General features: G+C 42.1%; 3 protein-coding genes across 9 annotated transcripts in view; 2 read left to right on the top strand and 1 right to left on the bottom strand.

Annotated features, from left to right (window-relative positions):
- The window catches only part of LOC133111874 (secreted frizzled-related protein 5-like), a 17,884-nt gene extending 4,852 nt beyond the window's left edge, over positions 1–13,032 (top strand). The window contains exons 2-3 of the mRNA XM_061222508.1: positions 5,266–5,343; positions 11,545–13,032. Of these exons, the coding sequence (XP_061078492.1) occupies positions 5,266–5,343; positions 11,545–11,873 (407 nt within the window). The 3' untranslated portion in view covers positions 11,874–13,032. The remainder of the gene's footprint in view (positions 1–5,265; positions 5,344–11,544) is intronic.
- A 7,637-nt stretch (positions 13,033–20,669) lies between these two features.
- On the bottom strand, positions 20,670–49,083 carry zfyve27 (zinc finger, FYVE domain containing 27). Of its 6 annotated transcripts, XM_061230965.1 has the most exons (15): positions 48,925–49,083; positions 48,053–48,284; positions 47,840–47,910; positions 47,002–47,188; positions 43,697–43,792; positions 41,140–41,252; positions 37,762–37,886; positions 33,826–33,897; positions 33,095–33,115; positions 32,271–32,291; positions 31,689–31,760; positions 31,058–31,199; positions 25,964–26,010; positions 24,213–24,294; positions 20,670–23,814 (listed from the first exon to the last, which is right to left on the bottom strand). In XM_061230965.1, exons 2-15 carry the CDS (start codon positions 48,277–48,279, stop codon positions 23,750–23,752), a joined length of 1,341 nt encoding a protein of 446 aa, XP_061086949.1. In that variant the 5' UTR covers positions 48,280–48,284; positions 48,925–49,083; the 3' UTR covers positions 20,670–23,749. The 6 variants fall into 6 exon arrangements, with proteins under 6 accessions (XP_061086949.1, XP_061086950.1, XP_061086952.1 ...); XM_061230966.1 differs by lacking the exons at positions 31,689–31,760; positions 32,271–32,291 and adding an exon at positions 32,859–32,940 and having other exon boundaries at positions 31,058–31,201; XM_061230968.1 differs by lacking the exon at positions 31,689–31,760.
- Positions 49,084–56,294: 7,211 nt separating this feature from the next.
- On the top strand, positions 56,295–130,345 carry LOC133122047 (zinc finger matrin-type protein 4-like). 2 transcript variants are annotated; one of them, XM_061231716.1, is made up of 7 exons: positions 56,295–56,668; positions 71,045–71,149; positions 77,012–77,104; positions 83,903–84,062; positions 94,584–94,814; positions 105,304–105,400; positions 126,686–130,345. In XM_061231716.1, exons 2-7 carry the CDS (start codon positions 71,045–71,047, stop codon positions 126,705–126,707), a joined length of 708 nt encoding a protein of 235 aa, XP_061087700.1. In that variant the 5' UTR covers positions 56,295–56,668; the 3' UTR covers positions 126,708–130,345. The 2 variants fall into 2 exon arrangements, with proteins under 2 accessions (XP_061087700.1, XP_061087701.1); XM_061231717.1 differs by lacking the exons at positions 105,304–105,400; positions 126,686–130,345 and adding an exon at positions 96,239–96,302.
- The last annotated feature ends 13,834 nt before the right edge of the window (positions 130,346–144,179 follow it).

The raw sequence follows: 144,179 nt of genomic DNA, 5'->3' as shown, positions 1-144,179 counted from the left end.
GTAGGAGTACTCCAACTAAGTCTTTCAATTTTGTTTAATACATCTGGTTTATATCAGTCACCATTTATCACAAAAATTTAAAATTAAAAGCATGGAAAAAGCTAGAAATCAAAATAGCCCAGACTTTTGCAGAGTTGTCTCACGCTGGGTTTGCATGCGGGCTAATTGACTAAAAGACAATACAAGTTCCTTTGATTAATGGGATCTCAGCTACAAGTCTAAGAAGTATGCTATTTTTAAGGACCCTGGAGGGAGGTTTTGACGAGATATTTTAAACCTGACTGTGTACACTATCCGTTTAAACAGATGTAGGATTTTTAAACATAAATCACACAGATTTTATCAGGCTGCCGTAATGTTTTATGTCTTAAGTTTTAACACTCGCAACTTAGCAGCTCAAATAAATCATAAAACTATGACCTGTATGTGTTAATAAATGGATCACTTTCCGCTTGCAAGTAACACCGATCTCTGGAACATTCCAAAAATATCTGCTTACAAGTGAAAGGGGAGGGAATTGAAAATTGGGGAATTGAAAATCTGGATTTCAAAGGTGTGTGCAACACCAGACAGATCAACCCCTGACTAAGCAACACACACACGTGCACAACTGCATGCACACTCGCACACACACCAACACACACACACTCCTATTCAAGGTGCAGTACAGTGGGGGAAGGTTTCTGGCTCTGTTAGAATAGTAGTCGTTTACTCTATCTTTGAAAAGATAAACTTCTTTCCTCATGTCCTGATAGCCAACCTCCCAAGACTGCATACACAGCCACCAACAGCTTAAATAAAAACCAGACATGCTTTCCAATGGGAAATACGTACATTACGAGCATTAGTGTTCATTGGAAGACATGGAAAAGCTGCAGTGAAATCTGGTAGGTACAACAAAACATGTAGTAGCCAGGATGAATCTGAATGTCATTTGTACTAGTAGGAGGTAACAGGGTCGTAATTGATAATGAACTGAACCTGCCACTTGTCTCCTATGCATGCTTAGCTAGCTTGCTGGTGTGTTTGAGCAAGGTGTTTAACCGAAACTGCATCATTGAATTGCCTAACTTAATGAATAGATCATATGTGCACAAAAACAACAGCAACAGATCTGCAATGCATAAACAAACAAACAAACATGAAATACAGTCTCTGCTCTTCATTTTGAATGGTGACATTGGCAAACTAACACATTCCCACGTACAGTATTTGGTAAACAACAAAAAAACATGCGTGGAGAATATAGAGTACAAAGGAAAGAATGAGAATAAAAAGCTAATTTGTCACATGTTGAAGCGAACAGTCTCACTTACTGCACCGAATATTCACGCACTTTATTAGGTATTTATTAGACTCATTCTTCTGCTGCTGTAGCCTATTCACTTTGAGGTTTGATGAATTATGTATTCAGAGATGCTTTTGGAGAACTGTTGCGCACTAGATGTTTTTTGTTTTTCGCACTATTCTCAGTAAACTCTAGAGACTGTTCTGCATGAGATCAGCAGTTTCTAAGAAATTAAATCCGCCCTGTCTGACACCAACAATCATTCCACGGTCAAAGTGACTTAGATCACACTTCTTCCCCATTCTGACATTTGGACTGAAAAACAGAAGAACCCCTTGACCACGTCTGCATGCTTTTATGCATTTACTTGCTGCCACATTATTGGCTGATCTACAAGCTGGTGTAGACGTCTACCTAATAAAGTGCTCACTTTAGGATATAGACCATACAGATCAGTAAGGAGCATTTGAGCCTCCAGCTCATTTCACGTTTATGGAGTGAAGTTAACGTTGTTTGAAGAGTTATTGTTGTTGATTAAATCTCGAGACACACTGTTTACAGTCTCTTCAACAACAAATATTTTTGGCCTCAACATCAAATCTTAGATCTGAAAAGATTTTAGAAAAAGATAAAATGGCACACAGGGAAACTGTAGCTCATAACACTGAAAGAATGCACTCTCCTTGCGCCTGCTTTGGCACAGTTACAAAATGGGGCTCCTGCCAAAATATTACTCTCGTGGATTTGAATAAACTGCTTTAAAGTCCAAATAAGACGTTACAGCTCCAAATGAATCTGGGTTCAGTGGAGCCAAGGCTACAATGTAGATGTGAGTTTGGCAGGCAAGACATTCGGTGCCCCAGTCTTTGAATGCCACCACAGGACAATTAAATTTTCGTCTGCTGCTCAGTCACGATCTGCCCGAAATGCATGGGAATCCTGGTGGGGGCTGACAGGCCCCTGCACCCTGGAAGGCTGCACTCGGCCTGCTCTGGCAGGAGAGGTCATAACCCCAAGACCCAGGCATTGGGGTGGTGATGAACTTTGACCTCTCATTATCTTCCTGTTGCTTGGTTGGTTTTTTTTAATGCAAGGGGGACCTATGCCCCAAACATAGCTGTTTGGCATTGCAGGGAAATACGCCACTGGATCAAGTCAGCAGTTGGGATTAGATGCCTGTTTCATGCTGGATAAGCAGAGAGTATTTTGTAATCGCATGAAGTCACTTGCTCATTTTTGTATTGATACCGCTGCAATAGGACACCCCAATCTGTTTGACCAAAACAGCTCTGTACTGAATACGTTCCAAGGGACAATAAAATCATATTTTTCAGTAAATCTTGGATGTATGCTTACAAATGCCACTTTATGTAAAGCCTGATGAAAATATCTTAAGGTAAATGCCCTATGGAATGTTGTTTCCCCCTCTAATGAGCATTTTATTTGCGCAGTGAGTCCAACGCACTTAAAATACTCCAAAACTCTATTTGCTGGATCAGTAAACTTCACCCAAGAATAGAAACTCGCAACAGCCATGAAAACTTGCGATTTGTGGGGAGTTTTTAAGGTGGCCAGGACATAAATTTGGAGAGTGTTTAAACAACTAGCCTGAAGTCACTAGTTAAGTATTCGGGAGCAGAATGTTCTAGGACTTCCTCTCCCAATAGATATCGGTGGATAGAGTAAACGCATCGTGGACAGGTGGCCGTCCAGGAAGGTCTTTGACATTTTGCTGAAAGGAAAGGAGGAATGTGGTTCAGTCAATATTATCATTTAGCTTTTTTTTCAGAAACATCATTCATTATAGATGGCTAATTCCTGTTTACACCCTAGAGGACAGCTTTACGATGTGGCTAGAGGGAACCTGGGATTTTAACTAATATATCATGAGTACAACATACAGTACACAGTATACTGTACAGCATAGTTTATTTTACATTTAACATTTAACCTAAATATCTCATCGGAATTTGAAACTTCTGGATAAAGTCAATAAGTGTTTGAAATCGTACCCCAGGGAAAGCATTTCATTGGACAAAGCAAGCACACACCAAGTCAATGACCCCTATGACCCACAGTGTGAGCACAGTCTATATACTGTATGCATGTCTACACTTCAGGAAGAGCTGTACCAGCTGAAAATGTTGACAGTGAACATTTCTAAAATCACGTCAGCAAAACCTTTCATTTCAATACACAGTGCAGCATTGTGTTCGTGTATAGATTCATTAATCAAAAGGTTTTAAATGAGACATTAATTCAGTGAAGTGGTTTTCTCTTCTTTTGGCGTATATTGTATCTAACCTGCTGCGCTCATAATTATGAGACATCCCTTGATATTAGAAAATTGGACTGTATTCTGCAGATTATATAACATTTGATAAGAACAAGGATGTAAAAAATGAATTGCCACAAAAACTGGCATTATGATGTCTTCCAGTATAAAAATTGGCAGGAAAAGAAGGTTGATTGCTTGGATGGACAAATTCTTTCCTCACTTTGGCGAAGGGCTCAGAAAATGTCACTGTTTATCAAGCTAGTCAGTTCATGAATGCTGCTTTATGGTGCTGTATATCAAAGCTGATACAGCACTAGCATTGTTGAGTGCGCATTTCAAAAGGGTGTGATTAATCGCAGAATTTATCGCATTGCAATCCTCTGGCACTGTATAAGTGCAGGCCACAACTCCTGGGGAACAACGGGAGAAAGCAGTCCCATTTCAAAACACGATTAATGTCCGTCTCCTTTTAAACAAAAAAATAAGCACTTCGGAGCTCTTTTCCTTTTTCCCCACTGCAGATCTGTGTTCAACTGGCTTTTCCCATGGCTGTCTGACACTAAGGGTGGAACCCGGTCCTGGCCTAAAAGAAAAAAACGCATGAAAGAATTTCTCCTTGTCCTCCCCAGTTTGCTTTCAAAAAAGTTTTCTCATTAAATGTAATGTGAAAATTCATTAAGATGATTATTTTTGATGCTAGCATCTATTTTGGGGGAAAATAAGCTGCAAGGTCTCATTCTGCAAAGTTTGTTTATGTTTATTGCAGAGAGCGGAGTATTAGAGAATGTGGCTTCATAACTGACAATAATTGCTTTGCATGCCCCTCGCTATTCTTGGCCCATTTCGAATGCATTTTATGTAAATAACAAAGAAGCCAAGCAAACAAAACAATTCTGGAAATGTCCGCATTTAAAGCCAAACCACTAAGTTTCACCCTCAACAAAGAGTCAGTCTTCTGACAATGGAGGTGGTGTTTCAGCAATGCTGGAGTGGGTAGAGGGGTCCCAGCTAACCCTGTCCACCCCAATCCCCTTTGCACTCTGCACAGGGACAACCCCTCCTGCTAACCAGCGACATTAAGATGCTTTCCCAGGGAGAGATTGTCAGGGTGTGCTCGTAGCCACAGCAGGTCAGAGTTCAATGCAAGGACTGTGGCAGCCAGCTCCCTATTCACAAATCACTGATAATGTCCCCAGCCAGCCCCCAACACACACACATGCCCCACCCCCTTCCCTCCCCCATCGGTAAGGTCTCCACTCAAAACCATCTTTGTTGCTGTGACAGGTGGATTTGATAAGCACGTTCATCCAGTCGTTAAGGTTGTGACTGAGCATGCACAGGTAGCCACGGTACAGGTGTAGGGTACATCACAATACTGAATGCATCCTCCTTTCCTCCACATGTCCGAATATGTGGAGAAGACAAGTGAAGGAAAGTAGGGTCCATTTTTCCAGTATTGGGATGCACCCATAATCTATTCACCTTGAAGAGTTTGACCTGCATCTACAGCTGCATCTGTTAATTAGTGAATTATACCATGCTAAAGAAACAGCTCTGACTACCAGCCCAGACAAGCTACCAGCACTAGCTGGTTAACCAGCTCATACCCAGCTAGACCAGCTTGAGCAGCTCAGTTGGCATAGCTGGATTTTACAGCATGGTATCCAGGTTGTAATGCTGTTCCTTCTTCTGTTTTTAGCTTCCAAAGCCTGCCCACCTTGTGACAATGAGCTGAAGGCTGATGCTATAATGGAACATTTCTGCGCCAGTGATTTTGGTAAGTACCTTCTACCATGAGAGGCACTGAAACATGGCAATAGCTTCTGAGCAAAACTCACAATAACCTATATACCACTGTATACCAGTGGTCCTCAGTCCTGGTCTTGGAGAGCTGCAGGACCTGCCTGTTTTCATTGTTACTGAATACTTGAGTAACACAGCAATTGATCTTTTAAAGCAGTTAATTACACCTTCAACTCAGGTAACCTAGTTTTGAGGGTCTGAATTGGTTGCTGAGTTCAAGGAAAAAACAAAAACCAGCAGACTCTGCAATTCTACTGGTGTATACACTGGTGTATACAGAATGTTTTTTGCCCTCTTCATTCAACCTGCAATCATGGTTAAATGATTGTTTGCTTGTGGGACTGAATGATTCACTTGTACATTGGCTGATTGATACTGTATTACGTTTCATAATATAATATCTCCAGTTTAAAATTCCACTTAAAACAAAGAAGTCAGTGGTATATTTGTATATTGTGATTATATCACAGTGTTGTGCAGCTAATTTATTAACCAATCAGAGATTGTGAGATTTGCCCTACACACAAATTATTTGCATTCTGGAAACTAAAAACCGCTGAGCTGCGTACTCACTCACTTCAGAAAAACACAACACGATTCTCCATCCCACAGATGCATACACGGGAAAGCACCTCATACCTCATATCTACTGTTGAAAGAGGTGGGTTTTGGAGATGTTTTGCAGCCAGTGCGGTCCAAGACTTGGTCACAGATAGATTGTCCAGTAGGACGGTGACTCCAAGCATACACCAAAATCCATGCAGAAATGGTTGAGTGAAAACAACATTCATGTTCGGCAATGGCCATCTCAGTCTTCACACTTAAGTCCCATCAAAAACCTGAACAGAAGAAGAGGTCTATAAACCCAAGGATATTCATGATTCTGAAAGCTTCTGCATGGAGGAATGGTCAAAAATCCCTCCAAATGTGTTCTTTCACATGATCACAAATGTTAGGAAAAGACCCATGACTGTCACCTTTGCCAGGGATGTTTACATAAAGTATTAAACAAGGGGGTACCAATAATTGTGGAACTGTTTTTTGTGCATATTTATCAAGGATGCCAATAATTATGGAGCCCACTGTCAAGCTCAGGATGTTTCATTGGTTAGTATTTAGTGAATAATGATTTATTTTTATTAATCTATTTAAGCTGACATTAGTTTTTGTGCTTTTGCTTCAGTGATGTGCCTTATGACACAAAATGAAATATTGACCTTTTCAGTTGACAGGTTATGACAAATTGCTATTAGCTAAGTCGAATTAGGAACTAGGAAAGTGCTCACCTCACCACCTCACCAATATCACCTTCTTCATCATCACTGATATGTCAAACATAAAGTAATTATCTAACGCCAACCCAGGACTTATGGGAAATTAACCTAAATCCCAACAGTTGTAGCCACCAATTTGTTTGTCCCAGGATGGCACTGGAGCAAATGAAGGATCCAGATAGACACATATACCTCTGTGACGAGCGTTGTACCTCTCATAGTGCCATGAACATTGTCCCCAATGAGTAGCTTTCTTTAGTCAAAATCACACAAAGTAACAGACCTCAGTGGTGGCGTCCGCCCCATAAAGTGTTGTGTGTCAAATTTGGCAGCCAAAAAAGATGGCAGCAATTAGTAATTCTGGGTAAAAAATATTACCTCCTATATCCCTAGGCCACCATCTATCATTTTAATGCAGTGTCATGCTCACATTCGGAGGCTGGGGGTTCTGAACTCAGTGGTATTTCACTGCATTTATTCATTTTTTCCATAAAACTGTGTAATCACTCACATCACCAAGTGGGGGGTTTTATGGGCTTCTGTCATGGGCTTGCATCTGATAATGCTCTGGTGGAGATCTTAGAACAAGACTCTTTTTTAAAGTCCCACACTGGCTTCATGCTAGTAGTGCAATGCTATTAACTGCTTTTCTGAGGATGAAATACAGTGTATCCAAAGAGAACTGAGATATTCACCTCAATTACTGTAACTGTTTTGCTAAGGATGCAAAAACAGTGCCCAAAGCAGAACAACTTTTTGGGTGAACAACAGAGCCATCATGTGTGGAATAAAGGGTAGGAGCCAGATATTCATCTCAGTGAACGATTTTTATAGGGATACAAATGCTGTCGATGGGCTGCGACAACATTCAAGATGGTGCTTAGTTTCCAGTTTAGCAAAATAACCTTTTTCAGTTATGAGGAAGATCAGATGGCTGTTGTCTATGAAGGGAGAAACAGATTTTGACATGCTGCTTTTTTGATGAGTGTGGTCTTTGAGAAGACTGAGTGCTTTAACTGAGTGCTTTGCTCCCAGTAATCCCAGAAATAATTCCATGGTTCTCAGGTATACTCTCCTGGCAGTGTTTGCTTGGTTGTGAACCTTAATGTGCATTTATAAAAAAGCTTTTGTTTATGCCTTGCATGGTGATTTTGCACTTTTTAATTAATAATTATTTTTGTACATGTTTTGTATGAGATAATTCATTTCCTTAGTGGAGTGTGTTGAGAGGCCAACCGTGTTCTGCCCATTTTTGGAACAGGGCTGAAATAATGCCAACATTAGGGAACTGTAGGCACTGTTAATGAAATCTGCTGAATAGTGTGCTCTTGTATGATGTTTCAGCCACCATGTACAAAGTTTTGGGGGAAGAATCAATAAGTGACCTGATTTGATTGGATGTTGTAATTAGTGATGTACACTCAGTGAACACTTTATTAGGTATTTATTAGACTTATTCTACAGAGTCATTGGTCTTCTGCTGCTGTAGCCTATCCGCTGAGAGGTTTGACGCGTTGTGTGTTCAGAGAATCTCTTCTGCATACCACTGTTGTAATGTGTGGTTATATGCATTACTGTCAGCTTAGACCAGTCTGGCCCTTCTCCTCTGACTTCTCTCATTAACAACGCATTTTTTCCCACAGAACTGCTGCTCACTGCATGTTTTTTTTGTTTTTTGCACCATTCTCTGCAAACTCTGGAGACTGTTGTTGTGTGAAAACCCCAGGACATCAGCAGTTTCTGAGATACTCAAACCACCCTGTCTGGCACCAACAATCATGTTCAATCATGGACTTAGATCACATTTCTTCCCCATTCTGACATTTGGTCTGAAAAACAGCTGAACCTCTTGACTATGTCTGCATGCTTTCATGCATTTAGTTGCTGCCACATGATTGGCTGATTGAATATTTGCATTAACAATAGGTACAGGCCTACCTAATAAAGTGGTCTCTGAGTATATATGAGATGCAGAACTGAAGCCTGCACAAGGCATTACGTTCTCAGATTATAGTGAATTTAGTGTGGCTTGTTTACATGGATCTTTCAATGGTTATTTTTGCAACCCAACAGTCTATGTAGACAGCTGTGATGTTAACTTTCTCTCCACCTCTTGAATTTCTGCATGACATTTAAGTTACCATCTCTTTTCATGACAGCTGAAAAACACTGCATTTGTGGATTGAGATGATCATATGAGTTGTGAGTGTGTTGTTCTTGGATGCACTACTGCATATTCAGTTAGCAGATCATTTAGATTTGGGGTGTCAATCTCCAGTCTTGGAGGACCCCAGTGACTCCAGATATTTGTGGTTTCCTTTCAATCAGCAGCCAATTAAGGACTTGAGAACAAGGTGCATGGTCTCACCACTTGATGACTTTAATGAATCACTTGTGAAATACACAAAAAAGCAGCAGACACTGCAGCTCTCCAGTACTGGAATTTGACACCCATGATTAGATACTACGGTTTTTTATTCACAATATTACACCTGACTACTATTGCCGTGTTTCTTCACCGTCGATCTGTTGTAATTGAACTCAACCTCAAGATCAGCCCACAGTACTGAGCATTCATTACATGGGGGATTCATAACATCTTTAAACAGATTTGACACAAAAACTAGAAATTTTTTTTGGAAACCAAGTTGTTTTAACAACTGTAGCTTTGCCGAGGCCTCATTCCATAACAAAGAGATGGTTCAGTGCACTTCCCCACAAAATAAAAAAGTTTCATTCAGAAAACCGAAGACAAAACTCATTCTCTGGAAGAAGTACAAGCAACACACTAACTCAAAATACCGACTTGCACGGACTGGCATGATACTTTATAACATTTTGTTTCATGATCGTTATAAATCATGCTTATGTTTAGGAACAGTTTGAGGTTGATCAGACATTATGTACTGATCTGTGTTTCAGTCTCTAATGCATACTACATAAAAGGAACCCGCATTTCATATTTTACCCTATTTCAAAAGTTCAGTCTTCTGAAGCCGATCTTTGCTAAAAAATTGCTGAACACAAATGAGTATATACTGTAGGTAACATGATTGCACCTGAATAAATTTTTTCAGTTTTTTTCCCATATTTCTTGATCCTAATGGTTGTGTTTCTAAACTCTATGAGCTGAGAGAGACCCAGGAGGTATTCACAGAGTGCATCACACCACTTAGGAAATACAAATATGATTCATGGCACTATCAAACACAAAATACAAATATGACAAACATGACATGGTTATGGGCTGCTTGGGTGGGCCTGGAAATATTAAATATTAATACAAACATTCAAAGGAATTTTTGACGTTTACTGTGGGGATTATTGCATTTCTTAAAGGATTTGGGAGATAATGTAAGGTGTGCTATTTGCCTTTCAGTATTTGTTTTCAGCATTGGTCACTGGTGGAAAAGACACTGCCAATAAATGTGCAATGCAGCTTAATCTCAGCAAAGCCTGTTCTTCCATGTTATACTGTAGCTGTTGGGAATAGGGCTCTGCTCAGACTGCTAAAATAGGCCCAGTTCCACATGGAGCCGCTTCAGGTCTGATTTTTAGCCCATGTGTACATGAGAAAAAATCACACGCGTAGCCATCTGGTGTGGACCCTCAAATTGTTCAGTCAACGTATGTGTTTAGCATACTGGTGTACACCAGCTAGAGGGGTATGCCTTCAATCAAAGACGTGATTGGTACAGACGGGCATTCCCAGCGCAACTACAGGCACAAAGTAAAAGGGATTTTTATATTACTCTCCAAGCGACATGTTAATGTCATCATAATTCTGCATTGGCAACGCTGTTAGGTTCCCCTCAAAATCAGTATGAGCGGTCCGTCTGGAAAAACGTGGATCTCAGCAACAAATCAGGACCAAGCATTAAACCTGCAGGCTGAACACAGTTTAAGTGAATTATGAAGTGCAGCTCGTTGATAAGTGTGTTCCTCCGTGCCATAGCTCAACAGAGGCAGAGCCAGAAGTCTCCCCTCGGCATAAGGGAGTTTCTGTTAGCGCAGCCCCGTTCAGCTCCCACCAGTGATAAGAATTAGTGCCGTCCGGGGTGATTGATGCCACTCTTGGGCGATGTAAAGCACTAGATCGTTTGGACAGGACGGCGAGAGGCTACCTCTTCTTCCTGTGCTCTCGCTGTAGGACGGCGCCTAGTTCAAAAGACCTCGAGCGAATGAGAGAAACAGATGATGACAGAACACAAGAAGGATTTGTAATATATTTATGTGGAAAGGACACTTGTCAGAAGAAGCACTACAATGTGGGGGATTGTCTTTGAAGCTGTAAAGGTGCTAGACCTTTTCAGGTTTTACTCTTAAGTTTTACTATATTTAGTCTTGACTTAAGTTTCTAAGTTTTTTGTGAAAGTCTTGCTGACAGATGTGGAATTAAGAGGCATTAATATATAATATCATAGGCATTTATGCTGTTCATGCTACTACACAGCAATAATAATAAGAATTTCATGTCATATACAGTGCAGTCCATATATATTTGGACAGTTGGTACAATTTCTGTTCTTTTGGCTCTGTAGTCCAGCACATTGGATTTTAAATTAAACAATAAACATGAGGTTAATGTGCAGACTAACCACTTTGACAGAGTCCAAAAGTAATTGGACTGTTGGTTTCTCAGCTGCTTCTGAATAGTCAGGAGTATTCAATCGCCTTAGTGCAGGTATATACAAGCTTTATGTATCGTCTTGTTTCTAAGTTTTTGATTGTCTTTTGAGTCTGTTATTGGCATTTGTTGACATGAGGCCCAGAGTTGTGCCAATGACAGGCAAGGAAACCATTATGAGGCTGATATACATATACACAAAGAATAGGGAGGAGGGGGATGTTTGCTGTGCAGAAGTCAATAAACACTCATTTTGGTCTGCTCTCCCCCCCAGCACTGAAGATGAAGATAAAAGAGGTGAAGAAGGAGAACGGTGACCGTAAGCTGGTGGCAGCGCAGAAAAAGAAGAAGGTGCTGAAGATGGGCACTCTGAGAAAGAAGGACCTGAAGAAGCTGGTGCTGTACATCAAGAACGGCGCAGAGTGCCCCTGCGCACAGCTGGACAGCCTGGGCAGCAGCTTCCTCATCATGGGCCGCAAGGTGGACCAGCAGCTGCTGCTCACCTCCATCCACAAGTGGGAGAAGAAGAGCAAGGAGCTCAAGTTCGCCGTCAAGTATATGAAGTCGCAACAGTGCCCCACTTTCCACACGGTTTTCCAGTGACCTCCCCCTTCCCCAGCGTCCAGCACCGAACCACCCCCCAACCCCCCTCGCCCCCGACTCCTCCACCCCACCCCGAAGGGACAACCCCTCCACACCTCCTTCTCCTCCTACCCCCCTTCACCCAACAATCTCATTATTTCATGTATTTTTTTCCAGTATTTTACTCAGTTTATTTCTTTTCATCAAAAATGGGAAGACCCAAGGCTCTAGTTGAAATGTTGATGAGGTGCAGTGTCTCGGAACAAGGCCGGCCGTGTGGTCCCACAGGGAACGGTCGCTCTCTCTTGCGCAAGGCTAGGATGGAAAACAAATTTCATTTACACTCATAAAGAGGTTGCCTTTATCCCCGTTATAATGACAGAGAAAGAAGCAGAATTCAAATGTCGTGGGCCAAGTTGCTGTGTGGGAGTTATTTGATTTTTCTTTCGATCGCTCAAGTTTGTTTTTAATTGTAATGAAGACCACATGTGGAGAAGTGAGACAGCACAGGAATGGAAGGTATCGAAAAAACAAGACAAACTGGTCATGGTGGAACAGGGGGAGGAGGAGGGGTGGGTTAAAAATAGCCAAAAGGAGAATGAAGAGAGGCAAAATGTAGCTACCTCTCTATTTAACAGAAAATGCCCTTGAGATGTTCACTGTAGGGGATGGTCCACTGTGTGGAAAAAAAGACTATGCTAATGCAGAAAACACCACCGCCCCACCTGGAATTGATACAAGAAGACCAATTTCATTTTTGTGCTAATATGGGGAAATATGAATATATATATCCAGCAAAAAGTAGATTACCATTCGGAAAAAGAAGTGAGATTGGAAGCAAGGGAACCCTCTTTGCCACTGAAGCTGCCAGCCAGTGTTCTACAGCATAGCGGCCACTGCTGGCCAGCGGCGAGACTGCAAGCAGCACTAGGGCCTCTCCTGCTCTCAAAGAGGAGGTAATTTGGCCCTGGGCCTCTGGCCTGGAACACGAGAGATTCTGGATTGAACCTGTTCATTGGTTTGTGAGATCACTCTGGTCATTTTTCACTCCTGTAAATGAGTATAATTTTCATTTATTTTTTCTGGTTTTATTCTTAATTTGCTTCAGATACCATCAACAGAATCCATTAAATTACCACCTACATTCACTGTTCGCTGTAATAAATTAGAAAACTTTTAACATCTGTGACTGTTGTTTTTTTATCAAATGAGAATTTTTATGAAGCTACCGTATGTTACTAGAAAATGTTATCCCTTAAAGCATTTTGTAAAGAAATGTGGAGTTGTTCCCTCAAACAAATGTTGGCCTGGGGCCAAAAAGTGAAAGTTACCACCCCCTACCAGCCCAAATCTCCCAAACAGTGGTGAACTGCAGACCTTCACAGAAGAAAATGGTGTTGCAAATGCCTGTGGCAGGAAATGGCTCAAAAACATTTGCCTCTTTGAAGAAACCCAAGAGGGGGGAAAACCAAAGCAGAAGAACAAGAAAAAAAAAAAACAGAAACAAAAAAAATGTTATTCCCAGGAGACGCAGCATCTGTCAGGCTTGTATCTGTAAATATTCTTTAACTGTTAGCATCTGACCCTAGGGCCCTGTTGAGCATTAGCACTAATACCATAAGCCCACGTCTGCGAGTTGCCCTTGTGACAGCAACAGTAGTCCGAGAAATCCCCTGGAGAATATACTGTATCAGCTGGCAGTCTGGATGGCTCGGCATGGCGGAGAAGAACATTTCTACCAAGAGCAGGGGCTCCCTTCAACACAGCGGCCACAGACTGCCAGCCAGACGTCAGCACCTGTTTATAGGTCACTTATTACAACTAATAAAAGGCTGGTGATGGCTTTAAAAGGCGAACAGAGGGCCCTTTGTGGCAGACGATTGTGAGAAGAACAGGCAGGGACACTATTACAGGCTCATTTATAGCCCTATCGGTCTCTGCTGCTCTAATCTCCCTGGTTGTTAGCAGCACAAGGCTGGCAGCCAGGACCAGGCCAAGGCTTATATTTGCTTTCTCATCATCGCTGTAATCATCACCTCATCATCTCTATCTCCAGTGCTTGCTATGGCACTTTGTGTGTGTGTTTTTTTTAAACTTAGTCGGTGTATCGAGCTAAAGGGCTCAGAGGGGAATGCGATGAGAGATACCGTTATAGCAGCACCGCCATATCCAATAGTACGACGCAAAGGTGCGATACAATTCAATATGGTACAACGATATGACAGCAGACAAAATCAATACGGAAAAGTGTCCCAGTGTGGTCCTTTTTACGAAGCTAAGCCTCAAACCTTTAGACTTTAGACTATCTATATCATGTGCTAATGGGGAAGTGTTGCGTGAACCCTGTCAAAGCATTAAACTCTACAGTACTAAGGTGAGCCATCATGACAGCTACATAAAATGCCCAAGGTGAGTCAGCACATAGCAGCATAATGACGATAAATAAACCTGGGAAATCGTATTTCTAAAAGGATAAAGTTAGGAAGAAGCCCATTCCTCATCATCAAAGTCCATGCAGTAAGCTAGCCTGAGCAGCCTGAGCCTTTCTTTAAAGTGAAATGGCACAACCTGCCAACAAAGGTTGCTTTTAAGAGAGATCTCTCTGATCTTACATACTTTAAAAATTAAAGCTATATGGTCCAAATAATAGTCAGCACATCATTGTCTTGTTCAACATTATATTTTAATTGACTGTGTACCACTTACTAGAATGCCAAGGGCTCTTTATATAACAGAAGTATTCTGTTAATGTCCTCTCCGAGAGTTTGTTTACGTCTCTCATTACTTCCCATCTCCTTTTTAATTAGGTTTTTATTAGCCTCATGGACCGATACTGACCTTATAAGAAATTCCACCATGCAAGCAGCACATGAATACCCATTTGTAAATAAGCCTCAACTTCAAAAAGAAGTTGTGAGGTCATCTGGGTGAGCAATGAGCGTACAAGCAGCAGCATATTAATTTAGCAACAAAAGAGCTGAGATCACAAAAATGTAAATTTACCCCCAAAATATCCTTTCAGGGGATCAGGCAATCTCACCCCATGATCGGTCTAGCTGTATACATAATTTAGTGATATAATCTGGATGGAAAATTCTTCTGGTTTTTGAAAAAATAATATACAATTAAAAAAGAAAGTTAAAGTGCATTAGTTAATGCCAAGGCCAGTACATGGTTTATGATCTGGATCAAAACACAAGTCTTTGCATGTCTTCATGAGAGAATAGAACATTGATCTTCTTCTGTGTGGTTACCCATATAATGAGTATAATACCAATTCTGATTTCTTCAAGGAAAACATTCAGTGACCACTTTATTAGGTAGACTTGTATACCAGCTTGATAGTGCAAATATCGAATTAGCCAATCATGGGGCAGCAAATCAATCCATAGAAGCACGCAGACATGGTCAAGATGTTCAATGGTTGTTCAGACCAAACATCAGACATGGGATGAAATGTCAGTGACTTTGCCCATGGAATGATTGTTGATGCCAGAGGTGAAATCTTTCGATTTTCACACACAACAGTTTCTAGAGTATACAGGGAATGGTGCGAAAAACAATACCTAATCACGTGGCCACTGAGTGATTCAAACATGACTATTGCCCACATTTTCTGACGGATAAATGCAAAAGCAGTTATTGTTGTGTTATCAACCACTCATTAGATATGATGAATTAAACTATTTTTTCACAATTGTTTTTTCAGAAAAACTGGCGAGCTTAGGTACAGTAGTCTATGAAGACACACCCTCATGCAAACAAAGGGTGCCTGTAGACATCCCCTCCGCCTGTAGACACCCTGGGGTAAAACACTTTGGGATTTATTCCTAATGGCACTGGGATTAAGCCTGGGGATTAATCATTCCTAAAGGGAGCTGGGATAACAACAATAATAACAACAACCGCAAGATGGTGAGGAAGACAAAGAAGCCAGAGAAATGTGGGAAAAGCAAGTTTAAAGCCTGCTTGAGCATTCGGAAAAGAGGAAGCCCCATCTGCTTGGCTAATGCGGAATCACCCAAACGCACACACAACAAACATGGACACACACACACACACACACACAAGCGTGCACGCTCACACACAGTGCTGAAGCGGAGAAGTGCTGCCTCGTATTGAGAAAGCAGTTCCCTTTACCCTGTCTGCACACAGTATTGAGGTACTAATGAGTCCCTGAAGGAGCCCCCAGTTAGTGATGAAGAGGGCTTGGTTTGAGACAGCTGGGGGGCAGGGAGGGAGGTGCAGGGGCGATTGAAGGGTAGCACCATAGAGATGAACACAGGCCTCGCAAGACACAAAACTGATACTGCAGTTTGCTGAAAGCATAAAATTGACTTAATAGCATTAATTTGGAAGACTGCTTTACTTTTATTTTTCAGCTCCAGTAAAACATTCGAATGCACATTTGTGAAGCCACTCCAAAAATACATACTACCACCTACCACCCCTAGTTTGACATCATATCTATTATGAACCACTTTTAGGTGGGATGAACAGATAAATTGATAGACTGGTAGACATATACAGACTGTCGATACTGTAAAGGAATGAGGATACAAAAATAAACAGGACAGGAATGTCATTTGAAGGTTTGGACCAGGTTCTTGAATGTAGTGTCAATTGGGAATCAATAGGCGTGTCAATTGGGAATCAATAGGCATTCGATGACAGCACTGAAGATCCCACCAAAATCCCGACCCAAATGCTGAAATTAACCAATGGCGAGGCATGGATTTGGTCTCTTTCAGAAAATATACACTGTGGGCCTGATTAACTGAGACCTTTAGCAAGTCCACACAGAACCAAAGACATGACTAATGATTGGTCATGGAATGTTCTTGGTTTTGCACATGCTACTGTAAAGGTCTTAGTAAATCAGGGCCAGTATGTGCAGAACAGAAGTGTTTTCTAGTGCAAGAACAGACCAGGCCAGAAAGACATTTCAGGGGATGGAAAGCTTCCCAGAAGTCTGTTGGCTTGTCCAGCAGCTCAGTCCTCCTCCGCTGCCCGTCAGTGTTGACACGGCCTAGCGTCGCCCCCCACCAGTCGTCAGGGCCGCCAGACAAAGCTACGAGGACTGGCCTTGTCAGTTAAAGCCCTCCCGCCTCAGCTGCGAGGTCGCTGTCCCCTGACCCCCGACCTCCCACCGCCGTGACGAGCGGGCAGGAGTCTGAGGGAGGCGCCAGCCCCCACGGCTCACCGTGAGACCACTAATTGACGGTGACCTTTATACTCCCATCTCCGAAACGAGCCACCCACCCGCTCCCAAACTCCCCCCTGCCCCCCACCCTCCACCCCCTCTTCAGTCGAGCGGTCAGGTTAATCAATGGGCCGACCAGACCTATTGAGGCTCTCTAAAGCGCTTCATTCACTGCCAAAGGAAGTCTTGACAAATAAAGGCGTTGTGGGTCATTGTTTGGGTGGGAACTGCAGGCTAGCCCTGGCCCTCTCCTTCCCTTTCTCAGACTGCATTCCCACATGGGGAGCGGAGCGCAGCACAATGCCACCTTGGGGGAGAATTCGGGGGCCTATCGGCCGCTAGGAATCGGGGTCATTAGGGCTCGGGGCTCCACCCTCTGTCTCCAACCTTTCCTTCCTCCTCCCTGTTCTCTTTTTCTCTCCAATAAGTCGATGGCTATTGAAAGCACCCTGTCCCCCTCACCTTCTTCTTCCACCAATCCACAGAATAGGTGTGCGCATGTACAGGACGCATGAAGCAAGCCCCTTACGAAAGCAATTAAGATGTAAGGACTGTTCGATGCCAGCCGGGTGGGCGTGATAGAATGCGACTGTTTGTAGCTGCCCACTGTAGATGTACTGTCACAAACATTGGGCAATACTGTATGTATAAAAACGTATCATTACATTACAAAATAATAAAACAATGTTCTTAAAACACTCATCTGCATTCATGAGGGAATATGAAATATGAATATGAGGTAAATAATTACTTGTTCTATGTGACATTTATTGGGTGGTTAAAAAGCCAGTGATACACGTAACACTATAAATCTACATTCATGCAATGCTGGTCATGAAAGCAATACTATAAAGAAATGCTCACTTAATATTTGGGCAGCTATGATTGGCTATTATTCAGTCTATAGCCGAAACGCAGGTGCTTAATTGATTATTAGACAGCATTTTTCACTGGAATACCTCATTTAGAGATGGGTAAATTCATAAAACCAAGTTGCCATTTCTCCTCAAACCCAAAAAAGCACTGGCTCTAACTTTACGAAAGTTACCCATATATTAAACTGCTGCCTTTCATTTACTTTTTAAGTGTTTACATTTTTACAGTTTTTAATGATCCAAACTGTAGAACAGCAGCAGATGTTTGGCAGGGGAATAGAAGGGTATTTGGAAAAATAGAACATTTCAAAATAGAGCAAAGAGAGATTTCAGTTGAAGAAACCAAGAGAAACTAATAAAGTCTGCACAGGCCGCGTAGACCAAAGGGTCTGCACAGAAGGGGGCCAGGCTAGGGATTGGGGAGGGGGGGCGGGTGGTGTTTGGGCTTGGGCTCTGACATTTGGCCTGGCTGTATGTCCACGAATAACGTTCTGCGCTCTATACAGAGGGCCAGGCCAACACACTGTCAGTACAGCACTGCTAGCCCTACAGTAGATGGGAAATTGAAACGAGCAGTGCACTCAATTTAAGACCCAAGGCTCTCTCTAGGTGGAGAGCTGGCTACACGTGAACGGTGCTCGATTTCCTAATCGTCTGCCCTGCGGTGTGCACATGATATGCTGCCCGGAGTCACTGGCTGAGCAAAACAAACAAGCAATATGGCGTACACAAACAAGGCCTGCCAAGCCTCCTTTTGCTCCTGGGAGGAGCAGGAGAATGTGCGCTCCTCCCTGCGGTCGCGTCCACTGATTTCCGGACTCGTTCTGCCTGCCCGTGCCAGCATTGGGACTGGGCTGGCAGAGTAAGCAGGACTTGGGTTTACATTTTTAATGGAGATCGAAGCAGGGATATAGGCAGACAATACAACCCAGTGCACTCTTCGTTGGACAGATTAAACAGGGTATGCATATGAGTTTTGGTGCCATCAAGCACTTGACTGAACAAAAGCCATTCCACCTCACCTGGTTTATTGGGGTCTGAATCAACAGCCAATTTTGAGGTGAAAACATGACCAGCAGTCCCTCTCCTTTTACCTTTACCGCTAATTCTCCCACACCTGAATATCTATCTCTCCACCATCCCACCCAAAGACCTCATATCCATTCCCATTACATTATCCAGACCAACATACATTCTTCACATACAAGTACCTAGCTCAAGGGTACACTGAAGGTGGAGGTACAATGGGATGTGAACCGATAACCTTGGTTACAAGCCCAGTTTCCTATTATCACACTAAACCTCCACATTCAAAACAAAAGAGAAACACTGATTTTTTTATGTGTCTTTGTCAGTGAAACCTACAGCCAAAAAGGCTGAATCAATCCTGCTTTTCTGCAATGTTGTACTGCTGGACTTCTAGTGCACACAGTTCTGTTCTACAGAAAGAGAAATTAACATACAGGTAAAATTGGGTTTAATCACTTAACAATCACTGAAATATTCAATTTCATGGTGAAACATTCTCATGAAATTACTTGGACAACCAATGCACTTTTAGAGCCATACAATTCAGCAGCCACATAGGATTTAAGCTTTTTTTATTGATGGTCAATTCCAGCAGACTTCAAGCAGATCCTGCACTCCATTCAGGGGAACTACAGCGAAAAAAAATATTTCACATGAATCAAATCAAGTCAACCATACACTTAGAGACTTGAGATCCGTGGTTCTTGCTTCTGCAACTTGGCACAATCATCGATAACAACATGAAGGTCTTATCCGTGACGAGACTGTAATGGGATGTGTTGGTAGTGGGAGATGGCTAGGCCTCCATTCCAAGAATCACAAGCCCAGTATTTACAGAAACACACACACACACACGCACATATGTGCATGGACACACACACACACACACACACACACACACACACACACACACACACACACACAACTGCCCATCACAGTCTAGCAAAACCCGGCAGGAAATCATGACACCCGATTTTTCAGTTTGCCGTCATGTCCCACCGCAAAAAATATTTTCACATTCAAGATATTGGAAACTAAGGCTGAGTTTCTTGTCGATGTTTACTGCGCTCAGGTGAGGGCACAGGTTATTCCTAAGTGGTGCACACCATGAAGACCAAGGTGACCAGGAAGCACTAACCCTCACCCTCTACTGATGGCCCTGGGGAGCATATATGGCTACACCAACTTACCATCACGTGTGGGAACAAATTGGAATGATTTAATGGTATAATCTGTGGCTGAGCCAATTAAAAAATCCCGAATAGTGGTTTGTAGGCAACACAAATCACAAATCTGGCTCTCTGGCGCCCCCACTTTCAAACCAGGACATTTTTGTAGATGCTCATATCTGAAGCGACTTTTAATGTAGAACAAATATACTGTAAGTGTATTCACCTGAATACTACAGGATACTTGGCTAACAATCCGACACCAGCAGGTACCTATGCAATATCACAAAATCATGAGTGCAGCTCCACAAAAGAACATAACCAAAAACCATAAAAATGCCATAACTAAAGGTTTGGAGTGCTAAGGGTGAGGTTGAAGGGGGAACCAAGAGAAAGTCTGAAGGGGATGGGTCTAAGGTCTGTATCAGAAAATAGCCAATGATAATGCTGCCCTCACCACCACTAAATTAATTATTTGCCGTCCCAAGAATAAGAGACATAAAATTACATATAATCTGTATAAACAACCACAATTCAAATATTTAAATATCCATCATACTGCTGTAAGCATTTATTTGCAGTACATGAAACGGATGATCTTCCATGTCAAAATATACATAAATAATCAAATATACAGGTGTAGATTAAAGAAACAAAATACAATAACTTCAGTAAAAGAAAGTCCAATATGCTGCTTTGACTTATTTCTTTTTATAAATAATTTAAAAGAAAACACACTGTATTGTTTGAAAACACTTATACAGTAAGGATGCCGTATGCTACTCAGTCTGTTGCTGCTTCATAGAATGACTGACATGATTTAGACGGAAATACAGTGAGGGTAACCCAGAGAATACTGTTTTTTTCCTTAGGCAAAATCCCATCATGATACACAAGTCAATAATCCTGTCCTTCAGGGCTTGACCAATTCAAGACGAAATAAAGCGACTTTAAAAGAAAATAAAAAATCTATATTTATTTAATTTATATGTAAGAGGCATGTTCTCAGCCATGATCAATCTCAATTGCTGGAAACGACACCATGCTGCATTTTGATTAGTGAACTACAACAGGAATTTACATCAAAGTCAAGACTAGTCTTTGTTATGTGAGGACCGTTGAGCAACTCTACGTCCTTTTTGCACGATGAGATCTTTTGTTTTGGACGTGTGCCTGGGGGATCTCAGTGAAGTGTGTGTGTGTGTGTGTGTGTGTGTGTTTGTGTGTGTGTGTGTGGGGGGGGGGGGCTGCAGGAATATCAATATAGTTGCCAAACAGAAACACAGTCCTCTGCTCGGAGCTGTGCCACCTGGTGACTCACTTCTCCTCCACACAGAATTCTCACCAGGCACTGACTTGGGATCAGTTTCAGGAATGTTTCAGGTTAATGGCTGAAACTGCATGTACAGTTTGGGGAGCTGATCCTGCAGCAGTTCTTTGGGTAGAATACAATCAGACAGGCCACATGAACCAGCAGCGCTTCATGAACTGCATGGAGTATGTTGTGTAGGTAAGAGAAGAAATCTTATTATTTATATAATATTTATATAATAAAAGCCTGTAGCCTAGAGGCTAAGGTACATGACTGGGACCCGGAAGGTTGGTGGGTCAAGGCCTGGTGTAGCCACGATAAGATCTGCACAGCTGCTGGGCCCTTGAGTGAGGCCCTTAACCCTGCATTGCGCCAGGGGGGATTGTCCCCCGCTTAGTCTAACGAACTGTTAGTCCCTTTGCATAAAAGCCTCAGCTAAATAACAAATTATTAATATAAATTTAATATATTATATGTATTTTTGACCCAGCACCCAAAGGACATGGAAACCTGGGCTGAACTCCAGCACCATTCAGCAACACTGGACATGATCAAACCAGTGATCAAAAGGTGCCAAACCAAACAACCAGGAAAGATTTGTCTGACCCAGCAGTTCAGTGACCAAAGGGACAGGACTTTGAGAAGAAGGGAAGAATGAACAAACAGCTGCGGACAGCCATTTCATTGCTCTAGGGCCTCTCCTCTGAATGCAACCCAACCGTGAGGCAAAGAGAGCGCGGTTCCTTAAGAGCAGAACAAATGTGCGCCGTGCGAAATGTGACTCACCGTGCCTGCACTGACCTGAGGTCAGCCAGCCACAGACCTCCCGTGACACGTACACTCGAACGCCATTAGACTCAAACTGACCCGAGGTCAGCCAGCCACAGATCTCCCATGACATGTACACTCAAACCCCATTAGACTCAAACTGACCTGAGGTCAGCCAGCCGGAGGTCTTATGTATCCTGTACATTCAAAACCTGTCTGATCCAGAGCCCTGGCAAGAGCTTGCTGCCTCAGCCTGTGAGAGCGGAGAGGTTACATTTACAGTGTTTGGGCTTCGAATGCGAGTCCTTGATGAGTACTGGTTGGCTGGCGGGCGATGCGGTGGATTGAGTAATTTTCCATTTTTTGATGGTCTGACATGATTGCCGCATCGCGCCAAATATCTTATTTACATTCCACATTCCGCAGCCGTGGCCGCGGAACCACAATTTCTCGTGCCCGGCTCGTACAAAGGATGCTGGGATTTCTTTGAGAGCCACACATGAATGACAACATTAAGATAAATTCTGGTTATAAAGTAATGATATGAAGCATTGTTTCAAAATGGTACAAAACTGTGAATACAAGGATATCACTGATATTACGGTCATGTCCCTTCATTGAATCCCATTGACCACAGAATACATTATTCTAATCCCCAATTCCCCACAAAAGACTTTTCATAAGAATTCCCCTCATTTTGGCTTCCTGCCATTAAACAAGTAGAACAATTTGAGCTTGTGTTGCACATTTTCTTGAAAGCCTGATAACTGCCAGAGAGCTGGCCAATGGGGCTTTCTGCCTCCCAGAACCGGCCAATGGGGCTTCACGTCACTGTGTAAGAGGTCGGACAGCGGTCATCTGAATCCGGTCAGTGGCTGCAGCCACCTGGGAGAAGAATGGTCAAGTTCTTCCTCAAGTCTGAGACATGGGGATGATGAAGCAGAGCGCGAGAGAGAGTGCAATATAGTGAGAGAGAGTGAGACCAAGAGTGAGTGAGTGAGAGAGCAAGAGAGAGTGAGAGCAAGAGTGAGTGAGAGCAAGAGAGAGAGAAAGACCAAGAGAGAGTGAGCGAGTGCAAGAGAGAGAGTGAGAGAGACCAAGTGAGAATGAGAGAGACCAAGAGAGAGTGAGCGAGTGCAAGAGAGAGTGAGCGAGTGCAAGAGAGAGAGTGAGAGACCAAGAGAGAGTGAGCGAGTGCAAGAGAGCGAGTGAGAGAGACCAAGAGAGAGTGAGTGAGTGCAAGAGAGAGTGAGAGAAAGACCAAGAGAGAGTGAGCGAGTGCGAGAGAGCGAGAGCAAAAGAGAGAGAGAGTGAGCGAGAGGGAGAGAGCTCTCAATCCTCCTTGCTTTGGGAATTATGTACAGTGACGGAGAAGGGCAGATGTGGTACTTCGGAAAAACAAAACAAAACAAAAAAAGTCCACGTAGAAGCCTTCCTCCTGAGGCACAGGGTGCACAGTACAGAGGGGGAGAGATGAGGGGGGGTCGAGGGTTGGTGGAGATTTCGGAATGAGGGGAAAGACAAAGCTTCCTCCTTAAATCCTACTTGCAGAGGGACAGGTTGCACGCACCGCAGACAAATACGGTCTCTCTCTGGGCCTCAGGAGCTGTGGACACATGTCGGGAAAAAAAAGAAAAAGGAAATGGAAACTGGATTATTGCCGAGCATATACATTCATGCTGGGTGCAACTCCCTCCAGCAGTAATTAAACATATAATATAAACATTAGGGTTTAATCACTGAAACTAAAATGAAAACCAGCTTTCTACAACTTTTTGCACCGTTTGTTTGTGTTTCACATTTCACAAAGCCTTGACATTTGGCTGTTTACTACTGCATCAGGTATAATTAAAGAAAATAAATAAATACCCCATGATGGTCATTCGTATTACGCTTACATTTTTCTACATGATTAAGCTGGGTTTTATACACTTTCCAATAATTCCCTATTAGATATGGACAGGTAGAGGGTCTGTCAGTTTGGAGTTAAGAAGGAGAGCTCACCTGTGGCTCCCATACAGGACTTGAGCACTTTGTAAGAGCAGCAGCGTGAACAGAAGCTATTGCCACAGTTACTGCAGTTTCTCTGTAACAGAAAGGAAAACAAGCATTGTGACCACGCCCAGTGGAAGCTTAAGACTGAGTTTTTCTTTTCCTTGCAAGCTTTCCATAATCTCCAATTCCAATACACCAGTGCTCTCTTTCGTCTCACTGATATTCCAAACAATTTATTTTGGTAAGCCTATTGTTTGGCGCATGTCTCTGAATGTTAGTTTTCTACCTCACAATGGCTTTCTTGACAGTCATTGGCACAACTTTGGCCCTCCTGTTGACAAATGCCAAAGGCAATCAATAGCCAAGAATAGATCCTGAAAGCTTTCTTATACATGCTCTATGGAAGAGACTGAATACACCAGACTAATCAGAAACAGCTGACAAGCCAACTGTCAAACTACTTTTAGTCCCCTAAACTGGAGGGGCTATGTATAAAAAGGGATGTAATTCCTACACTGATCACCCAAATAAGGCTGTACATGTTGATGTTCCAAACAATTTATTTTGGTAAGCATATTGTTTGGCGCATGTTTCTGACTATTTTTCTTTTTTTCAGCCTCATAACAGCTTCCTTTCCTGTCATTGGTACAACATTGGCCCTCATGTTGACAAAGGCGAATAACAGACACCAAAGGCAATCAAAAGCCTAGAATCAAGACTAGATATTGAAAACTTTTACACCCTACTAATCAGAAACAGCCGAGAAGCCACCTGTCCAATTACTTTTGGTCCCCTAAAATGGAGGGACTACATATAAAGGGATGTAATTTGTACATGGATAAACCAATATGGCTGTAAACACGATTAAATTAAAGGGGACAGTCAGCACATTAACCTCATATCCCTTTTTCAATGTGCTGGAGCACAGAGCCAAAAGAACAGAAATTGTACCACTGCCCAAATACGTACAGGCAGCATTGTATGCTGTAATATCCCGCTATGTGCATGGATATTATGAAAAATGCGAAAAAGCTGTGTAAGGTGATCTGGATAACAGCATATAAATGCCCGCAACGTAATGAAAGGTAATGTAACATGGCACTTGTTTTGAATGCGCAGTCCACCAGCTGCAGAGATATGAAACAGGCTATGGCAGAAGAATAAAGACAATAATGTACCAGTAAAGAAGCCCTCACCCAGAGCTAGCACTGCCATGGTCTTTATTCCACACTCTAGGCCACGGATCATCAAATCACGGCCCTCGAGGGCTGATAACTGCAGGTTTTCCACCCTCCCTACACCTGAGTCACTTGTGAAGAACTTGGTGTCTAGCCAGCCAGTAGCACTAATTATTCAGTTAATTCCCTGGGAGAAAAGAAAACCAGGGCCGGATTTGGATTAGAAAGCCAGATTTGATGATCCCTGCTCTAGGCTGTGGCGTGAACAAAATGTTCATTCACAGTTTGAGGAATCAAATTAATGGGCTATCCCATTCACCATAGAACGCCATTAACCTCTCCTTTCTCACATTAAGTAAATTAAAATGGTAAAATTCACAAAACAGAAACAACACACATGATGCATGCAATTTACACGGAAACATGTTCAAATTACAATAGTTTACTTGTTTCCCAAGACATTTTACCAATACATTGCACTTAACCTGGATTTTTCATTAAAGTCAGGATTTACCACCAACCAGGATTATTCAGCTATAATAGAGAGTAATGGCAGGATTGTAAAAAGGTTTCTCTGCTCACCCTCTTCTTCAGCACAGAGAAAACAGCATTGCAGTTGGAGCAGTTACCTAAAAACAACAGAAGCAGAAAGCCAGAGTGTGTTTGGATTTAAAAACATCAGCAGTCATTCACCTAAAAGCTTTCAGCAAACACAACAGCAAAACGGTTGCATGTCCATCACCAAACATTTATCAAGTAGCCACATAAAAGTAATTCAATTTGTTAGCTTAATTATGCAAACCCAAAACAATTTCCAATAGTGTAGCCCCGCCAAACCCCGCAATCCTTAGAACAAACAAAGGCTTTCAAAAAACCGACTACACAAATTAGCAGTAAAACAACAGTTTGGCAAATCAGTGTCAACTCCAAAAAATGTGTTTGGAATCACGTCCCCTCAACGGAATATGTGTTTGAAACGCCTGTTGAATTTGTGAACCGGTTCAAGTCTTTTGGAATTACTCACAACATCCTGCAGTAAAAACCGTAGGGGTGTGTCGGATTACTGCAAACACTGCCTGGGAGAGAGGACCGTGACCCTTTGGTTGTGGTTGTGCAACGGTCTGGGGAGGTGTGGAGCGGGGGGGGGAGGGGGGGCGGTAGTTCAGGGGGTGTTCAGCGGTCAGAAAGTGACCATCAGGAAGTGTTAGGTGAAGCGAGGAGGCGGGGGAAGGAGTTCCTGGAACGATCCTGACTGCCACGACCATGTGATCATGAGGAACAAACAGCGTTCAAGCTTCCAGGGCTTTGGGATTATTCGGTGATTCAGAGCTCAGGGTGTGACATCATCGTCACCCTGTCAAATGTCAGAGCCAGAGATTAGCGGACTGGTCCACTCCTCCTGCTTCCAAGGAACCTGACCAATGAGGCGCCAAAAAACATGTTTTATCTGCTCATTCCTCCATGTTAATCATCTGCTATAGGTGTCTCCCACTGAGCTGTGTGTTTATGTGACTATGCAGGGTGTCTCTGTATACGTTACTTATAATATATCAGCCCTTGTCTGGAAGCACCTGTAAATAAACTATACACCAGGAAGTAGGTATACACACTCAGGGAGCACTTTATTAGCTATCTATTAGACTTGAATTAAATGTATTCTTCTGTTGTAGCCTATCCACTTATAGGTTTGATGTGTTGTGTTCTCTTCTGTTATTCGCATGGCTGTCACCTTCCTGTCAGCTTCGACCAGTCTGGCCCTTCTCTCAATGACAATGCGTTTCTGCCCGCAGAACTGCTGCTCACTGGATGTTTTTTTTTTTGCACCATTCGCTGAAAACTCTCAGGAGATCTGAGATACTCAATCCACCCTGTCTGGCACCAACATTCATTCCATGGTTAAAGTCACTTAGTTCAGGACTGAAATATGCAGGGTCCCAAGCTCTCCTCCCAGATACCTTTTGGCTGTTTTGGGGGAGAAGGACAGGAAGCAGCCTTGTAGCCGGCACTATGACAGGCAGGAGAAAGAGATGCATCACGCAGAGCAATAACTGTGTTACTCATCCCGCCTGTTCCAGACACAGCTCCACAGCCCAGCGAGCACAGCGAGTACTCACACCGGGAGCCTGGTTAAACTGTACCTCAGTGTGATTGAGCCCAGCAACTGCGCATGCAAAAACATTTTCATTCCATTTTTGGAATTCCAACAGGGGTATCTAAGTCGTAACAAAGGAGAGAGATGAAGAGAAGAACAAACAGAAAGGCAGGAAAGAGAAGAAAGATAGTGCAGTAGTAAAGAAAGAAGGCAGGAAGAAAGGAAAGTACAAAAAGTGGGAACAGGAAGAAATAAAGTACAGAAATAAGGTAAAAAACTAAAAAGAAAGAAAAGAGAAGAGGCTGCTAGCTGAGCCGTGAGTGCGTTAGACGTTTTTGAAACGAGGTAAATCTGTCTGTTGGGCCGTTGCAGCACAGCGCATCCATAAACCCATAGCACACCGTGATTTAATGCTCTGTGTTCGGCAGCAGATTTACTCCACCTGAGTGAAATGGATCGTGGCTTAGTACAGCGCCGGCTTTGTGGGGTCGCGACGGGCCTGGGGTCCCCCTCTCTGCAACGCCATCACGCGCCATTTCCACTCCGCGTTCCCAGGCCGTAAAAAATGGCCACGGCTCAGCCGGACTGACCACTCTCCGAAAGGTCAACGAGGAGCTGCGCACTCAGCCTCTCAGCTTTCTGGAACTTTCCCAAGAGTGCCATCTGTGCGATTACCCCAGGCCTCGCTCTCTCTCCTGGAGTGTTTGGACACGTTACGTGACATTGCTCGCAACGCTTACTTGAAGTGCAATGGTCCTCCACGCGGGTCCTGGAGAGTCACAGGGTCTGCTGGTTTCTGTTTTCACCTTAAAATCAGCAACTCAGACCAGAGAAACGAAGCGAGTTAACTGCCTAACCGCCTGCTTAATTTTAAGTACGCAGCAAAACAACAAAGAAAAATGTGTATCTTACCAGGTCCGGGTTGAGCATACTGCTTGGACAAGTATGCTAAAAGGGACAATTAATGTACCCTAATCAAGCAGCTTGCCATGTGGAGATCCTGATGATTTACTTATCTAAGTTAAGAGTGTGGCCTAGTTCACTCTGGAAAATGATTCTCACCCATGGCCAAGCATGAGGCTGAGGTTTCATATGCTCATATTAAAAGAGCCCACATTGCTTCTCACTTCTCATAAACACAAAGCTGAGCAACAGGGGCCACAACTGAACTGAAGAGGCAGTTTCATACACATGACTGGGTCAAAATGTGTAATTTGCTTGCCCTCTGCTCACAGGTAGCATTTTATCTTTGGTGCAAATGTTTTCCAGTTCACATCTCGTGAGGCCAGTTCACATCTTGTGTTTAGTGACGGGTTTATCGGAAGAGGCAAGCAAGCGTTCACTGTCAAATCAATCTCAGATATTGGCGGTGGAGTCAACAGAGACCTCTAGAAGCCAACTGGAAGTTCGCTTCAAGCCTGGACCTCAGACTAGGAGAAATACGACGTGAATCACTTTTTTCGTCCACCGTGTACAGGCCTCCCACCAACTTCCCAGCATCTCAGCAGACCTCAGCCAAAACTGTCTCAAAATGGGATCTGGAGCATTCAGTGGCTATGTGATACACACTTTGGATATGGTTCAGTATCTTCACAGTGAGATCAGAACAGCAGGTATGGGCAGAGCAACATTGTTCTCAGGACTCTTTGTCCATAATCAGTACTGTACCTCACTGTACAACACTGACCTCTGCTGGCCACTGCCCTTCAGTGCAATTCCTAATGGCAGCTTAAATATTTTCTCCATCTTGACTCCTTCTCTTGCCATTCAACTCTGTGTGACAGTGCTCCTAACAAAGATATTCTCTGTCTGAAGTAGAGATGCCAGGATTCAAACCACCTGGTGGCTTGCTCTTCTACTGACCACTGCTGCCACAAAGCAAGGAATAACCACAGAGTTCACAGCATTGCGCTGAAATTAAACTTCACGCTCGTCTGTTTTTCTCCTAAGGCGTCTCTTCATTGGCCACGTTATCAGTGGACAACGTAAACGGTTCCGCAAGGGGACCGGGGTTGAAGGACGTCACAGTTTTGGGACTCAAGACACCGGCTCTTTGTCACGGTACATTCGGGTCCTTCCACACACGTCATTCCTGACGCGCTGTCAACCGGGTCGCTCAGATCTCATGTCCCGGCGGACCCACCGCCGTCCGACCGTGAAAGGAATGCGGTCGACTGTCCAGTCAACCTTGACCCGGTTCAGCGGGATGAAAGGGGCGCTGAAATTTAATGTCTTGAGGGAGAATAAATCTGCTCTACCCTCCTAGAACTGTCTCTATTTCAGCAGGGTAACCACCCACCCTCCGGTTCTGGACCAGCACAAGGAGGAAGAGGCGAAACGATCGGACTTCCAAAAAAAAAAAAAAACTCCTGGGGTGTCTGGCCGCGGTCCAGGAGCGGTGTGAGAGAGTAATGGGAACAGACAGCCAGCGAAAAGAAAAGAGAAGAGAGAAAGAAGGAAATCTATTTTTTTGGTTTGATTCAGTCGTTCATGGTTGGGAATATTAGATTAGGCTTGTTGAAGCCGTTCCATGTGGTTTTCCACAGATCGGCATCCGTTCGGTAACACTAGAATGGAACTATGTGAATCCCGGTGGAATTCCCCGGCCGAACGCTCACACACATCCCCCGCCCCAACCTTAGCTGCATCTTTACAAAGGCAAAGGCAAGACAGGGGAACCAAAGAACCAGTAAAGCCCTCTGGCCTGATAGCTACAGTCCACGGGTGTTGAGAGAAAGAGGCTGAGGGGGTGCAGGAAGCCACTTCCCAATAATTACAGCTTGTTTCCAAGAAAGCCCAGTTTGATAATTATATAAAGTCAGAGCTGAAGGCCTGTGAGGTTTGGAGAAGGCACATCTATGAGCCTTCTCATAGAGAAGGCCCTGGTTTTCAGATTCAGATTCAGAAAACTTTATACATACCATGACAGAAAATGATCTTGGACATGGCTAAATATACAGTACATGTGACTTGTGACAGAATAATTGACTTATTTCCAAGGTAATTAACTTAACAATTAGCGCTACTGATCGGCCAGACGGACTTCACACTCCCAGGTGAAGGGAAGGTGGAAAACCAGTACAAATTGGCACAAATGACTAAAGACTTCCTGAGATGGCTGGAAGACTGATTATCCCCTTGTGTTTCCAGGCCGAGCCAATTGGAGGCCAATTTCTCTGTTCAACTGCCACACTACTCCTCAATTTGCAACACAAAGAGACTACGGTTTTGTGTGCATTCGGAGGCAGTAGATGGGATTCCAAATATTTTGAGATGAAATATTTGTGTGGTTTTGCCCTCATTACTTCAATAGTAAATCTCAGTAGCAAAAGCAGTAAATTGTGTGCACACTTTGTCCATGGAAAAGAAACTTCACATTCTGTGAAAAGCGAAACCAATAAATCAGTGTAGAGACACTGACCCACTACCTGCCCCCATTGTTATTGAGAAAGAGTTACATTTTTTTCTGTCTTCTAGAAGACTTTCAGGTGATATTAATGCTCAGAGAAGGCCCAAAGCTAAGGAGAGAATGGAGAGTTTGGCATGTACTGTAGTGTTGGTGCAGCTCAGCTCAGCGAGCGTACCGGTGTTGTTGGTGGGGTAGCGCTTGCGGAGTTTCTCCGTCAGTTTGGACACCTTGCTGCGGATGGGCTCGTTGCGGCTCAGGAGGCCGTTGTCGGAGAGCGTGTCGAACTCGGGTGCCCCCGTGGGCACGTCCTCGTCCTCCTGCCGGGGGAAAGAGGGGAAGCACGTCACGTGCGGTGCAGTGGGGCTACAAAAAAGCGCTCCGTTACCCAGGCCTGCTGATCCCCAGGAAGGTGAAGACGTGGGGGAGAGGGAGGGGGGGGGGGGGGGAAGAGACCACAGGAAAAATCCAGACCGACGGTGTACCGATTTATCACCAACTTTGAGAAAGCGGAGGTAGATTCAAAGCACTTTCTCAAAGGGCGTCACACCTATCACAGCAAGTGAGACAAAGTGAGGTGAAAAGTATGACAATAATGGCCCGCTCAACAGTGCCTTCAGGACATACCCCCACCGCAAGTGTCTTGAAGTGCACAACGTATTATAGGTACCAATTCACCTTTGTGGTCTGCAAAGGAGCGACAATAACAAACGCCGGTGTGCCCCTACCAATGGGAGAAGGGGGTGGGACGAAGGCAGGAAGTAAGAAACGTGCACTAAGGCTGACGCTATGGAGTGCGGACAAGGCACCTTGGTCTCCACGTTTGGAGGCGGGGCTACGTGTCTCCAGGGCAGATCTGGCAGCCAGTCAGCAGGTCTCACCTGCGTAAATAAGCCGGCCGATAACTCACCGCGGCCACCCCTCGCTTAGCGGCAGGGTCTCCCGCGCCCCAGAGGAGTCTGGGAAAGCCATTACCGGACCCTATCACCTTCTGCGGTCATAAATAATCCGCTGGAAGCCCCCGGTGAAAGGCCGTACAGGGGCAGGAGCGTTGGACTGCCATGTGCGCGGCAAATTCCGTGCCATTTCTGAGACTTCAGGGACGTGTCATGCACGGCAACCCAGCTCCACCCCTAGATACGGCCGCACCCTCTACCTCGTCTATATGTGGAACCAGTGAGTGCGTGGAACTAGAAGATCACTATTGCTTCAGAGCAAATCCACTGCTTAGTTACTTAACCTCCGCAGTTCTCAGAAGCCTCACAACGTGCTACAAACATTCCAAGTGTCAAATAAGTGTTCAGGTATGAACTTAAACTGCACCAACAAAAGGCATAACAGCCTTTGTGAACCCTCTTCCCACCACACCCTTTAACCCTACAGAGACTTACCACTAAAGCCAGTGGGGCATCCTTGGAAAGCAGGGTAAAATAAAATAAGCAGTTTCATAAATACATACGGCACAGTTCAAGAATTTTACACACTTTTTTTTGCACGCATAGTTTTCTGTCAATTCAAGACACTGATAAATAGGTTACGTTGAAAGGTTATGTTGAAATATTTACACCCAAGCAAAGGGGGGGGGGAAAAGTGTTATTACTGCTATTTAGTAAATGCAGTAGCAGACCTGGGTTGAAATAATTTTGTTTAGGATTCCAATATGGTTCTGCATTCGACCAAGCTTGCCTGGTGTATTGGAACACACAAAATTATTCCAAAACCGTAAGCTCCATCCATCTGCTCCTCCTTGCAGGCTGAAATGCACCAGGCAAGATCAACAGAGCACAGAAAAGTATTTGAACCAAAAAAACAAATACTAATTGAACCCAGGTCTGTGTAGTAGTGATGAACAGAATTCGGCATTAAATCTCCAGTATGTTAGAAAGGAGTGCGCTTTTCATTCAACGCAGAGGAGGCAAAGGCAAGTAAGTTTCAGTGAGCCCAGGACTGAGAGACTCTGCTTTGAAAGTGCCTTTCCTCTTCCTGTCTCTTCTTTCTCCATCTCTCCATCAATCCATCAATCCATCCAGAAAAAAACTTGTCGATCTCATTACTTCGCTCCTTTGACACAACCATGTGCAGAGATGGGAACATAATTATTGTGTATTCAGAGGTGCTGCTCATGTCAACTGCAATCTTGGGAAAGAACAGTCAAAGTTTATTTCCTTAACTGTACTTTACCCATCTTTCTGGGAGGGGGAAGTACAGTACTTACCACCAGGACAAGGGGGGGTTCCTTGGAGGGCAAGAAGGTAAGAGAAACAAAGACGTTAAATCAGACATCAGCTTATGCAATTGTACGCGTGTGTTTCTGAGCATGTCTGAGCCTGCTGACTGCTGGAAAAGAGGCAGAATTTATCTCCGCCACATAAAACTATGTGTGTGTTCATGCATGTGTGTGGTGTATGTATGTGTATGTATGTGTGTGTGCATGTATGCCTGCATGTGTGTGTGTGTGAAGAATTCAGTCTGTTATGTGTATGAACTGCCAGCAGGAGTGTTTGTAAGCATGTGAATGAGCACTAAGGGAATATCTCAGACAGCTGGCAGGACACAAGGTTCTACAGCTGTACAAGAAATACACACGTGTGCATGTGTCTGTCTGAGAGCAAGTATGTGCCTGTGTGTGTGTGTGTGTGTGTGTGTCCACGTGTCAGCACATTCGTTCCTTTTTATCTGTGTGAGTGACTTACCATATGTGTGCTCCTGTACATATGTGTGTGTGTGCCTGTATGTATGTGTGTGCATGAGTCTCTGAGTGAGGGCAGGATATGTGCATTTATCTGTGATAAAGGCTGTGCGAAACCTTGAGAAATTTCAGGTTACACAAGTGTTCACGTGTGCTACCTTGATTTTAAACTGACAGGCCAATATATGGTGCTGCAGCGGAGTGGGAGAAGAGGTTCGGAGGGGGCAGTCAGTCTGCTTCTGTATCTACACTCTCACCTCGATGGCATCCTTAAACTCCTCATCAGGTTCTGCCTCCTCTGCCTCCTCAATGCTGCCCGGTGAGAGGTCCTGTGTACAGACGGACAGACAGACAGACAGACGGACAGACAAACGGACAGACGGACAGACGGACAGACGGACAGACAGACAGACAGACAGACAGACAGATGCCAGCACAGGTCATTGCATTGCAGTGCCCTTCATATATCGACCAGTCATCATACCCTTGGAGTAACCACACGACAGTTACACTACATGACCACTTACCACTTCACTGATCCGATGTAGAAAGCACAATGAAGTGTATTAAATCCTCAGGACAACGTCACATCATATGACAGACACACCCTTCTCTGATTGGACAGTGTTTGATTGACATTCTACAGCATGCATGTGCAACCAGAGAGCGATAAGCAGAGACGAACAGGCCTGGTCTCATTTAAGTCCCATAAAATAAACCCTTTTATAAAAACATCCAAAGACAAATCTTTCATTCAGCGAACTTGGAACTATAAATCACAAAGCTAATTGGGCCAACTTAAACTTGAATAACTCAAACGGAACGCACTGCCAGATATTATGCAGACATGCAATGCTTGGAAAAAGATGAGTTATCTAAAGCTATTAAAAACAATACAGGCCAAAGAACAATGTGGCCGATCAACAAGGCCTTGTGTGGTTTAGACCAAACGACAACTAAGCTGTCTTTGCTCTTCTCATCACTTCCCTCAGTGTCTAATTGGGGCCATAAAAATGTGTCAGATCACGTGACCCTGGCTAATTCAGTTCAGATTGAGAACTGGGCGAGGACAGCGTAACTTATACTGACGAAGGCCAGCGCTTTTGCTCAGCTGGCTAACGGCCACAGCTCTGCGGCAAGGCGGAATACCCATGTGGCTCTGGGGTTGGAGAGGGTAAAGGCATAGATCTGTGCATGTGCATGATAATAATAATAATGTAGATGATAATAGTTATTTTATTTACAGAGCAATCATCTAACATGCCAATCAAAGCCCTTTGTGAAATAAAACTAAGAAGAAAACAAGAAAGAGAATGAACTAGAAAGAATGCACTCAGTAGAGTGCAGTCCTCTGCCAAGGCACAACAATCTCCCCTGACATGAATGTGCACAGCAAATGTCTTGGCAATCCAGAGATTATTTTTTGAGATATGTTTGGCCTGATGATGGCACTAGAGGAAAAGTCATGGGGTCACCAAAATCAATAGGTTATTTCCCTTGGTAACATGAACATGCACAGCAAATTTCACGGTACTCCGGCTGAGATATGTCAATCACAAACAGAGATTCTGGCCTATTGGTGGCGCTAGAGGAAAGGTCATGGGGTCACCAAATTCAATAGGTTTCTTCCTTTTGTGAACATAAATGTCCACAGCAAATTTCATGGCAAACAAACAGATAGACGGACAGACGTCATTACATTCAGTGTACAAACAGTACAGCACATTAATTCAACATAATCTATCAAAACACAGTACACCTGGAGGAAGCCGGTTTTCACTTTCCAGAGGCTATAAAGATTATATAAAACTATCTTCATATCACATAAATAATATATACATAATAATATATAAATAATGATAACATCAACTACAATACATTTTGCTCTCCAGCAGAGGGGACTCTGTTGGTCCTGTGTGTCACTATTGCAGTCTCTCACAATGAGAAAACGTAGATTAGGCTGCACAGATCCGGCTGGCTGTAGGGGGGTTTTAGCATTGGTTTGGACTTCACTGCAGAATGCACTGGTTCTCAGTCATGGACAGGCTTGTCCGATGGAGATACGGGCACGGGTCAGTGGGGTTGACGCCCACACACTATACGGTATAATTTCCATTTCTTACGCAGCATCAGAATATAACTTACAGGTTATGAGATATCAGGAACTAGGAAGCAGTCTCCTAAATGCTCCTCACTGGCAACTAACTTAATGTGCGAACATATATATTTTTTTGCAACCAAATTCTTAAAATGAAGCTTTACACATATGCATATGAAATCACTATTTTGAAATAATGGCAATCACACGTTGAAATATAACGGCAATGTGTGTAACCAATGCGGCGCTTAATTTAATGGGTGCGAATGTCCGTGGAATGTGAATTTACACAGTACCTTTTTCCCCACACGTCCCCACCTTTCCACACCCTTTCTCCTGACCCACAGTTTTGCAGCTTGTAGGGCTTCCATTTTATGAGCATGTGCTCCTGGAAATTGATGTGTACTACCTGGAAAAATAATTTAGGAGTACATCCTACCAATTGGGATGCATTAATGTGCTCCTAATTTTTTTCTTAGGAGCACATGTGCTCCTTGGAAAAACTGTTAGCATAAAGCCCTGGAGACCATTCCACAAGTCTACATTCACCATCATTCCACTTACAGCCACACCCCAAGTTTTGCCAGGAACCACTGGGCTGGCCTTCGTCAGTTGAATGGATTAAAATGGATTAATACTTTTTTTGTCAGCAGTGACTATGTGATACCAACCAATAGCATAGTTCTGTTGGGGAGAGCTTTCGATTGGTCGAGAAAATTCATCTATTACCGAATCCATCACATTACATGAATTTATCCAGAGCACCCCAAATACAACCTGCATTCAGCAGAGAAACTGCTGGAGGAAACTACTGAGGAAAATGGCTGGGGTCAGGAAAGTCTAGATGCAGGCTAAAGAGGTAGGTCTTCAGTTTGCTTTGGAAGATGGCCACTGACTCTGCTGTCTTGCCTGCCATGGGAAGCTCATTCCACCAATGTGCCACCGGCAGGAAACACGGCCAGCACCAACTCTGGGGACGGGTGGCCAGAAGGCCTAGGTTGCAGAACGGTGTGTATGGAACATGGAGATTCACTCCCTCATCAGTGCAATCTGTTTTTTCTCTCTGTCTCCTCAGAGAACCATGAGGGGTTACCACAGTGTAAGAGGGCCCACACAACGGCAATTGCATGTTGCCTTTGAGGACACCAGGAAAGAGCAGCTCTTTGCTGCTGAACACAAATCATAACTCACCTCATTCAAACCGAAATACACTCGGTCCACCCTGTCCCTAGCCTCTGATGACTTTCGCAGGCCGCTAAAGCGAGTTGGATGGTGGCCCTGGTGCTCCCGCAAGAACCATAGCTGTTTCAGCTGCTCCCCGCCCCGCAACCAACGCGCACCGCGACTGTCCTCGCGGTTAAAGCAGCGGCGAATGCGGTAATAATGAGTCTGCTGGTCGAGGGAAGGGAGTAAGAGCACTTTGGAGCTTTTCAAAGGCACCAGAAAACGTGGAGAAACAGGGAAGTGCTTTTGAGCCAGCCCAGTGACAGCTGTGCTTGAGTTCAAAAGGAGCAGAGCCCAAGTGAACAGAACATACATTTGCAGGATTGCTATCTAGTGGCCACAGGCCAATCAGAAGCCAGGGAGTTAGTGTACAATGAGAGAGGAGAACTATGGGACCTGGGCTGACAGCGAGCTGAATCTTTGGCTCAATTAATCTTTTCCAAGGAAGCCATTTCCGACAGTGCTCACTTAATGAAGGGGAAGACAAAATGTAGCAGTGTCACTGTTTGCTGGAACTTCTTACACCTCTGCCAGAATCATTTGAGTTGATGGATTCGTATGTACAGCAATTGTGAACAATGCAAGCTTTCAAAAAATAAACTGCTGCGGTAAGCGATATATATCATGGTAAACGAAGACGCGGAACTGGGCCAAGCTGGCAGAAAAACCATTTCCATTTTGGACAAATTATAACAATGCTTGACATTTCCATTTATTGTACATTTACATTTCCTAAATGAGTTAGAGAGCCACAGGAAAGCCCCTGTTTTTCCATTTTATATTTTGGGAGAGGTCCCACTTTACCCTGGGACTTTCACTAACACCTCGAGCACTAGGGCAGCCCTGAGGTCAGCACGGGGTACAAACTTACATCCATGCTGGTGGGAGTGGGGGTCTGATCCACGAAGCTGGTCGGTTCGGGCTCCGGGTTCTCCGGCTCTCCCTCGGCAGGAATAGCATGGCCCTGGCGGAACATCTCTCTGAGCTCCAGGAGAACTGGGGACCAGCAGAGAGAAGGAGGACAGTTAAAACTACAGAGAACTACAGATATGGCGGGATTCAGAACTACAGAGAGGCAGAGTGAGGGAGGAGTCAGAACAACAGAGAGGCACAGTGAGGGATGATTAAGAACTAGAGAGAGGTATGGATAGGCAGGATTCAAAACTAAAGAAAGGCACGGATAGGGGGGATTCAGAAGTACAGAGAGACACAGAGAGAGGATTCAGAACTACAGAGAGAGAGAAAGAGAGAGAGGGGATTCAGAACTACAGATAGGCATGGATAGGTGGGATTCAGAACTATACAGAGGCACGGATAGGGGGCATTCAGAACTATAGAGAGACACAGAGAGAGGATTCAGAACTATAGAGAGGCACGGATAGGGGGGATTCAGAAGTACAGAGAGACACAGGGTGAGAGGGAACTATACAGAGGCACAGATAGGGGGCATTCAGAACTATAGAGAGACAGAGAGAGGAAAAAGTCAGAACTATAGAGGCACAATGAGGAAGGAGTCAGAGGCACAGAGAGGCAGGAGACAAATCTGCAGAACATAAAGAGTACAGAGATAGAGGAGAGATGCCACATCACACACAATCCTGCTGGTTAAAAAACAAAATTTGGAGCACCATACTGGAGCTTCACAAATCTAGACAGTTATTAATAACGTGATCTCTCCAAGTGCCAGAGAGAGAGAGAGAGAGAGAGAGAGAGAGAGAGAGAGAATTTAATTGAAAGAGATTTTCTTCTTTTTCTTATTTCAGCCAACAGCAAGTAGGGTAAAATTATGAGGCGATTTAGCCAAGCTGCAGGATCCAGTTCTTCTCATCAGTATTTGGAAAGAGCAGACAAAAGCTCTCCTTATCTGGAGGCTTAGTCTAGCTCCAGCTGGACTTCATAACGCAGACGCAGCAGGCTCAACACCTAAGCACACTATAGTCACATAAGTCCACAGCGGTGGGTCACAATGCTGCTATACTGTATGTCAGCTTTGTTACAGTCGATTCCTTGCATTGTCATTGGAGGACGAATTGGTTACCGCATTGACGTTTTGGTCCAACTACACGGCCCAAGATTTCACAAAACTTGTTTTGCGTCTCAACTCGTTTTGTCTTTCACTCTCCAAAATAGCAAACGCTTACCCATTGTTTAAAAAAAAATGAATAACACACCATACTTTCCAGTGAAATCAGTTTGCTAATGGTGTTTATATAGTTAAGAACACTGGCAAAGTGATTGACAGGTGAGAAGAGCAGTTGCCTAGCGACCGCAGAAAAGAGGCGAGTAGGCTTCACAAATCTTAGAAGTAGTGCTCCTCGCGTTTTCAAGCCGTTAAAGTGCCATTTGCTCTGATCGGCCTCTAATAATACACCACCACAACATGAGGGACACTCACAAGCTACCACTGCTGAGAGGTGGGCCACTCCAGCAAATGACACCGTGTCTCCAGCAGTGCTTGAGCAACATTACTCCTTGTGCGGGCACAAGTATCATAAAGCTAATATTACATTCCTAAATCAAATGACAAATTACTCAAAGTAACAAACGCATCCAAACATGTTACATTGAAGGCATGAAAATGGATTTTGCGTGGAATCTAACGTGAGGTCAGGGGTCAGAATTCAACTGTCAAAGTCGTCCACTGAATGCAGCCTGAACCCCTGTTGAGGGGGGAAGTACAGGCTAAGCAGGTAAGCTCTTGATGGCTTTACCAACATGCAATCAGGACCAGGCCCTCCTGCTGAAGCATTCAGGGCTTTCCAGCTCCCCCCTACATCAGTCCCAGTGGGTCTCCCCAAACCGCTAATGTGGTTATCCCAAGGATAAAAGGTTAAAGGAGGTGTCGGGACAAGATCCAGGTTCTAGCCCAATGTGTACGGCGAATATACAGCCAGGAATGCGTCCCACTACAAAATTTCCATAAAATCACTCCTCGCTGTTCCAACCGCTGAATTTATGTTGTAAAATGAGTCTTACTCCTCAAAAATGCTCTTACATCCCCATAATCTAAAAGAATTTCCGTCATGTTTATACTGCTGGATGCCACTTTAGTAAATAACCTTTTTATGCCAGGCTAGCAGGGGGAGAGACCACTGCAGAACACTAGATGGCAAGGGCTCAGTGTGTGTCAGAGAGGAGGCCAATCAGAGCAGAGCAGGAAAAAGGTCACAGCAGGGTCAAAGGTTGAATTAGAGCCTCTGGCCAAGTTAGCGATTACTCTGACCCCCCACTCCGACTTGTGTCCTTATTGGAGGATCACACTACCCAGAAGGCCTGTGAAAATCTAGGCCAGCTTCCTCTCTGCCAAAGCCCCTTCCAACAGGTAGGGTGGTTCTCAAGTCCAGCTTTGTGACATGTCTAGTTTGAAAATCTTGAGAGGGGAAAAAGAAAGAAAGGGGGGGAAATAAAAAAACAGAAACCAGAAGAGTAGGGCTTCCAGGTCACTCATCAAACATGACATTTACTGGTTACTCAACGTTAGCATTCTAACCATGTGTGCCTAAAATACACAAAGGCATTTCATGCAAGGGACCTGGTCGAAAGAAATTATATACCTGAGAGGTTTTTTTTGGACAGATAAATTATACGCTGTGCCTCAAACCTGGAAAGCAGATGCTGCTTAAGATTTATAAACTGCTCCTGGCACATGACCACATTTTCAGGGTTGAAGGACCACCCTGGGCATTAGCAATTGGGCGGATATACGCCAGCGAGAATGAAATCAGATTAAATCAGATTTTATTTGTAAAACGTAATACAATTCTCACTTGCCATTCATGAAATAACGCCCCCGAACTGAAATTAAACGAGACACGTAAAAATTTGGTAAATTTCTCTCTTTTTTTTTTAAGGAACCGTACCGTAATCTTTTAAAAGCATTTACTAAAGTACAGTGTGTGCTTACTGCTGAAGACATGTGCAGCCAGTAATGAAGTTGTAATCAATTTAAAAACGAGCTGAAACGGTTAGAGCAGCACAAGTTTTGAAGGGTGGGTAGTCGATTTGAGTGATGACAAATGAGGAAGGGGGATGTTCATTTGGGATGTGCGCTCTATGCATTAGAGATTAACGTTCTTGGAACGTCAGAATTTTTAAAACCACCATCTGAAAGATAGTCTGTCAAATTCCAGTCATGGAGAACGGAACCTTCCCTTCTCAGTACGGAAAGGCACGCGAAACGTCCGTGGCTAGAACATCGCACTTCATCTCCTGTCCCTGCCGTTCCACAAGGGCTTCAGAGCATGCTCACCTCGGCAGAAGTCTCTGTTCCACAGGAAGAGGGCGCTGTTGAACATGGCCAGGGCCCAGCCCACAGGGGCAAAGTACAGGAAGCCGAGCATTACCAGGAGACTCCCGTAAAACCTGCAGAGAGAAAAGCCTGTGAGACACACAGAAAGGCAAGGGCCATGGGCGGCAGCCTAAACCTAGAGCCTAGCGGCTAAGGTGCTTGCCTGGGACCCAAAAGGTTGGTGGATCAAGCACCAGTGTAGCCACAACTGTAGGGGCCTTGAGCGCAGAACGGGGGATTGGCCCCTGCTAAAAGCGTCAGCTAAATAACTGTAATGTAATGTCAGGGCCAAACATAAAGGAAGAGCTAAGAAACAACTTCAAATGACCCTGGTGTATTCCACCAGATTCCCTCCCATTCTGCACTACGGTTTGATGCAAGTTAAACACCTTCCTCAATGATCAGCAATGGGATACCTTTTGGTAATAATATAATACATTAAGAAATAATTTGTAAGTTAGCAGACACTTTTAGCTGCGATTTGCAGTTGATTAAACTAAGCAGGGGACAATCCCCCCTGGAGCAATCTGGGGCTAAAGGTTGTGGGCCCAACAGCTGTGCGGATCTTATTGCGGCTACATTGGGGCCTGAACCACCAACCCTCTGGGACCCCCTCACTTACCAACTCACTACCTGCAAGTCTAGCTCATCCAGAACGCTGCAGCCCAATTCGTCTTCAACCTTCCTAAATGTTCACACGTCACATCCCTGCTACAGTCACTCCACTGCCTACCAGTTGCTATTAGGATCAGATTCAAAGTTCTGACAAGATGGCCCCTCCCTACCTACAGGACATCATTCAGTCCTATGCACCAGCTCCACCACCCCGCTCCACTGCCACTGGCCGGCTTGCTCATCCAGCCAGCCGTGTGAATGGCTCTCACTTGTCTCGACTGCGGAGCTTCTCCACCCTAGCTCCCCAGTGGTGGAACGACCTCCCCATCCCCATAAGAACTGCTCACTCACTGCCCATTTTTCACAGCAGTCTGAAGACTCATCTCTTCACACTGTACCTTAACTCCTCTGCAGGAGTCCCTTAACCTATTGTCACTTGTTTTTCACCTGCCTATCTTTCTATTTTATACCTTAATCTAGGATTTTTGACTTTGTACAGTAGTTCCTCAAGTTGTAGTTGTCTTAGTATGGTAGTTTGACTTGGCCTATCCTACCGTGTGTACTGGACATATGTACATCCCCTTATAACCAATCCTATATGAATTGTACCTCATCTGGCGTTAAACATTTGGTTTGTTATATGACCTTGATATGCACTGTTTTGTACAGTGCTTTGGATAAAAGAGTTGGCAAAATACAATGTAATGCAATGTAATGTTACCACAATACTTGACAGCTACAAGCAGTTGCCCTAACAAGGCAAGGACAATTCCAAATGATACTTAACAGTGCCAAAGTCATTCTCTCATGCATAGAGGGGCGCATTTCTAAGATATTACTGACACTCAAGATGGCCAAGCACAAGCAGTAGCTCAGTAGTTTGAGAAGCAAGGCGCTGACAATATCCATATGCCATGGGTTTCTCAGACATCAGATTATAACACAATCAAGCATTTAGGGGATATTCTGGGAAATGCCTGAGACCGAATTTTCCACATCCATCAACTAAGCATGAGCTGACTGACTCATGGAAGAGTGGCATCTTATTCCTACTGCAGAATTCCAGATGCTAGCAGACCAGTACATTTTGGTTCTAAAGTAATGTAACATAGTGCAATGCAATGTAATGCACAGTAATGCTATTAAATTACACAACAATACAGTACATCACAATCATTTTACAGACACTCTTATCCAGAGCAATAATATAGGATAAACATAAGTGTATTTATCTGATTATGAGCAATAGTGGCAGACCGGGAAACAAAGATGCAACATGACAGGAGACTACTGCAATTTACTATGCTAACTTAACAATGCCAAGGAACAGATTATAAATGCCAACTAACCACATAAATAACAAGCCAAAAACATAAAAAGAAAAAGACCAAAAATTAGCACAACCTGAACGAGTAAAAAAAAAAAGGGAGTGTTATAAAGTGTGGATAGGTGGGGAACCATGATGCAGTCTAAAAAGGATTTTTTCCAGTCTGCGTCGGCAGACAGCCAGCGATTTTGCCATCCTGAATGATTTTGGGAAGTTTGTTTCAGCACTGAGGGACAAGTACACCCAGGCATCGTGACTGGAGAAAGCAACCGCGCAGGGAGGGGGGAGCCAGGAGCCTGGAGGATGTGGAAAGGAGAGACCCAGCCAGGGTGTATTATATGGAGATTGATGAGGTAGCGGAGCTGGTCCATTCACCGCCCTGTAGGCTAGCACCAAGGTCTTAAACCTGACGAAAGCTGTAACAGGTACGCCAAGTATACGACTTCCTCTTTCCGCTAGAAGAACAGGCGCCTCGCATTCCTCCAAAAAAGGTCAGTACCAGTTTACGAACTGGGTGAAAAACGAGGTAGGGAAGGCACCTAGGTGGTTCTCGGTTTCGAGCTTATCGCTACTCACAAAGTGGAGGCCGTGTGGTTCTCCCAGTATAGCACGCTGTAGACGGACTCTGCTGAAACACACGCTTGAGACAGGATGTCATCCAGCTGCTTCAGCCTGCAGAAAAAAACAAAAAACAGCCACATAAACAGCAGTTACATCCCTGCTTTAAAAATGTTAAGAATAAGAAACATAAGAACGTTTGATAAAGACAAGAGGCCATTCAGCCCATCTAGAGTCATCATCTTGCCTAATTTCCGGTGTTGGAGTAGGCCAAATATGGCCCTGGAGAGGGATGCAATCGTCTGGTTTTTGTTTTAACTCAGGACTTAATTCATCATAAAAAGCAGTTGATTATACAGCGAGCTCGCCTCATGTTTTGTTTCTTGTGTCCGACTTGGTTGCCCGTTTTAAGGTAAAACGAAAACCAGCAAACCCTGCGGCTCTCCAGGACCAGCGTTGGCCATTCCTACAGAGCATATCAAGCGTGGTTTTTGGAAAAACAGGGATTTAGGAAGAGTAATGATTCAGTTATTGTTGATTGTACATCATTTTGAAAGCGCTTAAGCCCTCACACGAACCCCACCGTCAGGCGACATGTCTCCAGTGAGGGTGAAGGTTAAATAACTTTTGCTTAACAACTTCCAAAAAAAACAGCAGAGGCTGCTTTTAATTCTCAACCCTTCTTCTGTAATCCAAGTTCCAACAGAAACTTGGTAACAAGATGTGACAATTTATCTTGAGTCATTTACGAAAGGAAAGATTTTTTTCTCCCCACCCAGGCACAGAGGACAGTGGAAAATGCAAAACCCTAAAAGGTTTTTTTTTTCTTTTTTTTTTTTCTTCATTTTATTTCAAACTGAACAGAAGTGATGGGAAAGAGAGGCTCAGAAACGGGTGGAGTCCTGTCCAATCAATCACTGCCTTGTACATGTCAATCAGATGACTTTGCTATTAACAGAAAAACGCAGTGATTCCTGCAGATTTAATAGCTTATAACACATAATAGCACCACCCAATTTAGGGTGTGTGAAGCCTCTGTTCCCCCAGCCGGCGCTAAGCACAGGGCTACACCGCAAACGTCACACTGTGCTGGCAGCAGATGAGGTCCTCTCTACACCATGCGGAGAATGCGGAGCAGACTGAATATGTTTACGTTTGACCTTTCCAGCTTGCTGCACGTCATAATGCTTTTGCTCTAAAATGCTTGCTATATGACCTTATATAATATAATTACATTTATTACACAAGATGTGCGTGCGTCCTTACTTCCCTCTTGCACTATTTAAATGAAGAACCGCAGATATTTTAAGAACCTGCTAAAAATTCCAAAGGGTAAGCCTTTCCATCATTGTATTGTCCTGGCAGAAAATGAAGGCAGGCCTAAACACAAGATAATCTGCACAGAATTAAGAGATTATGACCAATTTCCTTAAGTGTTTTTATTTCAAAGCGTATAATATTGATGGAGTGATTTATCCCTTCATGATTTATCCCAAATCTGTATGATCATTATAAATATTGGATGTGAATAAAGAGAATGCAAGGGAATTTCGAATGGATGTGATTATTCAGAAATAATAATAATATTAAAATAACAAGTCACTGAGTGAAACTGAGTGGCACTATGGGAGACCAGTGTCAATTGCTCTGGATCCAGACCTTGTTCACCTTCATTACAATGGGGCATTAAAATGTTACGTTCATTAGTCATGAATAATGTATTTATAATGAATAATGTGATGTGCTTAAAGGCATCAACCTGCTAGTTGATCAAAGATGATGATGACTGTTGTGGGTGCCAAATTTAAGAAAAAGAAAAATGTAAAAGAATCACCTTTGCTGAGGGTAGGATAAATAACTCACAAAGAATATTAGAGAAGTCTGTCTTTGGGAAAAAAACAAAAACTTTAAATAACCATGTTGGAGAATTGACCATGAGAAGAATAGGTTTATGGTAAAGAAATCCATAGAAAGACAAATTTCTAATTGTAATTTAATCAAGGAGCCAGATGACCATAATAAAGGCCTGCTTTAGAAGTACTTAATATATACAGACCTCTAATAAAAAGATGAAGTCAAACAGTGCAATATAAAACAATAAATTGCAGCCTTAGCATGGAATAAGTTTGTACTCTTAGTGTGGGTACTTTCGTACAGGATAAAAGAATCCCTGATTTTTCACACATTTACTGTGAAATAATAGATAAATAAAAAATAAAATAAATAAAGAGACAGATAATAATTAGAGAATAAATATTGACATTAGCCTCATACATTCTGATGAGAACAATCTTGGTAGTCTACAGTTTAGACAATAGGTTTATAACAAGAAATGACTGTACCCATTCGAAGTTATCCATTATGAATATTATTCATATATTATCATATAGATAGCAGAGATGTGGTTCTTCTAGCTATCTTAGAAATTCCTGATTATTGGACACTGCAATCCCATACATCTCTAATGGGAGATTATTGCGCAGCCTTTAGAAAGCACTTTTACCAAATGCAGCTACAAATGCTATCCCCTAATCTCTTGTATTTGTGAGATTTTCCTATTCTGAGAGCTTTGTTGTTTTTTTCTCGTGTAACTCCATGTTAGGGTGGTTGAGTGAATAAAAATAAAATAAAATAAATAAAAACATCTCTCAGGCAGTCTCCACAACAGACTTGCGTGTTCCAGGCTAGGAGATATTAGCACCACAATTCAAATTGCATTTACCCGATGCGAACAGGGATTAAGATATTTAAAAAAATAAAAATCAGATAATCAAATAGGCACTGGTCCTCATCTTTGTTGTACAGGTAGTAAATTGTACTTTCAGTGCACTTATCCCTGTTATGGGTATGCACTTTGCACTTTGCACTGTTGTACATCGCTCTGGATAAGAGCGTCTGCCAAATGCCATTAATGTAATGTAAAATTAATGTGAGAAAATGATTTGGTAACACTTAATAAGGTTCCATGAATTGGTATGAACCAACTACTACTGAGAAGTCAATGCTCACAGCTCTGTCAATGTATCTGTACATCAAAGTACATTAATTATTGCCAATTCATATTGGAATGAAAAGGTTAGTTAATGTATTTGTTAATGGTTAACTAATTATAAGTTCATCCTATAGTTTGCTACTGTATAAATGTAATGTGACAAATATGTTCTTTAGTTGTTTCAGTAACGAATGAAAAGTTAATTTCATGTATTTGTCCATCATTAATTCATGTTAACAACAACTACATAATTAATGCCAATTCATGAACCTTGTAAAGTGTGACCAATTATTGTCTTATTGTCAATTATTGTTTTATTGGTGTGACTCACAGGCCCTTGACCTCCAGCATGGCCTCCTGTCTGGTCAGGTGCACTGTCTGTAGGTCCCTCCTCTGCACAGCGTGGTGCCTCTTCCTCTGCAGGGCCGCCTCGGTGGCCTGGCTCTGGCAGCGGTCCTGGAGGTAGCCCAGAGCAGCTGGAGTGGAGATCCCCAGCAGGAGCACGGAGAACCAGGCCACTACCGCAAAGAGAGGATGATAATAATAATAAATAATAATAATAATAATAATAACATATTGAAAAGCATTGTTAATGAGAGAGGTCAGAGGAGAAGGTCTGGTCGAAGCTGACAGGAAGGAGACGGTAAAACAAATAACCACGCATTAAAACGGGGGTATGCAGAAGAGCATCTCTGAACACACAATGCATCAAACCTCCAGCAGCAGAAGACCAATAAGTCAAAAATAGGCCTAATAAATACCTAGAAAAGCTCTCACTGAGTGTATTTGTATGGCACATTTCAAATAAGATTCACTCAGTGGAAATTAAATTAAGATATATATTGCATGAAGGTAAAAATAACATTAATTAAACAGTAATAATAATTGAATACTACAACAATAATACTAATACTTATAATAACAACAGAAGAAATAATTCCACCATTTTATTTTACACATTTAATAAGACAGTTCTTATTCTGGACTACCAGGGGTTTCTCAGGATACTTGCCAAATTCCTGGCTAATATGTGAAATAACCAAATATGGCGTGCACCTGAACACTAAAGATTAACTGGGTGAAGTTAAAATCCTTTTTTAACCTATTTTTCAAGTTTAACCCTTCCCTGTCTTCTAGGAGGAAAAAGGTTTTAAGCACCGTTTTCTCACCTTCGGTCAGAGTTAGGAAGAGGACATTCAGAAGGATGCAGAACAGCAGGGAGAAAACCGGCATCTTCCATCTGACAGCAAGGAGAAACATTATGTGAGGTCTCAAGTCATCGCAAGCAATATTGGACACCAAGGTTTTGTACAAAGACGCTTGTTGGTATGGTGAAACTAAATTACATTTGAGAGACATTATAGAAATGCAGGTGCACTCACCCCAGCAAGTACCGGCCCAGCTCGACTGCATCATTGACAGGTTCTAGAAAGATCACCATGCGCTTGAAGGAGATGACCATGTTCATGAGGTCAAAGGTCAGAGCTCTAGGACTGCTGAGGTCAGACAGTTCACATCCTCCTATGTCCTTGGGTGGAAGCTGGGTAAGCTCTCCACGATTTTCCCCAACCTGTGGGCCTTCCGGAGATACCCCAGCACCTGGCTGCATTCTGCCTGAGCCGTGGACAAGGTTGTCAAGTTATGTCAGATGGAACAAATAACAGAAATGTCACTGGCACTCCAGGATCAGGGTTGCCAATCTCAGGTCTATAATGTCACGCCCAGATAATGTCATTCCATTATAGATCGGTTCCTCATTTGCGTTCTGCGCTTGTGTCTCCAGCCCTTAGATACTCGGCATTCACACCAATACTGCAGCGATTATGTATTATGAATGTTAAATCACAAATAAAACAACTTTTACAAAATAAACTGGGATCTCGCTACTTGAGAAGAAAGAAGCATGTTGGATCCATACAATACAGGCTGGTTGAATAATCTGGATAAATACACTGACATCATATTTTACAAAGGAATGTTTTGGGAAGTCTGGCATGTGAGGTTAGCTAGCTAGTAGTTGTAGTAGTAGGCTAGCCTATCTGTGGTCAACAAACGAGCACAATCGCTATTTTGTTTACGCTATAATTTAACGATATTTCTATAATTTATAAATATTTCTTGTTTTTTCCATTATACATGAATTAACCAATACAGTCGGCAGTGACACAGTCTGTCTGCTAGGCTAGATGAGGAGATGGAACAGACATTTCACAATAAAACCAATTGAAAGTGACATTAGCTAAGTAACAGTTACCTGCAGTTTTTACGCTGCGCACTCCTCTTGTTGAACAGTCATTTAACTTCCTAAAGTTTGGAGAGTGATTCTGCTTTATATATTTATTATGGATATTGAACACGTTTGGCTAGATGTATTATCCTTCCCAGCTAGCTCGCAACTTATTTATTGAAGTAGCTTCCGGGAAGAATCCAATGGAACTGTAGATGACAGAAAACAACGATTGGCATAATAGGAAATCAAGCAGATGGTAGAACGCATCGATTTGACAGCATGAGCAAAGAACGTCGATTTCACGTTGGAACTTAAATGCTACATAAAGGTGGAAGTATCATCCCTAGACGACACAAATAATCGAAGTAAATGTTTATTTTATACGAAAAACACAGTGCTGTTGAAGATATTCCATTTTAGGCATAATGAGTGATTTAGTACATATTTGGTTCTGGGCAACAGTCATGTCTAAAGCCAGTAGATGTCCCTAGTGCACAGTTTTTGCCAGCAAGCCCTTAGCCTACCTTTCGTTGAATTTGCTTTCAATTAAATTACATATTCCTCACAGATTAGTGGGAAATGAGACAAGTGGTAGTCATGATAGGCATGTAGTCTTGTTTAAATATATCTGGCATATTAAACTTAATACATTTAGAATGTATTTGTTTTAATAATTGTAATTCATTGCCTTGGGATCAAGAGCAAAACATAACGTTTGACATGGTGTTTAATCTCTGGGGCCAGAGAACAATATCTTGTGTCACATATTACAAATTAATGTGTGTTCATTGTGACTGAAGTATAAAGAGATAATTAGATGTTGGAAAACTGCATGGTACACTGTGACAGCTCCATTAAGCAGCAGAAGAATTTGCCCTGAATTGGTTCGGTAAATACTTGACTCCATAAAGGAGTAATGCACACTGTAGAAGACACAGGTAAAGCTGCAACAATTCATGCCACAATCAAGTTTCAGAAGTGCAGTTCTCAGCCACAGCAGGGCAATGAGAAAAAGGGGCACTAACATACACATGGGTTTGGGGGGAAGCAGGGAGACATGTCACAATTGATTCATATGAAAACATTGGGTGTGACAATGCTGAATTTAGACACTGGGTGCTTAGAAGTACAAAGGTTTCATCCAAAACAAGATAATTTTACAATACCAACTCAGGAGCTCTCAAAATGGGAAAGTCTAAAAATTCAGTGACAAAACAGCACACTGTGATATTTATCAGAGCTGTAATTACAGGAGCAGGTGAAAACCGATGATTCAATTGTATGTCAATTGCTATCTCCCCCTCAGGGATAATATGCACAATTTTAGCCACTCTGATGAAGGACACCTGCTAAGCAAATACAATAAATAAATGTGTATAATTATACAGTACTGTATTGCTAAGAGGCAAAGGAAATGCTGGTTACTTTCTGACTGAAGTGTTGATATGTCATGGTGTGATGTCCCCACACCTCCCTTTCCCTCTTCTTCTTCTTCTTCTTCTTCTTCTCCTCAATATTATTATTACATTATGGAATTGTGCATATCTTACAATTGTATAATCCTTGTGTTTATTGCAATTAGCTATGTCCGAATATGTGGATTTATTTTTTCTGCTACTGTATTGTAAGTGTTGTCCATTCTGTATGTAAAGTACATTTCTGGGTTATTTTATTTATTTCTGGCTTATTCAGCCAGGCCAGAGAATGATTTTAGCCTCATTTTTGCCTTCCTTTTGTATTCACAATTGAACATAACGAAACATGCCATTCAGCCCAGCTCACCTTTTCCTACCACTAAAGTGTACCTAGTCTGCTTAGTTTGCCTAAAACCTAAATAGTATGTTACACCTGTGCTTTGCCTGGTCTTGAGAAGTACCTCCACTACATGTCCTGGCAAGCTATTCCACACAGTGACTACTCTGTGTAAAAAAATACTTCCCAATGTCCATGAAAGCAAATACATCACTACTTCCTGACTGCGTAGCGCCAGAGCCGTCATTACAATACCTCTAAGTAAGCACTGCTATTTGCGAAGAGAGGAAAACCTGTACTTATATGGCTTACAGTACGCTTTCCTCTGGAGAAGAGTGATTGCTGTTTCTACGGATTTCAGGGTTGCATTCATCATGGAGACATTGGCTCAGGGGGTAAGAGCAGTCGGCTGGCAGGGATACAGGTTCGATCCCACCCTGGGTGTGTCGAAGGGTCACATAACCCCCAAACGCTCCCGATCAGCTGGTTGGTGGCTTGCATGGCGGCAAATCGCTGTGAGTGCATGTATGAATGGGTGAATGAGAAGCATCAATTGTTCAGCGCTTTGGATAAAGGCGCTATATGAATGCCAACCATTTGCCATGTCTTTTAGTGGCCACCAAACATATTAGATCTATAGGGCTATGGTCAGGGCTTATATTTTAAGTCATCTATTAAGTCATCCCTTTTATTTTTGTACTGCGATGTAATTTTCTTAAACCCCTGCCAATGCAGCACCACCTTTATTTTCAACTTTGTGTTCATGACATATGCGTACAGGCACAAGGTTGAGTATGCATACAGTATGTCATGTGTCCAGTTGTAATAGTCCTAATTAGATCTTATTCAAAGCTGCCTGTTGATACTTTCTTGCTTGTTTTTTTTGAGAGTGTGTTATTATTTTAAATCTTATTTAAAGGTACAATAGGTAATGTTGGACTGTTAATGGTCAAGATAGGAATTGCAGCAACAGACACCCTCAAACCACAACACTGTTTATCCCTCCCCCTTCTCTGTGAATGCCCCCCCCCCCCCCCCCCACACACACACACACACACACACACACAATTGGCTGTGGCTATTATAACCAATTTTCAACCAATGAGCTTGAATTATTGTGCAGCTATACAATGTTTTGTGTCCTTCCGTCAACTGTATATTTTGAAACCAGAATTTAAGGACTATAAACACAGACAGAGGGAAAGTCAACATGTCAGTGAGCCTTTTTCAATGATAGGAAGGGATTGACAATGGTCTTGTAACAATGTTTTAACACAAAAATCTTACCTATCGTACCTTTAAGATGCTTATTTATATCAAGCATTGCATTATGTGTTGGAGTTTATTTAATGTTTTCAATTAATGCATTCAAAATTGAGAACACTTCACAATTATATTGATCTGTTAATTCAGCAACCCCCAAGTCCATTTTGTTATTCTAATTCATATTCCTTTCATTACATTGAATATAAATATATCATGTATTAATTTATTTGTAAGGTACATTCGTCTTTATGAAGAATATGAACAGCTATGCTGACTCAGTCAATAAAGTTCTGGCTGCATGAATGCTTTCACAAATATCATAATTGCCTCTGTTATAGTTTATTAAATAATGCATGCATTTGGAAGGAAATGCTAATGATTTCATTTTGAATTAGTGCTAATGGACTGCAGGGGCACAGCACTGCTAATCCACATGGCTTGCACTCAAGAAATGATTTACATGTATTTAGCATTTTTTTGTTTTTCGTGTGACAAGTGCAGCTATGCCCTGAAAAATCAATGATCAGAATTAGAGAAACCGAGAGTAGTTCTGGAGCACAGTAATTTAGCTAGATAAGCACCAGCTGCACTCGATAAGACTGTGAAAGTATGCCCCGGGGCTGAATTACCGGACAGGAGGCCGCAATCTGCCTCTCTCTGTCCTCTTGACAGAAGAAAAAGAAATAAATGAATAAGTAATCAAATAAATAAATAAATAGCCTTTTGGAACGATTGGGCTGAGCATAGTTACTTGCAACAATCTACAGTATGTCTGCCAGAGGTGATGAAAAAGAGAGGGAGGCAATGAAGGAAAGCATGTAGCCTAGTGGCTAAGGTGCATGATAGGAGGGTTGGTGGTTCAAGCCCCGGTGTAGCCATGATTAGATCCACACAGCTGTTGGCCCATGAGCGAGGCCCTTAACCCCACATTGCTCCAGGGGGATTGTTTAACATGTAATATAACTTGCAGTCACCATCGTTGAAAATACAATGACATCCAACCATTCAACTCTACAGAAAGTGACTGAACAATTCAAACTTGGGTTTACTTTAGTTACTTTATTCAGCGAAGAAGAGCAAAGTCAAACTTGTTCGAATACTTTTATCCGAAGTTTCCAGTCAGTTGCAAGACATACAACATAAACTCAGTGATCACTTTATTAGGTAGACCTGTACACTAGCTTGTTAATGCAAATATTTAATCAACCAATCATGTGGCAGCAACTAAATGCATAAAGGAATGCAGAGATGGTCAGGAGGTTCAGCTGTTTTTCTGACCAAATGTCAGAATGGGGAAGAAATGCGATCTAAGTGACTTGAATGTAATAAAAATCATTGTTGGTGCCAGACAGGGTGGTTAGAGTATCTCAGAAATTGCTGATCTCCTGGGATTTTCACATACAACAGTCTCTCAAGTATGCAGAGGATGGTGCAAAAAACAAAAAACATCCAGTGAGCAGCAGTTCTGTGGATATGAATGCGTTGTTAATGAGAGAGGTCAAGAGGAGAAGGGCCGACAGGAAGTTGGCAGGAAGGTGACAGTAACGCAAATAACCACACATTACAACAGTGGTATGAAGGAGAGCATCTCTGAACACGCAACGCGTCAAACCTTTATGTGGATAGGCTACAGCAGCAGAAGACTTAATAAGTAAAAAAAGAAGTCTAAGAAATGGTCACTGAGTGTGCAACAAATAAGTTATTTATTCTTGTGCGTGTGAGGGAAGGCAGTTCTCCTCATTCGTCAGAGGGCCTAATGAGCTGCACAGTGCATCCGGTTCAGGAATTTCTGTGGCAGGCCAGCTGCGTTAATTAAGTTCCCTCCAGTACCAGGGACCGGGGACATCACTGCCGGCACCTGTTTGCTGTCACGGCTGCCAAGCCTGGCCACCGGGTGCCCAAAACCTCAGTCGCCCTTGCTGCGAGGTCACATGACCAGCTGCCCCTCCGCAGGTGGCCGAGACAGAGGAAGAAGGGAGGGCGGAATGCCAAGGGCAGATGGCAGAACTCTGCCACCCCGCCATTCCAAGCACAGGGTTCCGTTACTTAAACCATCTTAACGTCAATCAATTATTCCTACCATCTCATTAAGTGATTAACCGCAAAATTATTTTTGCTTATCTGGCTCAAACACTTAGTTTGACATCAAGGTCATAAAGGATGGGATAAAGAAATTGGTATTACGAGCTGTCTTTGTTTCCGCATGAAACATCTACCCAGCGTTTGGGTCAATTCCAAGAGTTGGTGTATATTTCTTTCCTTGAAAATATCACATGGAAGCCAGGAAAGCTGGTCTGCCTTTAGCATTTACTGAGATAAATGAAAATAACAATTCAGGCCCTATTGCTGAACTTAAGTAAACTCCAAATGTCAAAAATAATGCAAATCAAATTCAGAAATGATGAAACCTCTGGGATACACACATCAGTGGCATACATTAGTGTTGAATCAATATATAAATAACTCACTCCATAATGTTTTTTTCATTTAAAGTGAAGGAAGACAGGTAAGTCCAGTAGTCATCTGAATTCATGGCTAAGCTTGAATGGTTTCAAGTATTTTCTGCATATCCTACATGTATTAGTTTACAAATAATTCTTCATCACCAACACACAATATTCTCAGTTTTCAGCATGGACTTTTCACCACTTGCTTTTCAATGGGCATTAGTGATTCATGTGTATCCTTAGCATTTGCATTATTTTGCATTGCATTAGCTCAGCTTCTGTGCTTGTAAGCTGTCAGCTCTGCTAAAATCACGTATTTGACCCTTATTGTTTACTGCTAGTGTGCTTCTTTGCGCTTCTTAGCACAGAAGCAACTAAATCATTTTTATTATGCAAATAACTTCAACAGCAAAACATTGAATGGAAATGAAAAACAATGGGACAGTAAGAAAAGAAGAGGCTTTGTGTGAATTCTATAAAGAAACACATGAAAGAGCAAAAAAGCATAATTTTCAGCTCCTTTTCCACAATTATTGTACAAAATAATGCTCTGCTATTCATTACATGTTAACGTCATGCCTGCATTGGAATGCATGACGTTCACTGAACACCTCTATAGCTGCACAAATACACAGCTCTTGAGCAGGCTTAAGATTTCAGTATTTCAGTGTGTGGAAATAAATGTCACTCATTGTTTTTAAAATGGCCAACATCACAGGTGTTACAGTGCAGAGAAATGCTGCCTCTGCACTTGTTTTACACAGCTAGGTTCCTCCGGCTGATGTCTAAAGCACTGCTTTAGTCACTGTGCACTCTGTGGTATTCTCGTAATGCAGTAGGACACAAGTCAAAGAGGGTCTCATTCTGACCACCAGAATTAATGGTCCTTTGCAGGTTCTGTTTGATCAAGCAATCGATTCACCCCCCAAACATTGCGTTTCTCTCTGTGAGGGTTTCCAGCTCCAGTGTGTGTGTGTGTGTGTGTGAGTGTGTGTTTGTGTGAGTGTGTGTGCTTGTGTGAGTGTGTGCGTGTGTGCATACTTGTGCCTTTATATGTGTAACAAATCTTCCCTACATGTATTGATCTCAAAGGAGCAATCTTCAACGGTCTACACGGTTACATTTGTCAGTGGTCTGATGTGTGGAGGCAAGTTAAACTTAAACGATTCCATGCAGTGGAGAAGCATCCATCACAGAAGGCAGGTATCTCCAGTGTATGCTATTTGATTGGATTTTGGGAGGTCCAGTTTTATTTTAATTGTACTGTAAGTTATACTTCTTTGGAAATGTTGTATTTTAATTTTAGCTTTTGAGTTTCACCTCACTGACTGTGGCCACCTAAGAAACACATCTAACTTGATTATAAAGAACTGTGCTCTGTATTGTTAATTTAATGCAGGGGTTATGTTTTGAGGCATTGTTGCAGTATGAAGGGTACTCCATTATCCACTGTACCATCATTCCGCTACATTTAAAATCTATCACCAACCCATTTGCTAAGAGGCCAGAGACTTCGGTTGATTGACAGCAAATAATATGGGCGATTACACTCACCATTAGCAATGGCCTCTGGCACGGTCCGAACCAAAATGATGATTGATTGCCCAGCTATCTCGCAAAAGACATCATCAATGGAGTGATGCAAACCTGCAGCATATAAAATATGTCACTTAAAATATCACGCGCTCTAACGGTGCTTTCCTTGACTCGTCTTCTGACGTTCATGCTCAAGAAACTGCTGCGGCATAATAGTGCATGTTTTCTTCAAATCTTTCCCACAGTGCTGATAATTGTGCGGGAGGGTGTTACGTGGGCTACGGCTTTCTGGTACGCTCCTTATGCCACAACCTGCATGTTTGTGTATTTCTCACTATCTTGCTCTGGTCCACACTCGCTCCCTTTCTCTCTTTCTCTTGCGTACACTCCCCCTCTCTTTCGCTGGCGCTCCTCGTGAGACAACAAACAAGCCGCTTCGATATCAATGCAATACGAAAGAACCAGAGCCGGGAGTGTGATCCTCTACTGCAACAACATACCTACAGTCTTGAGAAGATTTGAAATTATGTGATCAAGAAGACCCGATTCAAGTGGAGCAGTAGGGCAGAATAATTTCGCCAGTTACTGTACCAGTGCTTCTGTCGTCAAGATCCTGTGCGCATATTGGAGATGATGAAAGGACAACAAAACCGTTATCCCGCACCAACACACCTAAACTTTTCTGGATGCATGTACAATTTTTGAAACTTCACAGTTGGATTAGTTTGAGAATTGGATCGTGTGTATTTTGAAGAGGCACGTGCGGGGTGAGTTAATTGACTCGGGGTCGTGATTCTCTACTTAAGATGTGTGTCAGTCCTAGAATGCGTCAGTGGTTCAGTGTGTAACTAGCTGTTGCATTTGGTGCTTGTACTATCAGTACAGTTTACGATTCTAATGTCACTTGGAGTCGGAATTCTTATCTGATTTGCCTGAGGTGTTTCGCGAAAAAGAAAACTATACTGCAGACAACTCGGCGAAACCTTTACCGTGCGCCGCTCGTGCTATATGGAAATAGCAAATTAAGTTTAATACTTAAATCAGGGAAATGTGCACATGCTTTTGTTCAAGGTCTACTTGTGCATCATTTAAGATTTTTGAGCATGTCAGTGTTTTCGGGACAAAACTTTGTTTGCGTTATTCACGTGACCATGACCCAAGTGGACTTTTCACGCAATGGTGCAGTGGATTATTGAGGGCACGTTATATCCTGTATATTCATCAAAGTTAAAACGTTTCACTTCTATGTTCACAAATGTTCCAGTCTAATTTTCTTGAAATATGTGGAGACCAGACAATGCAAATTAAAAGTTTGTGAACTTAAATTAAATGTCGTTATCCCGAAGCTGATTATATGATTAATTATACTGTACAGTACATGTGATGCTCATAAAAACTGAAAATATCGGCCCAAATGTACTTGCTTACGCGCTTATGCACGACAGAAGTTTGCATTCATAATTTCTTACCAAGGATATTATCCTGTGATAATGGTGGTGGAAAGGTGGAGAGGGGCACGGTCTTCAGAACGACGCCACTTTCTGCATAGGGAGGTTGTCAGTTACTGTAGCGTTCACTATAATCTGTTTCTGACATTATTTACAAGTACTGGAAGCAGATAAGCATGTGTGCGGGGGAGGGGAAGGCTCGATATGTGATGACAATCTAAAAGATGATTCACTCCTAAAATGACTCGTAATTGTTACATTCTGTGTGGATGTAAAGCTTGCAGCCATCTCTCAGGAGTAAACAGTGCCCACCGCTTCAATGTAACACTCAATACCTGTAGCGTGCTTTGCAGGGAGCTGCTCAAATCACTTTGAAACCTGAGGGCTACTTAAAATGCTTCATCCCAGTTAAAGACTGCGGAGTCTTATCTGCATATGCATTATTTATCCTCATGCAAGGAGATGCAGTTGACCCATGCAAACGTGATCACGTTTTTCTTTTCTGGTGATCATAGAGCCTGTTTATCCCAAGGGCCAACTGCCTACTCTTATTTGAAATGCAGTTTCAAAGAGGGGCACCCTCATTGCATTTATTTAGTTATTTATTTGTCGTTTGTTTGCATCTATTATTCCCTCGGGTCATAAGGTCTTAATGAAACAGTGCCATGGGCTACAGAGATATGGAAGTGTTTCTGGACGGTGTGCTGTGAGTTTTCTTCATTTCGGTATGACTATGGGGGGGCTGTGCAAACAGTGTTCCATTCATTCTTGGCAAAATTTCACTTCAAAGAGTGATATTTTCTCTTCTTTGAACAAAAATCTATTTTTCTTTTGAAAATGTAGCGCCTTGTGTATGACAGGTATTTGTTCAAAGTTTTTAAAGAAATAACTCTGCCTCAGTCCTAGCTTGTGTCACCTGTGCGACTTTCCTGAATTGTCAATTTTAGGTGTGCATGTGTGAGAAAGTATATAGGTTGTAGCTCATAATATTAATCACATTATTTGAAATATCTGCACGTACGATTTGATGAGACCTCAGGTCCGTTCCTTTTGAAAGAGCCAGAAGCAGAATTGTAAAATCTGTGTTGGATGCACTCCCCAAAGCTAGAGGGAATAAAGGGTGGGGAGGACAGCCAGTACCTTCTGTACGAGAACCTGCACCATCTGTAACTTTTGTAAGTCTTTGTACCTTTTGTGAATGGATGTTCATTGTCAGTCTCTCTCTCTCTCTCTCTCTCTCTCTCTCTCTCTCTCTCTCTCTCTCTCTCTGTCTCTCTCTCTCTCTCCCTCCCTCCCTCTCTCTAAGCTGTTCACTCCTCTTTGGAGAATGATGGAGGTGGGAGGGGAATCCGGATCGTGTCATTTCATCAGTGTTTTAATCAGCGTTAAAACATTCAGAATCTACTGAGGGAAAGGGTGTGAATTGTTTAATGGTGAAATAATAAGAGCCTCTGAGGTTTCTGAATCTGAAGTCAGCAGTATGCAAGTTATGGTTGGCTTTATGATGAGTTTTCTGAAGAATTACAGTAGGCACATTAAAGTAGAGACCCATTGCCTCACTTGCACGGATAAAGGCTTATGGCATTACCTAGTATTATTAGCCTAGTGCCAGGGCAACTTGGCTGTGCTGTATGGAGTTAGCTTTGTGAGAATATGTATGCACTCTTGTATTTCACATAATTTCTTCTTCTGTCTCTTAAACAGGGAACAAATGGTCTCTTAAACAGGGGACACACAAATACATACATCATAAAATGATATACCTTGACTGCAAAATCAATACTAAAGAGATTGAAAGAGAAAAAAAAAACCAGTACAATACCACAATACCATGTGCTAGCACCTCAGCAAAGGCAAGGCTGTCGGTGACTGTGTGCGTTTGTGTGTGTCTGTGTTTGTGTGTTGGGGTGTGTGTGTGTGTGTGTGAGAGAGAGAGAGAGAGAGAGAGCGAGAAGGAGAGAGGATAAGTTTGACGTTGGGACGAACGGCCCAGGTAATAGTAATTGTTCCTTGCACGTAAGCTTTTGCCCTGACTGATGACAAGAACGCAGATACTGCAATCCTCATGCAATTCCAGTGTGGTACATGCGTACAGTCTGTCATAGCAAAATGTAGCCATGTTTCTGAGAACATCTGTCTTAAGCAGCACTCCGTGACCTTTGCTGGTCTGAAAAGCTACATCTTCCTTACCCCTTAGCATATAGCTGGTGTATACAATATACATGTAGCTGAGCTTTCTGGCCTTTCCATTCTAGAACACGCACTCAAATATTCCCTGTGAGAGAGAGCTTGTGCGTGTGTGTTGCTGTGTGTGTGTTTGCGTGTCAAATTCTCCGCTCTCTGCCCTGTTTCAGGGAGGACTAGGTGAAAGCTGGGCCATTTTCAGTCACAGCTAAGGGTGAGCGCTGTGAAACTTGGTGAGATAGAATCACAGTGCATAAGCCTTCTTTCGCCAGCATTTTCCCTCTCTTTTCGCCAGTGCTCCTCCTCTTTCATTTTCCATTCCAGTCCCCCAAAATCATTATTATTCACAAAATGCCAAATTTCATTTTCACACTGCTTTATACCCGGCTGAATGAGACTCACTCTGATCTTACAGGGTTCCCCTGGCAGATGAAGGCTAAATTTAACCTCAGGGAGAGGAACTGGGCCTGTACCGGGCCTGTAGCGTAGTGGTTAAGGTACATGACTGGTCGGTGGTTCCAGGGGAGGATTGTCCCCTGCTTAGTCTAATCAACTGTCCGTCGCTCTGGATAAGAGCATCTGCCCAATGCCATTAATGTAATGTAATGTAATGCAATGCCTGTGCCCAGCCCTAGCGGAAAACGTCTGTCACTTCACTCCTACTGGTGTTCGAGTGAAGCAGCTCAGCCCCATTGACTCATATCCAGCAGCAGCAGCAACACCAGAAAACAGTGATGTCATATTTATTTTTTTAATTTAGTTGAGTAGGTCAACTGAGAACTCCCATGGGGAATCTAAGTGAGTGAGTGGAGAATGCACAGGATTGTGTAGCCAGTGTAGGGGGAATAACTAGGTGACCAGATATAGAGAGTTTTTGTGGGATTGTCAGAGGGGCTTTGGGGCAGAATCAGATATTTGCGACGGGATGTTTGACAACCACAGCGAGTTGGGACGTTGTTTAACATCGTCGTTTAACATGGCCGTTTAACTCATCCAAAGAATTTGTAGGCTCGGAACCGCCACTTTCATTTTAGTGCGTTAAGAACTCTGTGCATCAGGGAATGCCCTGGTGAGAGTTGGCATCTCACCTATTGTATGGAGGTCTGCCCTCCCCCATTTTTGGAGATTTATATGTCACAGAGGGGGCATGGCTTTACGCCCGGAATGGTCAATCCACCACACCATTGTTTACTGCCCTGCCTCAAAGAGGACCTTGTTTTAGGGACACCAAGAACAAGAGCAGTGCAGTGATTGACAAGCTGTTCCAGCATGGACACTGCCCTGAGCCGGCCTGCAGCAGTCTGCTTTTTTCTGCAGTTATCGAAATGAAGCTCTTTGAGCAAGTCACATGACTAATCCTCACCGGTGGTACAAGTCCATTTTAATTAGAATTGATAATATATTTCAATTTTGATTTCCCTAGATGAAACAGGGCTTTATGGGAACACAATGGGGTTTGTTTAATTTATAATCTCTACGTGCTGTAAGCATTCGTTTACATCGATGCCAACCAACATAAAACAGCACAGGGAATTATATGTCACCATCCATTCATGTTTAGTATCCTGTGGTTCAGCCATATTTGATGTGAATCATGCCAAAGGACAGCCTATTGTTGTCTGTTTTGGTATCAATTTTTATGAATGCCTATTTAGTACTTCTGCAGGTGTTGCATAACCATCATTTAGCAAACAGCACCCAAAGGTCAAATACCCTTTTTTTTTTCTGCACTGCACATTTGAAAATGAAAACGTTGAAGGGAGTGGATTTTCAGAATGGTGATTTTAATTTGAAATTTTCTGTTAATATATGCAGCCAAAACAATTCAGTCCATAACTACAAACTACTAATAAATGCTAACACTTTTACTACTACTCTCCGTCAATATATTGAAGATTTTTTGCTTGTGGTCTCTGCCTGCTTCACTGTTATCAGTTATCACCAAGGAGACGCCCATAATATAAATGCCATAAACTGCCATGTTGCCTGGACACCAAGCCGCAGGCATTTCCCCTTTTGCTATTATTAGCCTGATTTGTATAATAAAGTCGAAGAAAAACATTGAATGTGTATGTTTTATGAGAGCAGGTGGACTCATTACACTCATGTCTTCTCCTCCTAGTGTCTCTCTCGGGGTTGCAGGGAAGGACCACAATGCTTTGCCTGTCCAACTGTGATCTGTGCTTCCTTGCATCCGTGTGTGAAGAGGGATGCACAATTATAGAAATGATTATTATATTACGTATTTACTTAGCCGGCGTCTTTATCTAGGGGAACTGTAGCCAACGCCATTATGGAGCCACCAGAACCCTTAAGTTTTATTGTTATTGCTATTACTGCTTATTATAATTTTTTTAAAGGCTTCAATTGCTCAGCTACTGATAATGAATTCACATTCCATGTCTGTCAATGGGATGTAGTTCTGCTAGCTGTTGACAAAGTGAAACAGCCAGTCTGCGTCCATCGGAGCATTACAACCATTTGATTGTGGAAAACCTGACCAGGCAAAGCTGTTTCTGAGCCTCTGGGCTTGGCGAGAGCTTGTGTTAGTTTGCACTGATTTTTGCTTTAACATCACAAGTGTCAGTATCAGGCATAACTTTTTATTTGAAATTTATGGCAGTTCAACCGTAAGCTTCTGAATGCATTGGGAATGTAGTTGCCTAAAGCTATTTACTGGAGATGTTAAAAGAAGCTACTCTACATGAGTACCACGTTCAGTTTCTTCACTGAGCTGCTTATGCTGCTGTTTGGCCGTTTAGTTATGCTTAGAAAAAAGCGATCTTAATTTTTACACAGTCCAAAATGTGTATCATTGAAGACTGAGTAAAACAGCTCCTCTGCATTATGCATAATAGGATATAGTGTTTCCCAAGGATGGAGGGCACCAGTCGGCAGGACTGTTGTCTCATCATGTACTGGACTGATTGATGTTTGATTGGGTAGTACACCTGCACCAGATATGCAATACTTGTATTCCTCTGCAATTGCTCTGCTGGTGGACTGCAGAGTAAATGACGTGGCTGCTGGTACAGACTTTATATGAAAGTGTCTGGAACCTTCTGTATAAAATTTGTTGAAAGGTGTGTTTATATCAATACATCAATTGGTATGAGTATTTTTTTGGTAGGAACTGGGGAGGTATTAAATGGTAAATGGTAAATGTCTGCATTTATATAGTGCCTTTGTTCAAAGCGCTGATGCTTCTTATTCACCCATTCACACACACACCAACGGCGATTAGCTGCCATGCAAGGCACCAACCATTTGGCAGTTAGGTGTCTTGCTCAGGGACACTTCAATGTGCAATGTGTATAGTCAGTTAGTGAGGCTGCACAGTCTAAGAGCAACTTGCCTAAGCTCAATATCTATGTCCTAACAAAAGGGTAGCCCTGTGTGTAGCTCTCCATCTCACTCACTATTTTATCTATCTCCTCTCAAGGTTACTCTGTCTTTTCTCTGATAAGTGGATTTATGTTATTTAGTGTTTGGAAGAACTGAACATCAGCTCTATTCGCACATATCCTTTTCCATAGAAGGGAGAGAGAGAGAGAGAGAGAGAGAGAGAGAGAGAGAGAACGCAGGGGAGCATCACATAGGGCAGCCTGTGCCTTCTGCACAAAGACCTGCACCTTCTGGAGTGAATTTAGAAGTATTTTTGTTGTTCAAATCCCTCTCTCTCTCTTTCCACCGGGGGTGGCAGAGTGATGGAAATGTGGGCTAAATGGAGGGTGAGTATGTGGTTTTTTATAGTCGTGCACAGTAGGGTGAGTGTGTGGTTGTGATGGAGATTTGGGATGAGTGCTTGGTGATGGAGATTTACAGTTGGGTGAGTGTGTGGTTGTGATGGAGATTTGAGGTTAGTTTGTGATTGTGGTGGAGATTTGAGGTTAGTGTTTGGTTGTGATGGAGATTTGAGGTTAGTGTGTGGTTGTAATGGAGATTTGAAGTTAGTGTGTGGTTGTGATTGAGATTTGGGATGAGTGTATGGTGATGGAGATTTGAGGTCAGTGTGTGGTTGTGATGGAGATTTACAGTTGGGTGAGTGTGTGGTTGTGATGGAGATTTATAGTTGGGTGAGTGTGTGGTTGTGATGGAGATTTGAGGTCAGTTGGGGTAAAGATTCGGGGTCTCCCTGGCCAAGTCTTTTGGGGTGAATCTCTCACCCTGTTTTTCACAAAATATAAATTGTGTCAGAGGCAACCTAAAAAGAGGATTTCCGGCCTCTTCATAAAAAGCTTTTAAACACGATCCTAAGTGACACAGTGGCCCAAAAAATGTATTATACTTCAATTTATTGGTGTGAAAGGAACTCGCTGTGTCTGAGTCTACCTGTTCTGTCCATATCCTTCAAAGGCAGGTAGCATGGTGCTGGTCTGTGCTTGACAAGATACTGTTGGCTGGATTATTCTCACCATGTCAGGGAATGTCTGAAAACGTACTAAATTCTGATGGCAGTGCTCACTGCTCTTAGGTTTGAGGCACAGGTTTAAAAAATGTAGAATTGACTATTAAAACCTGAAGCCTTTTTGCATGAATATCCATGAAGGCTAAGCCAATTGGATTGTTTAAATATTGAAATAAGTAACACCTTCTTTGTTCAAAGTTCAGTTTGTGAAATCGGCCTTTTATACATTTCGAGATGGAAATATGCAGTTTTAATGGCTCTAGCAGATGTGGCTGTAACAACTTGACCTTCCTAATCTATACATCTTTTTTTAATAAAAAACATTTTGTTTCAGTTTCATAAGGCTAGAAATTTAAAATTGGACCAATTATCCCCTTGAAATAATGCTTATTATACAGCAGTCAATTCAAATTTCCCTATTCTAGTGGCAAACAATTAACACCGTCACACAGTGAAATACTGAATATGTTGACAGTTGAGGTCAATTTCCATGGAAATTAGTTATATTGTCCACATCCTGTGTGTCCGCAGGTAGCTAGAAACCTGCAGAAATTTGTGCAAAAATTTGTGGGTAAAATAACAGTTTTCATTTTGTGATTCAGATGGGTGGGGGCCAGTGGAGGAAGGGCCACTGCTATCCAATACAGAATTTAGCCCTCCCACTTTCCTTCTCAAATAATCAACTTGACTTCAGACTTTTGGCAAGAATGACAACAATAATATTGTGTTTTGTATGAGAAATTATATTGCTACTTCTGTGCAGTGCTTCCAGCAAAAACACTAGACCTCAGTGCAGTGACACGCCCCACGGTCCTCAGTCTAATACTGGCTGTGCCAATTCAGAGAGTCTGGAGGGCCAGTGTAAAATTGACCATCCGTAGTGAAGCATCAACCAATGAGGGCTACGGTCAGCAAGAATTGCCACCCTCTCACTGCGTGAGAGTGACTTAAGTGGTTGACTGGGCACCATACGTCTGCCAGGAAATGAACCCTAGGCGTCCAACACAATGACAGCTATGAAAGAAGCAATGGCTGGCAGAACCCACTATTGGAAAAGCTTGCTCTCAGCCGGAATTGGTATCATTGATTTCAGCAATGGGACAAGCCTACACGTATAAAACACAATAAAGGTTTGTATAAAAAGCTTTAAGAAAAGCTTGAAAACAATGAAAGCTCTGAAGCTGAGGCAGCTTTTAGTAGTCAAGAGACACCAATTATTATTTGACTATTTTTCCTTAATAAGGCCATTTTATATTGGGCAGCAGAGATGTGTAGGGGGTGTGTTGAGGGAGCACTCTGCCAATTTGTGGGAAGTAATTAACCAGTACACATTCTTCTGAGGTCTCACTGCTTGGCTTTCCCCTGTCTACCTGCGGTTATGGTGACCTATAAACTGACCCCCACCTGTGACAGAGAAAGGGGGGATGCAAGCGAAATCACCAAGAGCCGCGAGCAACAGTGGCTGCACATGAAGGGAGAGAGAGTCAGAGAGTGTGTGTGAGAGAGAGAGAGATAGAGAGAGAGAGAGAACAAGGGGTAGAGAAATGGGCAGCCTCAGGTGACAAACCCGAGATTGGAGCATCTTAAGTGTATAAATTATTGAGCCCTACAGAGACTCACATGGTTTGAAACCTCTTCATTTACATCAAAGGAAGGGGAGGGGGGGGGGTTGAGATCCCTGCTCTGTCGTGCCAGATCCTTTTCATCTCTACATGCCGTTACATTTTTTATGTGCTGTCTGAGATGCTTCCGCCACTGCGCTCATCAACTTTTCAGCATCGCCACCCTTCAGCTGGAACGCAGTTCTCTGAGCCCACCAAGGACTGGTCATGTGAGGCAAAGCCTGCCGTTCTCTGCGAGTGGAAAATACCGTCTTTACAACCAACGGTCTTTATTTATTTAGGGCTGTACACTTCCTCTTCTGAACAGTAGGTTTTTTGGAACGATTCAGAATTCCAAGTTCTCGAACTCTATTGCTTTCAGCCCTGCTGAAAAAAACAGCTTGGATTTGAAGTAGCTGGTAGATGGTGGACCAGTTAAGACCAGCTACCAGCTTGACATGGTTTAACCAGCTCTAGCTGTTTTGAGTTGACCGGCTACCAGCTCACACAAGCTACCAGCACTATGAGGTTGACCAGCTGATACCTAGCTAGACCAGCTTTATGACTAGCTTGGCCATGCTAGTTGACCAGCTCAGCTAGGCCAGTTTATGACCAGCTTGACCAGTTACATTTTACATAGCTGGAATTTACAGCAGGGTGACATTCTCGCATACCATTTTTACAACTGAAGATCTACCAACCAAACACCTCAAAGGGTTAAGGAGAAAAACAAGCAAGCATGCCATGTTCTGCGCTTGCTGCTCAGTTTAATATTACAGCTGGCTGTTAGGGAGCCCAAGGCCTGACATTCATTTCTCATTCAAGCGGACTCGGATGTCTCACTCAGTCGACGACAGCCTGTTATATCCGCGAGGATCGTTATCCTGCTGCAGACTTGACTGAGCAGGAACGGCGCTGTTTTTTTGAGTGCCACGGTTCAAACCCAAAGTTGTGAAAAAGATATTTATAACCAGTGACACCAGGCAAGCTCGGCCATAGCACGGATCTCTTTGGATCTTTGTAGGTGTCCTCTGTTGAAATTGTTTATTTTCAGATCTGTAGATGTAGATGCCTTTTTTCACTAGTTTCCCAAGGCAAATAAACAGGGTATGAAGAACAAAGGTTAATTGTGTAATTGCTTGTGACATAGTGTGGATTGCTGTAATGCTGACTGGAGAAAGTTTGGCCTGGAGAAGCAGACTGGATCTCCTGGTACAAATACTCTAGAGGAGTAGGGGGAATGGCATGGTGGGGTCTACACAGCACTCTCCCTTCTGATAGGCCAACATGCCCTAGATACAGTGTAGCGTGAGGTCATGCATGTCTGAGTGGGGGGGGGGTTGCAGTGCAGTTGTCGGTGTCTGTGTGTTTTCAGTACTGCATGCATTCCCAAAGTCACTAGCCACTAGTCCCCTTTGACCCTTTGAAAACCAACATCTTGGAATCACACAATTTAAAATTCAGGTACCTTTTCATTCTGAGGATTGAGGGCTTAATCTTCAGAGTGAAGAGTGGTCATTATTCCCTACACTGTACAGTAAGCTCTAATCTTGGGGGGTTGAAGCACACTAAGGAGCCACCAGGGATGCCCAGAGATGAAGAAAAACTCCCATTTGGGCTGAAATATATTTGGCAGGGACTCTCTGTGTCCTTTGAAGGCAGTCCTTGTAGACCTTGTAGAATATCTGGGCTGTGATTATAGGATAGGGGGATGGGGAGGGGGAGTGGAAGGTGGGGGGATGGTCCAGGCGGGTTCAAGGGGCGTGTACAAACCCGCTCTTTTATGAGCGTCTGTCCGGATGGCCTTGGAGCAGCCATGATTGAACAACGGTGCCTTCATCAGAAAGCTGGGCTGAGCTGGGCTCTCTGTTCACTAAATCGGGGACACGTGAGATTGGTTCGGGGGGTGGGGGGGGTAGCAGACTAAAAGGCAAGCAGGAGAGGGGGTTGGCTGAAGAATGTTTGACAAATATTCTGTTGCAGTACTTTGTCAATTCTATATCTATTGGACTGTAGCAGCCGTTCCCCCCGTTGCCCTTGACCACCAGCCGACCCCCACCCATCCAATCGTAGTCCATGCTATGACGCATCTAGATGTGTACCCAGCCTGATCATGTGTCCCAGGGGATGATGGGATGTCGGAGAACCGTGACAATTGAGATGCAGGGAGCTTCAGTGTGCAGTGGCTTCGTGCCTGGTCCGTCTGACCCCAGGAATGATCATTTTCCGGAAGGTTAAGCACAGTGCATGCCATGGCGTGTGTGCTGTACGGTATGGTGCGGGGAGAGGGAGAGAGACTGGTGAAGGGTAATGTCAGGCCAGCTCGGGCACGTTGCCAAGACAGCGGGCTCTTGTTCTATTTATTCTTCCGCGGGAACTCTTCAGATTTGTTGAGAAACCAGGTTCCTGAGTATTCTCATTTCAGAAAGAAAATGGAACAACGCTGGAGCCCATTAGGATTACTGAGTTAGGTGGACAACTGCACTGAGTAAAACCTGGAACACTGCCAAATCCGGAACATGGATCGAAGTAAAAACAGCTGTACTGGGTTTTACTCTGCACAGTTATTCAGCTAGCTCTGTAACACTGCTTTGTAAAATGGGGATCAGGGCTTCCTGATTCTTTGTTTGTTTTCCTGGCTGTTGTAGTCTATGCCCTAAGGCCAGATTTACAAAAGTGTGTATGCAAGCCCTCAGTGATATGTGGAGGGACGTTGGGGGTAAACAAAAAGAACTGCAATTACTCCTTTTTAAACAGTGCTTCATTTTCATTTTAAGCATTATTGCCTGCCGGCAGGTAAGTGTTGCAAAATATTAATTTACTACTCCCCACACCTACTACACCTAATAGGTGACAATGAAAAAAACCCCACAAAGCCAGTGCAAGCTGATTGACAGTGGTCATGATACTGTATGAAAAAGGTCTTAAACATCGTATGTGCCTACGCACAGCTAAGCTAGCTTGCAAACATCAAAGCTATAATGTTGTTGAAAATGGAGAAATGGTTGAAAAGATACTATGTCTGTGTCAACCGATACAACATCAGATGCCTACAGGCCCACTGAAAATACATGATGTTTGAATTGTCTCTACAAATTTGCATCAAACTATTTTGTCAAGTTTCTCCCAGCCAAAACCTCATCATCAAAGCCACCTGCTAACACAGCTATCGTTGACAACGATGCATGAACAATAGCAATGCTGGGTAGAATTCTGCCAGAAGCCACCGGCAGATTTCAGATATCATTACAGACAGAATACCCAGCCCTGTCCAGATGAGCTTCGAAAACTCTCGTGCTATTTGCACCCACAGGCTTAGGTAAGAGTCACAGTCAACATCAAAAACCACAAAACAGACACAGACTTTGTGTAAAATTGAAACACAGACACGGATTGTGGGTGAAGTCAAAACACAGACTGTGTGTGAAGATCAATATGAGACTGAAACTCAGTTTGAATCTCAGTTTGATGTGCCTCATTCCAGCTGCGCATTTGTCACGCAAATTTGGATTCAAAAATATGAAGGGTTACATTTGTGTACTGCATGACAGTAAAATACTGTCACATGTTTGATGTTTGGAAACCACATTACATTTGAGCTGGGAGAATCATTAGAAAGTGTATCACGTGAAATCATTATTTATTGTGATAATTGGATGGAAAAGTGCTAGACTGGAACATAAGCCTGCTGCCACTTTGGCCCCTCGGGGGCCATGGCTGCATAGATGACTGCTGTGGCCAACTGTCATTGCCATGGCGACTGGTATCATTATTAATTCTGTTCCTCAAGTAGCTATGGGCATACGTTTGAAAGCTCTGACATTTGTGCAGATTGTGCACCTGATATTTATGGAAAGTTTGATGGTTAATCCAATATCGACTGAAGTAATATAAATGTCATTTAAATAAAAAAATGTCAGGAAGGCGCATGATATTGGCATGATGCACACAAGGAATTTTAACTATTGAATTTGAGCAGTTATTGTGAACTAGGCATGGGCAAATGAACTTAGAACCCAGTTGGGAGGATAGAGCTCTTTCCATATATTTTCGAAAGATAGTAAACATAATGTAGAGGTTTCAAATAATTAATGGATAGGGAAATATTTATCAGGAGATTTATGACAATTTGAACTGTATTTTAAAAGCCAGGCACCTTCTTGTGTGTTTTTGCGCAAGTCTGCTGATTAAAACGTATACTCACTGGGAGGTAGTTAGGGAGGTAACAACGTTATCATCCACTCAATTAATTATTACTGGAAGAACTACCAATTAAGAATCTCATATAGTTTCTCTAACATTATACTGTCCCTATACTGTAAAAAGATTTAGCAGTAAAATACTGGCAACTGGATTGCCTGAACTATACAATGGAATTGCCGATAACAATAAATTAAAATAGGGTAAAAGGCCTATGCTTAATATATTTGTGTGTCATTACAACTGTGTACATTTTTCTACATTCACTATTTTACAGACATTTACTGTACAATTTTTTACAGTATAGGCTCCCTTAACCTAGACCCACTCTTCTAGCACTGAGAAGAGTAGCTTTTAATCCTGAAGATGACAGGACTGATGACTCTTTGTCTGGATAATTATTGTATGAGTAGTGATACTGTTTCTACAGTTTATTGCTACCCTGATACTGACTAAGAGGGGAAATCTTCCTTTTCTGTGGTAACTGCTGCTCTTATAAAACTAATGGATGCACTTATGGACTTTTATTTGTACGTCACTGTGGATCTGAAAAATGAATGTAATATGAGGTCACTTTGTTCCGTTACATCTCTCTACACAAACAGAATTTCACAAAAGACAAAATCTCTCCCCTTAAATTATGAAGACTTGAGCCTTATAGCTCCTTATAGTTCCTTATAGCTCCCATCATACCCTCTTTATGATTTAAGAGACAATATAAAGGGGGAGAGAATGTGTTCCAATAGATGAATCAACATTTACGAGATTCAGTATTCCTGGGTTTTTGTACAGCACTACACTACATGTTCAGCTGGTTTTGTGTGTGTGCATGTGCATGTGTGTGTGCGTGTATGCGTGTGCCCATGTGTTTATAAAAGCTCACCTCTTTTTTGTGTGTGCGCGTGTATGCATGTGCCAATGTGTTTATAGGAGCTCACCTCTTTTGTGTGTGTGTGCATGTGTGTGTGCATGTATGCGTGTGCCCATGTGTTTATAGGAGCTCACCTCTTTTGTGTGTGTGTGCATGTGTGTGTGCATGTATGCGTGTGCCCATGTGTTTATAGGAGCTCACCTCTTTTGTGTGTGTGTGCATGTGTGTGTGCATGTATGCGTGTGCCCATGTGTTTATAGGAGCTCACCTCTTTTGTGTGTGTGTGCATGTGTGTGTGCATGTATGCGTGTGCCCATGTGTTTATAGGAGCTCACCTCTTTTGTGTGTGTGTGTGCATGTGTGTGTGCATGTATGCATGTGCCCATGTGTTTATAGGAGCTCACCTCTTTTTTGTGTGTCCATGTGTGCAGATGAAGTCAGCGGGGGTTGGTGACGGAAGTCTCTTCACTGAGAGCTACTGCAACATCTGCAATGCCCAGCTAATCTCTGAGTCCCAGCGTGTCGCCCACTACGAGGTAAACATGCCGTAGGCCTAAAGTATTCAGACCCCTTCACTTTTTGCACACTTTATTGTGTTGTGGATTGAATTTTAAATGGATAAAATTGCTATTTTTGCCCATCAATCTACACTCAATAAACCATATTGACAAAGTGAGATTCAAAAAAACTGAAATCTCTCATTTATATAAGTATTCAGACCCTTAATTCTGTACTATGTAGAAGCCGCTTTTGGCAGCAATTACACCTTTGGGTCTTTGTGGGTAAGTCTACAAGCTTTGCACACCTGGATTTGGGCAGTTGTTCCCATGGTTCCTGGCAGATCCTCTAAAAGATCCCCTAAACTTCTGTCAGATTGGATGGGAAGTGTCTGTGAACTGCCATCTTCAGGTCTCTCCACAGATTTTGGGTTTGAGGCCATTCCAGCGTTGCCTTGGCTGTATGCTTTGGGTCATTGTCATGCTGAAAGTTGAACCGCCCCAGTCTGAGGTCACATGCACTCTGGAGTAGGTTTTCTTTGAGGACCTCTCTGAATTTGGCTGCATTCATCCTTCCCTGTCTCTGCCACTGAGAAGCACCTCCATAGCATGATGCTGCCACCACCATGCTTCACCGTAGGGATGGTATTAGTCAGGTAATGAGCAGTGCCAGACATAGTGCTTGTAGTTCTGGCCAAAGAGTTTAATTTCTGACTCATCTGACCAGAGAATCTTTTTCCGGATGCTCTCATTCACTTCATCAATGAGGCCTTTATGGTAGAGTGGCTAGATGGAAGATCAAGCACGGTAAACACTGGAAAGAATGGCTGAAGCACATTATGATCTGGCAAAGAACTGAACTAATGGGCAGGCTTTCACCCCCCAGTTTCACCCTTCTTCCCTCCATTGGAATTACATGGTACTGCTTAAGGAATTGATCCCATGCGGTCTTTATTCTTTTTAAATATAAAAAATTTAAAGCATTTTTAATCATGAAAAAAATGGTTTAAAAATGTGGTTTTAATGTTGTGGCTGATTGGTGTAAGTTCAGACACTGAGGTATTTGGGTTGGACAGAAAGACCAAAACTGAATCCGCATACAGAACAGTTTTATGTACGCATCCTTTAATTTGAATGCCTTGTATGTTTCCATTACATTCAATGGCTTCAACTGAAGGTTCCATAACAAGGGCAAACATATGTGGTGATAGGGGGCAGCCTTGGCTTTTCCCTCTGTTAATACAAAATATGGATGACATTGAACCATTCACAATGATAGCTGATTTTGGGTCAGAATAAATTAACTTAATCCAATTTATAAGTACATCAGGAAATTAATGTGTGGACAGTGCTTCATCCCACACCAAGGCAATTATCCCCAACATACACCAGTGGTCCAGTATCTTTCTTTTTAATGACGTTCCAAACTGTTTTTGGGTTTTTGGCATTTTGGCCTGTTTGCCTCTGACTGTTTTTTTTTTCTTATTTCTCATCATGGCATCCTTGACTTTCATTGGCACATTTCTATTCAATCAAAAGCCTAGAAACACGACTAGATACTGAAAGCTGTCTATTACTGTACATGCATGAAGGAAGTGATTGAATACGCATAACTAATCAGAAATAGTTGAGAAGCCAACTGTCCAATTACTTTTGCTCCCCTACAATTGGGGGACTATGTAAAAAAGGGATGTAATTTGTATACAAATCACCAAGAATTTATGTATTTACCCTCAAATAGGGGCAACAGTCTGCACATTGTTTAATTTCAAGTCTAATGTGCTAGGGTACAGAGTCAAAAGAGCAGAAATTGTAACACTGTCCAAATACTTACGGACTGCATTGTAAATAAGGTTTTTCAAAATGGTTAATTAAATCAATTAATTTGCATGCTCCCATTTTTTAATTCCGTCAGCTGCCAGGCTTATTTGAATTCTTATGGGTTTTTCTGACCTTTCCTGTATCCACCTTCCCTCTGGTCCCATTGAAGTTGTTTATTTGGGACTTCACTCTACTTCCACCACCTGAGCCACTCAGATGGACTGTACCTATATTTATCAGTCTACTCTCAACAGCCTTTCAGTTGCTTAGGTGTCCTTAGAGGTGCTGTAAGTGGCGGACAAAGATGGAGGAAGCAGACAAACAGCCCGATATTAAAGAGCTCCTGCCCTCTTGTAGTCACTCATCCGTTTTTACAGAATCTGGGACAAAAAAAAAATGTGAAAAGTTTTAATTTAACTATATGTTTTATATATTTTTCAAGGTAATGTATTCACTCAAGGTCTCTGCACTCATTCCACAAAACATGGGGATGTTTCTAGTGAAGAAAATCCATCACAAATCTACACTGACAAAACAAGTAGGACTGCAAATTCAAGGTTGCATTAAAAAGCGTACGTCTTTCAAAAATGGCTAATGACATGGTAAAACGCTTCATATTATGTTATTGTTCTGTGGTAATTTACTCCATAAAACCATTTCAAGGACTCTGTTCATGATTAATGTAACCGGCTGAGCAGAATAGAATTAGTCTAAATTAATCACAAAAAATATGTTTTAAGTAAAATGTTTGCATTTGCAGAAAGCCTCAAAAGACAGGACATTACATTTTTCAGCCCTCACACTAACATCAGCCTGGTCTCCATCAAGAAGTATCAGCACAAATCTCTGACAACTGCTACAGCCATGTATAATGTCTACTGTACATCAAACAACTTGTGCGCATCACTGGGCAGATTGTTTAAGATTCAAACCTCTCAAAGAATTTGTAATCTTACTGTAGTGCACTGTAAAGTCTATTAGCTATTTTTCACATTAAATTTAGGGGCAAAATTTAGAATTGTAATAAATTATACCGTCATGAAATTAGAAAAAGCCGATATGCCTCTGAATTGATTGACAGAATGATTGGTGCAAAAAAACCCTTTTAATTTTTTAGGAAAATGTTTTAGATGTATCTATAACGCAGTAATGGTGCCACGTAGCTATACCAAAATCAATAGTCGGCGAGCCCGTTGCCATTGTAGTAAATCTGAGAAATGGCATTGAGATTGGTTTTAAAATGGGCAAGATGTTGTGGTTCAAAATTTGCAACCAAGGCAACCATATAATGGAGAGGCCCTGTTGAGTGGCAGGTGGAGGTACAGTAGGGGTCTGATTAAGCATTAATTCAGGAAATAGGCCTGATGAACTTGTCCTTGGAGAGACTGAAAGAAGGCGGGAGAGAGACAGTGATTGCATGGTAGAGTGAAAAGGCATGAGGGGGTTGAGAGGGAGCAAGAGACAGAAGGTACTGTAATAGGGGGGTCACGCATTGAGACGATGCTGAAATTAAAATGTGCGTCTAATAGCAGGAGTGAGCAGGGCTTACTCTCCACAGTTCACACCAGATCTCTCTCCCTCTCTTGGGATTCAGAAGCTATGCATTTGCCTGAAACTGCTGTGCCTGTCAAGACACCTTAATGCAATTCTAGATGACCAGGTGTACACTCTCAGAAAAAAAGGGTTCTTTGGCTTGTCTACACAGAGGAACATTTTTAGGTCTTTATGGAACCCACTATCATATATTTGAAGCCTGAAAGCTCCCAGACAAAGAACCATTTGACCCTTGAACTAGATATGGTTCTTCTATGGAATCAAGGGATTCCTTTTGGAACCATTTTTCTGAGAGTGTATGTGTATGTATGTCTGCAGGAGTAAGTAGTGTGTGCTACACAAAATAAATTATTTGCTTGGATGGGCAGAGGGGAAAAGAGGAAAAGGTGTTGGTGAGTCGAATATTATCAATTACTGATGATGATGCAGCAAAATCCCAGTGAGCAAAAAAGGAAAAGCTGGAATCTAGACATCTAGGGGGTGGAAATCTTGGTTGAGAGACATTTTGACATAAACAGCTGACTAGGTTAACCCCAATACAGCTCAGATTTTACCTGGATGAAACCTGACTACATCCTAGTCAGCTCACTTTTCAACAAAATAGAGCGAGAATAAAAGAGAGAGAGAGTGAGAGAGAGAGAGAGAGAGAGAGAGAGAGAGAATACGTTTTCACTTGAACGCCAAAACATTGTTTCACATACCTTTCGCCACAAAAATGTGCTGGTAAAATTTGTATTCTTCCAACGAGTCTGACTGTGAGCACAGGTGTAATGAGGCCCATTCCTGTTCATTTCCACATCATTTCACATCTTGTTGCTAATGGCTGGCTGACATGGTTCTCTTAGTAGTGTGCGAAAATGTGCCACAGTTCTTTGAAACACACTTCATTCAGCTGAATATTCACACTCTTGTTTTTCTGGTGAAACTTTTACAGCACTCACACACTTCCCACGTCAATGCTGCCACTTGGCCTGCTGGCTGCTTTAAAAAAGAAAAACACAAGAGATTAAGGCTGCTTTTTTCCCAAAAGAGGACTTGGACCTGAATTATTGAAGATGACATTTCACCACGTATTAAAAGAGCGTTCTTTGGCATCCTTTCTATGAATTCCCAGAGATTGTCCCCTCAGCCCAATGGCTCAGAGACAGCTGTGGGTGTGACAAAGACAGGCACGCATAGCTGTGAGTGAGGTGTTCCATCATTCAGAGAAACACTGTTACATTTTGAAAGGCGTTACGTTATTAAAGCCAACACTGCTGACTCACCGCTGAAACTTAAGGTCAGCTTGTTAAGGGCAAGTCCTCTTGAATGAATGGTACAGAATGACCTTCACCTTGCACATAATTTGCACAATGGCAAATTGAATGAATGTTACTCAGCATTGAGCATTCAGTGAAACCCTATAGCATTTAAGAGGCCAGGAAGGCTGTGAGCTTTACATTCAGGTTTTTACATTTCTACAGCTGTGAATAGAGACTCCTGACAATTTTCTTCTGAATGAGGACTCGTTCTAGTCTTTCAGTTCTTTATGGAACCCACTATCATATGTGTGAAGCCTGAAAGTCTGTTGATCACCTTTGGAATTATTATCAACATGAGGACCAAAGTTTTGTCAATTAAAGTCAAAGAAGCCATTATGAGACTGAGAAATAAAAATAAAACAGTCAGAGCCATAGGCCAAACCTAAGGCTTACCAAAATCAACTGTTTGGAACACAATTAAGAAGGAAGAGAGTACTCGTGAACTTATTCACAAAAGACGGAAGAATTATCTCCGTAATGAAGAAAAATACCAAAACACCTGTCCGACAGATCAGAAACACTCTTCAGGAGTCAGATGTGGATTTGTCAATGACCACTATCTGCAGAAGACTTAATGAACAGAAATACAAAGGCTACAGGGCAAGATGCAAACCACTAGTTAGCCACTAGTTAGTTGCTTTGCTCAGCAGGGGAAATTGTCTCCCACATGTGGAATGCAGGTGTAATCATGGCCGATTGCCATCAGCTGGTTGAATTTTATTCAGTTAGAAATTAGAAATAGATAAGTTTAGGGTTCAATTCTTGTTTTCCTTTGGGTTGGTTAGCTCTTTAGAACCTTCCCTTGTTTTGTTTCTTGGTTCCGCCTCTGTTTTGAGGGGCGAGTGGCAGAGTTTGGCACTTACAGGTTAGCCTGTTCGAGACTGCCGGAAAATTCTCGTTTTGTTTTCTCTGACTTCTCTGATTTTTGGTTGGCGTATCGCTGGGGAGTTTTGTTCCCTTTTTCTGTTGGATAGCCAACAGAATACTAAACATTTACTACAGACTACTTTCATTTACATAACATTGCTGTGTCCCAACCATTATGGTTCCCTGAAATGGGGGGACTATGTATAAGCACTGCTGTAATTTCTACATGGTGAAACCAAAACTTCTAAACTCCTTCTCATCCCTGCTTTCTTTTTCATTTCCCCTCTATTCTTCCCATTCTCTCTTTTTTCCTTTCCTCTCTTCTTTTCTCTCCTCCCCTCCCCTCACCTCACCACAGAGCAAGAAGCATGCCAATAAAGTGCGTCTGTTCTACATGCTACACCCCGAGGATGGGGGCCCGCCCTCCAAGAGACTGAGGCCTGACAACCCGGTAGGTTCCCCTTTTCAGGGTCCATGTCTTCTGCCCTTTACCTTTTTCAGGCTTCAGCTGGAGAGCACAGAAGTTGCCGGAGATTTAGCGGAGGTGATGAAATAGGCTCGAGGCTCTATACCAGAGATCTTCATTCCTGGTCCTGGAGAGCCGCAGGGTGTGATGGTTTTTGTTTTCGCCTTAATATCAGCAACCAATTCCGACCCAAGAAACCAAGTGAGGTGAGTTACCTGTAATTAACTGCTTTAATTGATTAAATAAAAGCCAGTGTACCCTGCGGCTCTCCAGGGTGAGGACCACTGCTCTCGACCTTTTGGTCTGAGGTCTGGACTTGGGGGGGGTTCTGAGTTTTAAGATCCGAGCTCTGGAAGCAGGTCTGGTTCCTGGACTCTGATGCAGAGAAAGTGAAAATGATGCAGATTCTCTGCAGTGTTTAGATCACTGTTTGAAAACAGATAAGATATTCAGTGAGGGGAATGAGATATTCAGAGTGAGACAGTGAGGGGCGAGATTGCGCATTCTCTGACTAATTTGTTACATGGTCTGTTCCTCAAAGAGGCTCATCCTTCCTGAATGGAGTTGGCCTTCTGCCTCTCTGCTCACCGACTCTTGTGAACTCTGAATTAAGACCTAATTAATGCCGGCTGTTTGTATTATAAAGGAGAGAGAACAAAAGGGGAAAAAATGACAAAAATACGTTTTAATACTTTCTTTTTCCTTCCATTTCTCACATTCAGTGTGTTTTAGAGATAAGAGAGAAAAAAGGGGAAAGACTCGTGCTCACATGATGATGATCTCAGTGTTTTTTCACCTCAAGGGTAATTTTCAACAGCCTTCCCCGCCTACCTCGCGCCAACCAATCCCCCCACCTCTCTGCCTGCTGCTAAGCGCCCTGGCTCATATAATTACTGATGGAATCTCCACAGAAGGGATTAATTACCCCATGAAAAATTCAGCTGCCGATAATAGGTAACTGTTGCCTTGGTCTGGCTTGGCTGCTCATTAGGAGCTCCTTAGTAGAGGAATTTTCTGCATTTATATGGAACACAGGGGGGTGTAAATCAGGCAGACTGAGTCCTCTCCTCCAGTCACCCTCTCTTGGAGATACAGTGGGGCTCTACATCCCATCAGAAAGCACTCCTCTCTTCCGGAGATTACATTTCCTGTCTCCATCCTTCTTCCTCTGCATGTGCTCCCTCTCTGTCTCTCTACCTGTCTCTCTATCTTTATTTTTTTCTCTCTCAATCTTGTGTGGGGTGCTTTTAAATGGTGGGTTGTGTGGTGGCTGGTAGGTATGTGTTGTTTAGGAGGGTGGGGGTGGGTGGGGTAGGCTATGTATTATTTTAACATGTAGGTGTGGTGAGTAGATAGCTCTCTCTCTCTCTCTCTCTCTCTCTCTCTCTCTCTCTCTCTCTCTCTCGATTCTCTCTCGATTCAATCACCCAGTAACATACAAGAGCAAATTAAGACTTTCACTAAGTGCCGCCCGGATATTCTTTTAATAATGAACTTCAGTTTTTGGTGGACTGTAGTACTTAATGCTACCGCTGAGGCATTAAGGCAGTGGGCCTCTGAAAGAAAGTAGGTTAAAGGCAAATAAGTTTTTAAAATCTTTTTTAAGCATTGGTTCCTCCTTCAACCTGCGTGACTGGGAGTTTGAAACCGAATGGCTTGTAGCAAGGATTAGATTCGGTCCTCTTCTTTATAGCCATATCCTTGCACAAAATGAAGGGTAGTGTACAGTATGTGGTAAATGTGGTAATTTTATAGCTAAATTCATTAAATCCACTGTTCCTTACCTTGAGCAATTCTAAAAAGAGTTTCTACATAGAACATTTTTTGAATGCTAAACTCCATACATTTAGCTGGTGTATACAGTGCACAATCCCTCTATTTTTTAGCTGCTAAATTTAGTCAATCTGACCTGTTGTTTTCAGGCTCCCAAGTTCCTTCAGATACCCAGGAACAGTCATGGTGTGGTTTGCCACACATTTCCACCAGTCTCCAAAAAAAGAAAGGTTACATGTTAGGTTATCTCCTGCTTGCCTGAGGGCATACAGTATATATATAGTCTCGCAGTTTCTTCAAACTGTTTCAGAGCTATAGTACCAAACTCACTCTAAGTCATTTGTTAGGTGTGCATGTAAATGAACCAAAGCGCATGCATGTGACGGACAGAGAGAGAAAAGGGGAGACCGCCATGTGCTAGAAAGAAAACGAATATGTGAATTGAGATAAAATGACTAAACAAGGTAATGAAGCTCATCCTCACCTCGATGAAAGGTGTTGGTAATGAGAAAGTATTTCCAACTGTAACCCCGCATTTTCAAAACAAGCTTACCTTCAGGGAAAGATACGATGGGGAGCATAATTAGTAACTAAAAAGTAACTTAATTTATCTGGCATCACCTGAATATTTGCATAATGTGTGTCTTTCTAAATGATATGCACTTCCCTTCTCTTTCCCGTGGGAATTACCTGATGTTTGCACCCCTCCCACCCCTGTCGCTCAAGCCTTCCTGTGATGTACAGAGCAGGATCAGAAACTTTGCTCTTCCTGTCACCCATCCGTTGTCATAGAATTACACTTTGTTATAGAAAACAGTTCCAGCAATCACGGTGAAAACCCTAAGGGAATTCTGACATATTTTGACAAACCACAAGTCTGTTTGTGTGTGTGTGTCTGCATGTGTGTGTCTGCATGTGTCTGTGTGTGTAGGTGTGAGTGTGGAATCTGTGGAACGCGCTCAAACTGAATCCAGATCTTCCTAGTTATTGTTACTTTATTAAAAACAAAATTTATTTTGAGGTTACAGTTTAATATGAACACTATTACCATTTGGTGGCACTGTTCTGTACACAAGACACACACACACACACACACACACACACACACACAAACACATGCAGCAGTTGGCTGAAAGGGAATGAGAGGTTTGTTGCATACCACTGCCCTGTGTGCCTGGTGTACAGGCCTGCCCCAAACAGAACTCTTATCTTGGTCTTTTCACTGCCCAGCCTGGAGGATTTGGGTCAGCAGCTGCTGGAAGCAGACAGTTACATAACATGAGAGGGACATGCCCCCCCCCCCCCGCTCCCCTATCCTCCATTATAAATGGTCTCATCACAGTTCCACTCAGGATTACAGTCTAAAAAGAGCAGTCTGAAAAAAGAGGGTAAGGAATACCCGTGAGCCAGGGCACACGACAGCTTCCTGGGGCCCAGGAAAAGACCATCCTACCCCGGTAATAGGAGCCTGCATACTGCCAAACCTCCTCCAACCCCCATTATACCTTAAACCTTGGCCCCTTCATCTACATGGCTCAGACAGTAAGAGCAGTCGTCTGGCAGTCGGAGGGTTGCCGGTTCGATCCCCCGCCCGGGCTGTGTCGAAGTGTCACTGAGCAAGACACCTAACCCCTAAATGCTCCTGACGAGCTGGTCGGGGCCTTGCATGGCAGCCAATCGCCGTCAGTGTGTGAGTGTGTGAGTGTGTGTATGAATGGGTGAATGGAGAAGCATCAATTGTACAGCGCTTTGGATAAAGGCGCTATATAAATGCCTGCCATTTACCATTTATCTAAGGACCCAACAGAACAAGGACCTGTCTCTTCCCCTTGTTCCTTTTTAAGGCATTGAAAGGGGTCAGCCTGGGATAAGTCTCAATGAGGGAGGTGGCAGGTACACCCCTCCATTCTGGCATTAGACGAGCCCCAGTGACCGAGCCTACCTCATGCCATGACTCACAGCCTAATGAGGCGTCTAGCACTTCTGATAGGCTGAAACTAAATAAGATAAATTACACTGTAGGTCGTTGTATTCATCATTATTAAGCATCGGCCATGCATTAAGTGCTGTTTACTCGCTGTTATTTCAGTGAACCAGCACTTTATTCGGTTGCTGATTGCTACTGTAGATTGCAGACTTTTGTGTTACATTGATTTTTTTCCTCGGCATATTCAAATTGTAATTGTAAACTGAATGTGTATACAGTATAAAGCAGTAATAACATTAACAGATCCCTCAGGCTCTGGTTAGACAAACTGTACCATGTGGGGATTGGGGGGGATCCTATCTCTCAGAACATCCCAGTCCCCTGGTTGTAGTGGGATGTACCATTTTGCACACAACACTCAATCTGGCATCCAAACATGCGTGGGATATATTTTCTGTAGCAGAAACATAATTCCCAGACAGAGCTTCCTGTAAAATATCCCAGATACTGTAGTCCTTTCATGATTTATTAAGGACAGTGCTGTTCTTCAAGTAGTATTTTCAGTTTGTACTCTGCAGGGCTGTTGGGAAATGGAGGCGCGGCAGTGAAAGAGAGAGCTTTGACATGTTCTACTTTTGGCACCGAATCATTACATCAGAAGACCAAAACATCTCATTTTATCTGAGATAGGAGCTGAGCCACAAAGTCCAAGCCCATAAAATAGCATGTTAGTGCTACTGAATGGCGTTATGCCATCATCCATTGTATATCCTGTTGACATATCTCTAATCAAAGTAACTCTTGTACAGTATACACACAATCTCCTGTGTCCTTTGTTGCACTTCACCGTGCTTTTACTAGAGAACTAGCCAAACTGACCCTGCTACATGTACAGTTTATAGCCAGCCTTTGAATTTTACTCAGCGCTGACAGCTCCTACTCCGCAGCGGTTCCACGTGGTCGGCCCTCCACTGGCCTGGGGAAGTAGGCCAGCGGTGTACTTGGGGCCTGGGTTGCCAGATGAATCCCAGTGTGATTCGCTTCATGCCAGGACCTAGCATGACCTGGCAGGTCTGAACAGGAGAGAAAGTTTTAGACTTGCTCAGACTGAGGAGAAATTGCGAGAAATGCAAATGAGTTAAAGCAAACAGAACTGATCACACCACAGTAAATGTATTGTATTGCACAGTAAGATGTATTTTTAACAGAGAGACAAATATAGTTTATTTAAAAAATTTGGTTTTCAACTTTGGTTGATTCCATTGAATCATTAATAAAGCACACTACACATGTTGGGAAACACAGCTTATGTCAATAACTGTATTAATTTTTTAGTTTGCAGCATTTTTTGTGCACATTTATTAAGGGTGCCAATAATTCTTGAGCCCACTGTATACATTTACTTGTAATCTTTGAGAGTTTCTCTTGATGCATTCAAATGGAGTAAAGCATGTGTTGTCTGCCCCAGGGATACTGAGTCCGCTTCACAGTGGAGGGAGTCAGGTTTTGTCTGATGGCTTCTTCTGGTGCAGTAGGACGATGCCATGGTTTGTGGGCTGTTTTTATCATTTATTTTTACTTCTGGCTATTCTCCTTCTGAGAAAACGGCACATCTTTCCCAATACCAGGCAAAAGCTAGTCTTCCTTACCTTAGCTTTATTCTTTTTCTTTTTTTACTGTTTTTACATCACACATTCCTCCTGTTTATGTTTGTTTATACATTGTGTGTGCCAGTTACAGTACTTTCCCTAAAGGCAGCAAGATATTTGTATCCAAACATTGCGGTTTGATTCAGAATTGAAGCCAGTTATTGGCAGCGCCCTGCTGGATGAATAATGGCCAGGAACAAGTTGGAAACAGGAAACAGAACTTGCTGGCACTGCTCGCTCAGAATGGACCAGTTCCTCTGCTTCAGGGCTCACAATGAGCCCAAATGCCTTGCAAAGGCCAGATCTAGTATAAAATGGACCAATAATATGATTTGTCTTTCCTTCTTGTGTGTGTGCATATGTGTGTGTGCGTTTGCACCACTTTGATGGAGGACATTTTGTTTACTGCTTAACATTGAGATATCAGTAGATGCACTGAAGGAATGAAGAATTAGACTTTCTACTAATGCGTAGTAATATGTAATAACAGGTGGTGGGGTGCTCAGCTTGTGTATGGAGTTCATGGAGGTTGTATACTGCCTCCTGGTGGGCTGTGAATACAATTCACTTCATATTCACAGTATGCATTCCTATAAAAACATTTTAATACAATTCTCATTAATAAAAATGTACAATGAAATGAAAAACTGTCAGAATATGATCTAAGAATGTGATCTAAGTGACTTTGACCATGGAATGATTTTTGGTGCCAGACAGGGTGGTTTGAGTATCTCAGAAAGTACTGTTCTCCTGGGATTTTCACACACAACAGTTTCTACAGTTAGCAGAGAATGGTGTGAAAAACCATTGTGCGCATCTCTGAGCACATAATGCTTCAAACCTGTAATTGGATAGGCTACAGCAGCAGAAGACAAATAAGTCTAAAAAATAAATCTAATAAATATCCAATAATGTGCTCACTGAATGTTGCCATTATTGAGTTTTCATTCAATTTCCTTTTCCATTGTGCAATGGTATATTTTTAAAACTAGAACCCATACTGGAAATGTAGTTAAGTAGAGTTTGACTTTTTTCCTCATTAACTGGAAGACTGTTGAGCTGATGTGGGTGTATTCATTGTCAGCTGATACTCTTTGTTAAAAGGAACCAATTTTTGGTTTTGACTAATGCTGCAAGTTGCCACATGAACAGAAGAAAATATTTTTCATTAATTCTCTTGCTCACTTGAATTATTTCAATCCCTGGGCTTTCGCTCTGCAAATATAGTTTTCAAATCTTTCTTGTTTTTTGTGCCAGGAAAAGTCTTCTTTTTTCTTTTCTATTTTTCACCCATTTAATGGTTTTTACAGAACTAGCCCTGCTGTGGCCGCATTTTATCGAATCCTTTCTACTGTTTGACCTGTGTGCCATTTCACCCCCCCCCCCCCCCCCCCCCCCCCCCTTCCGCCAAACACTGTCCCCACCTCTCTCCAGGACAGCGATGAGACCGAAGTGGACCGGAACAAGTGCTGTACCCTGTGCAACATGTTCTTCACCTCCGCCATTGTGGCTCAGTCACACTACCAGGGCAAGACTCACGCCAAGAGGATCCGACTGGTCCTGGGGGAGCCGCCAAGCATTCCCCCTCTAACAGGTGCCGCTCCACGCTGCAGGCACAGCAAATGCAGATAGAAACACACATACACACACGCCCACACACACACACATACACACACACCCACACACACACACCTACACACATGGACACACACACACACACACCTACACACACGTCCACACACACACACCTACACACACGCCCACACACACACACCTACACACACGCCTACACACACACACCTACACACATGCCCACACACACACACCTACACACACGCCCACACACACACACCTACACACATGGACACACACACACACACCTACACACACGTCCACACACACACACCTACACACATGGACACACACACATACACACACATGGATACACATACATACACACATGCATATACACACACATACACTCACTCTCACACACACATACACACACTCTCACACACACATACACACACTCTCACACACACACACACACACACACACACACACACTCTCACACACACATACACACACGCCCACACACACACCTACACACACATACACACACTCACACACACACATACACACTCTCTCACACATGGATACACATACACTCTCTCACACACACACATAATATTCTGTTGCCGGTAAGCGCTATTTTCAAAGAGGCTGCTTGACATACACGAGAAGCCGGCCGGCTCTGTTCTTGGACATCATGCTGCAAATGATGCATATATTTACTGGACTTTAACATTTAAAGTGTGAAACTATCACCAGGGGCAGGTGCGCTGAAAACCATACTGGGAAGTACAGTTCCAAGCGCTTGAAGTGTCCACATATCTGTTTCATTTATATGTCATTTATATATTAACTGCAACATCAGTACAACTCATAACCTTTCACTGTTCTTTGCACTGCATCAGTGTATTTGGGCTTGGAGCGATAGGGACTAAATTCATCATCAGATTCATACATACATTACATACTCTTCTTGAAAGTCGTCAAATGCGCATGCCATGTTTCACTGTGAAAAAGAGGTAGTACACAAACTGGCTAGGTTATTATAGTATGTATGTATAGTATAATATACATAGTATAGTATAGTATGTTTTTGCTTCAGTATTACTGTGAATGGGGGCCAGGGACTGTGGTTGAAGAAAAGCATTTGAACTCCCCATCCATTCTGCACACTGATGAAATTTGCATTTCTTTTTGAAATACTGCCTCTTGAGAGAGGGCGTGGCAGAGACAGTGACACAAAATGCATCACTCAGGTAGATATTTCCTTGGATGGGTGACGAATATGTAGAAGACTATTATGTTGTAAATTTTGACATTTCTGAGGACAGAAAAATTAGCATCAAGGGCTCATTTTAGAGTGAAGGTGCCCTTTAAAATTTGTTTATGTCTTTATATAAAAAATCGTGCTGGAATACAGCTTGTTTTTTAGAACTGGGGTAGTTAAACATACTTTTTTAGTGAATTAGGTGCACCTGATGCCACAAGATGCCATAAAATGAGTGGCTTGAGTCTAGGTAAATGTGTTTTCTCTTTGTGATGTAAATTGGCGCAATGGGAATTCAGGCAGCATGGGTTTGAATTTGAATTTGAAAGCTTTAGTCGCAACGAAGATGCTGCAGTGCTCTCTTTGAACCCATCTCCCTACCCTCTAAAACACACACACACATAGTACACACACACACAGGACACACACACACACACACACATACACACAGTTGCAAATCTACACACATGCACACACAATCAGTCTTACACCCATGCTCATGCACACATGCGCATACACACCCTCATGCACACATACACTCAGTGAGCACTTTATTAGGTATTTATTTGATTTATTTATACGTGCACATGCAATCAGTCTCATACAGTTTATATACACAAGCTCATAAAATCATACCCCTATAGACATACACATACACAGTCTGTACATGCATACGCTGTTACTATTCTACACATGCACATGCAATTGTACACACATGCTATCACAGCCTTACAGACATGCACAAATAATTACAATCCTACACACGCATATAGATACATGTGCACACACACAAGCTTACTGTATATAGAAACAGAAAAAACACATGCAAGTACGCTTACACACGCTTACACACAAATACTTACTGTAAAAATACCTCAACACACACACAATGATTCAGTTTTGTGCCCAGTGAGGCCCTCTGCACCATGACAAAGGCAGTAAATCATGGTAGGAGCCTACTGGGCAGAGCAACTTTACTATGTGGATATTGACCAGTACCCTGGATATGAGATGTGGAAAGAGAGAGGAAGGGGGTTTGGTTTTTTGGCAGGTATGTTGAAGGAGGTGTATAAGGGGATCAATATTCACAATTTCAGCCTTAGGTGATTTTAACATATCCTTCTTAAAAGGGTGATAAGGGTCCTTTGTATGTTTCATCGGAAATGGTCGTAGTAATGGGCCAGGAAAATACAAATGTTGTGACCCTTTTGTCAAGGAAACCTAAAGTCAGGATGGATGGTCAGATATAAAATAACCAGGACCACGAGCACCATAGTCAGCAATTGCTTGATGCCCAATTTCTCCTATTGTGTCTAACAAAAGTTTATTTCTGTAAATATCTACCTTGCTTGTGTTATTTGTTTTCTCTCTTCACGCTCACAACATTACATATTTTGACACTGTGCTGAAATTCTTGAATAATTCAAAATATAAAATTGGAACATGCCATCTTTCTGGCCAATAAAACTATTTTCACAGACAGAGATGCAGAGTCAGCAGTTTTCTTTGACAGCTCTGACATCACTGTGGCCAAGAGGGAAATCATAAAAGTCTCAATTCTATTGGACAGAGAGACCGAGAAGGGGGAATTGATTCCAGCCCATTAATTGGCCGAATGTTATGAGTGGACCATGGCTGGAGGTGGTAAAATGTACAGCTACTCTGTTGGACTAGCTTGGTGTATTCTCAGAAATGTAGTGGCTCATAAACTAGCCCTGGGTCAAATACGTAATTGTTTTGGATTCAATTACTTTTTGTGTATTGGAACCTATGAAATACTCTCAGAAACTGCAAACTCTGCCGCCTGGTCCTTTTTGTGTAAACACCATGGCAAGTTCTGGAGTCGACCATAGTGTAAATTATAATTGCATAAAAATACTAAACAAGTCAGACCTTTTAGTCACTTTATTTAAAAAATATCACTTATGATACAGCTCTTAGAAGGGGAGGCTCTAAGAGTAACTATTTATAAGGCACCTTTCACACATAGAAATCCGAGTCAAAGTTCTATACAATATATATGTAGTATTACAGAACAACGGAATACTTTTAATAAATATATATACAAATGTATAAATATTATAAATGTAAATTCTTAATTATTTATTTATTCTGGAATAATTTAAATGTATAGACAATATAATTAAGTGCAATAAGAAGCAATAGATTAAATTTAAAAAAATGCAAGCCAATCTAGTCAATAAAGGTGAATTGGAAATAAAAGCAAAACTAAACAGGATTAAAAATAAGAAACTGCATAGACCTTTTGGCTATAAGCCTGAGTGAAAAGGTGTTTTTTTAATACCATTTGAGCCTTTCTCTAATATTGACTGTCAGTGTTTCACAGTTTTCTGATAAAACAGAAAATAGCTTCTTCAATCTTTTTGTACATAACCTTTTTCCGCTGAACAAACAACTGAATGATCTAAAGGCTTGAGTTGGAACTTGAAAGAATAATCAGAAATGTAAGATAGTGCTCAACCATTTAGAGCATCATAAACAAGTGAAAGGGCCTTCGAATCAGTTGGAAAAGGTATGGGCAGATAATGTAATGCAGATGTTGCATTTCATTGCCGTGGTTCTGGTTAATAGTCGAGCTGCAGCGTTCTGAATAATTTGTAGTTTTTAATGTTATTTTAGGCTGACCAATAAAAAGGGCATTCCAGTAGTCCACCAGGCTTTATATAAAAGCACTTTTAAGCCTCTCTCAGTTTTGCTGTCTTTAAAAGGGTCATTGGCTATATCTCTTCAATGAAAGAAAGCAGTCTTAATAATGCATTTGATTTGCAGAGAGTTTTTCCTTGGGGATTTCAGAGCAATGGACATTTTGGCTAGGGGGATAAGAAGCTATGTAAAAGGCTGCTAGTAGAGAAGTTAAGACAGGTAGCATTTGTGGGAGGGGGATATGGTGGCCTAAAAGCTCATCATAAAAAGTGGGGTTTGGCTTGTCTGAGGTGGCTGAAGGGGCAGCTACAGTGAAAGCAAAGCTATCCATGGTGCTGTGTCGGATGAGGAACTGGTCGGTACTATTTTGTCGGAGGTTGTGGGTTGCAACTTGGGTCCGAATCAAACATGATTTCTCACTTCCAGTTTTGTCTGTAGAGCCTCTCTTTGATTTGAGGTTAACTAAAAGTACCCGTGTCTTATCTTAATCCTTAAAATGATCATTGTTTAATTAAATCCATTTGTACCAGTTATTCATAGTTTTCATGTCAAATGTGCTGTTGCATTGTTATACACTGAGGCGTTCTAATTCACAATAAAGAACGGCTCATTGTGTTTTATTTATTCATTTGTTTCTTCAACATTTCACTTATTTACTTTATAATGGAAAAAACACTTATTTAATTACTTATTTTGCTTATTACATGACTAAATCTAGCTTGAATACAGTTTTAGGTATTGTCTATCCAAACAAGGGCTGATTGTGTTTTATTTATGATGCATTACAAGGAAGAATCAGCACCCACTAAACTCTCACACCCTGTATCATTCCATTTCTCTCTGTCTTTCTCTCCCTCCCTCTATTTCTTTATCTCTCTCTCTCTCTCTCTCTCTCTCTCTCTCTCTCTCTCCTGACTGGATGCATAGTGGAGAGAACATAGCACATGGTATAAGAGAGGGGAAAATGCTATTAGCTCCAGCTGTATAAAGTAATTTATCATCAGGGAAATAGTGAACATTTTTTTTTGTGGTGGTGCTTGTTGAAATCAATGCACTGCCTTGTTTTGTTGGGGGGGGTCTATATTTGAAATTCACAACAATATTTTTTGATGAATTCATACACTATATCAGACTTTTTTATAACTTATTAAGTCCTCTGCTGCTGTATCCTATCCACTTCGAGGTTTGACGCTTTGGATGTTCAGAGAGGCTCTTCTGCATACCACTGGGAGTTTTTGAGATACTCAAACTCTGACACCAACAATCATTCCATGGTCAAAGTCACTTAGATCGCATTTTTTCCCTGTCCCGAAGGCTGATGTGAACATTAACTGAAGCTGCTGACCCATATCTACATGATTGTATGCATTACACTGCTGCCACAAAATTGGCTGATTAGATAATCGCATGAATAAGTAGGTGTTCAGGTGTTCCTAATAAAGTGCTCAGGGAGTTTATGTCCCATAGCAAGCAGACCTTTACACAAGCTGAAACCCCCCTCTGAGAGACCCTGGTCCAGGGCAGGTCTGTTAACCCAAGCCTTAACCCCAGTGGGTTTTCTACGTTCATCCCTCATCCACATTATTGGTAATTATACACCGCTGTCTCACCTGCTATGATCTTTCAGCTCAAGTTCTCCAAGGCCTTCCATTAACATTAATGTGCCAGTGCCAATTACCCTAATTTTATATCCATTTGCATGTTTGCCAGGTGACATTTGTTATGACAAATTGATTATAGTCTGGATGTAACTCTCTGAAACATTCATTCTACTGCTCATACTGTAATTATCTGTCATTTACTCCACTGTGATGCCATATTCTTTATTCACATTCTTTATTACTGTACATTGTTTCTTTTTAACTCCATGTTTGGATACACTAATGATCTCCAAAGCATATGATATGTCTATATGTCATATAATATCATGAATCTTGCCAAGTAAAATTCATGATAATCCTGTTTCGTGACTACACAGTGATCAAAAGAAGTGTTGTTTTGAATTTGAGCTGTTTGAACATTTCATAGAATGGTGCAGATACTATACAACTTATGGTAAAAAGCTGATATTACATCTCATTTTGTAGTTAGTTGTGGAGTTGAAATCTCCGTTATAAAGGTGCTGTCTTACGCCACCATTGACATTTTAAAAATAAATAGTCTTTTTTTAAGGAAGAAAAAAAGCTCTTCTAAACACTCCACCCATTTATGGCTGAATATTAGGCAGGTTTCTGCAAGAACCAATGAAGATGTTTCCTTCTATTAAAAAAGCATGCGAGTCAAATCTAGGCCAGACCCAGCCCTGCCATCCCATTATACTTGCAAAGGACTGGAAGATGTGGTTATGGCTGTGTGACTACTAATTTAGTGGGCAATGGGAATAATTCTGTTACATGGTCTAGAGGTCCCATCGGATACTCCAGTGATGGTAGTTACTACGGTACTTCTCAGAAATCTTCTCATTCAGTCTACTGAGGGGCCATGTTGTGAAGTTTCACGGAACTGTCTGTCTCCGCCGTGATGGCAGTTTTCTAGCCCAAAACAACCACGAAACCTCCATACTCCTCAAACTCGTGGGACTGCATCAACTCTTTCTACTGCATGGTCCCTTCTGTGTTTTACACCTTCTCCCAGTCAGCTTGCCTTATCAGAGAGACTTTTTCCCACTTAGTATTCAGTCAGAATCACCAAAGCTTTGTCACTCAAATTTGTTCTTACTGTGACTGAGAGACCTAGTAATTCTCGCAATTTAATTTAAATCTTTAAATTTTTCCTGTTTGCTTGCAGGGTGAGACGGGTGCGTGGGGGTTGGACCCAAAATGCGCGACTCAGAAACAATAATAGGATAAAGTCCCGTCAGGGCTTTATTTGGGACGAATCCCAGGAGCGTAGTCACAACAAGCCAAGTCCATACACGTAGATCCAGCCAAACAAATATTAAACAAACAAAAAGCACGGTGCCGAGGGAAGAGGCAAACTCGTAGTCGGTAGACGTGCAGGGAGGTCCGGTAGCAGGAGAGCTGTCAGCGGGGCAGAAGTACAGGCGGACGGCAGGCAGAGTCGTAGTCGAGGGCGATGCGGAAGTCAAAACCATAAAACAATCAGCGAGGCAAAAGTACAAAGACGGTAGGCGAGGACGTGGTCAAAAACAAGCGGTGGTCAACAAAACAGAAATCAATAAGCAATAGTCGGGAAACAGGCTTGGATCTTAACGTGAATCAATCAGAAATAATGCTCAAGAGTTGCGTAGTAAACTAGAGGCAGACAATTTCGCAGTGAACAGTAGCGCGACTGGGATATAAATGCAGGTGTAGACAGGTGTAGACAATTAGTTAGAGCGTAGCAAGGAAATGGAAAACAGGTGCGATGGATGACAAGTTTAACAAGGTAATTAGTAATCGTTAGTAATAAACCTATCCTGCCCTAGCATTAGTAAATTAGTAAATGACATGCATGAGAAACGTAAGGTAACATGAACACATGATTAGTTTGTTAGTCTCTACCCAATCCTGATCTAGCGTTAGTAGTTTTAGTAAATAGACAAATGGAAACAATTAGGGAGTGAATGACAGAAAGAGATAGAGAGAAAAGGCGGAACGCAAGGTTTGCGGAAAGACATGTAAAAGTGTATGTTTAAACAGTAACCAGTTTACGTAACAATAAACATAAATCAAAACATAACACAAAACGAAACTAAGACGATGACCATTCAACATAACAAGGTAATATAATCGTAACAAAACATAACTAGACATGACGAGAAAATAAATCGTAACAAGAAATAAACTAAACAACATGACGAACCTAGACTAACATAATACATGATAAGACAATACAAGACTAAGACAAAATGAATAAACATAAAACATGGCGAGACAGACCTGAAACGTGACACAGGGTTTCTGTGTCAGGTTTTTTTGGGGGGAAATTGAGTGTCAGAGCAACATAATCAAATCCCTGTCATAATGACATAGAGTAGCAGACTGTATATCCCCTATTTGCACTGGAAGGCACTCAGATGCTTGTATTAGGGACTGTCAAAACAAGCACAAAAAATATGCTTTTCTCAAAACAGATTGGTCAGGTAACTTAATACACATTTAAGGCTAGAACTATGAGACTGAGGTCCAGCTGACCTGGATGGTTTTCTAAATGCTCACCACTGTTTTGTACTGTACTGTGTACTGTGCTGTACTATAACTAAATGTGTCAGGGATGTCAGTGTAGGATCCCACTGAGAATAATTATTTCTAAAAGTGTCTCTGGCAGGCTTAATCACAACATGCAAAGGGGCTGTCAAGCAGAAGGACACATGACATATTTCAGTTTCATGCCAAGATCTACAGTATGTGCTACTTAACTTACGTTTGAAGTAATGACAAACTGGATTGCTACATAAAACGTAGAGTTATCTGGCAAATTATAAGAAAGATAAAAAAGGCTTATGCATGCCAACACTTAGCATTTTTTGGCAAAGCAACGCAGGCCTGCTAAGCTTGGCAATAATTAAATGACATGGTTTTAATACAGAGGGCACTGTCAGTAGCTGCACCTTTCATTAAGTTGGATAACAACCTGCTGCAATTTAAATGTAATTGAGCAATCAATGAGGCAGACCATGATGCTGATGTAGGGAGAAAATCTTGTGCTGACATCAGACAGGTCTTTGATCTTTTGCTACAACCAAAATGCAGGGTAGTTTTTTGTTGTTTAATGGCTCCTTTTTCCTTGCTTCTCATTTTCATCCTTCCACCTATTCAAATCTACTAAGTAATATTCTCTTATTCTCCCTCGCTCTCTGTCTTTCAACTTTTCCTCTTTGAACAAGTTCAAAAAGACTTAAGAAAGATTATTGGCATGTCTGAATATAACAATAACCAAAGCATAACAATGAATCACAATCTTTCCAGTCCTCAAACCCCCAATTTCTTATTCCCTCGGTACATCTCCCACTGTTCCCCTATCTCAAATTGGCTCCGGAGTACAAAAGTAATGTCCTCTCCTGGATACAATCCTGCAACCTTACAGTATCTGCTTCATTATCATCTGGTGATATGCAGAGCCATGCACATGACTGGCTCCTGGAGGAGGCAGGGAAGGGTAGTGTTTGCAATGCCCTCTGGGAGATAAGTTGTTCCATTGGTCTTTTCTGTAGTTGGAGGAAAAATAGGGGATAAAAATTTGGATGCGGGGGAAATTGCGCATGTGGACTGGTCTCACAGAAACTCCAACGAGGGAGCCAACTCTCAACAGCAAACTTCACTCTGTAGCCCAAAAGGTTACTATTGTTTGCTAGCTATAATTGGTAGCATTAAATGATCATGTGTGCTCAGTCAACCTATCCTGTATAAATGAAGGTTAAATTTAAAATGTAAGAAATTATTCAACCCCATCACCTGTGGGATAGGGAGGCAGCAGTTTATCATATTTGTATAGAAGCTTTTGCATGGAGCGCTATCATATTATGTTTTTGTGGAAGCAAAGGCTACTAGGATTTTAATTAATCGCTTAGAAAAGTCTACTACTGGGTAGGGTTTATGGATTGCATATTTCTTATGGAGAGCCACTTGTCTTAGTGACTAAGGTGCATGACTGGGACCTGGAAGGCTGGTGGTTCCAGCCCCAGTGTAGCCACCAGAAGATCTGTGCCGCTGTTAGGACCCTAGTCTAAGCAACTGTAAGTTGCTTTGGACAAAAGCATCAGCTAAATATGTGTAATGTAATGTAAGTTAAACTGCTTGATTTCAAATATGCTTTCTTCCACATGCACAGCAAAGCCAGCAAGCGAACATGCATTCCACTGGCAGACTTTAGGTTTCAACCACAGCTGCTTGCATTGTTCTCCCAATTTGCTAGAACAATGCAAGCAGATGTGGCTGAAAGAAGGTCTGGTAGTTGAATGCATGTGCATTTTCTTTGCTGTGCCAAATAATATCAAGTATTCCAAAGAAACTGAAGAAAATGGGTAACCCATGGAGGAAGATACACAAAAAAAGAGCATAATCCATTTGTGTCTGACGCCCACAAAATCACTCTGTAAATGTAGTCAGCTGCAGCAGACAGGTTTCCTTGTAATACTATTGCCAAAAGTTATCACCTTAGGTCAACCGAGGGATGAGTAAAGGCAGAATTAAATTTGTCTATTTGTGGATAAGTCAAATAGTATTATTTTACCTTAATGAAAGCCATGTCATGATTTGAATCTTGTGGGGCACAGTGTGTGGGGGTTAGTTGCCATGCAGTGGCCTCACTGTCAGAGTTGAGGGCATCAGGCTAAGCCGCTGAGTAGAATGTACTAGAATCACCAGTGCCTCACTGGCCTTCTCCTGACCCTCACTGTGATGCAGCACATGCACTCTCCAGAGATTACTCTTTTAATGTATTTCAACTGACATCTCTCGCAGTGTTTTTGAGCCAGGCGTTTACACTGAATATTCTTATTTGCATCCTGTGCTCTTTCTCCTCACACAGAGCCTCATGAAGTCTTTTAATGTCAGCTTTTCCATGTCGCCAGGAATGGATTTCATTATGTTTTTAATGTGTGCGAATTAATTAACCCGTGCGTTCCTTAGTGAAGTTAATCCGATTTTATTTTCCTCGTGTGCCACGCAGAGTCCGCCCCCAGCATGCCCCAGTCGGTGGACCCGCCCCCGCCGCTCCCCCCGTCGTGGCTGCCGGCCAATAACGGGGAGGCGGGGAAGTTCTGCTGTCTGTGCGGCGCCTGGTTCAACAATCCCCTGATGGCTCAGCAACACTACGAGGGAAAGAAGCACAAGAGGAATGCAGCGCGGGCACGGCTTCTGGAGCAGCTGGCAGGCAGCCTGGATGCCACGGAGACCACAGGTCAGGGCAGGGTCGTGTAAAAAAAAAAAAGGTCAAAGGGTCAAAGTGGGGTCACTTGTCATGATGAGGACAGGGCAGGAACAGGAGAGGCAAGGAAGGGTATGGGTGATGTGTGGATGTCAGGTTGAGATTAGGGTGCGTAGGGTCAGGAAGAGGTCAGAATGGGGATCATGGGCTTGACAGAAGAATAATCCATTCAAATGTTTGCAATTATTTTGTGCAGTATGGTGAAAAATCTAAGAAATAATTGTGCCCTTTAGGGAATTCAGTTCAAATTCAAACAGAAATGCAAAATTAGTGAGAAATATTGTCATTATTAATGAGGTCAGGCAGGTCTTTTAGTGCTAGAAACAGCTGGTGAGTTCATGTGTAATCTAAATAACGTCAACAGAGTAGCCGAGAGGTATTCTGCTAAGCAAATGTAATTCACTGCCATGTACACAGATTACATAATTTTACATATCATATACACTATCTTTTTAGATTGATGTTTACTGTGAGTATTTCGACAGTGACACATTTTTTGTTATTTTCGTTCTGTATTCAAACAATCACTATGTGATTAAAGCACAGACTTTCATCTTTAATTTTAGGGATTTTTCATCCATAATGGGTGAACCGTGTAGGAATTACAGCCCTTGTGATACTGTGTCTCCCCCATTTTAGGGGACCAAAAGTAATTGGACGAATTAACACAAACTGAAATGAAGTCATCATACTCAATATGTCGTTGCAAATCCTATGCAATCAATGCCTGAGGTCTACAACCCTTAGACCCAGATGCTGGGTATCTCCCTTGGTGATGCACTGCCAGGCCTGTACTGCAGCCCTCTTTAGCGCCTGCTTGTTTTGGGGGCTATTTACCTTCAGTCTTGTCTTCAGCAAGTGAAATGCATTCTCAGTTGGATTGAGGTCAAGTGATTGACTTGGCCAGTCAGGAACAATCCACTTTTGGTCCTTGGTTGTGTTGGCAGTACAGAAGAGCCCAGTCAAACCAAAGACAAGCGGTATGATTCTCACTGAGGGTGCGAGAGGTCCCAAAATGAAACGCCACACAACTGTTCCATACAGCCCCCACTATGTTAGGACCAGTCCCCCTGGTCGGTCGCAACACAAAATGGGAAAACAACATATTTATAAAAATAAATGAATTTATTAACAAAAAGACCAAACATGCAATATAGACAGTGTGGAACCCTGATGGTAGCTGTCCCTCCAAGTTCCTCCCTCAGAGGTCTTCATATAGGGTTCTCCACAGGTGCCACCAATCCCGCAATTAAAGTTAAAAATACACAGCACACCAGACTCATGTTATTAGGGACAGCAGGAAGAGTGGTAGGGACGTAACATCTAATAATACTTTGGATCCTGAAGAGTGTTCCTTTTTTTAACCATACTTTCCTCTTTCCATCACTCTGGTACAGGTTGATCTTCATCTCATCTGTCCATAACACTTTGTTCCAGAGCAGACACACATCAGTACTCACCTCTATAATTACAGAGGAAAGACAAAGCAATGCCAATATTAAAATAAATGTTTTTTTTAACAACAATCTTAACCTTGGAGGCTTAATACACTATATAGGGTTCATTGGACAATGAAAAACAAGAAAATAGTAAACATGTCCAAATTAACCTACTTGATGCCTGATGTTGGTCTTGGGGGCATGGATTCGTTTCTCGGAAAAGTGAAAAGATCAATGAATTAAAATTACCCGAGATGGGGAGAGGCTTTTGAGGGGAGATATGGAGGATATTGTAATTTAGACATAGGGATAAATACATTTTGATTCAGCTTCTCTTTATATGGTAACAACAGAAAAGATAAGAGAAACAGAAAGCCTGCAATTCTCTAGAAAAATGGTCTTAAATAAAAGCATATCTACAACTCTAGCCTCTAGCACAACAAGCCTACTATAGTTGTGCACTCTGTTATGCAGACACATCTCTATTCAATCTTTATCTGGTCAATCTTAACATTAATTAAAAACTGATACCATCTATATAAAACAATGTGTCTATGTGCATTAACAAGTTTACAAGGAACACTTTTGGCTGAGCCGTATAAGGCTGCCCGGTTTGTAGTCTCTTCCCCACCATACAGGGGAGCACCATTACCTTTTCACTGTATGCTGAAATGGATTGCGTACATAACTTATACCAAGTTCTTCTGAAAATGGAAGGAATGAAACTTTACACACACTCCAAAAAAAAATCTTTAAGTAATTTCTTATTTATTCGTCATGAAAGTTGCACTGTTCGGAACATTGTGAGCTAACTTGGTGTTCGGAACACAGTGAGGCTACGTTAGCTCTTCACCCACAAGCTTCTGTTTACAACCTGGCCCCCATTCTGAACAGGTCCGTTCTCTAAAACTTCCCCCCTGCAACCTTGCCAGACAGAAAATGACCCATCTATCAGGTTCCATAATAATAGAACCACTAGCAAGACCACAGAAGTGAATTCCGAGTCTTGTTGGCAAAGTATGCAGGTGAAGGTTGATAGCCAGTACACAGAATCAGCAGAGAATAGGCAGTTCTTTAACGAGTTCAGACAGAGGGTCGGTACACCAGTAAACAGAGATAACAGGGATAATCCAAAAGACAAAGAGCAAAGAAATCACAGGCAAAGAAATAAAAACCAGAATCCAGAAACAAGAGTCGATAATCCAAAACAAAACAAAAGCTGAGGGGTGTCTCAGTGGCACAGCCTGTTGATTATTGCAAGCCGACATCGGCGGTTCAAATCCGTCCATCCGACATTTGTCCCATGTCTTCCCCTCTCTCACTCCCGTTCTTTCTGTCTCTCTACACTGTTCTATCCAATAAAGCTGAAAAAGCACTAAAAAATATAAAAAAAGAAAATAATGCTGGAGAGTATGGTCAGGACACATAACAGTCTGGCAATGAAATCCAGAAACAAAAGGGTTTAAAAACAAATTAGAATCAAGACGAGACACAGGTGGGGAAAATGACAGTAGACAGGAAGTAAGTACATATAAGGAATGGAAAGGCGGAGACACCAATATGAAGTTAGGGAAAGTAACATTGCAAAATATTAATATTGTTCTTTCCTCATCTCCTACCCGGCAGGAAGTATGTGGAGGGCAGGACAGGAAAGGACTGCTAGCATCATGTTACATATCATCCTTTAGTTTGCAGCTTGTAACGCAGGCTTGCAAGTGCCATGGCTTATTTTCTGGGGAGGGGAGGAAACAGGCTTTAACAGCCAGGGTTCAGAGCTGAAATGTCACGTAACCGTTCCATACAATATGTCTTTTGTGGGTTAGAAAAGTGACCCAGTTTAAAGTCCCGCTCTGGCTCTAGTGATAGGGATTACACTAATGCAATAGAAGGACACATAAAATGGAAATATCAACTCGCTATCACAAAGGCAAGCGTTTATAAGGAGTTATCGTGTCAGGGCATGTGCCTCCAGGTTTATTTTCTGTATAAAGAGCCAGTTATATTGATACCCTCCCTTGAAAGAAATGTGCTTTATGAGGCTTCTGGTTCAAGTGTTATGGTCCTGGCCAGAAGTGATAAATAAGAGACCTAAAGTAAAGTAATACACATTTCATATATTTCTTGTCCAGTAGAGCTAAATTAATAATACAAATATATTAATGAGTTTTATCAAGGCTTAATGCACTTTCCATTTGAAATGTTTACTATGCTTGGAGTGTGGAGTCAGGGGTCATGACAACATAATGAGGTTGTTGAAGTTTGATCAGAGAGAAAGCAAGAAAGAAAGAGAGAGATAAAGAGAGACAGATTGATACCAGGGGTGAGTTAAGAAAGAACAAAAGAAAGAGATGAAGTACACAGGAGGACAGAAAGTCACGACAGAAAGGGTGAGAGAAAAGATACAGTATATCTCCCTCTTCTATTTGAGATGTTTCCCAGTTTTGTCTTGTAATATACCGCCTGTTTATCCTTCAGGAGAAATACAATGGGAAATGGATTGTGCTTCACAGTTCCTTTGGACCATTACATCCTGACTCTAATTGCACCCTACTCCCCAGCATGACCACTCCGGTCTGCCAGCTTTGGTCGTCTTGTGGTCCCCTCATTACGAGCACCAGGTGGTCGGACTGCACATTCACGCCCGTTCTCTGTTCAGGTTCCTCAGTGGTGGAATGACATGCCTACCACTGTCAGAATGGCAGACTCCCTCCCCAAATTTCGACACGGACTGAAAATGCGCCTTTTCAAACTGTACCTTAGCCCAGTGTTTCACAACTCCAGTCCTAGGGACCCACTTGCCAGAAGGTTTTTGTTGTAACCAGGAACTCACACAACTGATTTAATGACTGAACCAAACTAGCAAAAATGCCCTTGACTGACACAAAATCAGGTGTGTGAGTTCCTGGTTACAACAACAACCTTCTGGCAAGTGGGCCCGGAGGACTGGAGGTGAGAAACACTGCATTAGTCCTCCCGCCTGATTAATATATCTTTCTTTTATACACTTCTACAGAATGACTCAAATTTACCCAGACAGGGAGGGTTTCTCACAGGCTGGGATATTCCCTGGTTCATTACAAAATATAGGGAAAAATAAGGAAAGAATAATGGAGTATTGCAGGACGCAGAATTAATGCTCTTTCTACAGTATGTGTGGGTGTTTGTGTGTGGATGTGGGTGTTTGTGAGAAGCACGTGATTTAGAAGAACAAGCGAAAATCCTGCTAATATCCAGGAAGGAGCATCGAGAAATACAGAATGGACACACACATACACACACTAAAAACTGATCCATACACCTACATAAACACCACACACAGTGTGACACCTGCACCCACACACACACGTCATGCAGCATGTGCACAGGCTAACGCACACACCAAATACATAAACACACTGAACTCACCCCCAAACATTCACACGCAAGCACACACCCACACACACATGCGCACACACAAACAGGCGCACACTCTCACACCCACATTTGAGCTTGAGAAGACGGACCTCAGAAAGAAGCCAGGTCATCCTACAGCATCTCAGTGTCCCACGCTGTTATCATTAGCGCAGCCAGATAAGATAACTATCAGTTTGCCTCAGCACAGAGTAAACCGTAGCAACCCTGAAAGAGAAAACGGGGAGGGCCAACGAGGATAAAAGAAGGAAAGAGAGGCGGACAGACAGGGGGGATGGTGACAAGGGTGAGCAAGAGATAAACAGACCAAGCGACTGAAAGATACTGAATATTAAATATTGCCTTTACACTCATTTTAATTCACTCCCAGTCTTTTATGTCGTGTTATGATTTAGCATTACCTGCCTTGGCAGCATAATGCTCCTTCTTGTCATGCCAGTAGAGCTGTTGGAATTTTAATGCAAATTTGAATTGGAATATATTTAGGAGATTGAAAGGAGGAGACAGAGAGAACAAGAGAGGAGAGGCTATTCTGGGAGCGTTGAGGAGGACAGAGAGAAAAGGGCTTTCTGGGCGCTGATAGGGGGAGAAAGAGCACAAAAAGGCATTCTAAAGAGGGGAGAAAAGAGTGCTGAATGACAGTTATATGCTGCGGGGTTTATGATCCATAACCCGCTGTGGTTAACCCATCTTTGGAGAGCTGGCCTGTCGAGCTCTGATAAGCAGCCGTGATGTGACATTTCTGTAAACAGACACCTAGGCTGTTTATTGTCTGCAAACACCTCGGTTGAAAAGAAACTAGCCTGGTGTTTCCTCAAAAGCTTTGGCAGTTGTCATTTAAATTTAAGGGTTTTGGAGAAATAATTGTAGAATAATTGTACCCATAATAAATGAATGAAAAAATTATTACTATGTTTTGTTTTTATTGTAGTAGGAATGCAATGCAGTACAGTATATGGTTGAAGTTTGTACATTTTGTGTCCAAATGCAATAGTGGTGTTATTTCAATATGTTTTCAGTATATCGTATTTCTGTAAGGGCGAGATAGAGAAATAGTGTGAGACTGTGAGGGAATGACAAAGAGTTGGTCCCCGCAGAGAGGGTATTTACCAACAAATGTTTCATGACATTTAGAAAGATTTGGTGCATCATTCCCATGGTCTCCCTGGACTGGCTCATAACAGCTCCCACTCTCCTCCCTCCCCCCACCCACTCCAAGCATGCTTCTACAAGGGTTAGGTCTCACACTGAATAAAACATAAAACAGCAATTACCCATTCAAGCACAATGAATGTGCATTAACAGAACACATACTGTATCTTAACCAGGATGTCACAGTGCTTTGTATCTAAACGGTTTCTCATAATTCGGCATTCCCCATCGTATTCATCTCAGTTCATGTGATTCCCAGGACCATCGTATCACTGCCAGTCCACCAGCTGAGCTCAACAGTCATCATGTCTGATGAGCCTGCTCCAAGTAATGTAAACTCATTGTGTTCCGAACAGAACATGGGGAAGCGGCCGCTTCAACCAAAAGTTAATGTCCTTTCAGGGTGGCCTGTAGCGTAGTGGTTAAGGTACATGACTGGGACCCGCAAGGTCGGGGGTTTGATCCCCGGTGTAGCCACAATAAAATCCGCTCTGCTGTTCGGCCCTTGAGCAAGGCCCTTAACCCTGCATTGCTCCAGGGGAGGATTGTCTCCTGCTTAGTCTAATCAACTGTTCGTCGCTCTGGATAAGAGCGTCTGCCAAATGCCATTAATGTAGTGTAATGTTTAAATGGTAGCTTTTCTCCTGAGGAATGTAGTTTATGATTATGGTTGTACTACCTCAGTCACTAAAATGCTTTGATTGATGTAAATCGGACCACTAATTATAGAGAAAATGACAAATTAACTGTGTTCAGAAGATGGTCCGAACACCACTGTATAAGCCTGCCTGGTTTGTAGTCTCTCATTAGCAACAGCTTCCCCACCACAGTGTCACAGTACAGCACTAATACCATGTCTCTGTATGCTGAAATGGATCGCTTATGTGAGTTGTACCAAGTTTTTATGAAAACAGGAATACTTTAAACACACACAAAAACCAAAGGAGAGCTGGAAGTCATTTTTTTGTTATTTGTCATGATAGTTGCACTGTTCGGAACATGATGAGCTAACTTGGTGTTTTGAACAGGGTGAGTTGATGTTTGAGCAATAGTCCACTTTGAGCAATGAGTGCTGCCCTCCTTCCCTGAGATACCATAATTAGGCAAAATCTTTTGAGGAAATTGTCCTCAGTGGTCACTGCCAGAGGTAGTCTGCACTGGTACAGTTAGGGTTGAGGACCCAATTTGTGGCGTGTATTTCCTAAATAATAGCTCTGATCCTGTCTTCCTACAATACTTGTTTTAGTTGACTTATGTTATGCAGTTGATAAAATGTAGAATTTTGGCCTGCGGTACATTGTGGTCATATATTTTAGAAAATTGCTTCCAAATGCGAGAAATTGTTGTGGATTAAATTTAATGGGGTCTGTAGAATGCCTTGTCCCCAGAGCACTACCTTGTATTCTCTGTGTTTTTTTCCCAACCTATTGAATTTCGAGGGAATAAATAAACCATGTCCCCGTTTACATTGACGAAACAGTTATGATGTTGCACATATTGTTGATTCACCGCCGCCTCCAAGGACTCCATTGATTTAATTTGAGGCTGGATTCAAGCTCTGCTGGTGACCCGCTCATTCTCTTTGATCTAATTTGGCCCTTGCTTTGCACCAGAGGTGCTTTACTGCTGGATGGAACTTCATTTCCCAGAAAGGAAAGGACCTTGTTTTAATGCCGGTCTGGATAGAACTGACCTTAGGAAATCAATTTACAGCACAGCGTACAAAGCCCTCCACCGTAGTCATCAAAGTGGATCCTTTCCACACATTTGGAAGAATGTGAATGAACAGGGAATGCAAAATGACTACTGTATTGTGGCGAATCGGATTGTCAGTGGTACGCCGCGGTTTTCAAGGGGATCCGGAACTCCGGAGCCGAAAGCAGCTTGTTAACCGAGACCAACAGTCGCCACGGTGATATTTTCGCCTCAGCCCCCGGGAAGGGACGAGGCAACAGATTGCTGCCAAGCCCTTTGGCGCCACACAGCTGTGTTCGTCCTCTCTTTGGACAAGTGCACTTACAGAACAAAATGCGCTTATAATTAAAGCTCTCTGATCTCTGGCAGGTGAACTGGGGTAATGATATTTACTGTAGAGGAATAGGCTCAGGCGGTGCTCTCAAATGTATTTTTCCTCTCAGAGTTGTCATTGTGCATACTTTCAGCTTTGTCATCGAGAATGGAGAGCCGGTTTATGGATGGGTGATGACTGTTAGATGTACCTCGTGATTCGTGGTTGTCAAACTTGGTCCTGGGGCCCCCTGTGTATGCTGGTTTTCGTTCCAACCACAATTGCATTCCCAGAACCCTAACAAGCTGTTAATATTTCTTAATTATGCGCTATTGATGTTTTTAGAGGGATTATTTACCATTCAGAAATTGCTACACATGCCATGAAGCTCTAATCAAATTAAAGAGTGTGGTGAATCAACAGGCTCCTAATTAGTGAGATTGTAGACACCTGGCCACTAAAGGTATCCACCTGGCAGATAATACAGAATTCAAAAACAAATCAAATGATAACAAGCCAAACCTGCATTGTGTTCATAAATTTAAGAAATGAATTAAGAAATTAAACACATGTTCAGCAACTTAATTAGAAGCCTATTGATTAATCTCAGTGTACCATTCGATCAAAAAAATGTTACCTCATTTGATATAATTGTTTACAATATAGTACAATAAGCACAACACAAACAAGTTTTATTCTATCGTTTTCTGTCTGACAAAATAATCCATCTTGGAACGAAAACCAGCATACAGAGGGGGGCACAAAGTTTGGGAACCACTGCCTGATGAAAAACATCACCTTTCTGTGTTACTAAATGGTCCCGACATGTTTAGTGTAGATACTGTATAAGGCTGCTGCCCTATCCAGCAGTGTGAAATAATTGTCAGGTGTTGGATGCTTCTTCTGTGCTAGGTGGACACCGTTGTCACTTGAGGTCAGGCTGCAGGCAGATGCCCGATTTGGGACATGCATGTTTAACCGTTTTTCTTGTGACTATCTGCTCCAGACTGGTCCTTTCCCTGTGCTGTGCTGTGATCTAGTCCCACTCCACCATTCCACTAAATCAGGGGTGCGCAACTCCGGTCCTCGAGGGCCGGTTTGCGTACTGGTTTCTGTTCCAACCAATTGCCTTGTTTTTAATTTGCTTACAGCTCTATAAATTACCCTGGTTCAAGCCTGCCTGAGTGCAGTAATACCATTAGAATCCACTTTCAGTCTGCAGCTGTAGCTGGTACTCATACACACATCAGATAAGATATGATTGAGTCAGTTAAATAAGACCAGAAGTTGGCACAAAATCCTGAAATGGATCGGGCCTTCTTATGCACTCCTGCACTAAACCAAACCAGGGGCTGAATCTGGTGCCTGTGCTGCCATATTGGCAGCAAATCCCACCTTCTGTAGGGTGCTTTTCTTGTTTGCTCTTTAAAAAGCCTGCTCGTTGTCACATGCTGGCTTCTCTGCACTACTTTTTTGTATGTTATGCATAAATACATACGTAATGCGCTGACACACATTTGTGAGTGAGTGAGTGTGTGTGTGCGCGTGTGTGTGGAAACACTGTCAGCTGCCTCGCGCTCTTCACACCGGTCTATTTTTAGGGTGCCGCGGCTCTGTGCCACCTGCAAACCCTTTAATTAGCTCACATCTGTTTCCGCCGTCATCAGCGCCGCGAAACACTCTACCCATTCCGTCGACGCTCTCGAAACGTTTCTCCGCACCCCGGCCCCTCCTCGACCCCACCCCTTCCCCGGAGACGCAGTCTCGTTAGGGCTCTGTCGTCGATGTCTCCTGCTTCACAACACCCTCTCGCTGTTAATTACGCCCTTTTTGGCCTCCGCAGAACCGTACTTCCACACACATTTTCAGACTCGCGCCGAGAGGAGGATTAAATTGTTTTTGTGCGCCGCCGGCAGAGGCTTTTTTCATCATTATTTGACGTTACGGAGGCTGTACACACAAAATGTCTGAATTACAGCTAATGGAATGCTAATGCAGGGCCAATATTAACAGACAGGCTACATGCTAATTGAATTTGAATTTTATGTAAAAAGTGAAGTCTAAGGGTTTATATTCCCTGATATATTGAGTATTAAACCATATAATCGTATAGTGTGTATCACTTAACCATATAGTAAAGGAACATTTTTCTGTGCATATCGTTGTATAAATAATGATGCATTATATATTTGTTATTGTAAATAATGCAATATTATTTACTTTGAAATAAAATTGTACTTCATTATTACTGTATATTAATTGAATATCCAGTTCTTATTAAATAACGATCTGTGTATAGATTTGTACATAGATTCAGCCTTTTTAAAATAATCATTTTGATGATGTTCTCTTTATCAGCCTCATCTGTTTTGAGTGACAGGTAAGTTTTGTTTGTGTGTTATTAAGCTGTTTGGGAGTAAAAAATTTTGTGCGTGTGTGTGTGTTCATGCAGGCCTGCGCAGTAGCTACTCCTGCAGTGTGTGCAGTGTGATTCTCAACTCAATTGAGCAGTACCATGCCCACCTCCAGGGATCCAAGCATCAAAACAAGTGAGTGACCTTTTCTACATAAAGAAAGGTAGTGAGCACATAACTGAGAATTGCACATATGCCATGGATATGAAGAAAAGAAATGTTCTTAAGCAATGTTAAACAATGGTGAAAACAACATTCCAACTCAAAGATCAACTAACAGTTCAGAAACCACAGCAGCGTTGAGAGCCTTTTTTTGACTTCAGGCTTCTCATGTTATTTGGCTGACGCTTTGATCCAAAGTGATTTACAGTTGATTAGACTAAGCAGGAGACAATCCCCCCCTCAGGCAATGTGGGGTCAAGGGCCTTGCTCAAGGGCGCACCAGCTGTGGGGATTGACCCACCAACCTTGCCGGTCCCAGCGATGTACCTTAACGTAAGAGGCTTCTTAGAAAGTTATCCAGGTCAAGGGGTCACAGGGTCACAGAGAGAAACACTGTGTTGTCTTCCTGCCTCTGGTCCTCATCTGAAATCCACATCCTATATCGTCCCTGCCTGTTTGTTTCAAGGCAGCCAACAGCAAAAATGTGTAATGTAAATATTGGAATCCTGACTGCATTTAAGTTTGTTGAGTGTGAGGCAGTGAAGAGAGAAAATGAAGCTAGTTGTGCATTGGTAATAATAAATCACAATAATTATATCTATATGCCACCCTTCATACAATAAAATGGCACAATATGCTTTACAGAAATAATTAAACAAAGATAAAATACACATCTAGATATACATTGACCACTTCATTATGTAGACCTGTACACCAGCTTGCCGTTTTCAGACCAAATGTCAGAAGGGGGAAGAAATGTGATCTGAGTGACTTTGACCGTGGAATGATTGTTGGTGCCAGACAGGTTTGAGTATCCCAGAAACTGCTGATCTCCTGGGATTTTCACGCACAAATGTATGGTAGAGACGCGGGCAGAAACGCCTTGTTAATGGGAGACGTCAAAGGAGAATGGCCAGACTGGTCGAAGCTGACAGAAAGGTTACAGTAACACAAATACTCACGCATTACAACAGTGGTATGCAGAACAGCATTTCTAAACACTTTTAATAAGTCTAATAAATACCGAATAAAGTGCTCACTGAGTGTATAATAATTTGTAGCCTTAAAAAGCTGGGATGTACACAAGAAATCATATGAAAATAATAATAAAACTGCAATGAAACCTGTATGAAACTTTTATGAAAGCACAACCAAAACAGTAGGGTAGCGAAAACAGAAAAAAATAAAGAAAAAAGGTAATAAGAGCAGCAGCTCGGTGAAATGCCATCCTAAAAAGCTATTTTGGGCTACAGTTTCAAACCTGGGTGAAACCAGGGTGAAATTTGAATATATTGTGGGAGAGTGTACCATAGTTTGAGGGCAGAAGAACTAAGATAGCTTGTCCTATGCTGTTCAGACAAGCCTTTGAGACACATCGGACTGCAGCGATGGTCTGTCTAGGGGTGCGTACATTTATTTGCCCTCAGAGCACCAGACCAGTGGAAATCGTTTGGAAATCCAAGGTGATCGGAGCGTTGTTGTTCGGAAATTCAGTGCACTATGCAGATCAGAGAACACACTGGACGCTACGGCTGAAGAGGAGGTTTATCTGAGCGTCTGCTCCTACCAATGTAAAAAACGGCTGAAGAGGTGGTCGTTCGTAAATTAATGGATTCCTCTGCACGTTTGAATAATAGAGCACTGAAATCAGGGCAGATTTTCAGAGTGAATATACGAATGCACCATAAGCGGTTTATAATGTCCGTTATGTACCTAGGTGCTGTCCCAAGTCTGCCTTTAAGAGCCAACAATAGTTCTAAATCTGCCTGGGAGCCTGTACAGGGATCTAGGACCTGTAGGAGATGTGTTCCCAGATATTTGTACTTTTCCTCAATTTACCTGCTTCATACTAGATAATCTATCATTTTCCACTGACTATTTTTGGAGGCCAGAGGACAAATCATTGCAGTAATCCAGTCTAGATTATATAAAAGCGTGTGTAATTTTCCTAGCGTCAGACAGGATAAAAATCATTTTTTTGCAAGATTTCTGAGGTGATAAAAAATACTTCAGTGACGTGTTCAATATTTGATTTCAGTCTTAGCCCCGAGTCTAAGGCTAGGCAAGAAGTGGATTGGCTCCCCCTTTATGGCCAGGTTTCTCTGTTTTTCTGCAGGTTTCGGCCTGTATCTTTGCCCAATTCCACTGTAAAGCCTCCTTGTACTGTGTCTCTGTAAAAAGTGCAGGTTTCCAATATCAGGCTTTAAGTTCAGCACGTTAAAGATTGTATTGTATTGTCCATGTAATATTATGGTTGCCTCGTGGGACCATTTTATTTTTGCTTAACTGAAGTGAATCCAGTTGAAGTGCTTTCCCCAGGCTTAACAGTTGGGTGTTGACTATCATCAGAAAAACTATGGAAAGATCCCATTTCTATGAGCAACATCACCAAGATGGATGATGTACAGTGACACCAATAAGGGACCACGAATTGGGAACTGTGGAAGCCTGTAAGTAATGCTGGCTTTTCGCGACATTGAATTACCGAAAGTAACCAACATATTTTTGTTTAACATTCAGACGATCTTAAGACTGTTTCATGTAATCCTGCTTTTGTTTTTAAGATGTTGAAGTACTATTCTATGATCCACATCAAAAGCAGCACTCAAATCCGAAGTAAGCTCATTGAGATGTTCAGCATCTGCAGTAAGCTGAAGGTCATGTACTGCTATGGCTATTAAAGGCAGTCTATGTTCTATGATGGGACTTAAAACTTCTCAAGTATGTTGTTATCTGAGATTTCGGCTGAGATGACTATGGACAATCTTTTTAAGTACTTAGAAAGAAACGGTAGGTCAGAAATAGGTCTGAAATTTCTTCAAGTAAAAGTATCTAGTTCGATATACACAGATTCAGTAATGGCTTGGCAGTAGCTGTTTTTAAGTTGGCTGAAAAAAAACCCTGTATGAGCTGTTTAGAATAAGAAATACCTCACTGGATAAGGTGTTAAAAACTTAATTAAAATTTTGGGAAGAAAAGGACCTAATGTTTCATCTGCCAAATTGTTTTCAGTAGGATCTCGGTATCATTCTGAAGAAAGGTGTTTCGTCTCTCTCTGTGCTGGATAATAGAAATGCTAACACTGTCATTGCATGCCTTGTTTGTTCAAATGGTCTCAATTTGAAACAAAAATAATTAACAAATCCTTCTGACTTAGATGAGTTATCAGCAGTAGAAAGCTCAATTTAACACATTGTCAATGGTAGAAAAACTTTTGAATTTGTTTTGTTTTCTTCTTCAAAAAAGTTGTCTCGATATCTTGAAAGTGAGAAACTCTTTCAAGATCTCAGTGTACTGTACTTTTAGCTTCATAGCCCAGGTTTCTCATTTGGGCAGTTATGTTTTACCTTAGTGCTAAAGTTTAACAGATGTTACTAAGAAATATCTAGAGCAGTTTTAACATGGCTATTAAAACTATGTACCAGCTCATCTATTGCTAAATCACTGAGGGAGTAGGCACAGCTGCTGAATGTCACAGATTGCATCCAATGAAAACCACAATTTCCTGTTCTTTCTGCCACGTATCAGTTGTCCTTAATCAGTTTTCTGGAGATCATTATTAAGCACATGTCTCATTCCATCAGACAGCCCACAGTTATGGCTATCAATTGTGCAGTGTCTGCAGTCTCCAGTGTAGCAACTGGTCATACTTCCAAAAAAAAAAAGTTCAAAAACAGATTTCTCTGAGGTAACAGAACTGTGTCTCTATTAAAAAATCATTTCAGAGAAGGATAAATAAAATAGTTACACAAAATTAACCAAACAGCAACAGTAAAACAGTTTGTTTCTGCTTGACTTCATTGTCTTTGAACTTGTGCCACTGAAGAAATGTCTCATTCTGACAAGCAATTATCTAACTCTGTGAACACTCCACACAGACATAAGATGAAAGCAGTCAAACAGCCCTGTGACTATGTTCCCTGCCCATAATTATGCTGCCCTATTCAAATGATCTTGATATTTGTCTAAAGGTGGAGAAGGACATGTCCTAATTCAGGGTGCTTTTGTTTGGGAATTAATGTACATGAAGGTTCATTTCCACATCATGTAACCAGGTCTTTTGACTTGACATTTTTATAATACATGTTTATTTGGTTTGTGTGTGTGTGTATGTGTGTGTCTGTTGGGGTTCTGTGAAGGAAAATATTTCTGCAGAGGGAGGTAATGGTCAGCAGATTGTTCTCATCATGCGAGGCAATGTTTCGGAGGGCTTGATTGCATTTCCGACAAATGAATTAACGGGTCTCACCTGGACGCCCTCACCAGATGGGAGCGGCGGCGTTTTCTCTGCGTAAGCCCCAAGGAGGCCGGGAGCGAGGCAGCCTGGCTCCGAACAGATCGGAGGAACCAGCTGACGCTGTTCATGCAGTTTTTTGTCATTAAGAAGAGATCCTTCATAGTGGGTCAGTGTTTCAGCCACCCACTGTTTCATGCATCTGCTCCGTTCATTTGAATCACATCAAGGTGAGAGGATTTCATGGACAACACCGGGAGTCCAGCCATGGCCATGAAGAAATAATCTCACCCGCATATTTTACCTTCTTCATTGAAGGCAATTCACCGGTCATGGTTCAATTGTTTTAATGACTTTATATTCTGATGAAATTCTGGTAAAACACTCTTACACATCACTATTAATATGTGTTTTATCAAAATTTACAGTAATATAAGAAGCAGAATTCTGTTATGCATATTAAATTGTACTGGTGTCTAAAGCAGTGTCCAACCCGGGTCCTGGAGAGCTACAGGGTCCTTTAGAGCAGTTGATTACACAGTTAAGTCATCTCATCTGGTTACTTGGGTCTTAACTGGATGCTGGTGATTAACTGGATTTTAAGGTGAAACTAAAAACCAGCAGACCCTGTAGTTCTCCACAAGTAGGGTTGGAGACCACTGGCTTAATGTATCTCCAGGATTGAACACAAAAACTTGAAGTTCTGCTCAAACACACGTTCTGTCTTCAGACACAAAGCACAGGATTAGCAGTTGGGCTTTGGTATTTGTAAGTATTTGTCAATCCACATGAACTGTAGTTTTTCATTACTTTTATGTTAAGCTGGCCTTCAGGCTGAAAACCGACATTCTCTCAATTTCATTTTTCCATCCATTCGATGGCATACTTTCTGACAGCCTGACCAGAGTATTTGTGTCATTTGCCAGATATGCAGTGAGGTTAAAAGCTTCTGTCAAGCACAATTAAACGATGTCAGCTTCTCTTTTATGGGCCATGCGGTGCTACTTTCCATTTAACGCATTTTCTAAAAGAGCGCGACTGTTTTGATAAGCCATCTGTGTTAGATAAGAGGATATTTACAGTTACCCCACAGAATCCCTGTGCTGATAGTTTTTCTTCACAAATATGTTGTTCTACAAGTTATACAGCACAGCATGTGCATCTACATGTCCTATTCGAAGGAGTTGCCCAGCAACACGTTGTCTTGGTGCAGTTGGGAAAATCTCAGTTATTCTTGATTCTATCATTAGATGTGGAAACAGCACCACATTGTGAATTAATGAGACCTGACCAGTCATTACCAAAGGCAGTGATAGCAGTCCTCAACATGGAAGGGCCATTATCCTAATCGTGGATTTCATCTAGCAGTTTGAATGTAAAATATTTATATTAGGAGATAAGAACAGAATGGAAATTGACTTGTAATTATACATTAAGTGTGGTAGTTCTGGTGAAGTACAAATTTGTATTACAATAAACACTACCTATAGTTTTACTCAACATATCACTGAAGGTTAATTTGCCTAATAACAAGCTGTGTTTTACAAAAAACATTAAATGCCGATGCCATGGTAAGCTCTTTGAAATGAGGAATGAATTTGGTGGAAATTCTGTTAGCATTCTTTTTTCACATCAGAGATCAGTGGAATCATGTTGGTGTTGTTTACTTTTTTATAACTCCAACTGTCAGGTTAAATGCTTCTTACTGTGGAGCACTGAGCTTCACAATCTCATGAGCTGTTAACCATTACAGCTGATTGCAAGTTGTTTTTCGTTTTTTTACTATGCAGATTATAAATCAGAGATGGGCAGTGTAAGGCTCAAGATTTCAATATAACTCAATGAATAAACATAGGTTTAATAAGATGTCATGTCATTAGCTTTTCACAGAATATTGCAATACACCATGTACAGTAGGGAAAATAACATGAACTCATTATGTGGAAGAGAAGTTCTCATAGCAAATGTGCTGTAACCTGGCAACTGCAACATAGTCTGTTCACGTGAAAAGGAGTCTTGCATTGTGTGTTGCCTGCCTGGTGCCCAGGTAGGCGATATCCTGGAGTGCGCGGAAACGCTCCTGGCCAGAGCAGGGAGGGATCCAGTGGTCATACTCCACGTAGGGACCAATGACATAGGTTATGCAAGACAAATTTGGAGAATCAGAAAAGATTAGGTGCAGGACCTCCACAGTAGTCCACAGTTGTACCAGGTACAAGTAGAGGGAAACAGAACTTTATCTGGAGGTTTAACACGTGGCTACCAAATTTTTGTAGGAGAAAGGGGTACTGGTTTATGGGGCATTGGGACTCCTTTTGGGACAGGGGTGAGCTGTACAAGCATGATGGGCTGAGGGGAACCTTTGCACTGGGTCGGTGTATGCTTTGGGTAGCATAGCATTATTAAAATTTGGGGGGCAGGGAGGATAGAGAGAGAATTGGGCAGGGAGGCACAGACTGCCTAGACAGAAATGGTAAAGGCTACGTATAATGGTGAGAGCACTAATAAAATCTTTTAAAGGCAAAATTTTAGTAGTGGTGGCTTGGGACAGCAGGGAGTGAGGGAATGGGAGAGGATGTGTAGAAGCAACAGACTGAAATGTCTTTGTTTAAATACTAGAAGCAAAAGAATAATAATTTTGGGAATTTGAGGCAGTTATTATTAGTGGGGGCTATGACATTATAGGGATTACAGAGACATGTCTTGCAGATGAAGATGGGCATGAATATAATACAGAGGGATATGAACTTGTTAGGAAGGACATATCCCGTAAGTGCGGTTGGGGTGAGGCTGTTTATGTAAGATAAAATGTTAGTGTGCGAGAGATTCCAGAAATTAACCAGTTCACGCCTAGTGAAGATATTTGGATTACGCAGAGGGTCTTAACATAGGAGTGTGTTACTGACCACCGGCCTTAGACAGTAGTGTGAATACAATGCTCTTTAAAAATGTTATGGATGACCTTTTTTGACACAGTATGCCAGTCAGCCTAATCGATAATCGGTAATTGATTCTAGATCTGATGTTATGTAATGATTCTGACAGAATTTGCAGTATAGAGGTTATGGAACCATTTGGGTGATCATTCCACAATAAGTTTTTATGTATTTTGGCAAATTAAGAGGGGTCCTCTAAGTCCAGGATTTTTTATTTTAGGTGTGCCAACTTTAAAAAGATGCAATCAAATTGAAATAGCAAGTTCTTGATTGCAGGACTGTGAATGAAAAGTGGGCCAGTTGATCAAAGCTGATCAAAGCCTTTCAGGTTCTAGTCAATGTGCGGTAGCAGTAAAAAAGGCCAACAGGATGGTAGGATACATAACCAAGGGTATTGAGTATAAGTCGAAGAAAGTTATACTCACCTTATACAATACTCTTATTAGACCACACTTAGAGTACTGCTTGCACTTCTGGGAACCGCACTATAAGGGCAATTGGGGCATACGCAGAGGAAACGCCGTGGCTCCCATCTGGCGAGGGCGTCCAGGTGAGACTTGTTAATTCAGAATTTTTTCACATGGTGAGTGGTCACTGTATGGAATAGCTTGCCAAGATGTGTAGTGGAGGCAGAAACACTGTGGGTTTTCAAGACCAGGCTTGATACGGTGCTAGATATTTAGTTTTTAGGTAAACTAAGCAGTAGGTACACTTTAGTGGTAGGAAAAGGCGAGCATTGCTGGGCTGAATCGCCTGTTCTTGCCATTATGTTATGTTAACTGCTATATCAGGCTGGAAAATAATGTGTGCTTTCCTGCAGTCTTTATACCTTCTGAGTGAGTGATCTCAAATGCCGGCCTGATTGTAATAAGCCCTGAAGAAGCTTATTAGTGATTGAAAATGTAGACCTCTGTGTGAAAGACAGACGTCTCCAGTTGATGCTAAAAGCTGGTAAAATGGATTCTAATGGAGAATAGTGTCATTTTTGTTTGTTTTTTTTGGTTTTGTTCTTTTGCTTTGTCCTTTTTCATAAAGGTTTTTCATTTTCAAATATATGCCAGATTGCTACCTGGTTTTGTACTTGAATTCCGACAGTGGATATTTTATCATTCTAATTCTTAAAATGAGTATTTCCATAATGATTTGTAAAAGCAATAATTTCATACTACCACATTTAAAAGTTTAATAACCAGACCCATGCCCATCCCTATTATAAACATTTTCATTTATATAATTGACCAGTAGTGTTAAATGTAGTGTTTAATGTATGTTTCCCCATTTGTAATGCCCAATTGAAATTTTTGGCCTGCCTCATTAATTCACTGTACTTCATCTTTAGTTGTGCCAGAGGACTGTACTGCTTACTTGAACGTTGGCGATGTCTGCTCATGTGTGTGTGTGTGTGTGTGTGTTTTTTTTACATTTCTGGGTCCAAATGATACCAGGAAAATGATAGAATAGTTCATTAATGGTGCCACCCTCGAGCCTCAATCAATCAATAGGGCACTTTAATCAGATTTTATGAAGGTTTATTCAGCTTTTTACAGACATTGTCACATACAGTGCATGTCATATTCAGGTATAATTTAAAATATGATGCTACTGCAACAGCAATCCCCGTCGGCGACAGTAACTGAATCAATGAGATGTGTCGAATCTATAGTGTGCCTCATTTTAGAGCCTATTGCAGAGAGGATAGAGCCTATTGCAGTCACTTTGATGAAATATCATATTAATGTTATCCTCTTCAGATGGAAGATAAGTGAGTAACTCAGTAAGTTAGTAAATAAACAAATGTGCGAAGAATACTGGGAAGCCGTCCCAAGAGATAAACATTACAAGCAGATCAGTTTTTCCATTTCAGTGATCAGCTGGGCTAATTTGAGAGGAAGTGAAGAATTCTCTGTATTATCATTCCTCTGCCCTGATAAAGAGTTTGTTTCCTTATTGGTCTGTGGAGTGAAGCAGATTGTGTGGTTATATGCTGAAGGGAATATATGAATATACATATATGAAAAAGGACAAAAGAGAAGAAAATGGATGCTATTTGTCTCGTGTAACCAACTGGATGCAGTTGGTTGTAAGGATGCTTTAAGGCACCATAATTCAGCCCACGGTAGTGACACACGGGAACATCTGCAGCTACAATATGCATCATCAGTATCCTGGGCACAAAGTATTTTTTATTTATTTTACATAAGGTACATTAAAAAGATTAGTTTTTAAACTGCGTTGTACATGACTGAGATGTTGCGTCTGATTTCAGAATATGAGGTACAGTGTGTCACCCCAAAATGTATGGGTGGTCTAGCAAATACCCTGCTAACCGTTCTTGCTTTTTGACATTTTTGGGTTGAGCAGGAAGCCAACTGCCCGAGACTAGAATGGTCGAGGAGAATAACATGGTGTAATGAGATGAGCTCTCTCAGTTATGACGGAGTCGGCTCAGTTTACTGGTAAGCCCAAAGGCTGGGGCAGCTGATACTGTATATGGCCATTTATTTAGCCTAAAATTGAGTAACAGGAGGCAGAGCTATAGTCATTGTTTTTAATTAGTGGGAGGGAATTGTTCTGCATTATGAATTCGGAATTGTCCTTTTTGACCTCAAAGGTGAGGAAACCTCCTGAAAAAACTGATTTTGTTTTGTCTTTTATTGGAAATGAAGGTGTAAAGGTTACTCTGTTAGTTTTTCTTGTTGAGGGTTTTGATACATTGTTTTTATTAGTGACCTTTGTCGCAGTACCATAAATTATGTTTCCCGTCTGTGTTTACCTAAACAAGGTAAACAGTAAAGTTTGGTATGGTTTAAAGTAAGTATGTTAGTATTTTGTGCATTCTTTTGTACTTTTGGAATAAGCACTGTGAAGTGTTAGGCATAGAGATCAGAAAACAATATGGAACAGTAACATGTGCTCGGTTGGCCTCACAAATTGAATAACTTTCGCCCAATATCAGGGGCCCATTTTTAATGTCAGAGAAAGTGTCACCAGCACTCAGACTGTCATCCACGGATTGGATACATTCACTTTGCATGCAGAAAGCGGTGATGTCATGTCAACATTCTGCCGAACTTCGAGCTGGGAAGCTGCTGCATGTCAATGCGAGTGGGCAGCACAACCGGGGCAGTAGGCAGGGAACTGGCAGAGACGAGGATCCCTTTGTATTTGTAACTCCCACCTCCTGGCTGTCCAGCTCCCAGCTCACCGCACGCCGCAACCTTTCCTGTGCCGACGCTGGTCCCAGAACGCCACAGGGAGGGAGCAGACAGGGGGTGAGCCAGGACAGCCATGACAAAACGCGTTAGCCGCTCTTGCGAACCACCGCCCCCGCTGTAGAACCCTTCGTCGACTCGGTCTACGGAGCAAAGCACCATTATATCAGCCGGCTCCAGCTAGTGGTGAGCGCTCCCGCTAGCCCTGGGGTGTTGTCTAGTCCCCTTCCTCTCAGGACTGACTCTGCTGCCAAGATGACACCCGCGCCTCTGCAGACACCTCCGTCCTGGGCCACTTACGCACGCTCGTGTTTTTGACGCGCTGTCCACTTAGGTGTTCTCGTGTTTGACGCGCTGTCCGCTTACACGCACTCCTGTTTCATTTTCCAAAGAAATAAAGGTCACATAGAAGACGAGGCTTTCTATTTTGTAAAGACTTTGGTATGATAGTTAGCATTTATCGTGTGTTTGTTTCTGTATGGTTTAAAGCATATACAGTGGTGTGAAAAAGTGTTTGCCGCCTTCCTGATTTCTTATTTTTTTGCATGTTTGTCACACTTAAATGTTTCAGATCATCAAACAAATTTAAATATTAGTCAAAGACAACACAAGTAAACACAAAATGCAGTTTTTAAATGAATCCAAACCTACATGGCCCTGTGTGAAAAAGTGATTGCCCCCCCTGTTAAAACATAACTGTGGTTTATCAAGCCTGAGTTCAATTTCTCTAGCCACACCCAGGCCTGATTACTGCCACACCTGTTCTCAATCAAGAAATCACTTAAGTAGGACCTGCCTGACAAAGTGAAGTAGACCAAATCCTCAAAAGCTAGACATCATGCCGAGATCTAAAGAAATTCAGGAACAAATGAGAAAGAAAGTAATTGACATATATCAGTCTGGAAAAGGTTATAAAGCCATTTCTAAAGCTTTGGGACTCCAGCGAACCACAGTGAGAGCCATTATCCACAAATGGCGAAAACATGGAACAGTGGTGAACCTTCCCTGGAGTGGGCGGCCGACCAAAATTACCCAAAGAGCGCAGTGACGACTCATCCAAGAGGTCACAAAAGACCCCACAACAACATCCAAAGAACTGCAGGCCTCACCTGCCTCAGTTAAGGTCAGTGTTCATGACTCCACCATAAGAAAGAGACTGGGCAAAAATGGCCTGCATGGCAGAGTTCCAAGACGAAAACCACTGCTGAGCAAAAAGAACATTAAGGCTCGTCTCAATTTTGTCTGGATGTTCCCCAAGACTTTTGGGAAAATACTCTGTGGTCTGACGAGACAAAAGTTGAACTTTTTGGAAGGTGTGTGTCCCATTACATCTGGCGTAAAAGTAACACCGCATTTCAGAAAAAGAACATCATACCAACAGTAAAATATGGTGGTGGTAGTGTGATGGTCTGGGGCTGTTTTGCTGCTTCAGGACCTGGAAGACTTGCTGTGATAAATGGAACCATGAATTCTGCTGTCTACCAAAAAATCCTGAAGGAGAATGTCCGGCCATCTGTTTGTGACCTCAAGCTGAAACGAACTTGGGTTCTGCAGCAGGACAATGATCCAAAACACACCAGCAAGTCCACCTCTGAATGGCTGAAGAAAAACAAAATGAAGACTTTGGAGTGGCCTAGTCAAAGTCCTGACCTGAATCCTATTGAGATGCTGTGGCATGACCTTAAAAAGGCGGTTCATGCTCGAAAACCCTCCAATGTGGTTGAATTACAACAATTCTGCAAAGATGAGTGGGCCAAAATTCCTCCTCAGCGCTGTAAGAGACTCATTGTAAGTTATCGCAAACGCTTGATTGCAGTTGTTGCTGCTAAGGGTGGCCCAACCAGTTATTAGGTTTAGGGGGCAATCACTTTTTCACACAGGGCCATGTAGGTTTAGATTTTTTTTCTCCCTTAATAATAAAAACCTTCATTTAAAAACTGAATTTTGTGTTTACTTGTGTTGTCTTTGACTAATATTTAAATTTGTTTGATGATCTGAAACATTTAAGTGTGACAAACATGCAAAACAATAAGAAATCAGGAAGGGGGCAAACACACCACTGTACTGCATGAAAGTATTTTGTGCATTCTTTTGTACTTTGTTGTGAAGAGCTTGTATCGAAATCAGATCAGAAAAAAACATGGAACTGTAACATGTGCTGGGTTGGCCAGCCTTAGCAAATTCAGCCAAGGCTCCTTTTGTTTAACGCCCACTTTTGTTTGTCCACGTTTGTTTGTCCGCTTATGCATGCCGGGAATTCATTTCCAGAAGAAATCAAGGTTGCATGCTTCACTCAGCAGTTTTCGTGATGACTGTGCCACACTGAAATGTGTTCGACCTTGGTGTTGGTCTGAGGGCTTTTGTCCCTCCGCACTTCCAGTCTTCATCGTAATTAAAGTCTGATACAGCAAATTTAAATTTAAATTGAATTTGAATCGAGTGAGAAAAGGTAGAAGAGGAAGACTATGTGGGTTAAGACGGCTAAGAATCTGTGTTGTGTATTGATCAGTTGAAAAGCAGTGTGTTATCCAAGCCTTGTCTGTGGACAAGTACTAATTACACCTGATGTTTACATGTCAAGTTTGTTGAATAAAAGTGTGAAGTCCTAATTTGCATTCTACTGAATTAGTTGGTTTCTTATAAAAAGCAAAGCCCCCCCTTTTTTTCAGATGGAGAAATACATTCTCTTATTGATTTGTTCGTTCAAAAGAAACGTAAATCAAAAGAAGAAAGCTTGTGTTGTATTTAATAGGGTTGCCATACTTCCCTTATAATACAAAATTGAATTGAAGAATAAAGTCCTGCGTTCCCTATTGAATCAATACGGGACACAATTTGTCCTGTAGGCAATTTTCCAACAAAAGCTTCCATGCTCACAATAGTCAGAATGGCGTAATCATGAGTAAAATAAAGTCAGCTTTACATGAAATAGTAGAATCAGACAAATGTGTATGTGTGTGTGTGTGTGTCAGCGTGTGTCATAGGTGTGAATGTTGTCAGCTCTTCTTGACTATCCTTATACGGTAACCTTTCAAACATGTCTGTCCAAATTTTCTGATGGGGGGGCATATTTTACTTGTCTGCGTTGAAGGTGGAACTTTGTAACTTTCTGTAGGAAAATATGGAACAAATTGCATATGGAAAACAACAGTTTATTCTTCAGTTCAGAACGATTCCATGTCAGAAGGGACCGTATTATAAGGGTACTGTGGTAGAATCACTGCAGCGGTTAATGTCACGCTCAGGCTACGCCTACCCCCTATTAGCAATCTCGAACGTTTGATAATGTCAAAGCTTGTGCAACTGATGTAAAATGTGTGCCTGACTGAACGTCCGACACGACAGCACTTAGTCACGGTCATAAAAAAACAGTTGTTATGCAACCAGCCCCAGGTGTACAGGAGCCCATTGGGGTTGGTGGTCAGATTGTGAAATGGCTGGAAGCTAGAAAATTAGGAAAAACAAACCTGTGTTACCTGCACCCCTGCTGTGTCAGGTGCTCCATCATTGACATTCAATAACTCTTATGCCACCACAGAAAATAAAAATACAGCTGTGAAAGACTGTTTTTCTGGATAAATAGCTGAACTATAAAGCTTGATACAGTGCATAAAGCTTGCTGCTGGTAACCCATTCCCTTATTTCATTGTTGTTCCCACAACAGATAACTTTGCGGTTTAATTCAACAGCCCATTGAGCTTTACACCTTGACCGGTCGGTGACTGCTGCTGTTTTTTGCTGACACCCATGACTTTTTTTGCCTCCTGTTTATTTCTTTCATGTCTTTTCTTAAAGATAGGAATCCTAAAGCCAATGGTTTCTGCACGGTGCACAGAGCAAACCACAGCAGTAATGTAGACTTGGCAGAGACAAGTGTGGAAAGGTAAAGTTTGCTGGACTAAAGCCCAGTGGAAACAACGGAAGGGCCGGCTGTGTGTTTTGAGGGATTACCTGTACTGTACGGCTACGATGAGCCAGAAGGTTGCTAGCCATGCCCCTGCTGCGTAAAAGCAAGATAAACCGCAGCTCGGGCAAGGAGATTTACCTCGGAGATGAACGTTTCGCAGATGCGGTTGCTGGGGATTATAGCTCACAGCGTTGAACGAGCAGTTGTCGGTTTTGCTATAAAAACAGGTTTATTTTCCCATCGTTGAATGTGGGGGAGAAGGTGGGGTTGGATTTTAGGGGCATTTCTCATTTATCTTGTTCTTGTGTTATCTGATACTTGATGTTAAAGCACTAAGATGCTAGATCTACAGTAGAAGCACCAGAGAAGTAAGAGAGCTCACGTTGGCATATTGGGGGCCTGTATGTATGTATCTTGGTGCACAGACCCTCAGCAATCTGGCCACCAGACAACCAGCAAACCATAGCAGATGGTTCAGACCTCTTGTGTGCTTATACAGTATTATAATACAAAGCTAAAACTTCTAAATCAGCGAGAATTTATGTTCAGTAGTTAAACTATCAAAGTTAGAGCTTTTAGTGCTTCCTTTCTGGAAACTTCCTCAGGCTGGCCAGCTTCCTAGGGCTAGAGTCTTCACCTGTTCTCACTCACCACACAACACCTCCTGCTGCCCCTCCTGGAGTTCTGTACCCAGCCCTTAAACAAGATCTACTCTGTCCTGCCAAAAACACACCTGCTGTTTGAGGACGGGCAAATTGTCAAAGAGGAGGAGACTCGCTCCCGCACCTGAATGTAGATGCTGGCTCAGTTGCCTAGGTGACCGGGATTCAGTACTGCGGCGAGGAGGGGTTAATTGCCACTGTGTCATAGGGACAGTAAGGACGCTGGTCACGGACAGTACAGAGCATGGTCTGGGGAATCGGACACTCTGAAATCACCTTAGTACAGTGCTACTCAGCTCCAGGTCCTGTGGGCCACAGTGTCTACAGATGTTTGCGGAAACCATGCACTGCATCACCTTCTAACAATAGTGACGTATTTTACCTCGTTGGACCAGGAAATAAGATGAAGTGCTGTGCATGTTTGGAGCTGACAGTGCAGCCCACAGGACCTGGAGTTGATTAGCACTGGACTAAGTATGGGAAATCTGGAGTGCCCAGATTTCCCATACTACGCTTAATGGGTGTATTATCTGTGACCAGCATCCTGGCTGTCCCTTTGAAGGATACAGTGGCAATGAACTCCTCTCACTGCAGTGCTGAATCCTGGTCACCTTATTCAATAAATCACAGATAAGCAACAAATCAGCTAGCTGGCATTGTTAAATCTAAGTCGCATCCATTTGTGTTCAAAATGCGTTGGTGGCAAACTAAATGGAATGTTCATTTAAAATCGTTCAACAGTAACTGTTCGCCGTGAACATTCTGTGTCTTAAAAGCACCTCAGGTGAGCTCTGCTGGCTGTGTATTCAGAGAGCCATCTTCACAGGGAGTTCAAGCAGGCAAGCACCAGGATTTCATTTCTCTGTGTATGCCTAACTGACATTTATGTATATTTCCACATGCGACCATCACTTTGCTGCAGCATTATGAAACACAAACAGAAAACCAGACCAGTGAGCTTCTGTCCATTTGTTGTCACACCAAAGGTGTTACCTATCAGGGAATAAATTAATGAAAATATATTCTACGAACCAACTAATTCAATTAACTGTGTTTATCTTCCCATGCTATTTTATCACAAACTCAACGTTTCAGGGTAACATTACAAACCGTTATCGAGCTACTTTAAAAAAGCAGGGTGGGATGTTGGTTGAGATGGTCAACCTACCTGTACTGCCGAGCAATATAATTTCCAGGGATAGTGGCGTTCTGCAGCAAAATAGTGCTCAGTCAACCAGGGGTATCTCGATCACATATCACATGTAATGTAATATCATGATGAGACAGGGGCAACCCTTCCACTGTCACTGTCACCCACAGTAATAATAATAATGATAATCATAATAATAAAAATGTTTATCTTATAGCACCTTTCTCAGAACCAGGGTTGCTTTACACAAACATAAAATAGGTCAAATGCATACATATACAGAGAAAAAAGCACAAAACCAAGAATAAAACAGATAAAATAAGTTACATGTAAAGTACAGGCAGTAATATAACATGTAATCACAGCAAAAATATTGCATAGCATGGATTATAAATGATCATTATTACATGATTATTATCACTATTATTACTGTTGTTATTACAGATTGTTTAGAACACTTCAAGTAATGGGGCAAACTCAGAACGCTGTACCCAGAAGTACAGCATTTGTTCATCATTCTTTCTTCTTTTGATAATGAATTAAAAAGAGGAGAACATTTCAATAGAAATCAATAATTAGGCTACCTTAACTAAAAAAAATTGTGCTTTAAGGAAAAAATCTTGTCATGAGAGTTTAGTGTAGGTGCAGCCAAGGTGCCTTGTTCAAATGTGATAATCCGTCATGCTGATGTCATTGGGATATTATTATACGCTATCAATGCACCCAAGGCGGGACTGATAGTGACAGTGAGTCAGCCTATGAATTTTACTGTTTCTATCTGACTGTTGGACCTGCCGAAGCTGTATGCCAAGAGACTCAGTGATTTTCCAATTCATATGGAAAGCCTTCTTAGCCTTGCCAGCTCAGTGTGGTCCTGCCTGTTGAGTTTTGGATTGCATTGTGCGGTATCTGGGGTTGCCAAGGTGACCCAGCACAGACAAGGCAGGTAGCCTTTTTCTCCTTCAGTTATTCAATTCCCAAGGTGCGAGTTGGCTCCCTGTAGACATTGGTGTGGTCCCCCATGAAGTGTCCAGATTAGTTCCAACTGGCAGTCCTCTGAGCCAATGAAAATGGTTGTTGTTGGAAAATTGTCATTGCCTCCCTTGACCGGTGCTCCCTTCCCCTCCCCCCACCTAAAGAAAATCCTAGAAACTCCTACAGAAGTGGTCAAAATCCAGGTGTTCTGTCCTTTTCTTACAGAAATCACAGAGCATGGTGGTATAGGGATGACATTAACCCAGGAGCTAAGAATGGTCTTGCCGTCAGAGGGTTGGGTGTGTCGAAGTGACACCTAACCCCCAGTTGCTCCCGATGAGCTTGTAGGAGGGAGGCGAGGTGTGACTGCCATCTGTGAGGAGCCTGTGAGCTGGGGGTTGACTCTGCCATTTGTGAGGTGGGGGTTCTGGTGTGGGTCAAAAGGGACAAAGGACAATGCTGTTTGTAGTACCTTTTGACGAGTTCCAGACCAGTGACGCCAAGAAGATAAGGGATAGATATATGGTGGGTGGATGAGCGGTTCCCGGGCAATTAGGCCATGAGGGCCATTAAAACTCCCGGGAAAAGAATGTGCCTAATATCTTATGACCCCACACCTGGTCACTTCCAGGGGGAAAGACTCCGGGCAGTACCACAGTGCCCTCCTTTGGGCACTGCTGTCATTACCCCAGGGACTAATCTCTTGGAGGAAAACCAAAGAACTGTGGTTGAGATGGTCAATAGACCCGGTACAATATTGTAAACATTGCCCATGTGATCCTTGTTGTATTGCAATATGCCCATTGTAGTAATAACAGGAATTACATGTAAAATGGATACACAGGAGGGAGGTTTCATGATAACTGCACCATAACAAAACATTAGGATAATCTGTTTGGTATGGATGTGATCCAGTAAAGTCAAGGAATCAGATGAGATACATTTCATACCAAATGGATTTTAATAAACCATAGTTTCAATAACTCAAGGGAAAACCTACACGTCCTCTCTTGGTAATCATCTAATTTTCCCTACGCAACAACCCCCAACGGTGGGGGTCTAAATTCCAGATTCGACAACCCCACCAGGCTAATTTATGGCACTGCCGCCTGGATCAAACACATGATTTGACATAAAAGCCAGGGAGACGAGCCTATCAGGGAAGATCGCACTCGATTTCCCACACTGTGCATACTTTGTATATGTGTGTAGCAAAAGCAGGCTGGGTAAGATTTCACTCTATTCTATTTATCTTTAATTTGTCTATTGACTGTAATTGACTGTTTTATTCTACGCTAACTGCCTACCCGTCTGGAAATAAATTATTTTGTTTGTAACTTGCGTGATCTCCATGACTCTAATTCATCTTGTACCTTTTCAGCCTAAATTACAACTGAATATTGAGGGGGACAATGGGGACCAAGGACTGACCGATCGGCAGTCCCTTGGTACAGGTGATAGTTCTAAGCTGTGAGGCCAGCAAGTTTCTGCCAACGTAAAGGGTCGGCTATGCACGGCTCTTGTGGTTTGACGTGAAGGGAACCCCTGGGCGTTACGGCGCTGGTTCCTGTCAAATTATCTCTAAGGAGCCCAGTTAATGCTACGCCGACCTGGGCTCACAACTATCATGACTGTGTTGCATGTATTGTGTTGACTGGACCCTCAGCCTCTGAGTTCTACACCGAACTGAGAGCTTGGTACCCATGTGATAGTTCTAAGCTGTGAGGCCAGCAAGTTTCTGCCGACTTAAAGGGTCGGCTATGCACGGCTCTTGTGGTTTGACGTGAAGGGAACCCCTGGGCGTTACGGCGCTGGTTCCTGTCAAATTATCTCTAAGGAGCCCAGTTAATGCTACGCCGACCTGGGCTCGCAACTATCATGACTGTGTTGCATGTATTGTGTTGACTGGACCCTCAGCCTCTGAGTTCTACACCGAACTGAGATATTCAGCAATAATGTTAATCGCGAGAACATATATTGAGTAATGGTGGCGCAGGTACGAGTCGAGTGTAATCACTCCCGAGGTTCGCGTAAATTTCAAACCCAAATTTCTAAATTATATATCTTAAATGGAGTCAGATAAACGAGTGGAACGAGAGTAACCACTAAGCTTTCAAATACGGCCCCGTTTACGAACGGAGAATATTAGGAATTTTACTGATCTGTTTCAGGCCAGTTGTAAGCGGGATATGGGGCAGGTCAATCCATATCCGACCCGTGGCAACAGACCCAGTATATTCCTAAACATAATTGTGCTCTGTTCGTGTGCGGAGTTTGATAATAAAACATTTTTCATTCACTTCTAAACAGCCAGGAAAGAACACGTCGTCCCTTCACCTCCAGCTATTCCCTCATTGGTCTAGCTGTGCAGGTTCTACAAGCTGGTCAGCACTTTGCATATAACCCAATCGCTGTTGGTATGTGTGAATGAGAGGAATCAATTGTCCGTTTACCAGTTAAAAATTCCAGGCATCGGAGTGTTTTCTCCGGCCTCTCTGGTGCCCTGAACTGCAACAGAGATCTTTTAATCATGAGGGATTTTTTCATGGCCTGAACAAAATGAGGAAACTCTGAGGCAGTGGGGTGCCTCCCTGGGCGTGATTGCAGCGAGGCGGGGTCGCACGGGAGGTTAAACGCAGCAGGGCAGGTGCGGACGTGTGTGCGACAGGGCCGTGCCCTCCTCTGCAGAGGCTTCGAATTAGCCTGCCATAATGCCATGATTCAGGGTGACAGGCCTGGAGGTTTGGGGAACGGAATGTCTTATTAGCCATTACCGAAATATATGTTGACAGGTTGGATTTATTTCTTAGACGGTGGCAGGGGCACGGAGTGGGGAGCTTGGGAAGGGGGGGGGTGTAGGGGGTGTTTTTACGTGGTGTTCTGTGGTGACCCTGATTTCACCGGGGGAGTCGTCACCCCCCCCCCCCCCCACGTGTCACCGTGCCCCTACCCACGTCACCCCGGCCTCGATTTGTGTCGCTCGTTTCAATCGTCAATGGAATGCCAAATTCTCTACGACTACCAGGACAGCCATTTGTTCTCTTGTCAGGCATCGCCGAGCACCATGTCCCCCCCCCCCCCCCCCCGGCCTGTCCGTGTGGCGGGTGGTAAATTGAGACGGAGGGCCGCGCAGACAAGGCGGAACTGACAGCATTGGCCGCGGTTACAGCGTAGCGTAGCGCCCGGGTCCTCCGCTCTCTGCCACAGCGCACGCTTTTGACTTTTAAAAACCCACTGCAGCTCATCGCCCGTGTCAGCCAGGGGACCGCATCTATACATCACGCGTACTTTCTGGGCTACCAAAGCCGCCCGCCCCCGTCTCTATTTCCCCCAATGCTTCAGCTTAATTAATTGCTTTAATTAAATGGTTGGTCTTAAATATATAGCTGGGAAATTAAAAAATGGGGGCGACGGCACACCGCCGTGGCTTAGTAATCGTGTTGTCATGTGTTCCCTCGGTGCCGTGATCACCCACCTTGAAATTAAGGGAATAGGAAACGCGCAGCCTGCGGTGTGGAAAGGGGTCACGAGCTCGTGAACAAATACATAAGATGAGCGCGTGTGCCTGTGCTGTAGTACTCGTGTGGAATGCAGGTGGCATGATGGGAAATTTAAATTCCCAATCGGCTGAAAAAAAGCAAGAAAATACTGGGGGAATGATATAGCCTACGGTTTGAACTTTGTAGTATCATTGCTGAAGGGAATATATGAATGGGAAGGCTGTTAGGAAAATATGACAGAATATGACTGTACTGCAAAATATCTTCAGAAACCGCAAAGCTATAAGGGTAGATTAATGTTTATGTTCTCATAATGTGACTGAATTCAAGTAACTCATGATAATGAAAGTGCAGGCTTCTGATTATTATGCAGCTTTTTCTGAGATGCTGTCTGTTGCAAATACTGTAATTCACTGCATCTACACATTCAGTAACTGCGATACACAATAAAGTGTCAATTCAAGAGTAAATGTGAGTCCATCTTATCTAATGTAGTCTGTAAGAGTAGATTTTGCACTGAACATTTTACTTCAGGTGTGTGCCTCCACGTAATATGATATAACTGTGCAAAGTGTTCTCAAGGTGACCATAGCTGTAGCGTGTGATGGGGGGAAGAAGGGCACTGTCACAACTGTGTTGCTCCAGGTGGCATGGCGACTGACTCCCTGTCTCTGTGTTCCAGTTTAAAGCAGCACCAGAAGTGATGGGCGACCAGAGAAACCGAGCGGAACGGCAGAGGTATTCGTGACCCGCATGACCCAGAGAACGTGCCGTCCCGCGCTTCCCGGGAACAGGCAGCCTTTGCCTTCACCGAGGGTTTGACAACTGTGCTGAAAACCAACGAAAGAAAGACAACAGAACTGCCCGGGAAGGCCATTGAGCTGTTGGAAAACAGCCACTCTCCTGCCTCCTGTGACCGTGATCTTTACAGGATGGCAACAAATGGTGAAAACAAGAAATGATGGTGTGAAAGAATAACACGTTGCTGAAGAACCCTTGAGGGTTTACAGCCACACCTGGGTCTGGGGGGAGGGGCAGTTCATGGACTCTGCTGTTCCCACTCATGCCCCACCTCCGTCCCCCAAAAAAAGATAACATGATATAAAACATTCCGATTTCCAGTTGGAAAACGCGAATAGTACTGCAGCTGACTGTGGTTAGAACATGTATCATGGCATTACATCAAGGTTTTTGTCTGCCTGTCCCTAAAATATCTTTTTTGGAGCTGCACCTGCAGTTGTGGATTGAAAATGTGCCTCCCTTTTCCTCTGACGCTTGCCGTCTGTATGGCCAATTATGGGTTTTGGCTTGCACCTGGGAGAGGGGTCAGCTTTGACTGGAAACTTTGTGAGGCTCTTTACCATCTCAAAACACCCACCCTTCGGAGGTCCCTAGCTGTTCAGGCACTTTAATGTTATGCTGGTCCTTTTAATGGGCTTGTTCCTTGTGATTGCTCTGAGACCACGCCATCTCTCCCTTCAGAAATCACGTGACCCTGTTGTGATGCAGTCATCTGGAAAAGAAAAAGGTTGAACATTATGCCATTATTAAAATAACAATAGTGGTACTTTTAATGCATTGTCAAAAATGTGTACTTGTATCCAGCCTTGTGCACGGATTCCTAATTCTAGCAGAAAAAAAAACACTGAAGTTTTATGTGTACTGAGTTTGACTTCATTTTATTTAGGTTTTTGGACATGAGAGACAATGTTATGAGACCATATTGCTGTATGTTATTTATTCATTTTAGTCTGGTGCCATGTGACTGTTTTCTTCAGCTTTTAGGGAGGGCATGGTTCATGAAAATTGTCTTGAGATCCTCAAGTCAAGGTTTATAACCTTCATCTACTGTAGGTAGTAATAATTTAATAATGAACATTACACAGTCAAAAGAGTGCCAGCTGGGGCCTGCTGCCCTTTTTTGGGGCTTTCTGGAGTGGAAGCATGAGACTGCGGTCTCTGTCATGTGATCATGTGATGTATTCAAAAAATATGTTTCCATTACCCTTTATTGCATTACATTACATTACTGGCATTTGGCAGACGCTCTTATCCAGATCAATGTACACCAAAGTGCAAAGTGCATACCCATAACCAGGGATAAGTGAGCTGATATTGCATCTTCTGTTTATCGACACGCCAACTTCTCCACCTCAGCCATTTTGTTATATTTCAGAAATTGCTCATTCAAAATTCAAATAAACCCCACTTTTCTCACTTTATCCACCCCCACCACCACTACTGCTGCCTCCCTCACTGGAAAACTGCTTGATGACTTGTGCAACGATGTGAGAATCCTGCTTCTTGTATGAAAAAACATGGAACCTTCAACATTACTGTAATCCCCCCCCCATATGAATTGTGTGTACCATACAGGCTTTCTACTACAGTACGGTCTGCATCGCTGTGACATTATGAGAATGCTGTGTGTGTTGTCAGAAGGATTGCAGATTACAGACAGATCATCTGCCATTTTCACAATTAGTTTTTTCACTGTAAAGGTATAACCACTTTGACAGCACAGCAGGGTGTGTGCTTGAAGCAGTCTGGTACCTAGCTGTCTGTATCATTATTTACCCTCTCAATTCTGCCAACAAGAAAACCCTTAAAGAAACCTTTAATAGCCTTCCCACTTTTACTACAGATGGAAGGTTGGCTGGCATTGTGGCATCAGCAATGTAGCCTGTAAAATTTTGCCTGAGCACATGATGTAGTCAACGATAAGTGATGCGAACACCTCTTACAATGCTTCGTGAAGCGGTCCTGCATGTTTCTCACTGTGCTACATTGTCATTTTCATGTCACATTTTATAACAATCTCGAAAGTATACAGTCAGTTGTCAGTTGTTTGCGATAAATAATTTAGCTTCAGCTTCCCACCTGCGTAAGGCTCAGTAAGGTTTAGTTTTTGATTTTACTGAGAGTGTCATGAGGATTTTCTTATCCCTGTCAGTTTATTGACATGAAGATCATGGAATTGGGCCATTGAGTTTTTAATGATGTTACTGTCACTAACAGAAATTTACATTTCTGCTTGGATTCCCTTCAGTGTACACTTTTGTGCATCCCTTGACAATATCTGCATTTACTGTATTTCATATTGAGTGTCTTGACAAACCTTTATGCATTTGCCCAAATATCTTAATTTTATATTTAATGAATGCATTTTCTGGCACTAAAACCAAAATTAATCTGTTCAGTTTTTTCAAATTCAGCTATTTCTGGGAAGCTACTGTATATGGTTCATGCAAACACAATATTAACAATGGGAACTAGTTAAATTGACATACTGTACTTTCGATTGTCATTCCCTCTGTGGGATTGATTTTGTGTTTTATAGTCACTGTACTGAAGGCCAGTGTCTTTTTCATTTATAACCTGCACTTGAATCACTTGCGTTCAGATTACTTTGCCCGATCGAAAAAGCCCTTAAGCTGTTCCATAGACGAAGGGAGGCCTGTTTGTGTCTCAGACCATTCATAATTAAACATCTTTGCAGTTAGGTCTTCTGTCTGAGAGATAAAAACACACTGTTGTGGAAGTATATTGATGTCCCCAAACCCTTGTCTTGCCTCTGGGAAGTGTATTATGAATCAATCAAGGGATGAAAGATGGATGGCAGCAAGGAGGTAGAGAAGAGAGAGGGATGGAGGAGAGAGCAATCTTTCCTCAAGCAGCTCGATAGACCCCTACTTTCTAGAGACTGGAGTTGCGGTCTCCTAGATGTTCATATGCCACAGCTCATTGAAAATAGCCTTGATTATTGCACTGCATGTCCACGGCAGATGATGTTTCTCTTGCGATTTTTTGTGCCTGGTTTCCATGGGTCCAATGTAGATACACACTGATTGGGTAGCAGCAGCTGCAATTGGTGGAAGTAATCAGGGCACAGTGGGGTTTTGGAGCATGTACGGCACACAGCAGACCCTACATAAATTGTTCATGTGTGGAAGGCACATGTGACTACAGGTCTACAGTTTGCCAAATGTATGGAGGTCTGGAGCAGCAGGAGAGGAGTTATGGGCTTGGTAGAGTGGACAACCCTGCTTAAACAAACAGCTCAATCTAGGTTTTGAAATGGCTGGTAGCTGGTTGACCAGTTCAGATCAGTTCTCATCTTGACATGGTTTAGCTGGTTGAAACAGCTGGTAGCTGGTTGATCAGCTTGGCCATGTTGGTTGACCAGCTCATACCCAGCCACACCAGCTTATGACCAGTTTAACCAGCTCCATTCTCAAGCTGGCGTAGCTGGATTTTACAGTAGAGAAATGTTCTGATCTCCGAGATCCAATGTTGTTTGGGGCCATTTCATGTTCTTTATAAAGGTGTACTTGAAAGTTTACTTGAAGGGCTTCACTTGATGGGTATGGAATTGTGTGCGATGTTGTGTGTTCTTAAGTAAAGTTGAAAACAAGATGTGTGGATATGTGGACTTGGCAATGTTTAAGTCTCTCTTTAAAGACCCTATGCAGTCAAAATCATGATTTTCAAATGCTCATATTATGTCCAAAGATTATAAGGGTGCTTACACATTGATGTTATATATTGATATATTATTTTATATATGTATGTAATGAATTCGATTTATTTTCCTAAAAAGTATACAATGCTCGACATTGCCGCCTGGTGGAGTATTTGGTATTGGTGGTTTTGAGACCAAAATCGTGACATCCCAAATACTTATAATTTGCTTTCACCAAAATGACAACACTCACTCATTATGAATATTTATGTTGTGTGCGCTTGCAAGTTCAAAGCCATGACCAAACTCTCAAATACATATTGCGCAGGTCTGCTGCTAACATTAGCTAAGTATCCACTTAAACAATGCCTTATTATTCTGTGATTAACGATTGCAGATAAAGCAATGCATCTTTTCACGCCTTGCCAAGTCTCCAAAAGGTCTGGAACAATTATACAGAAAAAACGGTGCAAAGTTAGTAATATCAAAGGTTACAAAATTGTGCAGTACACATACATTTATGAACAGAAGAGGATGGGTTTTGCAAAGACAACGGTTCTAAAGCTAGATGCTGTGCCAACTGTCAATCAAGATCAATATGAGGTTTGTTTCTCTTATTTTACTTTATGGGTGTCTTAGGTGTTTTTGCTTTAGGTGTTCCGGTAAGCATCTGTTTGGGCTAGATGATGTTCTGCTATTAATCAAATCAAGCCAACAAACTATAATGTTACCATTAATCTCATCTCACCAATTTACTTGCTGTCTGACTATCGTATTGTAGCAATGAGCTGTAATTGTACTATTTAGCTTTTAGGCAAATTAGGCAGTTGGTACACTTGGGGGTAGGAAAAGGCAAGTATTACTGGGCTGAATGGCCTGTTCTCGCCATTACCTTATCCTATGTTATGTTATGTCATCTCCTGGAAATATACCTAATGTTAGCTGGCAAGTGTAACGTGACTTTATTCTCCAGACTGTAATGTTACTTGTTAATGTAGAGATGAGTTAGCTAGATGACTATAGCGGTGTGTAGTCTTATATTTCGCTAATGTTACCCATCTATCTTGCCTGATCTTACTAGGGAACACAAGTTAGCTGCGGTGCAGTGTTCATGCTATAGCTAGCTAGCTCGGGTAACGTTACACTTACCATTCTGAAACTGGTTAATCGGCGTGATTGACTTTGTGTACTGGTTCAGTGATTGCAACAGTTTCATTTTGGCAAGGCCTAGGATTAAGAGCAATGGGGTCATACTTATATGGCTCAATATTTAAAATAATGTTGTTGCTGTGCTCGATTGCCATTATTATGGTCGTATGATAACTAGCTAACGTGGGGAGTGAGCGGCCTGGGCTGTCAGGTAAATGCATAAATAATTACGACATAACTGACACACCCTGCCAGTCTTGAGTCTGCTATATTAAGAAATTCAGGTTTTACATCAAAAATATATATTGTACTTTAGTAACTAAAGTAACAATTTAAATGTAAGAAAAGGGAGGCTGCATAGGGACTTTAAAACTCATTTTTGTCTCTGTACATTTTGTCCTTCAGTTAAATCCTTTCCTGTTGGCATTTAAATAACCTTAAGCTCAGTGTCTGATTTGAATGTATTTTTTTATAAATTGCTGGTGAAAGCTGTGAGATTTTTTAGACTCAGACTCAGATATGGGGAGACAGCTGCAGTCGTTTGCCAGCTGAGGTGATGCAAAAACAGATTGACAGGAAAGGACACATTTACCAGACGCTTGCAGGTCCTGGTCTACCAGGACCACGAGGACGTTTTCTGTCGCCTTCTGGAGATTTAGAAAACCCTTGTCTGTCAACACTGACAGCAGAATGCCCTCAAGCCTTCCTGCTCTTCTATCATAGCCACAAACACATTTCCATGTCCTTATGTCTAAATTAAAACTGCCAATATTATATGTCTGTTTAAATTAAAGTTAAAGTCTTTTTCATTGACCCTTGAGAAGGAACATCCCCCCCAACCACGACCACCACCACACATCAAACCCCACCCACCACATGGCCATGTTACCTTCAAGATATTCTTTTCCCAGATCTGCACATTTTAGATGTTCTGCTATCCATCTATGTAAAGAGACTGCAGCACACATCAGTGAAAATGTTGAGAGATGTGTGATAGCTCTTCTAGAATTATTGGACCACATTTTAATGGGATTAAAGAATAAGCTTTTTTCCAGTGTTGATGGACGCAGAAGAGGCCATTCTTACAGCCTTTGCATTCCATCCCTTGTTCTCTAAATGGTGCTAAGTGAAAACTGAACCTGTTGATTATTCCGCTTTGCAGGTTGTTTCATTGCTGTCATTCCCTTATTCCCTGCTGAAGAATTGTGTGGCGATTCACACATTAGAAGCAGGCCTTCATCATCAGCTAGCACACACAAGCAAGAGCCTATGGATGAATGCGTGAATGATTTTTACATGCCCATCTGGATTTACCTGAAGTACAGAACTAGACTCAGAAAGGGAAAACCACAATGAAGTGTACTATATCTCCAGTTAGATAACTGCCTTGCCATAGTGACTGAATGATATATCCCGTTCGGCAAGAGAGGGCACACAGCCCCTGAAATCAACAATATTGCTCTGTTTCAAGTCATTAAATTAGGACAAAATCTAGTCATACATTAAAATCATAGCGATTTCCAAAATACCAGAAAGCTGCTGTGTGGCTTACTGCATAGAAAATGGGTTTAAAACCCTGATTTTTAAAAAATTGCCTGTGGCTAACAACAGCTAATGGCAGTAGCCCATAAAATGAAAACGTTAACACCACTTCTGCAACGTGATGTTAAAAGTGAAACCGAACAATTATGATCAACTAGATAGTCTGCTTAGTTAGTCTAGCTAGTTTAGTCTACTTTTCATGGTTATGTATTGTAATGTAGTTGATATGGGATTTAATAAGATAGAAGATAAGATGATGCCAAGGAGTGGCCACTCTAACCGTATTAGGACAGCACTCGAGTCCTGTTCTTTTATTTTGCCAAAATACCTCTGCTGCTCATTAAATATAATGACTGAATGTAATTTGTAATTATTTATAAAAATACTAAAATAGCAATTATCTTCGATGGCTCCCTATTCAGACAATGGCATACGCAGGTTTGCTTTCTCCCTCAGAATCTGTAGCTTTGTCTGCAAGACGGAAAATAAAGTGAGTGTCTTTAAATTATGAAAATAAATTAGGGTAATGGCCGTGTCCTTTCATGTTCCCTCAGTAAAGTTTATACCTCTGTTACTGTGACGTGCTCAACTTAAAAGATTACTCAGGGTCTTGCTGCTACTTTGGTGCCACCTTAATTTCTACTCAGCCATTGCTTTTGGTTCAAAATATCCTCACAGAGAAAAACTGCATAATGATCTGCAGCAGAGGAAATAGAACACATGATCTTAATTGAGCATTACAAATCCTTTCAGGTCATTCTCAAGTCATTCTAAGCCTGGTCATGAAACCAAGATGGCAGACACCAACTCATCCTTAAACTGCTAAAAAAAACAACTCCAAATCTTTTATTAGCCATGCAGTAAAACGTAAAAAGTGGGAAATTAACTCTTACAAAGCACATATGGTCCCAGTTGGACTAAGACTGAACATTTTACTGTGAAAATCCAACAGAAATGCTCCCAGTACTGAACCCTGCAGTGAAACTGGATAAAACTGGATAAGGCGCTCATTTGAGATCCATATGCTGCCTCTTCAGTCAAATTGATCATTCAAATGCAGCAAATCCCCTGACAATAGGGGCTTTGCTATCTCTGTGTAATAACATACATTACACAGAGACAGCCTTCAAAAGAAGGCGGCCATTTTCTATTCTTCTCATCAGAACATGTCGAACTTAGTGTTCTGGCTTTGATACTGCAGAGTAGTTACAAATGAAGTTTTTAGTTTTTCAGTCACAGGGCTATAACACAGCCATTCAATGTTATCTGCTATCTGTTATTATTTGTGATGTTCATTAGAACTTTTCTTATCACCATCTTCCAGAATAATCTACCTGCAAACAGATAAAGCATACAAAGTTAGAAACAAACTTCAATAAACGAGTCTAAAACATTCTGCCAGAAGAAGTATAAAAGTATAGTATCAAAATATAGACTGTCTGGACAAACAGAAGAAGAAAGAAATAACCCATCAAAATTACATTTCCCCTATAAATTATACTGATGACTGACCAAAAACTCTTAAAACAAAAACTAATCTAAATACTCCAGACACTCTTGATTTACAGCATGCACAAGAGCCAGACTGGAGGCTATTCAGCTTTATTATTTTCTTTATCTATTTTCAGAAAAAGAAACAAACCTTTACCTCACAGAAGATTCATACTGCAAATACTCTTTGTATTTACTGCTTGTAATTAATCCCATACCATCTAGGAATGTACCTGTTTCCAGTAGTTTCACAATGGGAACTAAATCACATAATTTGCTAAATCAGATAATCTGCCTCCCATTATTTCTCCAAATGCATATTAATTTATTTATCATTCTGCTCAGCTGCATTAACTGATCAGACAAACATAATCTATTTCTATCACAATCTGTCATCATCTATTTCATGTCAATCCATAAAAAACGCATGGTCTCAGCAGCACTGAAACACAGTATAATAAGCAACCTCTTTATTTGCCTAATAAACACAAATATGTCATGCAGCAGTTGATACCAGAGTTAAAATAATAAAATCTTGTCAAAGCAGAGAGCAGGACCTACTGATATTCACCTCTACCAAAATCTATAACTGTTGTCACCTATTTCTGCTAATACACCAGTCCTGCTTACAGCTATCACAATTTGCCAAACCTCATTCATCATTTATTTTGTTCTCCCCATGTGAAATGCATTATGGTTTAACTCCCATTTAAATTCAGTGTCGACAACAATAATAATAAATCATAATTAGGGTGAAGTTTTCCAGCTTGCTCCATTTGTAGCTTTTTGTAACTGCAATTCATCTGGAAAATCTGTACAGAAATATATCAGACAGCACTAACGGTTTGGACTGCTCGGCCTCAAATGTTATCAGATGTGTTTAAATGCAACACAAACATATTATATTTGGAAAACATTTCTTTATATAAATGTTGTTGTAAACATCTGAAATTATTATTTTAGTCCTTATGATTTGCATACCACAATAACTGCATGAAATGTTTCTATATTGATAAGTGTATAAATAGGCCCTTGAAACAAAGTGCGACCTAACTGCTCATTTTAAATTGGGAAGGAGGAAATCCACATAGCGGAAACTAAATGAATTCACGCTTGTTTAAGATGTGCCATAAATATAAACTGTAATTTTCATTTCCAAACCTAACAACAGTAATCAAGAAGCTTTCCGTAGTGTCCTCTAATGTTTCACATCAAAGCAGTTCTGATTCAGGCATGTATTCCTCAGAAGTTTAAATCTGTTTCTCCAGGTCAGGTCAGCCTGTGGAAAAAAATATACAAAACAGATTAAACTAGAACAGCAAAACCATAATTGTAGGCAAGGCACATTTACCACAGACACTGGCACATTTAATACAAACAGCAGAATAATAAAAAAGCCCACGGTTCCAGTTTGGGCAATGTTGTGGAGCATATTTATTTTAGTGCATCATGGATTGAAATGAGAAGTGCACTCCAAATCCTGCCTTGAGGAAAGTCCATAACCCTGTGCATCCTCTGAACTCCCAGTATATCCACCTTCCCTACAGGCGTCAACACACTGGCCCTGCTACTGAGGTAAAAATAACCCTGACTCTTTCGGTTATAAAGATCACCCAGTTCTGGGAATGTAAGGTCAAAGGTCGAAAAACATTGCTTGATTTCCTCCACAGTACCTGTACTTTTAATTTACATCAGTTACTTGTCAGTCATGAAAACATTTCTCTCTACATTAAAAGGGTACCTTGTGGGAAAAATATTTCATTCCAAACTCTCTTTTTGGAACTCACACTCAAACATTATATAGGCTTGGATAACATTCACATAATATATACTCACCATACTTAACACTTTTCTAGGTACACCTAAATATTCCAAATATTTAGTCAGCCAATCATGAAACTCAATATGTAAAAGCATGCAGACATGGTTGAATTTCCATTGTTGTTATCACAGTGGGGAAGAAATGTGATCCAAGTGACCTTGATCGAAGGTGGTCAAAAACTGCTGATCCTTAGATTTTCATGGACAAAAGTCTTACAGTTCACAGAGAATAGTGTGAAAAACTAAATACATCCGGCGAGCAGCAGTTCTGTGGGCAAAAACACTGAGTGAGGTCAGACGAGAATGACCAGATTTGTTCAAGTTGACAGGAAGGTGACAGCAACTCAAATAACATCGAAACTTGAAGTAGACAGGCTACAGCAGCAGAAGACCACAAATTCTAAAAAGTAAGTCTAATAAATACCTAATAAAGTGTATATATAAGTTTTTATGCTTGTGGTTTCCCTTTTGAAGTGCAATTGTCCTATTTAAGTTGTTTATGAACATGAAGCACGTTTTCTGTCACACTTGCTTTGCCATTTTTCTGCGTGTTTTTTTTTGCAGCACGTTGCCATTTTGCATTTGCTTTTGCTTTTCCCAGTTGAAAATTACATTGTTTCTTGATTTGGAGTGCGTTTCTCTAAATGTGTTGTGTTGTCGTTTTTGATTGTCCTTGTGTGCCGTTGTGAAATCAATATTATACAGCACTGAAAGGAAAGTATCATACTTAAAGAAATAAGAGGTTACAACAATATTAGTAGCTATTCCAGTGAGACGGGTGCGTGGGGGTTGGACCCAAAATGCACGACTCAGAAACAATAGTAATATAAAGACCCCTCAGGGCTTTATTCGGGACGAATCCCAGGAGAGTAGTCAACACAAGCAAAGTCCATACACGTAGATCCAGCCAAACAAAAGGTAAACAAACAAAAAGCACGGTGCCGAGGGAAGAGGCAAACTCGTAGTCGGTAGACGTGCAGGGAGGTCCGGTAGCAGGAGAGCTGTCAGCGGGGCAGATGAACAGACGGACGGCAGGCAGAGGCGTAGTCGTGGGCAAAGCGGGAGTCGAAACCATGAAACAATCAGCGAAGCAAAAGTACAAAAAAACGGTAGACGAGGACGTAGTCAAAAAACAAACGATGGTCACAAAACAGAAATCAAAAAACGATGGTCGGTAAACAGGCTTGGATCGTAACGTTTAATCAATGGTAGTAAATGCTCAAGAGTTGCGTGGTAAACAGAGGCAGACAATTTCACAGAGAACAGTAGCGCGACTGGGCTATAAATGCGGGTGTAGACAGGTGTAGACAATTAGTTAGAGCGTAGCAAGGAAATGGAAAACAGGTGCGATGGATGACAAGTTTAACAAGGAGATTAGTAATCGTTAGTAATAAACCTATCCTGCCCTAGCATTAGTAAATTAGTAAATGACATGCACGAGAAACGTAAGGTAACATGAACACATGATTCGTTTGTTAGTCTCTACCCAATCCTGATCTAGCGTTAGTAGTTTTAGTAAATAGACAAATGGAAACAATTAGGGAGTGAATGACAGAAAGAGAGAGAGAGAGAGAGAAAAGGCGGAACGCAAGGTTTGCGGAAAAACATGTAAAAGTGTATGCATAAACCGTGACCAGTTAACGTAACAATAAACATAAATCAAAACATGACACAAAGCGAAACTAAGACGATAACCACTCAACATAACCAGGTAATATAATCGTACGAAAACATAACTAGACATGACAAGAAAATAAATCGTAACGAGACATAACTAAACATGACAAGAAAATAAATCGTAACGAAACATAACTAAACATGACGAACCTAGACTAACATAATACATGATAAGACAATACAAGACTAATACAAAATTAATAAACATAAAACATGGCGAGACAGACCTGAAACGTGACATCCAGACAATAAAGGATTCATATTCTGCAAAATTGTGTATTGTTCAAGGTAGTTCTGACCTCCATCATGTGTTCGCAACTTCAGCTGAATGAGTTTAAACATATTCTGTAGTTATGAAATAATTTTCTGTACAGCTTTATTTTCTCTGCTCGATGCTCAGCCTGAAGTGAGTCAAGGTTATTGTTTTTTTTTTTCCTCCAGGGCCCTCAGCATTTTTTATCATCTTGCTGACCAGTTGTGTTTTTCTCCAGGCAGAATTCTCCTGATGTTTGAAATTCTCTCAATGGAAAGATAAGAATTGATAACTGCAACTAGAGCTATCATCTCAAAGTTACACAGAAAGAGCCAGCAGACACAGTTAATGGATTTTTATCCTTAAGGCTCAGAAAGTGATGTTTCCCTTTTATGAAGGCATTTCAAAGATAGTGACATGTCGAGATAAGCAGAAGAGGCTAGCGAAAGAGAAGAATAAGACCATAGACAGGATTCTATCCTTTCAGGACAATGAAGAGGGCTAGTGTCCAGGTTATCTCATAGAAGAGGCCATCTTGGTCAGACCATCTTCCCAGCCACTTACATCCATCAAAACACAGCAGCACTGATAAAAAAAGAACCTCAACCAACTGAGGTCACCAGAACTTGCACTAGTGCTTACTGAGGGACAGAACCCAAAGTGTGTTGTGTGAGGGCTACGATGGATTGGGAGATATGCAGGCCAAAGGAAGAATACTATTTACAATACACTTAGCTGAAAGTCAAATTCGATACGTATATAAGATACTTCTGCATAGAGTTGTTATGGCATGTTAAAATATTTTAATATCGGTGATATGCGTTGGTTTGATGAGGTGGATCAGAGACAATGTATTAAGTGGGTCATGGGCTCTATAAGTTTGGGAACCACTGTCTTAAGCTGCTACTTTCTCTCTGTCCCTATGTGCCTCCAGAGACTTAGAGATGGAAAATAGTCAGCTTAACTAAAACTTGAGGTAGATATGTCCTGCACTTTTATTCAGATTGACACTCTTATCTTAATGCCAACGTGCATGTGGTTGGAATTCTGATACCAACTTGAATATGTTTCATGGTGTAAAATATGTGTCCAGTGCTAAATATAGTATGTGGTATAAACTATTGGTCTACTCCTGATGTGTGTGTGGGTGTGTACCTGTGTGTGTGTATAATAGTTACTCATGGATAGAATATTAACAGAGCAAACTGGTATGCCACATACACCGACCACACCGATAATTGTACATCATTGCACTTCATGCAATTCATGTTCACACCAGTATATACTATAAGCATTAAATGAAATGGAAATACCAACTAAACATTTAGAAAAATGTATTCCGAATTTTATTTTATGATTGATATATTGTATACCCATCATTCCTATTGCACGGTGGGGCAGAGAAGGTGAGAATTTCTGTTGATTGATTGCTCTGAATCAAACTTTGAAGCCACCTGATTTCCTAATTTCCATAAATAGCTAATGCTAAACCTCAGCTGTTATGTCACCTTTGCTGCAACTCAAAGACACCCCCACCATGGGCCATATAGAGACCGCATCCTTGGACATCTCCTGGGAAGAAATTTCATTTCCACAGGTAACTGGATCAAGGCAGAAGTGTGTCTCATCCTAAAAAACACAGCTTGAGTCACAACAAAGCTTGAATCGCCATCTCCTGTTTACATGTATCTTTGCTGATGTGTCTTCTTGCCTTTACTGACATTTTGTCTATATATGTTTTATATTCTATCTAAAGCTTTAAAGTCTGGAAAATGTAGTAATCCCTAAAATAAACATAGTATTTGCAATGAGAAAAGAACACGTGGGTTTAATCATTGAATCCTCACACTGTTCCACTTCAGCCACCAGCCTTATACTTCACACCTATATACCCCCCCCCCCCCCCAAAAACAAACATAAGTAACATAGTCTATTATTGAGCCTTAAAATCTAATTTAATTGACTTTTTCTGCAAAATAAGACTGAGGTATCACCACTGAGGTAAGACGGTTCAAGATTTGCCAATGGGGTGAGAAAATGCAACTTGAGCAAGCAGTGACCTAAAACAAGCTAATCCTTTCTACTTGAGAGAAAAGTAAAAGTTCTTAAGTCTTATTACAAGACTGAAATGCTTGTTAAGATTTTTTTGCAGTGCAGACGCAGCAGTCACCACATGTATATGAGATGGCTGTCCCGTGGGAGTCCTCAGGGTGCGGTATGAGTGACATCACTCTCTCTGCAGAGGTAGTGCAGGTTGCTGATGGTGAGTGACAGCTGGCTCTGCACCTGAGATCTGCACAGGCAGTGGGCTGGGAGGTATTTCTAGAACAGTTCATGTTTCAGCTTAGCAACGCCGTGCCCGAAAAATAATACTTGTCATTCTTACCTTCGGAGCGGTATTAAGGTGAGCCGTTGTGTGGGTTGTGTTGTTTTAGACAGGTTTTTATTCACGTTTGTTATTTTGGGATCCGCACAGCTTGTAAAAAAAGAGACTGAAGTCATTTTCATGCTCTCACAGGTAAACTGAAAGACTAATCCCAGAATCCCTTGGGTGCACTGTCTAAAAATCGAATGATGTCTCATTTGCAATGAGCTCAGACAGTCCCAGGAGGGAATTCAGTCATGTCTAAGTATATGATGGCTTGTTGTGAAGCTACTGAAAGTATGTGAAACAAACTCACAGTCAAGCATAAAATAAATGTGCCTATGATTTGAAAGGTCTGGCTTTGAAAGGTCTGGCTAGATATGTATTGTGTACACAAGGTAACGCTCAAAGCTATTGCAAGTATTGCTGAAAGGCTTTTTAGGCTTGTGTAATATATCAGGGCCATGCATTATACAATGCCCTGCTGGATTTACTCTACTGGATGCACTGTATATCCAGAAGGCTGCAGGCTCACAACCCCTGAAATGCAATTATCTAATCAGCCAATCGGCAGCAGTGCAATGCATTAAAATCATGCAGATACGGATCAGGAGCTTCAGTTAATGTTCACATCAGACGGGGTGGTTTGAGTATTTCTGTAACTGCTGAGCCCCTGGGATTTTCATGCACAACAGTCTCTAGAGACTGAGAATCCTGGGAAAAACTAAAAACATCCAGTAGGCGGCAGTTCTGTGGACAAAAACACCTTGTTGATGAGAGAAGTCAACGGAGACTGGATTGAGCTCACAGAAATGGTAACGTAACTCAGATAACTACTCTGTACAATTGTGGTGAGCAGAAAAGCATCTCATAATGCACAACAGGTTGAACCTTGAGGCAGATGGACTATAACAGTAGAAGACCACGTTCTGTTCCACTTCTATCAACGAAGAACAGAAAGCTGAGGATGCAGTGGGCACAGGTTCACCAAAACTGGACAGCTGAACACTGGGGAAAAAAAATCTGCTGAGGCATACAGATGATGGGGTCAGATTTTGACGCTAACAGCATGAATTCATGGACCCAACCTGCCTTGTGTCAACAGGCGGTTGTGTAATGGGGTGGGGAATGTTTTCTTGGCACACTTTGGGCCCGTTAATAGCGTAAATCATCGCTTCAATGCCACAGCCTATTTGAGTACTGTTGCTGACAATGTACATCCCTTCATGGTCGCAATGTTCCCATCATCTAATGACTACTTCCAGCATGATAATGCACCATGTCACAAGGCAAAAGTAATCTCAAACTGGTTCCATGTTCTTCAGTGGCATTCCCAGTCATTGGATCTGAATCCAGTTTGAAACAGCTGATAGCTGGTTGGCCAGTTAGACCAGCCCTATACTCAACATGGTATTGACCAGCACAAGCTATGTTGAGCTTGAGCTGTTTTGTTCAGCAGGCATTACATCAAATGTCAGCTATTTATGGTTGCAAAATGATGTATTGACATGTGAAGTAAACGTTTACACTAAGGTAAAGATATTAACTCCCAATCGTTTTAATTATAAAAATTTAATATGTTCTATATTTTTCCTTGTCCTGGACAGGAGCAATTAAAGCACCGATGCTCAAGCGTTCACAACCTGTGAGGAGTTGCATTTTCAATTTATTTGAATGCTGCAATCTCCACCTGTGAAATTGGAAATGCCGTCCTGATGTTTGACACAAATTAATTTTGAGCTTAACTCCCACGTCAGCATCACCTAATCACTCATTGCCTGGAGACGCATATCAGCTATAACTGGCTGGATGGATATGTGACAGATACTGCACACCCTTTATACTTGTGGCCTCTGGGCTATGGGGATGGCTGGTGCTCGTCTGACTAACATGAATCATCAAAGTAGAGGCAACAAAGCAGAGAGATAGAGAGATGAAGAGAAAGGGCTCTATCCTGCAGGGACCAAATGGAGTGACAGAGTTTACCTGGGGCACGCCATACCATTCTCCTACATCCATGTAGCGGCCTGTAGCGTAGTGGTTAAGGTACATGACTGGGACCCGCAAGGTTGGCGGTTCGATCCCCGGTGTAGCCACATTAAGATCCGCACAGCCGTTGGGCCCTTGAGCAAGGCCCTTAACCCTGCATTGCTCCAGGGGAGGATTGCCTCCTGCTTAGTCTAATCAACTGTATGTTGCTCTGGATAAGAGCATCTGCCAAATGCCAGTAATGTAATGTAATGTTATGTAGTCCTATTATGCCAATTAAGTATTCACCAAAACTCAACCGTTACACAGTCTATGCAATTTCCACATGGCAGATATAATTTTTTGGTTCTATAATTTTCTTGTCTGTTGCTTATCACTATTCCACCCCACTAAGAGTCCCATCAGAACAATTCAAGGCTCCATCTTGGTGTCTAAGTTAACATAAAATCCAATTCTCAGTTTAATGCATGGTTCACAGTATTCTATTCTATCCATGGACCATTTCATCCCAGGAGAGTAGACCAAAACTATTTTAATCTATGGCTCAACATCAGATCCATTGGCCAGGAAGAACAGTGCCACAGCAAATTAGGGGTATGTTATAAATGTCTTTAAAACAGCACACAGAGTTTCAACAAACTGAAAATGCTTAAAGGATGCTAAACAATCTCACATTGCATTTTTAAATACAATGACAATGAAAGTGTTAATTTTAGTAACATTCGATGTATAAACTGACACATTGTACATTGCGCAGTCTGTAACTTCTCAGTTGCTTATGATAATTTAAATATATTTATTTCGATTTATTTGTGGCTTTTCAGGAAGGCACTGTCAGTGATGCCACAGCCTCTTCAAACACACACATTTTAACTGTCACTGTCTTACAGATTTTGCCTGGTGCATCTTTCTGATGCTATAAAAGTAGATGCGCTGGAAATAGAACAGTGGTCTGTTTTTTCACAGTACAAGTTCAAAAGAAAGGAGTGAAGGAGGGAGACCCTAGAGACTCCCCTTAAAACCAGGCCTTGCCTTCTATTACATCCTCGCCTGCCTTTAACATTTTCAGCATCCTTTGCCGCTGTTTTGTACTTCCTTCTGTAAGCCGATTTTGTGCCTTTCAAATTTTGTGTCTTTCTCTCCGCCCCCGCTCTATCTCGCCATGAAAACCCCGCATGTCTCTATAATCATATATTAATAGGATTTGGTGCATTTGCTGCACTCGTACCTATTATGAATTATGAAAAAGATGATCATCTTTCAATGAAAGGGCATGACATGCTAATGCAGTTATAAAATATATAAAAAATTGCGTTTTTAGCCTTTTAATGAAGCTTAAATCTTGTTTCTTTCACTCGGAAAATATGAGGTTGTTACTTTTTGTGAAACCATCTTCAAATCTTGAAATGAGTCAAACTGTCGCACCT

Source organism: Conger conger, chromosome 2, assembly GCF_963514075.1.
Source record: "Conger conger chromosome 2, fConCon1.1, whole genome shotgun sequence".
NCBI classification, from domain to species: Eukaryota; Metazoa; Chordata; class Actinopteri; order Anguilliformes; family Congridae; genus Conger; species Conger conger.
This window is presented reverse-complemented; position numbering and strand designations above follow the sequence as displayed.

Coding starts and splice junctions, on each gene's coding strand:
- LOC133122047 (XM_061231716.1), top strand. CDS start 71,045: ATGAAGTCAGCGGGGGTTGGTGACGGAAGTCTCTTCACTGAGAGCTAC. Junction 77,105..83,902: donor GACTGAGGCCTGACAACCCG/GTAGGTTCCCCT, acceptor ACCTCTCTCCAG/GACAGCGATGAGACCGAAGT. Junction 94,815..105,303: donor GGATGCCACGGAGACCACAG/GTCAGGGCAGGG, acceptor GTGTTCATGCAG/GCCTGCGCAGTAGCTACTCC.
- zfyve27 (XM_061230965.1), bottom strand. CDS start 48,279: ATGCAGCCAGGTGCTGGGGTATCTCCGGAAGGCCCACAGGTTGGGGAA. Junction 41,253..43,696: donor AACCACACGGCCTCCACTTT/GTGAGTAGCGAT, acceptor TTCTCTCTGCAG/GTTTTACGGGAGTCTCCTGG. Junction 23,815..24,212: donor GTCCTGTATGGGAGCCACAG/GTGAGCTCTCCT, acceptor ATGTGTCCACAG/CTCCTGAGGCCCAGAGAGAG.